The sequence below is a fragment of the Tasmannia lanceolata genome, unplaced genomic scaffold, assembly GCF_043159265.1.
Source record: "Tasmannia lanceolata isolate RefF3 unplaced genomic scaffold, GAP_Taslan_0.1 ptg000008l, whole genome shotgun sequence".
NCBI lineage: Eukaryota > Viridiplantae > Streptophyta > Magnoliopsida > Canellales > Winteraceae > Tasmannia > Tasmannia lanceolata.
Genome location: NW_027518685.1, coordinates 64,416,104 through 64,527,999, shown reverse-complemented (window position 1 = coordinate 64,527,999; position 111,896 = coordinate 64,416,104). Strand labels below are relative to the sequence as shown.

The window sequence follows — 111,896 nt, the reverse complement described above, 5'->3', positions numbered from 1 at the left end:
GGTCTCCATCCACCAGAGTAAGGTCACCCTTGGTTACACTAATTGTAGCCTCATATCAATCTTTACTAGACATGCTTGAACTAGGCGAGTTATCCAAGATTCGTAGGTATTGGTGATTTCCAGACTCAAGATTTTTCTTTCTGACTTCCTTTTCTCGATACACACTTAATCCTCCTGTTAAGTACAGATAGGCCACCACGGGTAGCCAAGATGCGAGCTTTCTACCCGAGACCTCTTCTGAATTTACCTTTACCCGAACGTGTGCGCTTTTCATCGACACTCTTGCCTGCCTTGAGGAACCTATTTTTTAATTTTAAAGCCTTTAGCTCCCTCGCCGACTTTAACCTATAAGAATCCACAATATCTTTTATACTTGCCTTTCCCTTCACGCCACGTGGACTGGAATTAATGTTTTTGGTACAATCCTTACACTAGGCAGGCTCGCAACTCCCCTCAACGTAGCCTCCATACTTTCTGACGAGACAGGGCGATCTCAGAGGGGATAGATGGGCAATTCAAAATTTAAAATGGGGTCCACCACCGACTCCGATCCGCGCCCAGTGGACTCTGCCACCTTTTCCGGTGGGCAGACCGCCACCGGTGAGCCTTTATCGATGGGAATCTGATCGGATTCCTCAAAAAGGGCCAAATTGTCTTTACTATTGGATTCTTCCACCACCGACATTGCCAAAGAATTTATATTATCCTCGGACACCACCTTTACTCCCACCGAATAAATGGTGGAATCTACCCTTAAATTAATGGATGGAGGGATGGATTTCCACAAGGGAAAAATAACCAGGGCAGAGGCAAAGGCCAAACAATGAATGTGATTCCCAAAAAGCTGGGTCTCAAGGACCTGACCCAAATGTAGACCCATGATCTCCACTACGGCAGAAGACCATGCATGAAGTGGAATATCATAAAATCGCAACCGAACAGTTCTTGCCCCCGTATTATATGCCGGGAACCAGGGCTGGAGGGAAGAAAGATATCCCCCAAACGCCTCACCTCCCCGTTGAAGAATAGTGGTCGTCTGGGCCTTAGAGTCAAAGCGAAAAAGGATGTCTACTGTGCTAATAGCAAAAGGTTTTTGCAAATCCGGGAGACCTCAAAACTTTTTACCCCAATCCCAGACATCTTCTAAGAGCCAGGAGCCAGATTTCAAACTACCAATAAGACAGCTCTTGAGGTTTCTTTTTCTTTCTTCCACTACGGAAGCTGAAACGTCTAAACATTGAATCTCGTCGTGTGTGGCGACTTGGACCTTTTTAGGTCTCTACACCAAGTTAGGATTCACTCTATTTCTAGGTTCCGAGCATTTTTTGCATATGGTGCGTGGGCCAAAATTTTTATAGTTACATTTTAAGCACAACCAGTCGCTCCAACTCGAGAATGGCCTGCGATTAGACTCCACACTGTCAATATTTGAAACATGGAGCTCTATGCCATTATTCAATTCGAGGCACCATGCAAGTCATTCTATACTCCGATCATGAGACTCTCAATTACTTTAATTCTCAAAAAATAAACTTAATTTGAGTCAAATCAAATGGTTTGCCTTTTAACAAGTGAACACATTTTTGCCAAGGTTCTAAGGGTCACTCCAAAAAATAATATCGGCCAGTTGTAGATTAGTTTGCTTCCCTCACTCTTCAAATCTAATATGAGTTGTGGTTTATATTAGTTTTTGAAGATGGTAATTTTCCTACCGTGCAAAAAGAACCAAGATACTTCCCACGATGCTCAAACCTCATGGAGGACATTCTGGAAGAAGTTAGGAACCAAGAGTTAGCGTTCCAGTTCCTACCATCCACACGTTAGACATTCAAATGGAGGTCGTGAATAGAGGCATTGGAGACCAAGGTTTTAAATTTCGGTTTAGGCTATAATTTCGGTCTTCACTGAAACCGAAATTTCATAACGGAATGTCGGATTTTTCTCCTCAAATTTCAGCCGAAATTATGTAAAGAAATAAAAATTAATATTTTATTGAAATTTCGACCAAAATTGATGAAATTTCCAAAATTTGTTACGTTCCAGGGATTTTGGTTTCGAAACGTTTCGGTGTTGACCGAAATCCGAAATTTTGGTCGAAATTTAAAACCTTGTTGGAGACATTGTGGTGTATCGTTAGAGATAAGAAGACTTGATGCAACTTAACACTTGCCCAAACATTAACAAGTATCAAGAGGTTGCGAGGTGGCTAATCAACATAGAAAACCACAAGTTTTCAACAAAAGAGATCTCTTTATGGTGCACTGCCGATTGAAAATATGTGGTAGGCATATGCAAAAAAATTATTGGTCTGTGCAAAATTGTATAGCGGATCAACAAAAAATTCATAAAATGTTGAGAGTTACCACAACGCTATGACATTTCCCATATATTCAATGCTACCACTATTCAAATTTCAAGCTTATGATACCGCAATCATATATTCAATGTTGTGATGATACCCCAATTAGCATTCAAGTCCACGTCTCTCTTCCAAAGAGGCAGGAAGAGAAGATCATTCATATACTTGACAAGAGATTATACGATCTAGTGGGAAACCTCGTGTATGCATTGTTTTATGAAAGAGAAACTTCTAATAGATAATACATGGTTGTAAGAGAACTAAGATGCAACAGCTGTATTTAAAGAACATTGAGCATTTTTCTACAACTTTTGGAAGGCATTAAATAGGACCATTGGAAGAAAATTTCAAGGAACCATTAGCAATTACAGATCCACCACCATAATGTCATTTCAAAATTTAAATAATAGTAACCCTAACAGAGAACCATGAAAAATAACTGCCATAGTAGGTAGGCCCTTCCCATTTTCTCGGAGTTTTTCCTTCTCCCATCCTCATTTCTTGTGTACAAATTCCGATGAACAATGTTCTGATTTCCTCTCTATTTTCTCTTTCCAGTACATATACTAATAAATATTTCTATCACCATCTTGCTAGGGATTCAACAGCGTCAGTAATTTGTTATCTCGTTAACTTTAAACCTGAATTTTAGTGGTACACACCATACTGTTACAACATCACACCATACTGTTACTTGCTGAAACATCGATCGCTTTGGTTCTGCTGCCTCTCAAAATGTAACATCCTCATCTCTGGTCATAAACATTGAACATTTGATTACCCCAAGGAGTTTTAAGTTCCTGCTCCATTACTTAGTTGGAGGTTCATTTTTATATTCATCGCGGCTAATTCCACAGCCAAATACCTGAATACATAAGGCATGGCCACAGTCTCCATCCCTCTGCTTGTTTTACAAGTGTGGCAAGTGACCTTCTTGGGAGCTCTCCCTGGAGGCAACCCACCAATCTCTCGTGTTGCTCTTTTCTGCTGTTGGATGAAGGATGTCGTAAGGATACTCCCACAAAGGGAGCAGACATCAGCAATGTGATAATCAGAACATGTGTGGAGCCTATCATGTAACAGATACGCGGCCCCATGAGCAAGAACTGAGTCGCGTTCCATCTCTCCAAAACGAATCCCTCCGCCAGATTTTCTTCCTTTGATGGGCTGCCTCGTAAGTTTGTCCACAGTTCCCGTGGATCGAACCTGCATTAAAAAGTGGTTGTAAACTAATTCATGTACAATGGACAAACAATGTGAGAGGAAATAGAAGAAATTTTCTTTTTTGAAATGATAAGATTATATTAAAAGAGAACAAACCCCAAGAAAAATTCACTGAGAAGAGATGACGGTACGCGGTTACTTTGGTCAACAAAGGGGGAGAGATCGCCGGTACGTGATTGTTTTGGTCATCTCAGGGGAAGATTGCCGGTGCAAGACTACTTCGGTCTTCACCAGATTGTTTTGGTCATCTGCAATTTGTGGTTTTGAAATAGAAGATCTAAAAGATGTATATCTAGACTTTATCGATGCTGGATACTCAGCTCTAGATGCCCTTCAAGCGTTACATTTCCAGAAGGATTATTGTTCGAAAAGCCTTATACTAATCGGAAAAGGGCAAAGTATTAACGCTTCACCCCGAACCTGGCCACAGAATACCTATGGGTTTGAAAGGGCAGATTGAAATCAAACCATCCAACAGGCAATCAAAGAGCTACTGATAGAATAAATGAAGCAAATAGAAGGACTATCCCAGACCGCAATTGGCGATGCACGGAATGTGAATATTACAACTTTGGACAACGCCAGTATTGCCGAAAGTGCAATCTGAGTAAAAACACAGAGGACCCCAAGAAAATGGGGATTCTCCGGATCGCAGATGGGAAGAGGAATCCCGAAGTACCGGGGTCTTTAGCAGATTTCCAGAAGTTCAAATCCCACCAGATGTGGCAGAGGAACGTAAGATAGCCCTCAAGAGATGTTTGGTGGGTCGTATGAAAGGCAATGCATGGAACCTTGATATGGTTTGGGATTGGGCTAAAAAATGTTGGGGGGCCCAGACCTTCTAAAACCTTTTAAGATAAACCCCATGGAGACCTTATTTTGGTTTGAATCGGGAACTCAAGCAACTCGCATTTGCGACGGGGTGGAGATGCTTTTGGGAATAACCTTTTTTCTTTTGAAATATGGCATATCGCTACGAAGATTACATAAGATAGGAACCAGGAGTCCCTCTATGTTTTACAACATATGGGATCCAGGATATCATCCCCTGGCCAAAAGAAAAAAAACCAAAAAGTCCTTAAGTCACTTCATAATCATCCCATACTTGAGTTAGATCCTTCTGAAGCTATTACCGACCAAAAATCAAAATGCCTATATTCCAAGAGCCCTGAAAAAACGTTACAAAACCCTGATAGATACTTATCAAAAACATGTACAGTCTTCTAATGAATGTCTTGAATGAACTCCCCTTAAGATGAGCATTTTTGCAATTCCGACAGAAGTCGCTCAATCTTGAAAGCGAAAACCTCCTCATCTAGACTGATAGCTGAGAGCTCCTCAACGTTTAGATCCTTTTCTTCGGATGCCCTTTTCCGTATGATCATAGCCTCCAACTTCTGAATCCCCGATGCCTTATCTGCATCCCATCGAAGAAGCCTAAGATTCTTTTCATCCGCCAAGAACTTGGTAAAAAAGGGGTGCTTATGCATGGGCGAGTGAGTTTCTTTAACATTGTGCGACCCGGTTACGCTAAAGAAGACTTCCAGTCTCCTATTGGCTACCTCTTTAAAAAGTTTCCATTGTCTTTTCAGGAAGTCCCTAATGACTTCTCTCGGCGTAGGTGATAATTTGGAGGCCAACTCTTCATTATAAACCATAGCTTTTATCCTACACAGGGTTTCCTCCCTCTCAATTAAATCCACTGACCGCTTCCTCTTCCGCCCTAGCACTCGAGAGGGGTGTTGTTCAAGTTTTCCATCTTGTCTTCTTCTATTTTTTCTTTTCCTCTACTCTTACTATTTACAAAGGAAGCGAAGGGACGAGAAAGGTGGCTATTCCTACCTTCGTGAATTAACTTCGCACTCACTATAGCATGCAAAGATCTCATCCTGTAATAAATGGGCATTTATGGCGCCGTATTACTCAATGCCATCTGACCCAAATCGAGGAAACCTCTTCGACGTCCCATGATACAAAAAACAGCAAAAATTGAATACTAATAAAAAAGTTTTAAACTACGTTAGGTCCTTTTCCCAAAACGGATATCTCAATTCTTCCTTTATTTAAATGAAGGTAATCATTTCTCCGGGTAGCACCCTCTCTACGATACCACTATCAGAGTCATTAAATAGTAGATGCAAACTTTCTCGATACTATCCCCAATCCTATACTTCATCTAGTTTCTCCCAAACCAGAGGCTTGGAAGACCCCAGAAAACCTTCATCCGAAAGCAACAAATGCCTTGGGTAGCTGGGAGAGCCAACCATAACTCATAGGGGTCCTGGCAATATTTTTCTCTTTATCCTTCAGCCCTTCTGAAGAAAACTTTTTGGAAGTAGCCGGCTTTTTCATGAGAAATTTTCCATGAGGATACCCCCCATGATAGTCAGACAGGTCCGCTTCAGATCTTTGCTCCCATGCTAAGCCAGGATTTAGCTTTCGAGATCTAGGCTTTAACCACGAAAATGATCCAGAAAAATAAAGGCCAGGAGTCCCCGGTTTAATGACTCCCAACACTTTCCTTGGCCTCGCAAACCTACCCTTCCGGGTCAAAGTATGTGCAAACCTAGCACGCCTAGAAGATTATTTAGAGTAGAGACCCTCCAGACTGAAACCTGCTTTAGTGGGACCAGTTCCAGTAGGTAGAGGGCATTCTTGTCCAGATTGTTTGTTTGATAATCCCAAGGCGTGTCCGTCAGTAAGAAGGGGAAACAGAGAGGGGGAAGGAAGATCACCCTGCAAATTACCTGTCGCTTCAGCTGAACAACGAAATTTGAAATTTGAATTCAAAGAAGTGGGTCCCAAAGGATCAACGGGCCTCCTATCCTGGATTTCCCAAATCGGATTACGATCCCTCACAGGTTCTTCCTCCGGGGAAAGCGGTAGCCCCGAACAGTGGGAGCGCTCACAATGAGCAGCGCCGGAACCCAACTGAGGCCTAATATTCTGGACTTCGATTCCGACTCTGTAACAATGACTTGAGATCTGAATCTGAACAAGGGAGGGGGATAACTTCCATCGGGGAGCAAGGATTTTAGCGGACACAGTCCATAGAGTGGTTATGGCTCCCTTCCATTTTCACCTCCAAAACCAGGCCAAACATATTTCCTAAGGCTTCAACCGTTGAAGTAGCCCATACATGTAGTGGGATACCATAGAAGTTAACCCAAAGTACTTATGTACCTTGAACATATTCTCGGCTCTAGGCGGACAGAGAATTCAAATGATTACCCCAGACCTCATTTCCCTTAGCCAGGATCCCGGCCGCCTCCTCCGATTCAAACATAAACAGGACTTCGTCCTTTGACAGGGTACATGGGCAAGGAAGGGATGGGATATCCCAAGTTCCTTTAGTCCATATCCAAAGTTCTTTAAGGGTTCCAAATGTGTCCTTCCTCCTGCCTATCAAACAAGCTTTTAGGGTATCCAACCTCGTTTCCACCTCCTTACCCGAAATAGATAAGGTAGGGATCCCTCCCTCGAATGATGAGGAGATCACCCCATAGTCAGGCCACTGGTCTACCTCCTTGCTAACATTAGCCGATGGGACTTTCGGATTGATGGGATTCACACCAAAAGGTGAAACACCTTCTTACTATCCAAATGGAACCGTAGGCATCTACCCCGCCATTTGAAATTAAGGTAGTCGCACGATGGGCAAAACCAGTCCCCAGGCTTCCGGTTCGATTCCTCCTTATTTCCTCCTTTCCACGTACCCCCCGGAGGTGATGTTGTGACTCCAATTGGGTGATCCCGTTTCTTCTGCTTACACCATCGACAACGACTCTGCCATTTGAAATTACAATAAGAACAAGATGAACAAAACCAAACTCCCGCCCGTCTTGGCATACTCTCACTTGCTTGAGCCTCTTCTTGGTTTGCTCCACCTGGAAATTTATATGGGCCTCTTTGGATCTTTTGGGAATAACCTTTCATCCCTCCAAGTTTGGAACCCAGCTCTCAATTCAAGAGCGAAGTCTATTTGGATTAGATTCTATGATGTCCCGTTACATGCATGGACATCTTCATTTCTTCAAGCTATGGAAAAATATTTTTGTCAGGTTCTGCAAGTGAAATTATCAGGGGACCATGATCATTGTTTGGCATATGCATATGTAAAAGTTCTTACCAAAGACTGGAAGAACCTACTACTATTCATTAACTTGAAGATAGATGGTAAGAGTTTTTTTAGTGGAGGTTAAGACTGTGTATGAGCATAGTGGCATTAATGAGATCCTCGGACATTAATGTCACTGTGCCAACGACAAAATTCAAGGGAACAAAAACCAGAGGACTTCTAGTGAGAGGCAACTTGAGGAAAACCCTATCCAGGAAAAGGAAAGGAAAGGAAAATCAATTCTCTTGCATGGACAGGAAAAAGAGTTCCGACCGTTGCTTGAGACTAAATTCAAAATTAAACCAAGGCCTGACCAGCCTGAGACGTCATTGGATGGTAGTTTGAGGCCTCCATCTGAAGAAAAAGGCCGGCTATTTAATTCAAAAAGCACGCAACCTTTAATGCTAGGACATGTGCTAATACTGGACTGGATTTACAGTACCGAGGGAAAGGAAGACATGATGGCGAGACGACTGCAATCTTGAAACGAAGGAAGGAATTAATTAGCTCGAAAGAATTGCCTTGGAATATGAATAGGAGAAATCTGGAGAGAAGATCTTTTATTAGCCAACGTGTCGGTGATAATAAGAAGCCGAAAAGGTACCGTAAAGATAAAGGAAATCCCATGCATAGCTGCTGGTCTTATCGGAAACATTATGATAGGCCCATAGCCCGAGACTTTTCTAAGGGAGGTTTTCATCTATATAAGAGGCCTCCGACTAGACTTCCTATTACAAGTAGATGAGAGAAAAGGAGAGACATTCTAACCAGAATACGACTGATAATGGATAAATTTGAGAAGGATGAACGTAAGGCTCTTCAGGAGGCAGGTGGTGAAGAGGAGAGGAAGGATCAGCAAATATACGAGATTAGTTGGATAGGGATCTTAGTGGGAAGGTTAAGGAAAGTCTCACCAGGGTGGAGCAGCCCCTTGAAGAGGAAGAGGAGGAAGTCGCCCAAGAGGAAGAGGTCACTGCTTAGGAGGATACGGATCAATTCCAATTAGAATCGGAAGGAAAAAGGACTATTCTGGAGGAAGCAGAGCAAGCGAGTTCTAAAGAGTTTGAAAAGATGGCTGAGCTGGGAGATTTGTTGGGAATAGGTTACAAGGAGGATGTTGAGGAGACGAAGATGATGTTCTTATAAATTGAAAAGAGAGACGCGGAAGAGAAAAAAGGTAAAACCCCTGGCCATGGGACTTGAGAGCTTAAAGCTCTTAGGAAATGAAGGAGGGTTTGTCTGTAAGTTTTTTGGAGTAAAGGTCATTAAGTTTTGTTATGTTTAGGGAAGGCGATGGAGAATGTCTCTTGTTGGTAGGTTGTGTGATGGAGCTGAAGCCCAGAAAAAAATTTCTTTGTGAAAGTTTCAGAGAAGTGTAGGTGGCCTATCTGAGCGTGCTTGAGGGATTCCCTCCTTCGCTGCTCAGGGGAGTCTTCTCTCCCCTAGATGTCCATCCTACCTCTCAATTAACCAAGGTGAGTGAGAAAATGCTTTAGGTTCTTGACTTCAAGACATAAAAATCCTTGGGTTCACTGTCAGTATGTTTGTTGTGGAGGGCACATGGTGATGTCTAGAAAGGTGGTTTCTAAAAGTTCGATGCACGATTGATGTTATAAGTTTTTGTGAAGCTGTCCTGATGATTGAAAGCACCCTGGGCTGTGGAAGGAGGAAGCATGCATGCAGTTTTTATTTTTCTTTTATGTTTTTTGGATTCAGGAGTATGCTCCTAGATCATCATACTATGTAATCACTAGAGGGACTACTGGTCCCCATGTAAATTCCATGGTATGAATACATCAAGTCACTTTTTCAAAAAAAAAAAAAAAAACCCCAGACAAATAGAACACCATAAGAAAAAAGGTTTGGATACACAGTTTATTGACTCCATGGTTTGCTAAATCTGTAGTTGCACCGAAAAACATGTTTGGGTGTTCATTTTCTAACTAATGACCTCATGCTGCAAACAAACCATGTATAATTAAAATAGATGTAGTTAATCACAAGTACACCAATTTCTATCTCATTAAGAAAAAAAGAAAGGATATTTAATCTGATGATCTAATACGCAATTTCTATCTCATCAAGAACAAAATTGGATATTTAATCTGATGATCTAATACTGCTACATGAGCCGTTCATGATGCTTTCGTAGTGAGCAGTGAAAGAATATATTTTTTTTATGATTTTGCAACGGGATCTGATTTTATTTTATTTCCATATTCTGATCATTAGTAGATTTATGAAATTTATTGGATTTATTCTTTCTCAAGTTCTTGCAAGTCAAAGTTATGATGACATAGTAGATCTCGTCATATTTTTTTAATTTCTTGTTAGGGGTATTAGGGGAAATGATACTTTCACGTCCTATTTTCTTTTCCTTAAATAATAACATGCCCATCCTTTTCTAAGTTCTTAGGATTAGTCTATCCTCTCTAGGTTTTTAGTTTTTAGGTATTATCAATGCAAGCCATTGTGACTATTTCAGTGCTTCTAATGGTGTGGGGTGAGGAGGTCATCTCTGTCCTTTTTTATTCATTTACCAGAAAAAGCTTTAAGAAAAAAAAAATCTCATAAGCTAGTTACTTGAGGAGACTTCAACCTCTATTGATCAAAGGAACCCGTTCCATTCTATCATCTAATATGCAAGAACAATAATATCCTTTACATCCCCAAAGTAAATATCAATGTAATAAGAGTTCTTAATGGAATGCTCCACAGTTCTAGAGTTGATCATACTCACCCGTGTCGACTCAGTTTTGCCTTGACTGAGTCTTGTTCGAGTTTGGACCCTGCTAAGTCAATCAAAAACTCCTTCGAGTTTGGACCCTGCTAAGTCAATCAAAAACTCCTTTGAGTCACCTGAATTAATGGGAAGCGTGTATCCCATTTTCCAATAATTACGTTTCTAGTTTTGGGATTCAAGTTTCCCTATATTTTAGAATCACAATTTTCATAATTTGTATTCACAAAGTTCGAATAAATGAATTGTGTTTCCCGGACTATAAAATTAGGAATCCCATTTAACTCATATATACTCAACTCAGCTCAACTAAGCCTTTGTCCCATTTAACTCATTTATATGATCATAAAATTTATGTTTTTTTTGTGTGTGTGTGTGGCCAAAAAAGCCATATGTTGTATTTGAACGTAAATTTTCTATAAAGGATATTTAAATAATTTAGCAAAAATAGAAAAAACAAAAACTATGTCTACTCCATTTCCGTCGAGATTCTTTGCCTCATTCCTCTCTCTCTCTCTCTCTCTCTCTCTCTCTCTCTATGTGGCCATCTATTCCACTGCGGTCGAGATACTTTGCCTCATTCCCTTTGTTTCTCCTTATATATTCGCTATTCCGGCAAGATTTTAAATCACTAATCCCATTTCCCCCTTTTATTCAAAATCTCCTCATTTATAATGATATTCCTTCTCATAGATCTTGTTTTTCTTAGGTCTATTTCAGTGATCTAGCAATTTTATCATATCTTTTTAGGTTTTCAGGTAGAAATTTCAGTTTTATTAGTTCATCCTTTTCTTTTCATATTCATGCAATTTTTGAGAGATATAGAGGGACTCAATTATGTGGGGCCCACAATTGAATGGGCAAAATGCCCATAATCGGTTATACCAAGGAAGATTCTTCCCTGGGAGTGGGGAACCGCAATTCCCCGGTTCGCGAATTCGAAACGGGAATCTTCTCGAATCCCCAAAAATTGGGAATCCCGGTTTAGATTCGCTGGAAATCCGATTCCCACTTTTGGGAATCATGGTTTATGATTCCCCAGAAATGCGATTCCCACTTTGGGAACCACGGTTTAATGTTATGTGAAATGCGATTTTGCGGGGATTCCCCGTAGATTCCTTCGCGATTTACAACTCCCCAACGATTCCAAACGAATCTCCGGTGACTCTGGCGACTACACGATTCCCGCTTCCGACCATTCCGGGAGCCTTCGATTCCCGCTCTGGCAACTTTAGGTTATACCACCCCATAGGAGCAGCTCGTGGGAAATATAGGGGTGGATTTATCACTTCCCTTTGACAAATATTGAAAATAGATTATTTCATTTTATTAGTATTTTTCAACAATTTTTCATATTTTTTTCAATTTTTTGTAATTTTCACCATTTTTTCACTTGGCGCTTCCTGCCTTTTATCCTCTCAAGAGACTTCATTTCCCGTTTTGTTTCTTGCTTTCCCTTCCTTCTCAACAACTATGAAATACATTACTTTCACTTCCAAAACACTTTCACTCCTATACTTCATTCCAATTCCTACACTTTCAAACTTTAAATCACTTTAAAATAATTAGAAGCGAGATAGAATTCTTTTAGAACAAAAATAAAAACTTTCTAAACAAAAGAAACCCAAATATCCTCTAACAGTACTACTTTCCATCCCAAACATTTTCTAATTAGAAGCCAACACTAATATAGCCTTCCCATTTCAACTTAAGTTTCCCTAACTCAAGCTAGAAAATCAAGAAGGCTTAAACAATCCTACCCTCTTCCAAAACATAGACTTTCTAAAAACCAATATAAATATTACAGAAAATCAAATAAAAACACGAAATTTAATGCTCGTAGAGAAAATGGAAGGCAGAATGTCCAATTTAATGACTAGGAAAATCCTTAAAAAAAACTGTGAGCACATCTTACCTGAAATTTGTCAGAAACCATGTGTCGAAGACGCTGGTAATAAACTGGCCCAATAAATATTTCACAAGCAAGCTCTGTACCAAGAACTCCGCTATACATGACCTCTAATCCATGATAATTGAACCCATAGGAGGTTAGCAAAGAACCAAGTTCATCAACAAGCAACCCTGAATCACTTGGTGACCCTTCGTCCGGTTTTTTGACTGAGCTGGCAAATGGAGTTGCATCAACAAATTTCCCATGTAGGCTACCACCCTGTTACAAGAGATGAAGTGTCTAGTACCATTTCAAAAAAAAAAAAAATGTCTAGCAAAATGGATTGTGGTAAGTGATGTGTTTAAATAAAATGCAGTGCCGAAAATTGCACATCATGTAATCAAATGCAAAGTAGAATCTACCACTGTGATGCATGGCTCCATTTGGGTCCAAAATCAAGCGAAAGTATACCAATTATGGAATATCAATTTCCAGCAGATAATATATAGGGTAATGCAGCTCCATATTTCTTCAATGACCATAATAATGCACATTATTTTTCTAAATGAGCATCCCTTGCATGCCAAATAAGAGTACCAATCATATCTCTAAAATAATAGACAAGCAACTTCATTTGTTGAAAAGGATGCTTTCTATACAGGTGAGCTGGGATTGAAAATAAGACCTTAAGGTTGACGTACAGAGCCTCAACCAACTGAGTTATAGGCCTAACGCCTTGTTGAAATGGAAATTACATCCTAAGTAATCATAAGTATGGTTTTAAATCTCGGATTTCGGTTGGGACCGAAACCGAAATTTCGCGAAATCTGAAATTTCGGACTTCCCAAATTTCAGAAATTAAGGATTTTGTTTTTAAAATAATTTATTATTCCAAAATTTTGGCCGAAATTACTGAAACCGAAATTTCTGAAATAATAAAATAATACTTTTTTATTACCGGATTTCGGCCGAAATTTCGGTTTCGCCCAATGCTGAAACCGAAATTTAAATCCATGATCATAAGGAATTTCATAGTTCTTACGGTTAAAAAAGAACCCTTCTGCTCACATTTCATAATACTTCTAAACAGTGATGTTCATATATGAAACAAGTTAATAACCATAAAAGGAAATGCATTCAGGCAATTCAAATGCACATCAGATATGAATAAAAGCAGTGGAGTGAGACTGCCTACCCATTTATGCACACAAAGTTGTATAATATTCAGTGTTGGTTGAAGAGTTGACAAATACTCATGTATTAATAGCAATCCAAGTAAAACTCAGTGCAGTATGTGAAAAATGAATATCTAGTATTCTAAACCATCAAATGAGTTAGTATAGGCAAAAAGTACAGGAAAAGATTAAATATTTTTAAAAAATACGAAACAATTAAACGGCTGATTGAGTGCTTGAAAAGGCCCAGTTACCTAAAAATAGAATGAGAAAACAGACTTTAATTAATGTTTTGGCTAACATATAAAAGATTTAATAACACCTTCTCCAACAGCTTAAGCTTTTGGAGTAACTGGTTGTTTCACATGGTATCATAGCCAAAGGTCCTGAGTTCAAACCTCATTGATAGTAAAAATCCACATGCAATGGCCAAAGCTAAAAGAGGGGCCGCATGTACCACGTGTAGGCCAACCCTAAAAGAGAGGGGCCACACGTGAGGGAGAGTGTTAAAGTATAAAATATTTAATAACACCTTCTCCAATAGCTTAAGCTTTTGGAGTAACTGGTTGTTTCGGAGTTTCTAATAAGTGTTGGGAGCTATTTTTAATTTATTTTTACATCTTTGATTCTTACTTATGAGGGAATTTTTTCCAAAGGACAACTTAATCAGGGGCTTATAGGGGCAATATGTTTATTAAGATTAATTACTCCCATATTTTCTGCATGACTCATCTCTTGCTTGATTTTGCCTTTGTTTTTTATTTACAATTTGGTATCAAAGCATCATTAAGAGAAGAAAACCTAGATAGTTCTGCTTTTCCTCTTTTCAAGGATCACATCTAATCATGAAAGGATTAGGAGCAGAGCTTGCGTGTGACTTCATCTGTCATATGGGTGACTAGGCACATATATCCAAAGCAAGACGTGTACCAAATGAAAGCTCTCCAATTAAGGTTTTTATATGATTTTCAACCAATTCATAGGATTTGTTTGTGACAATGATAAATCCTGATTTGAATTTGGTTGGATTTGTGAGTCTAAACCAAGGTTTTAAATTTCGGTTTCAGTTTTGGCCGAAATTCGGAAAAAAAGGAATTACATTTTTATTTCGAAGTAAATTTGTGAAAAAAAATCATTTTTCTGAAATTTCAGGTTCTTGGGATTCGGTCCCAACCGAAACCCGAAATTTAAAACATAGGTCTAAACCAATAGTTGCCGGAAACGCCTCCAGGGGGGTGGATTTCTACATCGGCCTAGCTAGCTCATTAGTTATTAGCATGGCTTTCTTTTATTTCAACAGCACTATACATATAAGGTAGCTTAGTCATTTGCTTATCTTCATGCCCTTTTTGGTCTTTTCCTTAAAGTAGTGGTGTTTTAGTCTTTTCATTGTAAGGGTGCTATATAAACCCACTTAGGAGCTTTTGATGAATTTTCTTTGGAACTTAGGGTTTTTACCCATTTCTTTTTGTTGAGTTCGATTGAGCAAGAAAGGTATTCCATATTTCCCTCGTAGCTTGCAAGTATTTCAAATCTGTTCTTGTGGTTGGAGGTTCCCTTGTCCAGCGCCATAGATTGTTCAAGGGTTTGTTGATTAGAAGCAGATTTCTCTTCCAATTACAGCTTGTTCATATTTCTTGTTGAAGATGGTGACAATTTCAGGGAATTTTTCATCAAATTTGCACACAAATTCCTCTAAGATTGTTGATATTTTGCATCCTTGGTTTACTCCCATAATTTAGCTCCTTACTGTTCGTTATTTTCTACTCATTATTAGGGTGGTTTTCATTAATCTCTTGATCCAAATTGCCAACTGAAATACGTCCGGTAAGGATTTCAACTCCCGTCGCTTTAATTCTTCCGAAAGTTGTTGAAGGTTGTCAATTGATATTTGTGCTTCATGAGTCGCTGCCTAATGTATGGATCTGTCCTGCCAAGAATTTAATTTCTGAGTTTTGGATTTCCCCATTCAACAGAGTTGGTGGGTTTTCCTTTGAAGGGCGGAATTTTATTACCTGATAAACATTGATGAGTTGAATGTATGTGGAAAATTAAAATGAACAAAGAGAAATCACAGTCCAAGCTATTCATGTGACTCCTTTACCTGCATACCCTCTGCTTGAGTTAAGTCATGTGAGAGACATTGCTAACAGCATCTGATTTTAATGCTAGATACTTCTAAATTTCAATATTGGTGCTGTTCATAGCCTTTCAACTTTAAATGATTTTAAAATGTTTGGTTCATCCACTAGTGGAGTTGCATTATCTAAATGATTACATGATCTAAATGCTTTTGCACTTCATCTGTTTGTTGAATGTCTCCAAAGAGGATGTTGGCAAGTGGCTGAGTCTATAGAATTCGACAAATACATTTAAAAGGGGAAAATTCTGCTTGTGTTATTGTATTTCCTTTGAGGCTATTTCCAGCTTTTACAACTTGCAAACTTGATCCTTGTTTTTCCACCATTTGCCTGCGTCATAAATGCTATCATAGCGTCATTTATTGGCCATTTGAAAAATCGCTCTCTTCTGTCAGATCTATATCATCTCCAAGCTTCGCGCTTCAACCCACTTGCCCTACATCAGACATGCGCAGGGAAATTCCATGTGTTTCCTCAATCATGCATGATCGACACTATTCAAGTTCCTAAACTATTCACTTTGAGCAACAAAAGAGGAAGTAACTACGTCTAATACTGACCCTTTTAACAAGCCTTACAAACATCCTAGGAACCTCGAATGCTTCAAACATTGAGATGCATTTACACAACAAAAATGCTTTGTTTGTATGCTAGCGACCATGAAAAAAACAAATGAAACATGGATATTTTTATTTTGGATACTAAACAGTTTTGCAGATTGGGTTGTGGAGGCACCATACTGCATTCCAATGGTACTATTATTCTTACGCTGAAGCAGTAGAGGTCATAGCAATTTGTAACGGCCTAAAGATTGAAATGTAGAGTTCCTGAGCGAGTGACGCAGGGTAAATAGCGGAAGCGAATGTGCTAGCTTGCAGATAGCATTAAAACCTAACTCCCAAAGAAAGTAGTAGGTCCGCAAATCGTTTTTCCACTAGAGGCTTCAATAGCACCGATTGATCAATAGAGGCTGTTTGGAAGCTAACTAGTGCCTTTCACAGGAATTCCCACAAACACCTTGCATGCAATTTTATTCAAGAAGAAAACTCATGAATCATGCTTGCCCATTATTGGGCATTGGGTTGGTTGACGTCTCAAGCCAAGACAATGGCTCGGCTGGGAGCAAATTGAGCCAATCCTTTTCCTTATCTGTAGCCCTTCTCTAATTCAAGTAACATATATCAAGAGGAATATAAGGCCTTGACCTTCAGCTGCTACAACAACATTGTTTAGGCAAACAAAGACCCTATACTATAAATTCAGGACCATACCAAAGATGATTGAAGTGGAAGGCAAGATGCAGGGATTCCGAACAGAAATTAATGCTTTGAAATTATTACTGTGGATTGAACAAGATGGACTTCATAGCTTTAAATGCTTGGAAATTTCAGCCACATTGAAATTATTGCACACCACGAGAAGAACATGTATTGATCGAGCAAGGGGATACCCGATCTCCGGCTACAATAGAGATTAATCCTTGCTAACTACAAGGAAGAAATGGATTTTTGGCAGAGGAGGAGTTGCATTCAACAAACCCTAAACCCTCTTTCCAAGAAAAATAGCAAGAGAAAACTCTCTTTCCCAAGCCCAAAACAAAACCCTGATCTTTCATTTCATCAAAAGCTGCCCCTAAAGAAGGAGATGGGCTTTATATAAGAGCCCAACTTACAAAGAGAAAATGACCTAATCACCCCTATTAAACCAAAAAGGACACAAACATCTGAAATGACAAAACTACCCGACATCATTAGCTAACTAGTCCTACGTTAATGAGCCCATGAAGACCAATGTAGAATTTCTAGGGGATGCTCCTGCATCAAACTCCCCTTCTTGAAAGAACTCGTCCTCGAGTTCCCCACCGGCTTCGTCATCGTCGAACTCCACCCGGATCAAATATATATATGATCCATGCCCGATTCAACACTGTAAGTCCATAATGATATTCTAGCTGTAGCTTTCTATGTAACATGGAACTTATCATGCCACCATGGTGGCGGTGTGTAGCTCGCCGATGAAGGAAACGAACACGTAACAGCGCCAATGAAGATGCAAGTGGATAAACTTCGTAGAACTCATCAAGTGGTGTATGACGTTCTTTGCGAAGTACCACAACACTTTCCTTACCCATTCCATTCAAGTCTTGGATGCCCCAAGACAAAAGTGTCTTGGCTGATTTCTTTCCCCAAGTTCTGTTGTTCATCGGAGCCTTCAAATGCAACCCCATTATTAATATAAAAAAGAAGCATTTCCATGTCAACCTTGGAATCTTCATTCTCATCTTCATATTCAAAAATGTATAAGTCCATTTCAACATGAATTCCATCATCAAACTCTTCAAGAGTGGCATGCCCATTATCATTGTCAACCATGGAAGTAACTTGGACAGTATCCTCATCATTTGGCTCCAAATTAACTTGCTGTCCAATGTTGTCCTCTGTATTTTTTCCTTCTTCGACATGAGTAAAATCCAGCTCTAGCTCATGAATTTCATTACCTTGGTCACTAGAATCATCAAGCTCAACACCGATTGCGTCCGACTCCAAAATTATGACGACTTCTACCTTTTCTTGATGCTTTACTTGAGAGGGATTGTCATGTGCGCTTTTCTCAACAATGACATTATATTTGGGTTCTTTTTCTTGCAAATGCTGCTGCTGTGTAGCTTTGGTTGTACTCATAATGTGCAAAGGAAGGCGAAGTAAAAACAATAGTAGGGGAAGGCTTAGGAATCACCTTGGCTGGCCGTAGCGGAGGAGGAGAAGGCCGAGCCACTCTTGGCCTTGATTTCAACTTGGGATGATCGCAATATGGTAGGAATTGGCGTGCAACCTCTTTCAACTCGTCCCAATCCTTAATAGGTGTTTCATCAAGTTCACGTCGCCGGTATGTCAATGAGCGCCACCAATCCTTGACTCGGTCTTGGAATTTATCAACCACCATGGGTACTTGCTTCTTGGCCGCACTTGCTTGTCATCAAACTCCTTCTCAATGACATGTACCCATTCCACAATCTCCATAGCATCCATTCTCCAAGAGAGCTCGGGAAAGTGAGCTTCAACATGTAGGTCCATTGGCCGATCATAGAATGAATAGGAGCTAGGCCTTGGAGCTGATCTCCTAGGCAATTTCCTCTCATAACCAGTCCACTCCCCTTCTTGAAAATCATATCTACTCAATGGACGGGGCGGGTGGTGTTGGGAAACACGATCAAGATTCCGATTGAAGCCACGAACCTCCTCTATCATAGAATGCATGCGATTGGAGTCGTGTGAATAAATTCCCTTGCTAGCTGCCATACCAAACACAAGCTACCACAAGTATAATCTCTATCCAAAGCAAGCTAAAGCAATCAATAGTTACCAAGAATCTGATCCACAGTAACCCATAACAAATATAACAGCCCAAAAATAATGACAACCCAATTGCAAGTAGAAGCCCAATCAATAGACAACAAGGCTGAAATCAATGTCGAACAATCCAGGGAAGTCAAGAGCAACAAAATAGCCAAAACAGGGCACAAACAATGTAAACAACCACGAGAAGTCACAAACTGAATCCCTCTATCAAAGTGCCTTGCAAAACTTGTTTCCCGAATGAGCCAAGTTGAGAAACTTTGCTGCCCAGCTCTTATTAAAAATTGAGAGTTGGCATTGTTGGTTCAACTGAGATTCTAGAAGCAGCAGGAGTTTAAACACTAACTGGTTGCCAAGCCTTATAAGCCATATAGGTGATGCACTATGTGAACAGGTGATGTTTGAACTTCAAATGCCCGTTTCAATTCTTGGTAATCATGTGGCGGCAGACCCCATTTCCAATTTGAATCGGAACTGGTAGGAATATGGCCTTCAAGTTTCGGCTAGAACTACCCAACACAGCTGTTTACACTATTCTCGGGCAAGCAATAGAGGTAGTCAACACCTTGGTTGAGTTCGGATCAGCCAAATAACATTCAAGCCATGAGAAGAACCTTCCAAGACCATCCTGAAGCTTATAGAGCTTTGTTGCAAGAGAAATTCATGAGCTTTCGGCTAACTCTTGAAGACAATAACAAATACCATAGGATGTCCTTCACTTCAACAAACTAGGAACCTATAATGGTTGCCCTGAGAACGCTTCTGTCCAGTATGTGGGTAAATTCCAGGATTGGGAAAGATTAGAATTTTCCCCAGCTAAGCTTTGATACCATTCTGACGCAGGGTAATTAGCGGAAGCGAATGTGCTAGCTTGCAGATGGCATTAAAACCTAACTCCCAAAGAAAGTAGTAGGTCTGCAAATCGTTTTTCCACTAGAGGCTTCAATAGCACCGATTGATCAATAGAGGCTGTTTGGAAGCTAACTAGTGCCTTTCACAGGAATTCCCACAAACACCTTGCATGCAATTTTATTCAAGAAGAAAACTCATGAATCATGCTTGCCCATTAATGGGCATTGGGTTGGTTGACGTCTCAAGCCAAGAAAATGGCTCGGCTGGGAGCAAATTGAGCCAATCCTTTTCCTTATATGTAGCCCTTCTCTAATTCAAGTAACACATATCAAGAGGAATATAAGGCCTTGACCTTCAGCTGCTACAACAACATTTTGTTTAGGTAAACAAAGACCCTATACTATAAATTCAGGACCGTACCAAAGATGATTGAAGTGGAAGGCAAGATGCAGGGATTCCGAACAGAAATTAATGCTTTGAAATTATTACTGTGGATTGAACAAGATGGACTTCATAGCATTCAATGCTTGGAAATTTCAGCCACATAGAAATTATTGCACACCACGAGCAGAACATGTATTGATCGAGCAAAGGGATACCTGATCTCCGGCTACAATAGAGATTAGTCCTTGCTAACTACAAGGAAGAAATGGATTTTTGGCAGAGGAGGAGTTGCATTCAACAAACCCTAAACCATCTTTCCAAGAAAAATAGCAAGAGAAAACTCTCTTTCCCAAGCCCAAAACAAAACCCTGATCTTTCATTTCATCAAAAGCTGCCCCTAAAGAAGGAGATGGGCTTTATATAAGAGCCCAACTTACAAAGAGAAAATGACCTAATCACCCCTATTAAACCAAAAAGGACACAAACATCTGAAATGACAAAACTACCCTACATCATTAGCTAACTAGTACTACGTTAATGAGCCCCTGAAGACCGATGTAGAATTTCTAGGGATGCTCCTGCATCAGCAACTCCCCTCTTTTTTTGAAAGTTAACATAATTTATTACCCAGGAAAAGAGAATACATAGAGGGACGAGAAGTTTTGTAACGGCCTAAAGATTGAAAAGTACAGTTCCTGAGCAACGACCCTCCTTTTTTAAAAGTTAACATATTTTATTACCTAGAAAAGAGAATACATAGAGGGACGAGAAGTCCTAAAATCAGAGCATTGCCCCGTATACAATTCAATCAAATAGTCGGGCTACAACAAAGGCCCCAAAATATCAGAACAGGTTACAATAACAAGCGGAAAAGATACCCCACTAAGGGTCGACATTACCTACTTTGATTATTAATTTAGACAGTAGATCACGCGATCAACGATCTTGATTGAAAAGATCTCCTTGTTCAGTAATCATCTGTACAAATTTATGATTTAAAGCCTTTCGAACCATTGGATCAACCACTGGATTCCTCCAATCGTCGATCTAGATCAAGTGGATAACTAATCATACCACTTGAGCAACTAAATCCTTTGATTAGCAAGAGATAAAGGAATTTGGGAAAATTGATGGTTCATTTTGTATTTTCATCACTTTTCTTATAGCTCACTTTTGGGACATCAAATCTTATCCGTTCGACTTGATTTTAGTTCCGTTAGATGGTATTTCGAATATCTATCCAACGAACCCAAAATTCCGTGATTTGGACACGATTTGACAAAGTTATGGGCCATTTACTATTAGGGTATGGCCTCATGACAAGATTTGTCTTATTAGGCAAGTTTTATGGTTGTCTTTTGACCTACGGCTCTCCTTTAATCTCTTGTAAAACTTTAAATGACTTGTAATTTTAAAGATTTTATCCGGAATTTGTTTTTCATGGAAAAGAATTAAATACATGGAAAATCTGTAATTAGATTTATGCCCAGGAAAGGAATTCATGTTTTCCCACCCTAGAGAAAACGTGCTCACACTTCCCAATACCTTGTGTGCCTACAACTTATATTTTTTGAAACTCAAATTCCCTTTTTATTAGCTAACTTACTAACTTTATAAGATCTCAGAGATTTCTTTTTTTAGGCAACTTGCCATTACCTTAGATTTACTTTTGGTAATTATTAATTAATCAAAAGAAAAGAGGAAGAAATCTAACGTATTCCCTACTCCCATTCAAGCCCAACATGTGAGGGACATCGAGAGAGAGAGAGAGAGAGAGAGAGAGAGAGAGAGAGAGAGAGAGAGAGAGAGAGAGAGAGAGAGAGAGAGAGAGAGAGAGAGAGAGAGAGAGAGAGAGAGAGAGAGAAGGAGAGAGAGAAGGAGAAAAGAGGGAGCAAAAGCCTGTTTGAGGCATTCGCAATCTTCGTGAATCCTCGGGAACTGTACCTTCATCAAGTTAATACTTTAAATATCCCTAGTAGTCTTATTTCCTGTTGATTTTCAGTTTCTATGAATCTGAAATAAATAAAATAAAATTCCATGTATGTAACTTATCCCAATAAAGCTACGTATATGGAATAAGTGGACTGATTTACATATATAAACTTTTTTTCCACCAGATTTTTATATACTTAGGATAAAAAAACGATTTTCGTGTATATATTATTCTCCATCAGATTTTTTTTTTGAAATGGCAACACGAACTATATTAATAAACAGAACCGAGATGGTCCTTAGAGATTACATTAGGAGCACAAGAACTACAGCAAAATCATGGGGGAAGGAAGTCAAATTCTCCATCAGATTTACACATAAATAGTTAAAAACTGATTTTTCTAGTATACATTGTTTTACCCATCAGATTTATGTATGCTGATGGTTAAAACTGATTTTCGTGTATACGTTATTTTTCCATCAGATTTATGTATGTACTGATGGTAAAACGAATTTTCGTGTATACATTGTTTTTCCATCAGAATTGTATATACTGATGATTTAAAACTGATTTCGTAATATATATATATATATATATATATATATATATATATATATATATATATATATATATATATGAGGAAATGGTTTCTGCAAACGTGTGCAGGTAAGTTACTTGCACACGTTTGCAAAAACAGTGTGGGGGCCACTTTTTTTGGGGGATCAAAACCATTCATTTGGAAGGCCCTTCCATGGATAAGGTGTGGCCCAAAAATCAGCCCCATTGGATTGTCCTAACCCAATCAAAGGTGGGGGGGGGGAATGGTCAGACACTGTGTGTTCATGTTTCTGCCCATTTTTCCCCTCGACAAATAGCAGGGTTAGGATGATCCAATGGGGCTGATTTTTGGGCCACACCCTATCCATGGAAGGGCCTTCCAAAAGAATGCTTTGGACCCCCAAAAAATGTGGGCCCCACCCTGCTTTTGCAAACGTGTGCAGGTAAGCTTACCTGCACACATTTGCAGGAACCATTCTCTCTCTCTCTCTCTCTCTCTCTCTCTCTCTCTATATATATATATATATATATATATATATATATATATATATATATATATCACACACACACACACACACACACACTGATAATTTAAAACTGATTTTGTGTATACATATATATAAGTAAACAGTTCCTGCGCTCTAGTGCAGGAAACAAGGATGGGCCCACATTTTTTGGGTGATCCCAAGCATTCATTTGAATGGCCCCATCATGAATGGGGTGGGTACCAAAAATCAGCGCTATTGGATCATCTTAGGGTGTCCATTTGTTGCCGCAGGGGGGGGGGGGGGGATGGATAGATACTGTTTGTCCACAAATCTGCCCATTTTTTCACCCCACAAATGGAAGGGTTAGGATGATCCAATGGAGCTGATTTTTGGTACACACCCCATCCATGATGGAGCCTTTCAAATGAATGCTTAGGATCACCCAAAAAATGTGGGCCCACCATGTTTCCAGCACTCGAGCACAGATAAGCTTATCTGCGCTTGAGCGCAGGAACTGTTTTATATATATATATATATATATATATATATATATATATATATATGAGTTAAGTGAAGCTACACATACGTGTAGCTAACTTAGCTACACCGACGGCTTAAAATACAGTGGGCCCACATTGTTTGGGTGATCCAAACCATTCATTTGATAGGCCCTCACATTGATAGGGTGTGCCCAAAAAATCAGCTCCACTGGATGATCCCAACGCTTCAAACTGTGGAGGCAAAAATGGACAAATTTGTAAAGGTTTTTACACGTCCATTTTTGCCTCCACAAATCGTAGGGTTGGGATGATCCTATGGAGCTGATTTTTTGGGCACACCCTATCTATGTGAGGGCCCATCAAATGAATGGTTTGCATCACCCAAACAATGTGGGGCCCACTGTATTTTAAGCTGTCGGTGTAGCTAAGTTAGCTACACGTATGTGTAGCTACACTTTTCTCTCTCTCTCTCTATATATATATATATATATATATATTTTTTTTCAGAGTTGTACATACTAAAAGTTAAAACTAATTTCCGGGTATATATACTGCTTTCCATCAGATTTGTATACACTAACGGCTAAGACTGATTTTCACAGACATGTTGATCTCAATAGTACTATATACCCCTATGTATCAAACGAAATTTTGATATACCTAAGTAGAGATCTCAACAGTAACATATATTCCTAAGTATCAGATGAAATTTTGACATGCCTATTTAGCAATTTCGAGTGTACTATGTCCCTAAGTATCAAATGACACTTTGATATGACTATTTAGTAATTCCAACAGTTTTATACACCCTAATTATCAAATAAGTTTTGAGAGACTTGGTTAGTGATTTCGTCAGTCCTATGTATCAAATAAATTTGGATATTTACTTATTAGTAATGTCGTCAGTTCTATGTACCCCTAAATATCAAATAATTTGTGATTATGCCTAATTAGTAACCTCTTCAGTTCTAGGGATGTACTAAGTAGATAACATGATTTTTTATCATATATAGGTTGTGTCAACAATTCCATGGGTAAATTAAATGGAATGGTTTTTATTACATATATTTTTATTCCATCAGTCCATGGACTATATAAAAAATTCACATAGGTACTTAATGGTGCTTCGTCAGTTGAGGGTTTAACTTAGAAGATGCATGATTTCACTTTCAGATTGACTCTCTCTACCATTGTGATCACCCCATTTCCCTCACACCTACGGGTTGGAAAAGGCAAGTGACAGGACAGCTAGACTCGCATGTGTAAAGTTTAGAACAATGAATTGGTGCTTGCAATATTATTTCATTTTGGATAACACTCTAGTTTCCACTTATTCACATGTTGATAGATATAATAGTACTCCCATTGAATTGCTAAATTTATAGAATCTCTATTTCTTTCCTTAAAGAACTGTGATAGTAAATTTGGAAAGTGGATAGCCATCCATAAATGATTCTGAGCAAGAAATCCTCTCATGGCAAAGAGAGAAGAGGTATGTTACGGTTCTAAAATAAATAAACTTGCATGGGCATGTAGGAAAGGGGGATTAAGGAGGCGGTCAAGTCATCCTGGGACTCTCAAGTCCAAAGCCAACCTGAGGAGCAAGTACGACCTTCTGTTGGTGATCCATATGAGGGGACCCATCCCCGAAGCGGTTAACCAGTATACTGGGTTCCGTAGTCTAAAACCATAACGTCCCAACCTATAGACGGGTGGTAGGGGTTAGCCGTGTGGTCTAGACCACGGGCAGTAAGAAAAAGAGAAAATAAAAATGAAAAAGGAAGGAAAGCCGGAATGCTTTGGGGGTAGCCGTCTCACGACACTTGGGTCACACACGCGTCACTTCTAGTAATATGTATTCTTTTAGTTGTTAATGTTAATTGTACCTCTTATAATCTCTATTTGTAATTGTCTCGAAAATGGTTAGTTTCGATTGCTAAATGTTTAAGGACACTCATCTCTATTATATTTGTCTTGTAAAATGTTAGTTTTAACTGTCAATTGCTTAAGGAAATTTTATTGTAAAAATCCAACTCTATTATTGTTTCCTATTAACATGTTTTGACCTGCTGTATGATCTTTGCTCTAACCTTGTTTACATTACAGGTTTTGTAGGTGGGGATGAAGGACCCTTTGCCAATGAGGAAGCCTAGGGCGAAGGGGAGCACACAGTTTGAGACTTGAAGTTAGAAATGACAAGTCATGTCATTTCGTGGTGTCTTAATTTGTTTTACTTGCTTGGGTGAATTCTAGTTAGTTGAACTCTATGGTTTGGTTTCCTTGAATTTTCGTAGATGAAAATAACTTTGGAATAATTTTTATGGATGGAATAAATTTACTGGTGATGATGGAACCTTATATAGTGACATTAGATAGTGGAATAGAAATTTATGTAGTTATTTTTGTAGCATGGAATCAGATGGTAATTGAATACCCTTAGTAATTAATTTGATCTTTCTACCTCTAAAAGAAAAAAAATGGTGATTTTATTGTGTCCTTTTGCTCGTAGTTAATCGACGGATTAGGGTCGTTACAGCGGACCATACAGAATGAGTGACTTGGCAGTGCAGGAATTGATGGTCTTCTATGTTAGACTGAGGCTAGTGTAAAAACTAAGGATTAAAGGTGATGCCCTTCAGTGTTATAAGATGGGTCAAGAATGTGAACGCTTCTCCTTGGAAACTCGGCCGATTCTTTTTGGAAATGCAGGATATTATTAATGGGCTATGGGGCGCAACATTTCTCACATTCATCGCGACTCAAATGGTTTACTGGACAAGTAGTGAATTAGGTGATCTCTTGTAACTCAATGAAAATTTGGCATAGTATGCTTAAGTTGTAGTTTTTGCCCTATATGTGACCACTTTCCTCTAGGTTTTGAGGCAGCTAAGGGGGCTTGGCCCTTTCTTGTTCTTTACCTCCTTTTGTTGTTGTCTGGCTTCGGCCTTCTAATCCTTAGTACAGTTGTTTGAAGAAAACAAAGGCTGAAATTTATGATTTTGAATATAATTTTAGCACAGTATTAGCCTAGAGTCCTCACATTCTAGCAAAGAAGAATTGGTCATTTACATTAGCATCCTTAAATATACATAATTTTATAAGTAAGCTAGGATTTAAATTCCACTTTTTGTTGTTGTATGGTTCAGCCTTCTAATCCTTTTGAGTACACCTGTTTGAAGAAAACAAATGCTGAAATTTATTATTTTGATTATAATTTTAGCACGGTATTTTATCAGCCTAGAGTCCTTGTATTCTAGCAAAGAAGAATTGGTCATTTACATTAGCGTCCTTAAATAAACATAATTTTATAAGTAAGCTAGGATTTAAATTAGGACTTCAAGTTTGTAGTAGAAAGTGACATCCTACAGAGTAGTAGACAATCCCTTCTTTAATATTTGAACACTACAAAATACTTAATATTAAGGAAACTAGGATTTCAATATGTGACCTCAAAGTTACAATATAGAATCATATTTAATTTAGCAGAAGGCTCAATCATCTATAGTATATAAACATAAGATAGGATAGAATCTAGGACTAAAGGTGATGGGGACATCAACAATGCGAAAGAATTCAAGGTTTACAAGTGCAAACGTGGACGGGACTGATGGTGGAGATTCTAGCATGGTCCATAGACATGGGCCTCCTTTTTAAATCATTTATCTTCTATTTTCGTCATTTTATTTGTAGGCTGCTTTTTAGGCATCAAATCTCATCCGTTTGGCATGTTTTTGGTATTATTAGAAAAGTTTTTCAATTACCTATCTAATAAACCCAAGATCACATGATTAGGATGTGATTTGAACAAGTTATGGGTGCTTAGGTTTTAAGTTATCTTCTAGCGCTTCTGTTCTTATAAGTACATCTTATGAAAGCAATGTAGGGGACTTTTGAATATTGAATAGAATTGATGTTTTCCTTGAAGCCAGAAATTTAGGTTTTCTTCTCATCTCTTCCTCTTGGTGGTTTGGAACCATCCTTCTCATCTTCTCTATTCTTCTTTACTCCCTTTCTCTATTAAATCTGCACAACAAGGTAAGTACATCAATCTTTTTAGTTTCTTTTGTGTCATTTTCTTTTGTATTTTGAACCCTAAAGTTCGAAAAACCAAAATCCGTATATCTTGTTTGTTCTTCAAGATCTCAATCTGAGATTTTGAGGGATTGATTTTGTGATTAAACCTCAGCTAAAACACTCAAGATCCCTTACCCTAAACCCCTTTTGAGCCTAGTTGAAATTTTCACCCTTTTGAAGCCCTAAAACTAGTTTTTGAGATCCCTACCCCTAAATCTACCATCAAACTCTCTCACTAAACCCCATATTTACTTCCTTTTACTTTTCTAGATCATAACTATAATCTGGACAGCAGTATAACCCCAAAATTCCAGATCTGTTGAATTAGCAAAATACCCTTTTAGCCTAAATCTGGACTCTTTTGAACTCTCACTGTTGTTGATAATTTTTCTGATGTTCTTCATTGATTATTACTATTTTCATGCTTGGTTACATCTAATTCATTGGTATTTGCATTAGCTTTTAGTTCTTTTAATTGGTTGCATGTGTAAAACCTAGTTAAGGACTAATTTTGCTATTAACAAATCATCCTACGAATCTTTATCTTTTGATTGGTTTGCATAAAGTTAACTCTTGTTAATTGTTAGTTTCCTAATTATTAACTGCAATTTAATTCTCATTATTGCTGCTGCCCGTAGAATAATCACGTGTTAATTCAGCCCTAGAGAGTTCCTAAAGCCTTTATCCTATTAGGAGTGTAGGATTTTCCCTTGATTAGGTATTGTCCTACATCAAAAGGTTGTGACACAGATCCTATTATGAGAAAGACTGTCATCTTATAAAAGTATAAACACGAAATGTACAATATATATCTGTATATCTATCTTACTCTCTCTCTCTCTCTCTCTCTCTCTCTCTCTCTATATATATATATATATATATATATATATATACATATATGAGTTAAGTGAAGCTACACATACGTGTAGCTAACTTAGCTACACCGACGACTTAAAATACAGTGGGCCCACATTATTTGGGTGATCCAAACCATTCATTTGATAGGCCCTCACATTGATAGGGTGTGCCCAAAAAATCAACTCCATAGGATCATCCCAACCCTTCAAACTGTGAAGGCAAAAATGGATAGATTTGTGAAGGTTTTTACACGTCCATTTTTGCCTTAACAAATCGTAGGGTTGGGATGATCCTATGGAGCTGATTTTTTGGGCACACCCTATCTATGTGAGGGCCCATCAAATGAATGGTTTGCATCACCCAAACAATGTGGGGCCCACTGTATTTTAAGCCGTCGGTGTAGCTAAGTTAGCTACATGTATGTGTAGCTACACTTCTCTCTCTCTCTCTCTCTCTATATATATATATATATCTGTGTGTGTGTGTGTGTGTGTGTGTGTGTGTGAAGATTAAGGAGCTTGACCCGTTTAAAGAAAATATATGGAGTTTGGAAGGGAGAATGGGGACTAATACTTTAAGATGCTATGAACATGGCGGATTTTGAAAGTAGGCATAAATAACAAAAAACATAATTTAGATAACTAACAGATATGAAAATGAACTACCATGTGTAGTCGATGATATCTATAGCATTGCATAAAAGCCAACTCTATCAATTATTGATTTGCTTGGATCAACCCAGTTTTGTCATTACACGCCAATAAAAAGCTTGAGTTGACCTGGTTTTGCCTTGTGTAAGTTCTTGACGAAGAACATGTTTTTAAACATAAACTCTTCATGGTTGTTTGGTCCAGCAGATGCTGCAATATTCTTGTTTAATTTGAAGATGCAAGATAAGAATTCCATACTTAACCCTATTATACCATTTCTGACATGCCATGGATTGCATGTGCCACTTACTAGTACATATACATGTTAACTCCTCTAATATATCCTATACTACATTATTTGTTATTTGCAGTAAGGTTTTGGTTCCTTTATCAAAAGTGCACTTTATTATTGTCCACTATTCTGTTACTGTCAAGAGATTTTGAATAATTACCACAAAATTGGAAGATAACTGTGGTAAACTTATGCATGATTTTGTTGACATATAAAACATGGACATTTTGCTCAAACTTCTGATTTCATATTTAGGTAAGCCATTAGTTGGTAACTTCACGTGAGTAATGTACAAGAGGTGCTGGTTTGTTAAAATATTATAACCTAGAATCACATTTCTATGCCTAAAGAGGGCCCTTTGCTCTTGCCTGATTATAAGCAAAAGGTATGTCATTAGAGTCCTTAGAGGACAGGTAAGATATTTAGTGAGTTACTCAATATAATCACGTTGCCATTCAAAAAACAAACAAAAAAATCACGTCATGCCATACTTGATATGCAACTAAAAAATCAGTCGCCTAAATTGAATATCAGAACAAACTAATAGAGACCACCATAGTTTTAAATTGCATCCGAAATCCTAAATTTTGGATTGGGTTGGGACCGAAACTTCAGATTTCTCAAATTTTGGCCGAAATATTGAGAAATTCATTAAAAAAAACATTAAATATTTTTACGAAATTTTGACCGAAATTACTGAAATGATATTTAATTCTTTTTTTTTACTGGATTTCGGCCGAAATATCAGTTTCGGACAAGGCCGAAACTGAAACCGAAACCGAAATTTAAATCCATGGATACCACAACTGCTGAAAACCGTTGTAAAGAGAAATGGGGTCGAATTATCTAATGCAGTTTTTTTATCGGTACCTTAGCTGCTATAGATTCCAAAAGCATTCCAATGGTCATCCTAGAAGGAAATGCATGTGGGTTAATAATGAGATCTGGCTGCATTCCTGTAACTCCACAAAAGGGCATGTCGATATCAGGCCACAACTGAGAGCAAACACCTTTCTGCCCATGTCGGCTACTAAACTTGTCACCAATGACAGGATTTCTAGGACGACGGATACGAACATTCACCTGCTCAAAAAGTTCACAAGAACAATATAAATCCACACAACGGAAATATTCCACAGATTGGAATTTCATTTACCATTAGATTTACCCAGTATAGCACACTGCTATCATTAAAACAACAAAATCACAGCACACTACTTCATCGACGGAAAGAACCTTCATAGATATCATGATATTAGTCTCATTCACATTTTAAGAAGTACCAAAATACAGTGACAATATTTTATAGTGTGACAGATTTGAAATGTCTCATAAAATCTCTCAATAGTCAATATTCACATTTAAAGAAGTACCAAAATAAACTGACAATATTTTATAGAGTGACAGATTTGAGATGTCTTATAAAATCTCTCGATAGTCAATACACAGAGAAACGTAGAAAAGGCTTAGCTGTGTCAAGGAGGCACACTGCGTTGTCCTTCGTGACTAACAGGCTGCAGGAGGCCATTTGAAACATTCAGTGAGAATTTGGGCGTTGATACCTTTAATTGTTGGGATGACCTTGCTGACAGTGAAACAGACAGCGAGATGGAATTTTCTGCTACAAATTGAGACAGCAAACACTACCTACATGGGAAGCAATTTTTTTTCCCTCATGTGGAAACAGGTGATCAGAATTACTTCATGGAGAGTAGCGAATTGTTGTAGGCTTACTTCTTGACCCAAGAGAAGGTGAATGTCCCACCATCAGAAATGCACACATAACATAAGGAAAGTAGGTATTGAGGGGACTTTAAGGCAATTGCCATACCATCTGGTTGTTGTGATACTTTTGATCAAAGCAGAGATGAAACCAAAAGTTGGTCAAGGTCTAGTCTGCAAGCTGAGGCATGCCTTATACTGCTTTTGCTAATTGGAATGGCGATGTTTCAGCTACCTGGCCTCCCATTTGAAGCTTCAGTAAGATCATCCAAGATGACAGATTTAGTTCAGAAAATGACACAATGGTGCAAGAAGTGGGTGTTTTTTTGGATCTGTCACTGCTGACACAGCCATACCGACTTTATACTCAGCATTTGATTATGCATAATGGGACTATTGGAGGATTTTGGGAACCAAAGGGCTGTAATTTTGTTGAAGCATATGGGTGAACTTAAGTGGAGAAATGAGTAATTTGAAAAGTGAGAAGAATTTCAGCAGATTTCAATGGCAAGTTGGTGTGGAGAAAAGGTACTGAACAAAATGCCCAGATTTTTTTTAGCTTACTAAAATTTCAGCACTGACCTGAGTGTGGCTTGAGGGAAGGCTGAGTTTTGGGGCAGTTTGCAACTTTATAAAGTTTAGCAGATTGTAGGATATTTTGGGATGGATAAACGTTAAAAACGTGAGAGAGATCAGCTTGAAACAGCCAGCAAGTGTGCTAGCTGAATTCAGGACAGCAAGGTGTTGGTTACACTTCACTCACTTTTGATTGAGGAAGGTCTTAGCTAGAGGACAGGCTCTTTTCAAGAGTGTGTGTGTGTGTGTGTGGTCGTGGAGTGTGTGTGTGTGCGGTGGGGGTAGGGGGATGATGGAGATCGGCTTGGACGTGAGCCAAAGGCAGAGATTTAGCTCGGATTGTGGAGCAAGCAAGCCATGGTGTACTTGGTGTGTAGTAGACATATGCATGTGTTGTGAGCGAATCAATGTGCAAGTGTAGTCGGTGAGTGTGGTCCATAAGTGACTTCAAAGGACTGGAAATTTTTTTCTATAAATAGGGTTTAGGGGGGTAGTGTTTAGTTACTTCTTGATCATTTGAAAAAAATGTAATTTTTGGAGTGTGGAAATGTCTTGGAGGGAGTTCCAAGGGTACAGGGGAGGAGTTGTCCAACGTTGGATACTCGGCTCTTGAGATGGTGAGTTCCGAGCGCCTAGGAAGCACGGGTACTCTCCCGGGGCTCCCGCACCCACACCTGACACGTATGGGGTGCGGGTACGTACCCCATTTTTTTTTTTTAAAAAAAAAAAAAACTAGTTTTGGTGGTTGGGTGCGTGTCGGGTGCGCACCACGCGTACCCGACACGTCCTGCTTCTTCCTGCTGGTTCTCTTTCCTCTCCTGTACTTCTCTCTACTTTCCTGTACTCGTTCTCTTTCCTCTCCTGTACTTCTCTCTACTTTCCATGTAAACCTGTCTACTTTCCATGTAAACCTGTCTACTTTCCATGTAAACCATTTAAGTAAATGTCTTTACTATTTTATTGTCCATTTACTTAAGATTTACATGTAAATAACGGAATACTCCCCTTTTGGATTTATTAAAAATAGTTTCAACACCCAAATCTAAAAGGAAAAAAAGTCAACTCTCCAGTTCTAGTACAAAATTCAAAGAAAAAGGGTCGGGTCAAAATTTTAACTTTCTTAACTTCCAAACGGTGGGGTATTTTTCAAATTTTAAAAATTCATAAAATCTATTTTGTCCAAACATTATTAAATCCCAAAAGTCCGGTAAAAAAAATCTCATAATTTGGTCTCTAAAAATTATTCATCTTGTCAGGCACTGGTCAACACACTGGTGACAGACTTTTTTTTCTAATGAATGATGTATTGATGCCTCATGTTATGAAATATGGAACTTAATCACTTATGAAATGAAGAGTAATATTAGAATTTTCCATTTTGGTGATGTTATTGTTATTTGATTGCTCTACAAATTTTTTTATTTTAATTTTTATAAATATATAATAAAATATTAAAATATATTATTATATTCGGCGTACCCGAACGTACCCCCACCCGGTTTTTTTGGCAAATCACGTACCCGTGTCGTGTCGTATCCGCACCCCGTACCCGTGCTTCATAGCCGAGCGCGCCTCGTTGGACGGATCGTTGTCGTTGTACCATATCCGAACCCCAAACTGTTGAATTCCTCGATCCTTGAAATTCATCTATGATTATTTCCTTTTTTCTTACTAATTCCTGCATTAATTAGTAGATCACATCTCCTTTTATGTCTGCAGATTGAATAAATCTCCTAGATCTGAAATTTTAAGAAAACCAGTCCCTAATTCTATCAAAATCATCTCTGCATTGTCCTTCTGTGTTGGCGAAGAATGAAGTTCTTTTTATGTTTGAATCAGAATCACAAGCCTTACAAATCCTCGCTAAGGGACCTGTGGCCTTGGATAACCATTTGCTCTCCCTCTCTCCTTGGGAAAAGGATTTTATTCAAGGAGAGGAAGCTTTTTGGGTTCATTTCTACGGTACCCCTCTGCACGTCTGGGCTGTTTCTACGGTGGAGGCATTAGGGGGCCTTTTTGGTAAGGTAGTATAAACTAAGATGGAAGGCAACCACCAGAATTATATGAGTTATGTCTCGGCCAATATTCTAGCCCCCCGCTGGCTTTTCCCTTTTTCTGGTGTTAAACTCAGAGTTTTACACTAGACCTATACTATTGGGGTTGAGCTTTCGAAAGAAAATTTTTCTTCGACGGCGGAGAATCTTCCGACAAGTAAAAAGCGTATGCCGTTGGGTCCCGTATGGGATTCAAATTTTAAATCTAACCAATCCAATACTCTTGTCGGGATGCCCAAGAGTGTGCCGTTGGTATGCTTTGAAAAAGGTGTGATGGGACCTAAAGAAAGGTATTCAGACCTTTCTGAACTGTTGGTGAGTCCCAAGAAATATAAGCCTAAAGCACTTAGGCGGAATTCTGCTTCGTTGGCTCCACCTCCCACTATTTCCAACACTTTTTCCAGGAAAAGTGTTGACTTTCGTGCCCTTGGCGGTTCTTACGTTGGCTTAAATCCCCTAGCCAGGAGGTCAATATCTTAAGATACTTAGGAATATGTTGGGGAACATCTTGGTTTTAAAACTAGGATCAAGAAGGGTAAACAGCAGATTGGTGAAACTCCTAACATTTTATTCCAAGTCTGGTAGGATAGGTCCTTTCTAGTTAACTTAGTACCCGTGGATCCTGGGTTGAAGGAGTTGATAGGGATTACATCATTTATGGATGCTTTAATTAGGGGGATGGAGCCAATTTTGGTTGCTACCCCTAGCCTTGGTTTATACCCCGAACGGTTAGGGGTTTGGTTACAGGCTTGGGTTAGTAATTAATTTTTCCTCAGTTAATTCCTGGGTTATAGATGGGATGGACAAGGATCTCATCTTGGGAAGGAGAGATGATTCCCTAGGATGGGATGGCTCGTCAAAAGCAAAATTTAATTGTCACTGCAAAAGGATTTTGGGATGGGACACCTAGGAGCAGACCAGTGGTCATATGGCGGTGACATAATTTATTATACAAATCGACTGAAATTTGCAACGTTTTATGGGTATCCTTCATATCCAAGTAAAGATGGCAGAACATGATCCCTTGCAGCAGGAATCATCTTCATGTCCAGGGGACGCAAGAGAAAGTTGTTTATGGAGATCATGGTGCTGGAAAAAATCCTTCATAGGATGAGAAGAATGTCTTCTGATGAAAGGATAGCCTCCACCAACGAACACTCGCATCAAGAGACCTCTGGAGTATCTCTAGAGAATAGAAGAAGGCAGAAGAGACTCTGGGATCTTTCGAGGAAGGTGGCTATCTCTTATCTGGAGGACGAAATTGAAACTCGAAGAAGCCAGGGCTTTTTAGAAAGAAATCCGGATGCGGCTGTCATGGGTCTGCCGATTTCCCACCTTCAAAGTCTTCTGGATGAACTTAGTAAATGCTCCTCTTGGAAAGATAACTAGGAGGATGCTTTTGTTCTGTTCATCATTTTGGAGTTCCTGGGGTAGACAAATAGGCTGGGGGTTTAGCTTGAGGAAGGATGAAGGAAAAATCCCTAAAGGAATTGAGATTTCTTTGGTAACCAAGATTTTGGTACCTTGAATTTTGGGGGATACAGGTGGAGGAAGATGATGGACGTAGGTTGAAATGATCATAATGCAGGGCTTTTGGCTTGGCACGGGCGGAGAAAGTTTCTATTTGATTGGAGTGTAAACATTGCATAAGACATGATTCAGAAAAAAATGACCTACGACTGGCTTAGCCTTTTTGGATCAGGGCATGCCCAGGTCAGTTTTGTTTGATACTATGTAATGTCAAGTGGGACTCCTGGTCCCCATTTTAATTATTATAGTATCAGTAAAAATGTCATCTTTCAAAAAAAAAATCTATAAAAATCAGCTGGTTTTTCTTAAATTCTTCCACAATTTTAAGAGAAATTTCAGATCTCATCATCAAATTATAGATTTAGGTCAGATCTGTGTTTTTATCCGTTGCTTCTGCCACCAAGTCTACATAAATGTGTCCCCAGGGAACGTATTTAAGTCCAAAAATGCTGTTTTTAAATGATTAAAATTATAAAACCAGTCTTCAACATGCAAGAACCCTATATATTGATTTTTTTCAGTTTCTTTGGAAATTTTGTTCTTTTTACATAGCCAACATCGACTACAGGAAATATCCACTTGAATGCATTATCAACCATAACAAAGCATAAAAGATTAGAGACTTTGATTCCACACAGAAAGGGTTTTTGAGAATTACAGAGGGTTTCCTATGAGGATTTTTCTGAACTCCATTTGGAAGCTGAGGAAGGTTCACCTGGGATTGCTGCGAGATGCGGGTTCTGTCCCGGCAAAATCAAGGGATTCGTCACAAGAAGAAAAGATGGAGGGAGAAGAAATATGAAGATTATGGTTCTGGAAAGAAAACCCCAGTCGAACAGATTGAGCAGGATCCGGAAAGAGAACTCCAGTCAGACAAATTGAGCTGGTTCTGGAAAGAAAACCCCAGTAGGATTCCAGAAAACCCCAGTCGAATAGATTGAGCAGGATTCGGAAAGAGAACTCTAGTCGGACAAATTGAGCTGGTTCTAGAAAGAAAACCTCAGTCGGACAAATTGAGCCGGTTCTGGAAAGAAAACCCCAATCGGACAGATTGACCTCTGCTACAGATGAAGGAAGAGAAAATCAAGAGGGCGACAAATTGATTTGAGAATGCTCATCTTTTTCTTGCGCAGAGTGAGGCAAAGGGAGATTGTTCTTAGACAGAGAAGTGGGCGCTGGGAAGGCAGAGAGACAGTGTTTCAACATCTAAAGCCGGCACCTGTACTACGTAGATAGAGAGAGAGAGAGAGAGAGAGAGAGAGAGAGAGAGAGAGATTTCTGAAGAGATCCTCAGCAGGCAGAGGCACCAGGTGTAGCATGCAGGAGAGAGCAGAGACAAAGAAAGGGAAAAAGACAGGAAGGATAATGTTGGAATTTCCGATTATAAAGCTAAAGCAAGAACATGAAAATATCGATCAAAATACACGTGTCGTAATAGAGAAATTTCCGAGGCAAAAAAGAAAAATTGGCCTTCTCTATTATGCTGTAAAGTAATAGATTTGGGGTGGGTGTGTGTGTGGGTGGGGTTGTCAAAATTACATCAAAACCCCACATTTCACTACTTCTGCAACACCCATTTCTTTTCTAAAAAGTAAAACCCTACCAAATCTTGAGGACAAGGATCTCTTGCATTTTCTTGTGCACTATCTCCATCCATCACATTTTATAGTTAGCATTTGGTATGATGATTGGTGACTCGCCTTGTCAATGGTTTATATAATTGTTGCACTAACTTTGACATTAATGAGGCCCATCAAGAGCCAATTTCATGTCTATGGTAGATGTTTTGAGCATTGTTGCCAGACTGCGAATTGAATTTAGGAAGTGAAACGTGAAATCCGGGGACAAAACGAAAGGGGAAAAGAGAAATGTGGAAACAATAAAAACTCATATGGAAAGCACATTAAGTAATATCTTAGACACACATTAAAAACGTTTAAGAAACGATGAAAAAAGGTGAATGGAAACACATAAAATATAAGAGAAGCAAGAGAAATATGTGAAGAATGGAACTAACGTTTTTTCATAATTTTTATTAAAATTAAAGGCATACATGGATGATTTATATATGTCCCTTACATATTTAATTTTTTCGTACAATTTTTTTACTTATTTTGACAAATCCTTGAATCATTGTTTTTGAGGGTTGTCCAATCCAACACTCGATACCCAAACTAATGAAACATAGGATGCCAATTTGTAATTTTGAGGTGACATGTCTCCCACTTAGTTTTCTTTTTCATTTATTTTCTTTGTATCCGGAACTTTTTGTTCCCTTATTTATTGTAAAATACTTACTAGTTTAAAAGGAATAAAAAAATCAAAATTTCCACTTTGACAACCTTTAATATGCATATCTTTGCAATTAAATAAAAGTAAATGCAGCTCTGTTCAATTTTCATCGCACTCCTACTTAAATTGAACATAAATAAATCTAGGAGAAGTAAATTTTACCTTTTGCTTGCAAGTTTTAGAAGATGTCCCATCAATAGAAACAGAGTCAATATAGACAGATTCCGAACCCTTCAGCTTGGTAGTTTTTGTTGTGTTTGTTACAGTATTGTAAACGCTATAATATGGCTCATGTGGCTGTATTATCTGAAAAAGTAACATCGAGGAAGGTTAGAAATTCTAACTTACACAACATAGTCGAATAAAAATTGAAAGGCTTACCTGTCCAACATAAGGAAGACCATCTGAATCAATCGAACAACTCACGGACTTATCTTCATTACTTCTACCAAAGACTTTGAAAGCTTGATCCGATTTTTCACGTTGATCTGTTAAGTCAATAGTTTCCACCTGCATAGCAGAAATTATAACAAGGAAATAATTAAGATAGATAAATAAGAGCCTAACTTAGCTGGTATTGAAAACATTCGAATAAGACATGAATGATAAATAGGCCAAAACAGAATCTCAATAAAAATGAAGAATGGCTAATATTGCCTGCCCATAAAATCTATTGTCATTAACAAAAATATTCACTAAAAACTTTAGAGCTTAACTACTATGGTTACACATTGACGAACAATTCCCTTGGAAAAAGGACCAGTCTGTCTCTGAACACACAATGCAGCACAGAATTTCGTGAATCCAAAAGATGGCACAAATCAGTAAATATGTCATCAAGCATACTTGCAATAGTGACGAGGAAACTCTAATTGCAATAAGCCAGGTCACAAAATCAGAGTAGCAATAAAAAAAGGAGACATTATTGCAAGTCCAAAAAATATATTTTCGTCAATGGAATTACAAATAATCAATGAAAATGCACATAATTTTTTGGGGGATGAGCTAATATGGATGCCCTTTCAGGTACAAAATCCCTACAAAGAAAGGGGGAGTCCATCTGGAATAGTGATTCAGATAATGCAGTGCCAAATTTCATGAATAAAGAATATGGATGATATCACAGAGAAATCAAAGAGCATGTTTTTTTATTCAATTCTTTGACTGAGTTATTGTTTTTCAAATATCATAAATTAGAAGGATCAGAGCTGGAGTATTTTGATCTGATCTCTCTCTCTCTCTCTCTCTCTCTCTCTCTCTCTCTCTCTCTCTAAACATTGCTTTTGGAGGAAATCCAAAAGAGGGGTTTTGTGGGCCCCAGTTGACCATCATCATTTTAGGAATGATCTCCATGTTTTCAGGGCATCATGGATGGTCCACCATCAAAAAGGGAACACAAAATACAAGAGACAGAAAAGGCAACACAATAAAAACAAAAAGGCAATGAAAGGCCAACTTTACAAAACAAAAATGCGATGCCAAAGTGTAAACCATGTACATGTAAAACCAAAGTTGGTAAGAGCATTAGATAGGGAATTTCCATCCCAATAAAGATGGGATAAAGCGCACTCCACATACACATAAGCAACAACACCCATCATGTATTTGGAGAAGTGGCTAAATCTCCAAGGGGATAGGTCGCCCGTCTGAGGCATCTAAAAGCATTAAGATTCACCCTTAATCCAAAGTTTAGAAGGGCTTAAGCGTGGAATTAAACTAATCCCTCTCAAAACCACTTTGCCTCTGCTTAACAACACAATCGCCACATGAACAAGCAACAGCCATGATACTTTTGCTATTAGAATTAGAGAATGCACATTATACCAGCTAGGATGTTTGTTGGGAGCATGGTTTTAAATTTCGAACGAAATCCGAAATTCTGATTTCTGTCAAGACCGAAACCAAAATGTATCGAAACAGAAATCTCAGAAATTTCGGCCGAAATCTTGGAAATTTCGGACAAAATTTCGATAAAATGCTTATTAGTTTTTTTTTTTTACCGAATTTCGGATGAAATTACCGAAATTTCGGCCCAAAAAACTGAAATTCCATATCTTTGTATCGAATTTCAGCCGAAATTTCGGTATTTCGGCCGAAATTTCGGTTTCGGCCGAGTCCATTGTTGGAAGCAGGTCCAAGTTAGGATATATAAATAGCTAGATCAACGAACCAAAAGAGGATGGTCTAGGCTATGGAAAATGGGAGTCATAAAATATCATAGCCATGTCGTGGTAGTGTCTTTGTTGTTAAATTCAACACAGCTGAGCATAAGTAGAGAATTGTTGTTCCTACGGACAACCAAAGGTTTGGGACACTGCAACCAAAACTTGCATGCATAGACATGGTATTGCCTGGGTCTATCAGCTGCAACAAAAGATAACCAACCTCACTCCGGGAGAGATGTCAATGGAAGAATACTATGGCATTCCATGAAGAGGGAAGAACTAGATCACTATCTACTCATTACTCTTAGTGTCAAAGGAGACGAACAGAAAAAAGAAGGATATAGGGGTTCCACGCATGGTTGAATTCAGATCTAGAATTACTATTTTTAGGTTGTAGGAAATGAGACTCTTCCCGCTGTTGAGGAAGTTTATAAAACACTCGCGGTGGAGCAAGGAGGACATCAAATGCCAGAGCACACGAGGTGTTACCTTTCTTCCGAAGATTCAAGGGTTGACTGACTGGTAATCGATCTAGGAGTGGTGCAAGACAAGGACTTTAGCCGTGGTGCTATAAGTCTATATGAGAGAGAAGACATGAAACCATTGTGGGAATAGGAAACAAGAAGAATACATGTTTGAATCTCCATTCCCACCAACGAAAGGGGATGAGAAGTCTAGTTGCTCATGCAACTACATCGAACATCACAAAAGATAATCATCAATATGAGCACTCGAATTCAAGTAATACTTCCTTATCTCTAACTTCTTCAGTTTTATTGCCTCCAACTAGCTAACCCTCTCCAGACTTGCCTATTGCCATACAGAAGCGTAAGTGTTTCTATATGATTCACCAATTACTTCATATGAATGCATTTCACCTTCGTATAGAGCATATTTGTTAACAATTACTTCAGTTCCAATTCCCATCAAGGTTGTAGAAGACTTAGCTCAACCACAGTGGAGAAGAAACGCAAGCGTCGATAAAAAAACAGTACAAGAGAGCTAACTGAGTTACCAAAGGTATACAGGTGGTTGGGAAGTTGGGTAGACGGCATGAATGGTCGCTATTATGGAGTGGCATCTTCATCAACTTGATTTGGAAAATCCATTTCTTCACAGGGATCTCCAAGGAGAACTGTATATGGATCTGCCTTTCGAATTTTAGCCTAACGAGAGTAAGGGAAGGTGTGTAGGCTAAAAAAGGCAATCTATGGGCTAAAGCGATCCCATAGAGCTTGGTTTCATATATTTAGTTCAATGACATGTCTCATAGGATTCAACAGAAGGAATGTTGATCAGTCTCAACTCTCAGTATTTCTTAAAAGGAATCGTACGAACATGAGCAACCTTTTAGAGTATGTAGATGGCATTGTTATTGCGGTCAATGATGCTCAAGCCATCAAAGAAGTGAAAGAGCATATTGGAAAGGTACTTGACGTCAAAGACCTTGGTCCTCTTATATAGTCTTTGGGAGTTGAACTTGAGGGATCGAAACATGGACTTTTATTTCTCAAAGGAAGTGCTGGCTCTTCTGCAAGAATGAGGCAAACTGGGTGCCAAACCAATGGACACTGATATCGAACAGAATCATACATTGCATGATCTGCATGGAGATCTCCCTTCTAATCTGATTATGTCTCAAAGGCATGTTGGAAAACTGATTTATCTCATGATTACTCGCTCACATATTGAATATACGGCAACTATAGTCGGTCGATTCATGCATGCACCTCGTTTGGCTCACTTTGAGGTTATCCACATGATTCTTAGCTACATTAAAGGGGCTCCTGGGAAAGACATACTAACCATGAAATATGGATCTAAAGAGGTACCCCGATGCTCATTGGGCTGGTTATGTTATTGATCGTATGACTACTAGTGGGTATTGCACATTTACTTGAGGCAATTTGGTTAGATGGAAAACCAAGAAGCAAGGAATTATTTCCATGTCAAATGATAACGCAGCACATGCTATGTGTGAGCTCATGTGGATAAAAAAGCTTCTTAGAGATATGGGCATGAGAGTGAATATGCCTAAGAAATTGTTTTGTGATAATCAAGCAATAATTGATATCACCGTAGATCTAGTCTTCCATGAAAGGACCAAACACATAGACCTAGACTGTCACTTTGTCACAGAGAAAGTAAAGGACAAGGTGATCATTGGTCCCTATGTCAGATCACAAAATTAAATGACAGATATTCTCACCAAAGCAATGGCAAGCATGCGAGTTTGAGATATCATTCACAAGCTGGACATGGCCAAAATCTATTCTCCAACTTGAGGGGGGTCGATGAAATAGAGTTGCTTTATTATATTATCTTGTAAGAAGGATATTTTGGTATGTAAGCTCACTTAATAAAAGAGACAAAGTTACATGAAATGTGCAACTTATATACCCACGAAATACTTCTAATTCTTCTTTCCTTCTCCATATTTTGCGTCTCTCTTCCCTTCTTACTTTCCTTTTAAACTCTACACGAATTGTGCAACTTCTATCCCCACAAAATACTTCTAATTGATCTTTCCTTCTCCATCTTCTTCTCTTATTCTCCATCTTCTCTCTCCTCTTCTAACAAATCATTTCGATTTACAACATATTAGGATAGGAATGTTTTTGTTTTGCGAAAAACAGCTTTATACGCTATAAATCAGAACAATTTTCCATTATTGTTGTCGGTTTTTTTTTTTTGAATGGTTAAAAAGACCGAGATGGTCAAAGGTTACAAAGGAGAATTACATATACAAATCAAGGAAAACAACATCAAGGAGGAAGAAAATCATATTTCTCCACCGACACCAAACCAACCGCTCTCCTAGCTAGAGAATCCGCCACTTCATTAGCTGACCTTCTAACATGCTTGAAAGTCACATGATTCTCTCCGATAATATCATAAATCTAATTTAAAAAATCCGCAAATCTCCATGGAAACTTATGAGAGCCCGACAACCACCGGATAACATTAATGGAGTCACCTTCCACAACTACACTATTAAGATGATCCCCAACAAGAAGCTTGATTCCTTGATGAGCCGCCCGCACTTCCGCCTCATTCAGCAATCCCAATAGGACCGGCAAATGACCAAATAACCTCACCTTTATCATCCCTTAAAACCCCTCCAATACCCGCCGGACCGGGATTACCTAAGCTTGATCCATCAAAGTTAACCTTCCTCAGGCCACACTCCGGCGGAACCCAATCTTGAACAATATTATTAGTTCTTTCAACACTTGAGCACACCATTAACCACCCATACCATAAATCATAGGCGGATACAAAATTAAAAAGAGGCAATGACTTGGCCCAAGATATTATTAACGCCGTAGCTTTAGGATATTGGAATTTCAAGCAAGGCTATGGGTATTATGAACAGTTTTATTAATGATATCTTTGACGAACACGCCAGAGGCTTCTTCATCATCTGATAAGAAGAGAATTTTAAAGCAAAGGTGACTTTGTTTAGGAGAGTCATGGCTCCTCTCGAATCGAGCCTTTAGGAGGTCCGGTTGCCTCGAATCAGCCTCTTTCCCCCTCATTTCTATTTTATTTTTCGTTTATTTCCGTTACGGCCAATTAGGCATGTAACAAAAACAAGGGGAATCTGAGCCTCTGAGGCCATGTTTGACTAGAAATGTGTTTCTTTCTTGCATTGTATATGAAACAAAACCGTGTGAATGGGTTGTTTTTTTTAAGGTTTTTGACGAAAAAAATTTCTACCTAAATAAATGGGTCACCAAATCTCGGAAGAACAGAACAAATTTATTTGTGGCTGATGCTCATCCAATTCTTTGCATTTACTCAAGAGATTTATTTTTGCCTTTGCATTCTTTATAAGCACAAACAAAGGGTGCATCTTTATAGTTTGATGAAATATCCCTCAAGCTCAAGCCCTGAGACATAATTTTAACAAAGTCGTGTAAGCTTCACTTCTTTTGAGCTTCACATAAGCCCGGAGCCATTAGGGAATTAGATTTTGTTGGTGCTAAGCTTGGCTTTTCTAGATCATGGTTATATGGTACTCGCAATAGCCAGTTTATCGACATGCGAAATCAATAAATACACCTCTGGAAAGAGCTGAATGACATAAAGCACAAATTAAGACAAAAAATTTCAAATACACTACAATATCAAAGAGTTTTACCACATCAATCCTCCCATAAGGAATTTAACATATATTGGAGAAAGGACTTAGTGGTTTGTTTATTCGTACAATTTAAATGTCTTAATGCGTAAATTGCATGAAATTCCAACTACAAGGCACACATATGTTTTCAAAATATCTAATAGAAGCAAACCTGGTATATCTGTCCATGAAATAGACCACGGTCAACAGATGACTTATTCAAGATCATTGCATCCTCCATATCATATCTGGAAAAGAAAAGATATTCAAATGCTAAAAATAATGCATAACACCGTTCAAAAATAAAAATAAAAATAATGCATAACGAAAGATATTAACAATAGATGATGCTTACCCTGAGTATGCCAGAACAGCAACAATTGCATTTGTCCCGGTGGGAAATTCATCCATGCTATATTTCTTGTATGCAGTTGTCTGTACAATGGGTGACTGAGGAGTCTACAAACATTGTGCACAAGTAACTAGTAATTAATAAAGAAATAAAAATGTGTTCCATGAACAAGGGATAATAGTCAACTAGTATAACGGTTATCAAGAAAGAAAAATGGAAAGTAACAAAATGAAAGATTACGAACGACTGCATATAATTAATCATTGCTGCTAGTTTCACAACTAATAAAAGCAATGATGAGATGTTCCAATCCAAAATAATTTTGAGTGGGAGTTTGTCACATTGGTTTTATTTTTCTCTGAATCACAGTTCCACACATAGTTGTCAACCCGTGACTCGAATGACTCGATTTCTTAATTTTCTAACTCGTGACTCTTTGACTCGACTCGTGACTCGTAAGAGTTTTTGACAAGAACAAAAATTTATTTGAAAAATCAAAATTATATTACCATTAAAAAATTATGATTATAATTATATTATATATCAAAAGAGGAAGGCATAAAGCACATAAAAGAGCTGTGAAAAGGTTATTACATTTCCCAAAAAGCTCTCAGGAGCCAATTAAAGAAGAAAAGACAGCTGGGCTTGTGCAACTATCAATATATGGTTGTACTGATAACATTTTGTAAATTTGTAATTTGTAAAAGGGAAATGATATCAACACAACCAAGTTTTGATATTTTCACTAAGGTAAATTGTCTTTAAGCTTTTAATGAGGTATCAAAAGGTTATTACAATTTCGAAATTGTTCGCACTAGACAATTAAAACAGAAAAGGCAGATATGTCTGCACAATTATTGATCCATGGTTGTGCTGATATCATTTCCCTCAGTAAAATTCTGGATTTTACAAGCTTAAAATTGAAGTTTATAAAGGGATTTGCTAAGGACCATCATGAATAAGACAAAATCTGTTGCATGAGAGAGTAGACACCTCATTTCGGTCAGATTTCTTTTGAAACTTTTCGTTCTACTACGACGAGGGAATTTTTTTTTACTAGTAAAAAATATGAAAAATCAGAAATTGCTAGAAAAATATACGAAACAATTAAATGAACAAATATGTAAAAGATCCAACATTTACTTGAAGGAAAATCACTATCAGCTGAAATGCCTGTCTTGACCAGTGTGTTGCCCAGTGCCTGACGAGATGAAAAAATTTTAGAGACTAAGTTATGAGATTTTTTTACCAGACTTTTGGGATTTAATAATGTTTGGACATGATAGACTTTATGAATTTTTAAAATTGAAAAATACCCCATTGTTTGGAAGTTAAGAATTTGACCAGGCATGGTTTTTTTTTTTTTTTTTTTTTGAATTTTGTACGAGAACTGGAAACTTGACTTTTTATCCTTTTAGATTTTGGTCTTGAAACTATTTTTATTAGATTCAAATGGGAAGGGGGGGGGGGGGGGGGTTATTCTGTTATTTACATGTAAATCTTAAGGACATTTACTTAAATTACTTTACATGTAAATACTAAGAACAGTAAAGGAGAAGAGAACCATGAGAAAGAGACAACTATGATGTAAATTCTGTGACTCGTACGAGTCCTAAGATTTCGAATCAACTCGAACAAGTTTCCAACATCAGAGAGTCACCCTTCCGAGTTGACTCGAAAAACATTCGACTCAACTCCCGAGTCGACTGGTAGGAGTCAAACGAGTTTGACAACTATGGTTCCACTTATTGTTTTTCTCCTTAGCATTACTTATTTGTACCCCACAATTAGCTAGCAGAGAAATCTAAATTATTGAATAATTCAATCAAGGAAGTGCTGAAGAGGTTTAAAGTTTAAACAAACAAAGTGGCATCTCTTGAAACTAACATGAGCAAGATGGGGCAACCAATCGATCTTTTCGTCATGTGTGCCGATCGGCTAATACGGTATCTGATTCTTTAGCGAGAGATGGGGTTTCAAGGGAGGAAGTGGAGCTATTCGATTCCCCCCACCCCACAATTTTGTTGGCCCTTCTTTGTTCTGTTTCTTGTATCCTCTTGTATTTTCCTTTCTTCTCTGTGTATTTGACATTGATTGAGGTGGACATGCCTTCTTTTTTAAGAGACAGCAGTACATTAGAATTGACTATGAGACCTTCGGCTCAATACAATGGCCAACCTAAATAAATATTGTGTGTTTCAAAAATCCTAAGAAATAATAAGGATTAGCAGGTTAAAAAATGTAATATGATTTTTTCATTTAAAAATAATGAAATATCATGAGATATATCTAGGATTACTGGGGTACATTTCCAATATGCATCACCATAAATAGAAACTACCATGCTGGAACTTGAATCGAAAAAGGCACCAACCCCTACACTACATTTTATGTACTTAATGAATTCTGAACAAGGCATCTATATAACTTACATACAGAATGAAGCATGCAGTAACGGACCAACTGTTGTGAATCATAAAACCCAAAGAATTCTCATGTCAAAAAAATCTATTCAACTTATTCAGCTCTGCTGTAATAATGATGCATAAGAAAATAAAGAATAGTTAAACGAAAAAATATGAGAACAAGTGAGAATTGGAGAACTTTCCTCTTCATAGAGTCAAAACCAAATGAAGCCATGAGAAGTTTACAGTAACTATAATGAAAAAAGAAAAGAAAAAAAATGGCATTTATACCTGAAGATGGTATAGTTTCTTATCTGCTCGAATTTGTATGGAATGGGAAGAGAAACCCATTGATTGTTTCGCCATCTACAAATGAATATAATTTGATAAAAAATATGGCACAAAATAATGTGTAACAGTTGGAAGACAAAATGATAGAGACCAACTATAAACATGGTGAAAAAAAAAATGAAATTCCACCAGTGAAACTGTAAGCTTCAGAATAGGTAAAACCTGGCACTGGTACATATTACGAGGACTTTGATTGTGATCAGACCAAGGTGTAAGATTGGCAACCACACTGAGTATTCCAGTGGGATGGATCTCTTCATGGGTTGCAGGAAAAGTGCTACTCCTTCCACCATCTCCACCGTCCGCGCAACGTATTTCCATATAAGCCTATCATCCCATATAAAACCATTTAGTTACTAGATTATACAATTTAAACCATTTACTTTTTATTTGAAAGGTAAAACCATTTAGTTACTAGATAATACAATTAACCCACAGCAACTTTTATATAGGTAAAAAAATTACATAATAACTTTACAAAGAGAAATTCCAGTCCATTTCCATGATATGAAGCATGGTTTCAAATTTTGGCTGAAAAACCGAAATTTAGGCTTTCGGAGGGCGACAATGAAAGTTCATGAATTCGGTGTCGGCACAGATTTCAGCCGAAATTTCGGACGAAATTTTTGAACAAGAACGATTTTTTTTTTATTACCGAATTTCAGCCTAGATTTCAGTTTCAGCCACTGCCGAAACCGAAATTTTAAACCTTGATATGAAGGAATCACTGAGAATAAGGAGAAAAAAAAACAAGCTTTGGCCACTGACCTGTTCAAATGGTCCTATAAGTTCAACATCGAGATTTTCCTCAATAGGTTGGGAAATATTCCTCACAGGCCGAACAAATCTTGATGGAGATGTGAAAAGGTACAAGCCAGGGAATGCTCCACCTATTGTACAAGGTACATACCCCACCTCCAAATCAGCGGGAATCTGCAGTCAGTGCCATAAACAATAGCGTCCAGAAAGATACGGAAAAAAATGAAACCATTTTTTTACTGGTAAAAAAGAATAGCATCGAGAAAAAATGAAACCAGTTAAAAATCAGTAACTAGAACAAAAACTTACCCCTAAAGACGCTGAAAGCTTTAATCTCCGGATGTGTGAGACAGCTTTCTCAACATTAGCAGAACCTATAGAACCGACGACACATCCATCTAAAAGAACAAATAGAACTTCAGGGGGACCAGTTCGCTCCAGCTTTGGAAGCAAAGGGGTCATTCCAAGTCCAATCAAAACACTCAGAATAGACTTTCGGATTTTGTTGAAGTCTTTGGTATTTCCTTGTGAATCAAAATAGGATGTGACTCCTAAAATTTATAAATGAAAAAAAAAAGATTAGATGTCCTAAGCTATAAATTCCTAATAACTATAAAACCAATGAGAAAAAATAGACAAACAGACAACCACATACCAGCACACACAAAGAAACAAAACATAATGGAAAAATAATGGAAAATATCATACCAAATCTGTGAGCAAATTACAGAGAAACTAAGTAAAAAATATCGTTCTTGGGAATTTCTCGGAAAGAGAAAATCTCGGGATATATTAATTTTTTTTTTAATTTCCCGAGTTTATATAGGGAAAATGATAAAAATAAAATCGCTTACCATATATTAAAATATATAATTTAAGAAAAATTTAACATTAAAAAATATCGTAAAAATATTGACATTTTAATTGTGATATTATCAAGATATTTTTTACGGTAAATGATTAAAATGAAAATATTGCTTTAATTTTTAAAATCTCAGGATTTTCTCGTTTTATTAAAATGGCGTAATAAAATCACTATATTTTGAAAATATTGGAGATATTTGTGACATAGCAGAGAAGTGCCATTAAGAATGGATTGAATATGAACATAAACAAGAACATTACAGAGAAGTAGCCCAAAGGAAGGACTGAATAAGAACACAAACAGCAAAGGTGTATATCAATGTGGTACCCCCTAGAAATCCCAAATGCATGACTACAGTAAAATAAAATTTTAAAATATTGCACGAGAAGATATAAACTTACGACAAGTTGAAGTCATATGGTTCAACAAACCACATGGTTCACCATCAGGTGTGTGTACAGGGCAAAGAAACCCCCAAGATCTGAAAGCCAAAATTGAAAGGTTACAACAGGGAAAATGACCATTTGCTACTCGAATAGAACAACAGCAGAAAACATACTCCGGTAGCAATTTCCGAACTGTTGTTGTGCGCATTCCTGTGAAAAAAGCACCTCTATGGACAGATCGAAAATGGGAAATAAAACGGAGAAAGTTGAGCCTCTCTGCCTGAATGCTCATCCCGTCTCTCTATAGAAAACAATAAAAAATCAACAGTAAGCCAACACCTTATAAAAATAGAAGCACGAAAATAAAGCCAAACCTCCCATCAAACAGAAATCCAAAAAAAAGAAACTAATCGGCAAATTTATGGACTTATGCAACGATACCCATCTTGTGGATAAATATTTCACATTTCTTAGATAATAAGAACTCTGCACTAAATATGGGTAGTAAAGCCTGGCTCAGAGTACCCATATGAAAAAATTGCTCGTTTCAAAATAAATTTACATTAAAAAAAGTCAAATGAAGAAGTACATTTCCCAAAAAGTAGTTGCGTTGAAGACTGCTGGGCATGCATGTTGTTGCCAAATCTTTTAGTGAAAAACCTGAATTTATTATATCTCACTTACTCAATTTTTAATCAATAAAAAAATATTGGGGTTTTAGAAGTTGAGAAGCTCTAGTGATGCACCTACAACTTCTCATGTTTAACTGTTTAAGAGACCTCAAATAGGAGATCGAATACTACTTGAAATGACCTTGAGTAGAAACAAAAGTTATGGGCAGCTTCCTGTTTGGTTGGAAAGCTCAGTTCGGAAGCTCAATTCTTCTCACTTCCCAAATTAAAAGAAACATTCTTCCTACACTCATCCATTTAATTAAGAGTACGTGAAACAACCACCTTAATTAAGGAATTTAAAATTTATTTTGAAAACTTAAACTAAAGTTATGTAGGGCCCACTAAAGGGCGTATTATTATTTCAAAATCACAGTGAAAAGAAATAATTCTGTTTAATAACATAAAAGGGGTTAAGTTAGATATATGTGCATAAAATAGAGGGTAAAAATGGAAATCCCTTAAATTTAGGAAGAGATTTCTTCCCAATTTTTTTCTACCAGTGCTCGACTCCTGCATAAGTAGGCGTGTACTCAAACAGGGCAGCGGTTGTGTCCTGTGCATGTGGGATCACTCTATATAAAGAGTGTGAGTGTTTGGAAAACTAAGAATTAAATAAATTAACACTGTTACACTCCATTCTTTGACTTCAGGACTGTTTCACTCCTTTCCCTAGTAGGGACTGCTCCATTCACCCACATTAGTAAGTTAAAGGCAAATGATAGCTAGACTCATCCCATATGGCTATCAATTAAGGTGATCGGACTATGATGAGTATCTTATTATTTTTTTACGCAAATTTATTCTATTTTGTTCTCAACTCTAGGAGTTATTGTTTTCTACCATCATTATGTTTTTTTAAGTAAAGTAATGCTTTTATAATTTTAAGAAAAGAAATAGAAGTTTTTCTGCTATGAAAACACATCTAATTAAAAACAGAGAAAAGAAGAGAAAGAAATAAAATCATTAATGTGTATGGGTGATGGGAGGCCAGGAGATATCCCTGCTAAATGACTAGACAACATGAGAGTCATGCGCAACCCGTTGTTGATGCTGGAATCCTCTAAAGACCATGAGTCTCTAGGCGGTAGGATCTGTCGTAACAAGACCGCACGGAACCGACCGTGCAGTCCAAGGTAACAGGCTAATGGGAGCCGGAGTGCCTTGGGGAAACTCTGACGCTTAAAATAAGTTGATCATAAATTATTCGAAATTTATACTCATTATCTCACGCTCTACATGTTATTTATTCTTGCTTTACTTCCCTTTTAATAGATATTTCTCATGAACCTGTCTCTTTTTATTGATCCCCAATACTTGTTGAGAATGGCCATATGATTCTGTTGTTCTCACTCAGTTCTATATCAGGATTGGAGAATGTAAGAGCGTTTGCAAATGAGGATATCTAAATCGTGGGACGGGCAGGGGAGTCGAATAAGAGATGGAGATGACGAATCAAGTCAATCTCTTCAGTTTAAATTATTAGTTTGGAGAAGCGTTTAGTTGGATGGACTTTTGGTTATGTCTTCAATTTTAGACTTGAAATTGAATAATTGTAATGGGGTTTTCCTTTTAAACCATGGAATAAGATCTTTAGATGGTCATGATAGTAGTTAAAATGGTTAGGTTTAAAAAAAATCACAGTAAGTTTGAACAGGTTATGTTCTTGCTCGTAGCGACCCTTTTGGATTGCGTCGTTACAGTACGCTTCCGATTTAAGTGATTATTTATTTATCTCATAAAACAGTGGTTTCCCATTCTGATAATGGCGAAGCAATGCCTGTAACAGTAAGCTAAGTTTCAAATAAAACTTATCTGGATCTTTTTCTCAAAATATTAACATTAAACCTAAATGAATAATACATGTAAAACTATAATCCCTAAAACTTGTAATTCTAATCACCGAGATTTTTTTTACAAGTTATAACCCCAACCTACATCAACCATTACTCTCTTTAACATTGCAAACATGAACAAGAACCATACCTGCGAGTGTATTAGTGGTATAACATATCAGTATGTGTTACATGATTATTTTTGAATGAAATGCATGGGAAATGTGGTGCATGTATTATTTATAAATATTTATATGAATTACATGTCAAAAGTGGTGTATAGAATTATCAGGAATGCTTTATAAAGCATGTCAGTAGGTGTTCGATGTTGTCAAACCACTATGGATGGTTCTCTTCCTTAATTGATGATTTCTGAGTGTGTATTTGTGCGTTTTCTAGCTTTTCCTGAAGTTTCATCTTAAAATTTTATCATTTGAATATGTTTCCATACGTTTTCTTGATTTTACAACATTTCCAACCGAAACAGAAACGTTTCCGTGGCAACTGAAATAGAAATTTAAAACCTTCGTATAAGGGGGGAAATATTATATAAGACCAGGATGAACCAAAGACAGAAAAGCTAATAGAGAGAACCAAATATTTCCACCTAAAAAGTGATGTATCATAAGCACAAGAAGTCCGAGACCATCAACATGATATTCAACTTAATTACAAAATGTTGGACAAAACCTGTGGTTCATAATTCTAATATGTATTATCCTGAAGCCACCATAAAGAACAAAAACAGCTCAAGAAAACTAATGCAAAGGGGAGCAAAGGAAACATAATTAGGAGAAAATAACAAACCAAGCCCATATTATTTATGTAACAAAGTAGAAGCATAAACATAAATACAACTTAAGCATTTCAATCTAGAAACCCACAACATCTTGTAGAAGATATACTATTTTCTAGTTTAAAGGCAACCAAAGAACCACAATTTTAACTTTTCAAAATCCATTATATTCTTAACATCTTATATTCAAAGTGGAAGTAGAGCATTGGGGGACAAACATAATTGTATCTATAGAGAGAGAGAGAGAGAGAGATGCGAAGAGATTTAAAAAGTTAATGTGAATACCTGCTGCAAATCTAGACCTGATGTCGTGGACAGTTTTCCCGTTTTTAACATACTCTCAATAGCTTTGCCTATATGTGTAGGGGAAGTCTTATTCATAATCTTCTTTACTTGGACTACTGCATGTATTTGACAAAGGAAATTTCAAAAGATCAATACTGAAAGACTACAGAATTTTCAACATACAGTATGGAGTATAACAATACTGAAAGACTACAGAATTTTCAACATACAGTATGGAGTATAACATTGTTAATTTAGAAAGCATCAAAATGTCCAAGATCAAACGTAAGAGAAATTCGTGAAACAGCTTGACTTAAAGCCAGTTCTGAAAACCACAAGCATTAGGTCCAAAGTTCAAAGAGTAAAGGGGAATGTGTGTGTGTGTGTGTGTGTGTGAGAGAGAGAGAGAGAGAGAGAGAGAGAGAGAGAGAGAGAGAGAGAGAGAGCGAGAGAGATGTTAACATTTATGGAAAGAGTAAAGGGGAATGGTGGTCAAGCTGTCAATTCAAGCAGAACGAGCAGTGAATTATGATAAAACTTTTTTTCTTCGGTGTTTGTGTTTGTGGGTGAGTGAGTGGGTGCGCGGAGGGTGGAGGCCAGCTTCTGTTGGCAGAGGGAGGTCTGCATATGTGGGGACAAGAGAAGATCAGGTTGTGGTTGATAATGAAGCAGAAATCAATTAAAAATAGTTGCCATTAAAAAAAATCGATTAAAAATTGTTATAATGTTTTGGTATATTTTTTCGGGCATCAAGAAGAAAACTCCACAAACTAATGCATTATCCTTGCCAAATCGAAATGTGGCTTTCATTTCTAATATTGGGAGGTCAAAATTAGGTACCTTTTTTCTTGGAGAAAATCGTATTCCCATCAATTTTATAGGGCACCTATAAGGAGTAAAGTTTGTGTATTTTAAAGCAATGAAACGAGGGGTGCAACTCGGGTCGGGTTCAACCCGAAAAAAGTCAGGTTGAACTCGGGTCGGGTTCGGTCCCAACCCGGGTTGAGTTTGGATCGGGTTCAGGTTGAGGGCTTGAGCAAACCGACCGAGTGTAACCCGACATTTTTTATCATTTTTTTTTAAAGTAAGCTTACAAATTTGGATTGGGTGGGGTTAAACTCGGGTCGGGTAGGGTAGGGTTGAACCTCATCGGGTTGGAACTCGGGTCGGGTCGGGTTCGGGTTGAGTAAATGGTTCCTCAGGTCGGGTTCAGGTTGGCCTCAACCCGACCCAACCCGGCCCGAGTTGCACCCCTAAATGAAACTAGTTTTCAGTGCAATGGTTCACAAGATAGATAGATAGATACATACATACATAAGTAATGACTAACGCTATTGAAATAAATTCACTTGATATAAGAAAAACTGCAAGGAAAACAACCCTACCAATTATGAAAGAATATGGATCTACGGATCTACCTGTAGCTATATGATTTTAATTCTGAAGATTTATGATCCTATTTTCCAACACAGATAATCTGCAATGAATTCCTACTGAAGTATGAACCCTTAAATTAATTATGTAAAACTTTTTATGATGTGATTGTTTGAACAGCTTTTGCTTAGGCCCCGACTTTTGTTAGAATTTGTGGCATTCATGGTTAAATCAAGAACTAAGGCCGCATAATTCATAATTTGGATCTCCAAAACATACAAAACCACTTTCATTACGGAATGGCAAACAAAACAAAATATAAAATGAAAATATATATCTTCGAAAGCCGTTATAAATATACAATAAAGGATGAGACATACAGTTGCTAAAGTCAAAATTTTTCTTTTCATCCATCATCTCATCTTTAAGTTCTCGCTTTGCCTTGAGTAACCACTCTTGTAGTTTCTCCTAAAACACATGATATGCAATATGGATTAGATTCAAAACAGAAGGTCATTTAATAACATAAAGGAAAATGCTAATCACACTTCTTTCTCTATTTTAACTTTTCTACATAGCTGCTAATTGCTGTAAAAATTCCAAAAAACTATAAATTGTGAACGGAAATTGGAGTGCCATTAATAAAATAAGGGATTGCAGATATCATTTTCTTTATAACTCATAACAAAAGAAAAGAGAGTAGGAACAAACCCACAAAACCAAGCATGTCAAAAGCCAATCATCTAAACATAACATTCATACTTTAGGAAAACAAAGCGTGCTGAGATAGAAATCTGCTAACAACCATCAGCAATTAGGCACAATAGGAGCAGCACTGTCTAGTAGAAAGATTTAATTTTTTCAATTACATAAATGTCAACTCAATAGATCAGCTTGGTAGAAATGTGTGAACACTTTTCATCTCAAAAGTCAAAAGCAATCGAGGTGATCAAATGCCCCAACTATATACCCATTTTCCATGATCAACCAAATAGAGAGATTGATCATTGGAATTATTGTGCAATAGTCTTGTATTATAGCATTATCCAGCACCGGACGGACTAATGCACATGGTGCCCAAACGGGTGGAGCTAAAGGGTATGGCGGTAATTTTCTTGATGAAGTGGGCAAAAGTGGCATTGATGTTTTTTTTTTTGAATGATGAATAGTATTAATATAAGAGTTCAAAGACCAAGGAGGTCTGAACTAATGATACGAGAAGAATCTCAAGCAAAACAAAAAAGGAAAAAAATCAAGGTGGTAGATAATCAAACTGCTCCTGATCCTCCTTGAATACCCCATCTTTAGCTGCCATTTGCAGATCGTTTCATATGATAAGCATTTAAATGTCTTCCTCCTGAAATATCATGGATTTCATTAAAGAAAGACGCAAATCTCCAAGGTATTGAGTGTGTCCCATTAAGCCAGCTTATCACATTCTTTGAATCTCCTTCTATCTCAACTTTTTCCAACCCAACATTGGTTAGAAGCTTTATACCATGGTGGATGGCCCGCACTTCCGCCTCGTTTGAATCGGATAGTCCTATAGGACCCGAGTAGGCTCAAATGACATTCCTTTGATCGTCTCTTAATACACTTCCAATTCCTGAAGGGCCCGAATTTCCCATGCTAGATCCATCAAAGTTAAGTTTCAAAAAACCTTGAGTAGGTGGTTCCCAAACTTGGGCCACTTTGGGATCTTCCTTAACTCCATTGCAAATCATTTGCCAACCGTACCATAAGTCATAAGCAGACACAAATGCAAAGCTAAGGATGGCTCTCACCCACGAAATAATGATTGCTATTATTTTATTGAATAGGAACAGGGGTCTCTTTGAAAAGCCTTTAAAGACCCTTGCATTTCTTTCCCTCCATAGAACCCATATTGTTGGGAGGACGGATACCTTCCATAGTATTTGCCCTTTCCTTTCCAAGGAGCCATCTCCCAATTTTCTAGCAATTCCGCTAATTTGGCAGGGAAGACCCACGCCACACCAAACTTGGATAACAGTCTATTCCACACCTCTCTTGCTACCCTACAATGTAGCAGTAAGTGATCCACTGTTTCCCCTACCGCTAAACAGAGAGCACAATGGTCCATCATAAGTATCTTCCGCCTCCTCAAGAAGTCGACTGTCTGAATCCTTTCTAAAATTGCCGCCCATGCGAATGCACAAACCCTGGGAGGTGCTTGGATGCTCCATACCTTGGCAACTTTAGAGGATACAGGACATGGCCCTAAGTGATGGTAAAAGAATTTTACTGAGAAGTTCCCCCCTGAGTTCCAGATCCAAATTCTTTTATCTCAGCTAGAGCGTTTGATGTAGCACCTTTCCAATGATGCCAGCAATCTGTCCACTGACTGAAGCTCTCAGTCAAAATAATCCGTTCTAAACAGTGGGGCCCAGACCACACAGTTTTCCATGCGAGTCAAGCAATCCTTGACTAAAATATCTGTCACTACTGCAACTGCATACAAATCTGGGACCAAATCCTTCAAAGGCCGAGTCTCACACCATATGTCACACCAAAATCGGATGTGAACCCCTGCATATGCTCTGAACCGAATACCTTCTACAAACTTAGGTTTGAGCTTCATCACATCTCGCCACATAGTGGATCCCAACTTACTGAATCTATCCCCAGGTTCCCATTCACCTGCGTCACACCATACTTACTTTTGATCACTTTGGTCCACAACTGTGACCCCTCCTCCCCAAATCTCCACAACCACTTGCCTAGCAATGCTTGGTTGTTTTCGTTTATCCTTCGAATCCCAAGGCCTCCCGCCTTAATAGGTTTACATACCTCTTTCCACTTAAGCAAGGGAATACCTTTCCTTCTCATCAGATCCCCCCCCCCCCATAAAAATATCCTTTGGATTTTTTCCAACCTGAGTACAACGCTCACAGGGCATTTCACCATTGAGAGCTGGTAGATGGAGATATTGGCTAAGGCTGCTTTTATCAAAGTAATCCTACCCCCTCTGGAAATCAAGTTTCTTTTCCAAGTATCAAGCCTTCTGTCCATTCTTTCGACAATCGGTTCCCGGCTCTCCTTTTTCGATCTACCCTCCCCAAGGGGTAAGCCCGAATATGTAGAGGGTAAGAGATCCAATGAACATCCCAAGATCCCAGCTAGACCACGGGTAACTTCGGGGTCCATGTTGATGTCGAACACCTTTGACTTGTGCATATATATATATATATATAAGAAAACGATTTCTACACACAAGTGTAGATAAGTTATCTACACACTAGCTTAAAATACAATGGAGGCCCACATTGTTTGGGTGATCCAAACCATTCATTTTATTGTCCCTCACATAGATAGGGTGTCCACAAAAAATCAGCTCCATAGGATATTCCTAACCCTTCGAACCGTGGAGGCCAAAGATGGACAGATTTGTGAAGGTTTATACAAGTCCATTTTACCTCCACAAATCGTAGGGTTGGTATGATCCTATGGAGCTGAATTTTTGTGGACACCCTATCTATACGAGGGCCAATCAAATGAATGGTTTGGATCACCCAAACAATATGCCCTACGCTGTATTTTAAGCTAGTGTGTAGATAACTTTTCTACACTTGTGTGTAGAAACCTCTCTCTCTCTCTCTCTCTCTCTCTCTCTCTCTCTCTATATATATATATATATATATATATATATATATATATATGAGGAAAGTGTTGGTGAGCTTAAGCGCCCAATCACATTGGGGCCTACTTTGTTAGGATGATCCAAAGCATTCATTTGAAAGGCCCTTACATAGATGGGGTGTGTACCAAAAATCAGCTCCATAGGATCATCCTAACCCATCCATTTGTGGAGGTCAAAATGGACAGACATTATTTGTCCACAAATCTGCCCATTTTTGTCCTCCACAAATGGAGGGGTTAGGATGATCCTATGGAGCTGATTTTTGGTACACATCCTATCTATGATAGGGCCTTGCAAATGAATGGTTTGGATCACCACAGAAAATGTGGGACCCATGTGATTGGGGCGCTTAAGCTCACCAACACTTTCCTCTATATATATAGATATATATATATATATATATATATATATATATATATATATATATATATAGAGAGAGAGAGAGAGAGTAGAGTTCCTAAGGGTGCCCTCATATAGCTTATATGAGGTGGCTCTCACAAAACATAAGGGGCCCACATTGTTAGGATGATCCGAAGCATTCATTTGAAAGGCCCCATCATAGATAGGGTGCGTACAAAAAATCAGCTCCATTGGATCATCCTAACCCCTCCAAAAGTGGGGGCAAAAATGGGCAGATTTGTGGACAAAACGTGTCTATCCATTTTTGCCCCCACTTTTGGAGGGGTTAGGATGATCCAATGGAGCTGATTTTTTGTACGCACCCTATCTATGATGGGGCCTTTCAAATGAATGCTTCGGATCATCCCAACAATGTGGGCCCCTTATGTTTTGTGAGAGCCACCTCATATAAGTTCTATGAGGGCACCCTTAGGAACTCTATTCTCATATATATATATATATAGGGCATGGTTCGTGAGCTAGAGCTCAGAAATACACCATCTCCATGTTGTTTGACTTATCCAACCCATTCATTCTATAGGACCTCACATGGATAGGATGTTCCTAACAAACTATCTCCATAACATAATCCTAACCATTCGATCTATACAAGCCCATTTTGTAGCCATCCATTTTAAACCTCCACAAATCATAACCCTAACCATAACCAGAAATCATAATCCTAATCATAACCTATAAAATGAATGGGTTGGATGAGTCAACCAACTATGGGATATATGGTTTCTGAGCTCTAGCTCACAAACCATATATGAGAATAGTGTTCCTGTGCAGCTGCTCAGATAGCTTATCTGAGCAGCTGCCTTAAAAACTCATGTGGCTCACATTTTTTGGGTGATCCAAAGCATTCATTTGAAAGGCCCTTCCATGGATAGGGTGTGTACCAAAAATCAGCTCTATAGGATCATCCTAACCCAATCAAAGGTGGAGGGGAAAATGGACAAACACGGTTTCTAACCATTTTTTCCATCCACAAATGGCAGGGTTTGGATGATCCTAAAGGGCTCATTTTTTGTACACGCCCTATTCATGGAAGGGCTTTTCAAATGAATGCTTTGGATCACCCCAAAAATGTGAGGCCACATGAGTTTTTGAGCAGCTGCGCAGGAACACCTCTCTCTCTCTCTCTCTCTCTCTCTCTCTCTCTCTCTCTCTATATATATATATATATATATATATATATATATATAAAGAGAGAGAGAGATATTGGTGCGCTTAAGCGCACCATTTTTTTGGTGCGCTTAAGTTGTTATGATGCCTCCCATTCGTTTAAATGTTTGGGTCCCACATACAGGAACCAATGCGAGGCGTTATAACAACTTCAGCGCACCAACATATATATATATATATATATATATATATATATATATATATATATAGAGAGAGAGAGAGAGAGAGAGAGAGAAGTGTAGCTACACATACATGTAGCTAACTTAGCTCCACCGACAGCTTAAAATACAGTGGGGCCCACCTTGTTTGGGTGATGCAAACTATTCATTTGATGGGCCCTCACATAGATAGGGTGTGCCCAAAAAATCAGCTCCAATGGATCATCCCAACCCTTCAAACTGTGGAGGCAAAAATGGACGTGTATAAACCTTTACAAATCTGTCCATTTTTGCCTCCACGGTTTGAAGGGTTGGGATGATCCAATGGAGCTGATTTTTTTGGCACACCCTATCTATGTGAGGGCCCAACAATTGAATGGTTTGGATCACCCAAACAATGTGGACCCACTGTATTTTAAGCCGTCGGTGTAGCTAAGTGAGCTACACGTATGTGTAGCTACACTTTTCTCATATATATATATATATATATATATAAGCCACGTGTTAGTGTTACGGTTTATGAAGTTTACTTTCAGTTTCCTTGGCAAAGGAGAGTTTTGTAACCCTAAAACGAAAAACTATATTCTCCCGTGGATGTAGGCACACTGCCGAACCATGTAAATCTTGTGTTCTTGTTTCTGGGCTTTTGTGTTTCTTGCATTTCTTCTTGAAGCTTAGTTGTACATTGTGTTTGGTCCATATTCAAGAGGAATTTCTCTGTTTTATACAACCTGGTATCAAAGTGATCGAGCTTTGGGCAATTGCAGATTTGCAGTGATGATGAGTGGCAAGCTCGTGGTGGAGAAATTCAATGGGGCAGACAACTTCAACCTGTGGCAAACAAGAGGAAGGAATCACTTGGTTCAACAAGGTCTAGTGAAGGCCTTGTTAGACAAAGACAAGAAACCGAAAAAGATAAGCGACCATGATTGGGAAGAGCTGGATATGAAGGCGGTTAACGTGATCCTCCTATGTTTGGCCGATGAATTTGTTCACAATGTAATTAGCAAAGATACTGCAACCGAAATTTGGCACAAACTCGAGTCTCCACAGTGAGAAGTCTCTAACCAAGAAGTTGTTTATCTAGAAGCCACTATATGCTCTTCGGATGGAAGAAAAATCACGCCAGTTGGGACATGTCAACAATTTCAACATGATGGTCTCAGAACTATTGAACATTGGGGACAAGTGGAAGAGGGGGATAAGGCATTACTTCTCTAGGAGCCTCTTTTTGGGTCCTGTGATCACTTAGTCACTACCTTTCTCTTTGGGAAGGATACCTTGGTCACAATGGAGGTAACGTCAGCCCTTCTTGCAAATAAAAGATAAAGAAGGTTACTAGAGAAAAATCCAAGGGATGTGCTTGTGGTGAATGTAAACAACAGGCGTAGTCGATCTCATGATATGAAGTCAGAAGGGAGTAAACCACGATGCAAATCGAGAGGAAGCACAGTTGAATGCTACTGGTGCCATACAAAGGGACACATTAAAAGAGATTGTAGGAAAACGTCGACAAGATTTGGAAGTCTAGAAACAAAACGCCTCAAATCAAGTCAGTGTTGCAGCAGAAAATTTTGGCGAAGTTGAAGTGGATGCTCTTTATCAGTTACCAAAGATAAGGATTAATTCCAAAATACATGTACCCGGGCAACGACTGGTGTGATACTTACAAACCATTCAACGAGAGAATGGTTATCATGAGAAACGATGTTGTCTGCAAAGCTATTGGGAGAGGCACAGTGAAAATTAAGACGCATGACGGAATTGGGTGCCTTTGTCTGAGGCAAGGTATGTTCCATACTTAAAGAAGAATTTAATTTCTCTCGCGGCATTGGATATAAGTGGCTAGTGATTAGTGCCTAGTGGTACAGCGCAACAAGAATAATGAAAATTGTCAAGGGCGCACTAGTTGTAAACTTGTAATTAAGGGCAAAAGTTTTGAAACTTGTATAGGCTATTAGGGAACACCGTGACAGGTGGAGCTACATCAGTTGAAGCTGGCGAGAATGATTCAGAGTAATGGCATATGAATAAGCGAGGGTAGATGGAACTTCATAAACGGAAATTGCTTAAGCGAGTTCAGATTTGCAAATTGGATTTTCACAAATACTATGTATATGGAAAGCAGTGCAGAGTGAGGTTCAGGATAGCGACACACAGCAGTGAAGGTATACTTGACTAGGTTCACTCCGATGTTTGGGGTTCAATGCCAGTGAAACCATAAGGCGATATGGAGTACTTTATTACCTTCATCGATCACTATTTGAGGAAGGTATGGGTGTATTTCATGAAAGAAATGAATCATTAGGGGAAAAAGATTAAAATGTCTACAGACAGATAATGGTATGGACTACATCGATGGAGATTTCTTGGCCTTCGGCAACAACCAAGGATACTCAGGACTATGTGGCAAAATGCAAATTTGTCAAAGATATTTTGGACGGATGCAGTGGATATGGCGTGTTACGTAATAAACAGATCTCCATCTACAGCAATTGACATCAAACTTCAGGAAAGTTATGGACCGGAAAGTTAAATTAATTTTTCTATATTTTGTAGATTTTGATGCCCAGCTTATGTGCATATTCAAAGTGCAGAGAGGATCAAGCTAGACACTAAGTCCAAACTCCAAACAATGTGTATTTGTCGGGTTTGAGAAAGAAATGAAAGGATATAAGCTATGGGACCCTAATATGAAAAAGACAGTGATTAGTCAGGATGTGATCTTCAATGAGAGTAGTATGCAGAAAACTAGTGGGCCAATAGAAGAATCACATGAAGTAGATGTGGAAGAAAAAAAATGGTACAACACAGTTTGATATTGATGATTTAGAATTATCTGATAGTGTGAACAACATGATGCCCTCCACGAAGGAAGAATCATCAGGTAGAGACCATGATGAACAAGAAACGCCACATAGCATAGCAAAGCCAAAGCCAAAGCGGAATACAAAGCCACCAGCCTAGTATGGTTTTGATGATTTTGTTTCCTTTACTTTAGTGACTGTTAGTGGAGAACTTCTATGGTTTTAGGATGCTTGGGGGCGGGGAAAGCTATAAGTGGGTTATAGCTATGACAATGAGATAGTCACTCCATCAAAATCATGGTTGGGATCTAGTAAAGCTTACCAAGGGAAAGAAGGCAACTGTATGCAAATGAATCTACAGGAAGGAGGCATATTCTGATACAGATGGAGAAAGGTGCAAGGCTCGTCTAGTCGCAAAAGGCTACGACTAGAAAGAGGGCGTCGATTTTTATTTTTATTTTTATTTTTTTGAATGGCAGGAAGAGGGAGATATTCTCACCTATGTTAAAACACACTTCAATCCGTGCATTGTTGAGTTTAGTTGCAGAGAATAATCTAGAGCAAGACCATATGGATGTTGAAACGATGTCCCTTCATGATGACTTGGAGGAACAAATTTACATGGAGCAGCCACAGGGATTTATTGAAAAAGATGTGTGTCTACTGAAGTGGTCTCTCTATGAGAGAAGTGTTGAAATTGTAGCCTTATACAGCTCTTGTGTCCTGATTTGATCAAGTATTCTTGGTCTCGGTTTATCTTGATTGAATGTGGCAAATATAATGAACATGTTCTATTCAAGTAAATAGAGATACTTGCTGTGTATACGTGCTACAAGTCCATGGACTGCCTACCACACAATGCTACCATCCAGGTCAGTGTGTGGTCACACCAGGTGAGAAGTCCTAAAAGAGCTCAGGCGTATGGGAGTGTTGGGCGCACAACCTTAGTGGCTAATGACAAGGGATGTGCAAAGCTGGTTACCTGTCTGTTGCCATGCACTCTTGTGCGTTATATGGGCTAGACACTGAAACGCTAATTGGATGTTGCTGCAAGAATTGTGTAACCAGGGTGATTCTGCATTTCTCCATGTCAAATGAATATATTAAGGCACATTAAATAATGCCCTGAATAAAAGACTAATTAATATTAATAATTTAACCCGGTTACCAGTATCTTGCCATGCATATGATGTACTCTTGTGTGTGATATGGGCTAGACACTAAAACGCTAATTGGATGTTGCTGCAAGAATTGTGTAATCCGGGTGATTCTCATGTCAAACGGATTTATTAAGGCACATTATATAATGCCCTGACTAAAAGACTTATTAATATTAATAGGGAAATGATTTCAGAGCTACCATGTTTTGATAAGATGCACGAAGCATCTTATCGTTTAGTATTTAAAGGGCTGTCAGAAGACCATTTCGGTTCTCAAAAAGCTCTTAACGGCCTTTAAATACTAAACGACAAGATGTGCATCTTTATAAAACCATGGTAGCATTGAAATCATTTTCCTATTAATAATTTACAGTTATCATATGGTATAAATTAAAATGAAAACCATATTGTATCTAATTTATTATTTTTAAAGTCAAATGAGTCAAATTTTCAAAGTTTAGACAAAAAGGGCAAGATTGTGGTTTTATATGAGATTGAGGGCAAAAAGGGCATTTCATGTGCACTAGGTTGGGCGCTTAATGTTGATACATATTTCCATGTGCGTACTTGTTTCCATGTGGATACTTATTTCAAGTTGAGTAAATACTTATTTCCATGTGCATCTCACCAAGTATATGCATGAGCATTGCTTGGAGAGTAAATGTTTTTTTCATGTGCATTTTACCAAGTACATGCATGTACGTTATTGGTGAGTGAATGCTTTTCTCCAAATCCATTTCACCACATATGATTTAGGGAGAAAGCATCATAAATTCATTTATTCTTTCCCAACAAGCAAATGCACCTTAGATCCTATAAAAAGACCCTCCTTCCACATGTTCGACACAATTCTAAGAGCTTCTTCAAAAAGTGAGAGAGAGAATTAGTGATAGAGAGGAATCCTATGAGACTTAGAGAATCCTCAATTCTTCAGCAACTTTCTAGTGTGTGTTTCTTCTATATCAGTTATCTCTTTGCAATGGCCTCGAAAGGATCCCAGGTTGAGAGTAAGTGCACACTTGTTGTTTCTTCCTACGTGTCTCACAGGTGATGCTGCTATTAGCCCAGTTCAAGGCCATTACGTGGGAGCAGGCGAATCGCTCATGGCTGAACGTAGAAGGTGCTTTCATACATGAAGTTTCGCTTTCATATTTATTTATACCTAATTCAACTAATGGCTTCGAGAAGATATGTTGCATCTGTTGTAAGTTAAGGACAAGTTCCAATGCAAGATCCGGAGAATGGATGTTCAAGCCAAGGGATAGAGGCGATAGTTAACCAAGCTGAAAGTAGATGACCAGGTTCATATGAAGAATAGGATTAGTTTACTTTTTATCATTTTTATTATTCACTTGGGTCTACAATAAAGCGCGATGTAAGCCAAAGAGGCATAGTGAAATTTTCATTTTTATTTTTTGTAACCTATAACGATATATCAACGAAAATTTCATCTAAGTACGATTGTGTATCCAACAAGGATTAGAATTGCACAAGCTGATGATCCGCAGTTACAGAAAATTAAAGACAGATTGGTACTAGATGCAGAGTCAGATTTTCAAATCCATTCAGATGGTTCCCTTAGATATAGAATCGAGTTTGTGTACCAGACAACCCTGATTTGAAGTTAGAAATCTTGAAAGAAGCTCACAGTTCACACTATTCGATTCACCCGGGGAGTACGAAAATGTATCGTGATTTGAGAAGAAATTTCTGGTGGAGCAACATGAAAAGAGAGATAGCTACTTATGTATCTCAATGTTTGACTTGTCAACAAGTGAAAGGAGAGCATCAAAGGCCGGCAGGACCGTTGCAACCTTTACTCATTCCAAAATAGAAATGGGAAAGAATTTCTATGGATTTTGTTTCTGGACTTCCTAAGACGAAAAGTGGCAATGAAATAGTTTGGGTAATTGTAGATCGATTAACCAAGTCTGCCCACTTTCTGCCGATCAAGATTGGTACGACCCCTGATGATTTGGCTAAATTATATGTCAAGGAAATTGTTAGATTGCATGGAGCACCGGTTTCCATTGTGTCAGACTGGGATAGCTGTTTTATGTCACATTTTTGGCAAAGTTTGCATCATGAGATGGGAACTTCACTTGATTTTAGTACAGCTTTCCACCCTCAGACTGACGGACAATTAGAAAGGAGTATTCAGATTTTAGAAGAAATGCTTAGAGCCTGCGCCTTAGATTTTAAGAGTTCTTGGCTTCATCATCTACCCTTAGTCGAGTTTTCCTATAATAACAGCTATCAAGCAAGCATTCAAATGGCACCGTTTGAAGCATTGTATGGCAAAAAGTGTAGATCGCCCAAATGTTGGGACGATGTTGGTGAAAGAGAAATTTTGGGACCCGAGTTAGTTCAACAAGCAATTGATAAAATACAAGTAATTCGGGAGCATCTTAGAATAGCTCATAGTAGACAGAAAAGTTACACCGATATTCGAAGAAGGGAGTTGGAGTTTCAGGTTGTAGACAAAGTTTTGTTAAAAGTGTCACCCACTAGAGGGGTGATGCGATTTGGAATCCGCGGAAAGTTTAGTCCCAGATACATCGGACCTTTTGAGATGTTGGAGAAAGTTTGAGTAGTGGCGTACAGATTGGCCTTGCCTCCTTCCTTGGCAAGTATTCATAATGTGTTTCATGTGCCTATGCTACGGAAGTATGTATCGGATCCTAACCATATAATCGAACCACCACCAGTACGGTTGAGAGCAGATTTATCGTATGAAGAGCGACCTATTCGAATTGTGGACCAAAAGAATCAAGTTTTACGAAGACGCACCATTCCTTACATAAAGACTCAGTGGCAGAATCACTCGGAGAGTGAAGCTACTTGGGAATTGGAAGAGAAGATGAAAACCAAATATCCATTTCTATTCGAGGACTCAGGTACGCGATAAGTAAATTTCGAGGATGAAATTTTTGTAAGGAGCGTAGAATGTAATATACCAAAAATACCCCTTTCTAATTTTCGTCCACCCCTTTGGTGGGGGGTGTTTTTGCCAAAATCAATTAAAGCATATTTAGGGCTCTTTTATAGAGACCTATAAATACTACTTTTGGGAGAATAGGAAAACTAAAAGAAACCCTAATTCTTTTTGCAACCCTTGAGGGAGAAAGAGAGATTCAAGAGCAAGGAGAAGGAGATCTAAAGATCGCAAACACGGATTGAGGTAAGATTGGAGTTTCTAATAATTGGGTGTTTCTAAGAAATTCTAAAACAAGGGTTAAAGTAATCTAAGATCATGTGGATCATAACGAAATATCCGTTTGATCCTTGTTTTCGAGTGATCGATCTCGTTTTGTGATCCTCATCGTACCTAAAGAATTAGATCTGATGCTTTGCAAAATTTCTAGTTTTGGAAGCTTTGCTTTAAAATCTAGATTTGATTTGTGACTTTGATCCGACAAGAATTTGAGTGTGAAAGTGGGTTTAATGGGTTCCTCTCATTGCAAGGAATCCATCGGATCCAACCTCGTGCAAATCGGAGTGCAAACGTCTAAGATACGAATTTTCAAAGTTTGATGGAATCGGGTAAAAATCTGCAATTCGCAGAAAGAAAAAAAAAACAGTTTTGCGAGTGCGAACGCCCGAACCGGATGTTTTGGGTTTTGTTTTGGATCCTTTTGGACCTTGTATTTTGATGCTAGCTTTTAGGGTATCCCTTTTGGGAGGTCATAGAAACTCCGATCATTGAGAAACTTAGTCACCCAAATTGTGAATTGTGTTGAAACACTGTAGGTGATTGATACATAGAGATTGGAAGCAAGCATCCAATATCCGATCGAGGTGAGTAATACGGGTTACACTGATGGGTTATATTGTAAGAACCTTTTGACCTTTGCTAATTATTCCATTAAATTTGAATATGAACCAATTTTGACATCTATTGAGTATAGCCTTACTTTATACTCTTTGGTAGACACAACCTTGAGCCTTGTGCTTTTGAACTCTTATGAACTATTGAACTAGTGAATTTATTTTTTATCCCAAAATCATAGAATCTGTTGATTCTTCGGAATCCTTGAACCATTGAATCATTGAGCTCTATGCCATGATTATTGAACTATTGATTATTGACTTTCTTGGAATGCTAGTTTATTCTTGGACCCTTATGCCTTCGAGGAATGCATAATACGTTGGTAGCTAGATACCATTTGGCCAAATTCTGGACCCCCAGTGGGGAATGCATAATACGTTCGAACTTTCGATTTATCGAAATTAATAAACTAAGCAACTGTGTATCCAAGAATTATCGAATCCTATATTGAACTCAGATTTGACACCCATTTCGATTTTTGAACCATAAGAACTCTGCTTGAATATGTATGATGTTTTGGAGCCATGCTTGTTCATATATAGATCATGCCTTGATCTTATTATTTTCCATCACTTGCTTTATCATCTGTTAGTGTAGTCTTTATTACTCACAATCGAGCTTTAGCTCACCCGTGGTTTAACAAATTTCAGGTCAAGAAGATTGACTCCAACCTGAAACGGAGTACCAATAAATCCACGTTTAGAGCCTTCTTTTATTTCTTTCATATCTAGTTGTTTAGGTAAGCAAGTGGTGGACAGATTATACCTCAATCTTTTATTATTATTTATTATGGGTTGTGATAGAGAGTTTGATACTCAATGTTTAATTTGTTTAATGGTTGACTTTAATGGATGGAATGGAATTTAGTTGTTGAGTTTAGTTAAGCATGGTTTTGTTATTGCTAGCCTTGCATGCACGTAGAGTAACCCTCTATTAGCATGTGGCGCTGTTGTGTTCCAAGCCACGGTTGTGGGGGTGGTTTGGGGCGTGACATTTATAACCTTCAATTAGGCCACATGACTTTCCTTTCTCAATCAATCTACTAAGGGGTCTCAACTACAATAACAAATAAGAAGGGGGAAAGAGGATCTCCTTGTCTTAACCCACACGAAGATTTGAAGAATCCTTTGGGTACTTCATTTATAAGAACTGAGAACCATGCCGACGATAGAGGAAAGAAAATAATAGATGTGTTACAACAATGAGAATTAATTAAAGGAGAATAAATGGACCTTACATCACACCATATAAGTGTAACCTGGATAGTCTCCACAAAAATTTATGCTGTGTGTGTGGTTGCTTTACAGAGAGGACAGTGGCAACAAAATTTCTGTACATAATAAGATACTAAAACTAACAATAAAAAACAAAGCTTAGAAATTTACCTTGAGATAAATAGTAATTAAGTGTCCAGGGAGGAGAACCTCCTGATTTTGCAATGTATCTGAATTATCAGGCGTAGCAGTTTGATCCACAAGTGCAAAAAGCTTCTGCAGCATAAAACTAAAGCAAGGTACAGTATCAATAATGTATCAATAGAAAACAGATAATCATAATTTCCAGAGTCTGATAACTGCCAATCATTGTCAAGTGGTTGGTAATGGAAGGCATAACTATAAAATATGAATATATATTACAGAAAATTGGGACAGTGGCTAACATGAGCAAATTGAATTTGTCATGGTTGCTGCCCAGATGCACAAGTACATAGTCTTTCATAACCGCTTCTCCAACCTATCAAAAAAAGTGCAAAAAAGGAACACAGAAGTAATATCAGCTCTCTCAAATAAAATGGTTCTTATATATATATATATAGTATTCTGGTCCCATGCTATGCATGAGCATAAAATGATGGGTCCTGCACCATCAAAACATAAGCTGTAAAATGGTGGGCCCACCATAATGCATATGTTTGGATAGTGATGGGGGGGGCCACCCACCAAAACTTCAGGTGTAAAAAGGCAGGCCCATCCCCATCAATAATATTAGATGAAAGATGGTAGGCCCCAACCAATGCATGGGTTTGGGTGGAGATGGTTGGCCAACCGCATCAAAACATGAGGTGGAGAATGGTGGGCCCCACTCATGCTAGGCATGGTTTATAAAATGTTGGGCCCCACCCATTATAGCATGGGGTGTAAAATAGTGGCTCCACAAGATCAAGTGTAAAACGGTGGCCCCACCCTATCAAAACTAAACATGAGGTTTAAAGAAAAGGTTTTCCAGTAAGAATTTTTCTTGGAAAGAAAGCGAATGACAATGGAAAGAAACACGCTTGGTATATATTATAGATGAAGAGAGCATGAATTAGACTTACAACAGAAGGACTTTCTGATTCCAATCCATCCATGGCAGGTTTGAAGTATTCTCCTGAATGTAAGAGAAATTAGATACAATTCTGATATATAAGAAAATGCATACTTGTGTCTTGAATGAACACCAAACAATTAATCACTACCAATTTGCTGTAGGCATTGAAGGCGAGTCAGAAGAGACAGGTCCCTGACTTCGTCAAGAATTATCTTTGCCCTTTCTCCCACAAGCTGGCTACCAACAGCTCCCTTTTCCCCCTGATATAACTCTCGGTAGTAACATGTTAAACTCACATAGATCTCATGGTCATTAGTGTCGATGAGGGCCTGTTACGGGAAATGATATGATAAATCAATCGTCGACATCGGAGCAAAAATAAACAAAAAGCATGAACAGGAAGCCCAATGAAAGATGAAGTAAAGCAGGACATAGCCTTCAGCCTTTTTACATCTAAAACTGTTAACATATAAGCAAGGTTTTAAATTTCGGTATCGGCCTTGGCCGAAACCAAAATTTTGGCTGAAATTTGGGGGAAAATGAATTACATATTTATTTCGAAATTACAGAAAATTAGTAAAATTGTGAAAAAAATCATTTTCCTGAAATTTTTAAATTTCGGCCAAAATTTGGGATATTTCCAAAATTTCGGTTTCGGTCCCAACCGAAAGCATGAAAGAGAAACTTCAAAATCAATATCAATAGAGTCCAAATAAAACACAATAGCAACAAGCCGATGCTATGGTAATAGAATGACAACAACTATATTAACAATATAAGAGAGAAACGGAATTGTACAAAAGCATCCAAGCTGACTGTGTTTACAACTAAACAGATAGTTTAAATTTTGAAATTTGGATTCTCATTTATAATTGTGCAGTTTCCTGCCATTCACAACAAAAAGGTAAAAATATATCCATATACAAATCAGAGCTTCTTCCAATGAATGAAGAGTAATTAGAAATCCAAATGAGATCTTCCTCCAATGATTGAAGAGCAATTAGAAAAACAAATTTAACACGAAATATTTTCCAAACAAGTGAGACTTGCAATAAGAAAACAAAGACGCAAAGGCCCCGAAAAAAATCAGGGGAACCAGCGACACAAGCACTGCAACAAAAACCAAAATTGACAAGGACACTAAATATTACAAACCTGAAAATCCATGGGCCATACCATACCATCAAACCGAGACTTGATACACAAAATTTTGCGTGCAAATCCGTGTCAGCATTGCCTTTTCTATGAATATTTAGAGAATATGCACTCCACCACACTCAACATAACAAAATCTCTTCAAACAGGAGTCTAAATCTCCAAAAAGGAAGCAGAATCCATCATAATCTGGTGAATAGCATTGACGGAAACGCCTTCAATCCAAAATTTAGAAGCACTGAACAATGGGGTTCAACTTGACTCAACTCCGAATCGCACAGACATCAGCCTCCTCCGCATCACAGCACCCACCAGGGCCTATATACGAGTAGACAGCCTAAGAATTAGAGTCGGAGAAAATTTTCCGGACTCTAGTGAGGGGATTGAAGCAACGTTACCATATGGAGTTTGCAGCTGCCATCAATTTAGCGGCACGTTCAGCTATCTAAACAATAATCTAGCTAATAACTTTACTAAACAAATTAATTTTATTGTCAAAAATTCCGTCATTTCTATCCTTCGATATTATCCATAACGCTGATGGCAACAAGATTTCCCATAAGCACACAGAACTATTATTACCAGGCTTTTTGCATAACTAAAGAAAATGAAGGTTTCAAAAATCCAAAATCATAGAATTCAGTCTTTAAATGAAAATACGAAAAAAAAAAAAATGAAACTTGCTCCTTCTAGGGAGCATTTTTATGCATGAAGAATTGAGATGATGAAATAAATTTCCACGCAAATCAATTTTACGTCATTTTTTTTTTTTGAAAGTGATTAATTTATTAATAACCAAATCAGCAATACAAGAAGGGGGCAAGAAGTCCCCCAAAGTACCATTGAAAAAAAAGAAAAAGATGTCCCCCAAAGTTTACACCATAATTAAGCCAAAAATGACATGCTTCCATAGCCCAAAGGAAACAAACAGGGAAAAAATGTAACAAACAGAAAGAAACATCCTGAAGCAAGTACCACAAAAATTAGGTGCAGATTATGTAACCACATCGCCCACTGGAGCAGAGACTTGGATCTGCTCGATGTTCTCTTTATCCGCGCCATCCTTTGCCGGGCAATCAGCATTCTCATTTGAAGATCTTCTCATATGTTGAAACTGGGCGTCAATCGTACGAACAAGGTCCCTAATTTATGCGATTACATCTTCAATCTTCCACTGATTCCAAATTTTATTAGAGGCCCAAGCCGACGCGTTAGAGGAGTCACCCTCAATGATGAGGGGGCCCAACCTATGCTTCGCAATCCATCTAAGGCCCCAAAGCATTGCCCTAGCTTCCGCCTCAGTCACATCACAAATACCCTCCAGGCCCAAAAAAGACATCATAACCAAGCAATTAGAATCACGAATCAAGCCTCCCATGCCGGCTCTACCCGAACTTCCGTTAGACCTGCCGTCAAAATTTAACTTGTACCATCCCACCGATCGCTGACTCCACTTTGGAGTAACTTTCTCCTTTTTTCTGACATAATCAACTTCCAGATTCTAAATATATCACCGGCACTATAACTCGGGTTCATTTTCTCTTCCCCAAGCTAGAATATCTAAACGAACATCATGGGCTATTTGGGTCCAGCTTTTCTCTTTTCCTTTGAAAATTGTATTATTTCTTTCCTTCCAAATGTGCCAAACCTAGTTATTAATTCCGTTTTGTTTCGCCCGAAATAGACGAAACGTTTCGTTCCGGAACGGAAACGGCATATGTTCCGTTTCAGACAAAGTCCGATATTTCGGAAAAAAGGCCCCATATCGTCCGAAATACCCCATTATTTAGTTTGCTTTTCTTCTCTTCTTAGTTCTCTTCTCTTCTTCTTTCCTCTTAGTATTTACATGTAAAGTCATTTACTTAAGATTAACATGTAAATAAGGGAATACTCCCCATTTGGATTCGTTAGAGAAAAGTCTCAACACCGAATTCTAAAAGGATAAAAGGCAGCTTTCCGATTCTAGTACAAAATTCGAAAAATTGGGCCAAGTAAAAATCTTAACTTCCAAGCGGTGTGGTATTTTTCCAATTTAAAAAATTCATGAATTCTATCATGTCCAAACAATATTAAATCCCAAAAGGCCAGTAAAAAAATCTAATAATTTAGTCTCTAAAAATTTTCATCTAGTCAGGCATTTCAGCTGATAGTGATTTTCCTTTTTAAGTATGGGCTGCAGAGAATGACCCTATTATTTCAATTTCGAACAATTTCTATTTATTTATTTATTTGGATTTTTTCATATTTTTAACTATTAAAAAAAAAAAATTGGTCATCGTAGTGGAACGAAAAGTTTCGAACGAAATGCCGAACGAAACGGCAGAAATGCTGAAACGTTTTGTTCCAGTAGCCAAAATGAAACGGAATTCATAACATAGGTGCCAAATAAGCACATAAGGGACCAACTTCCACAAATCCAAACCAGAACTCCCAAAAGGTCCACCCACCCAATGAAGCAAGACCATCTTAATGGATCTCTGAAATACCCATGATACTCCGAATAGATTGAGCACACCCTACCAAAGATATAAGTGATCTAGAGTATCCTCCTCCATCTTGCAAAATATGCACCAGCTAGCCAAATTGAACTTTCTCTTCTTCATACAGTCATGTGTGTTAATTCTTTCGTGAATGGTAGTCCAAGCGAAAGCCACTATCCTGGACAGGCCAATGGGTTTCCAAATTCTTACGCATCGTGATTCTTCCCAGATGCCATTGCGATTCTTGAGCATCGGTTTTACATTATACGGATCGCACAATTCTGCATGAAAATCTATTTCACCAAGGAGAAGTTTTACACAAAAAAGAACCAATAAATAGAATTCAGATATAAAATGTCAGAAAATGACATTTGGAGAAATTAACTTCAAACTTTCACACCCTTCTCTCACTCACCAGACGTCTCCCCATCCTTCAGCTACATCCTCCATCGCATACAACACCCTTCACCTATGCGACCCCCCCCCCCTTCTCCCCCCCTCAAATCGCCACCTTCAACTCTGTTTTTCGCACTTTTGTGTGCAGCCCTACCTCTTCTACCAAGTGCCATTGAATTCTCTTGTTATCGTGCTCAAGATCATCAGTATATTTTCTTCTTCACTCGGCAGTCTCTCCCTTAGGATTTCTACGCCAATACAACAGGGTGAATAGATTTCCCTAAAAAATTCCAAAAATCGATTTCAATATAGCCAAGCGACCCCTAAGGCCCTGTTTGGATTGTAAGAAAAATATTTCTGATGGAAATTTTCTCTTGGGAAAATTTTTCCTTTCCACAATTAGAGGGAAATTATTTGATTATGGTTAATTTGGAGGAATATTATCATAAATTGAAGGTAAGTAAAAATTGAATCTGGTTGGTTCAAGTTATCTTTGCTCATGTGTAAAAAATTAGAACTTTCAGAAATATTTTTCCTTTCCAAACTTTTCCATAAAATTCTTGCAATCTGAACAGGGCTAAGGTTAATCCGTAATGCTCCAAACATGCAGAAAGCAACACCTCATAGTCTTGTTCTTGCTCTACTGAGATAACAAGTAAAACAATAACAAAGTGTTTTTTTTTCTTTTTTTTTCTTTAACAAGTGAGAAGAACAAACATTATTGACTTACCAAAAAAACAAACATTATTGAATTGCAGTAAATTATAACCACATGTTTATAACGAAATAAACTCGTTCATTGTGCATGCAACATAAAAAGGACAAGTTTTAATGATAAAAAATATATCTCTCGTTTAACAATTTCTTTGCTAATGGGTTGACATCTGTATGCATGTGAGAAACCCTTAGTTTTTGAGCAAAGATCACTCCCATCCATTTATCAAACTTTGGTATAAGGTAACCATATCATTTTTCTTTCTTTTTGAACATGTGAGATTTTATTAATGAACAAGAATCCAAAACGAACATCGATCAAACAAAGATCGAAAAAGGAAAAAAGAAAAGAAAAGAAAATCAACTATAAATTAGGCATCTCATGTGATACTAACAAAGTAGAATAAGAAACACCAAAATTAGCCAAATGATCGTCCAAGTGGTTTCCTTCACGGTGGATGTGGGACGAGGACCACTGAACATCAAAAACCTCTATACATAAAGACGTAAGCATCTAAGGGGGGTGAACCTCCTTTTGCTTGCCAGTGAATCATGTTGAAGGAGTCTCTCTCAATCCACAACTTCTCAGCATCAATCCGATAAAACAATCTAACACCTTTCCAAATTGCTTGAGTGTCAGCCTTTGCCGCATCACAATCAACTCAAGGTCATTTAAATGAAAGGATCACCCTAATTCTGAATTATATAGCTCCCATCAGAGTTTAATTTAGTCCATTCGGCACTTGGGGAAATCCAAACATCAAGAGACCTAATGGAGGGAGGAAACTCCAAATTACAAATAATAATTTGTAAATCCACTCCAAAGCGTTTTTGTTTTGAAGCATGGTTAGGAACTTCAACGACACTCAAAGTAATCACCCTCTAAATGGGTAATGTTTATTAATAAAAATACACTCATTTCTATCATCTGACATAATCTGAATAACAGAAAGGAGAAGGATCTTTTAGAGGCAAGCAAATCTTTTATTGTTTTCCGCCTTGCGCCACCATTTCCATAGCTACTTATCAGATGTTAATTCCAACACATCGAAACAAACATTGAAGAAAAAAGAAACTAAAAAACAGTTAAACTGAGAAAAGAGGGGAAATGATAGATACAAGAGATAAATAGAGATAATCAAACAAAAAAACAAGAGATAATCAAACAGGGATGAACCAAAGAAAATAGATGAAAATATCTGCAGAATAAGCAGGCACCTCAAATGAGCTGGTCAAGCTGAAGTATACACACTTGAACACCCCAGAGTGGGCTAGAGTGTCTGCATCAGAATTGGTTGATCACCAAACATAATTGAACTTTTATACTATGGCTCTCCAAAATGTCCCAGATATCCTCAAACATGTTCGCAAATCTCCACTAATGTCTAACATTCTTCTCATCATTCGACCACGTTAAGTCACCTTCAATGACGATCTAATCCATCTGCATTTGATCTTGAAGCCTAATACGATAATGGGATGACATCTGCCTCATTAGAGACTTATATCCTGATTGGACCCAAGATCACCAAGATTGTACCACTGCCGATCATCCTAAAAAGACCACCAATACTCTCCAGGCCAAGTTTACCGAGACTCGGGCCATCAAAGTTCATTTTCAACTATTCAGGAGAGAATGGTTCCTACCTAGGGGCGGGGCCCTCCTTGGAGTTGGAGAATCTACTCAGTCCAATTTCCTCCCAACATCAACGGAAAGAAGACACCGAGACTCCTCTGAAGGAAGATTATGACGCCCACTGAACTACCACAGTGAAGATTTGCCTCTATAAACTGCTTAATCCCTTTGAGGTGCCTTTGAAGACACCTCCATTACTTTCCTTCCAAACCAGCCAAAGCATAGCAGGAAAAAAAAAATGGGTTCCAACAAATCTTTGCCTCTGAGAGGCCAAAAGGCAATAGCCAATGACAACATGGTCCGATATGTGACTAGAGAGAACACAACAAACTCTGAATAGTTCGAAAACGAAATCCCAGATCTCACGGTTGAACCTATAGTGAAGAGATGATCGATTGATTCGGCATCAACATGGCACGACACAAAGTGGTTGGCAATTATCTTATGTCTTTATCGAAGATGATCAGCAATAAGAATCTTATTGAGGATGTTATAGAGGCAAGCTATCCTATAGAACGCAATCACATGCAACAAAGATTGAACACACAAAATTTTGTAGAGCATAATGCAGAATCGAACAAGAATGCAGCCAAGCTAAAAGGGAGTCGACTCGGATGAATCGACGATGACGTGAGGGAGTTTAAAAATATGAGTCTGACTAACTGCTCTCTTTGTGTGAAACCATGCTAAAACGCATGGGGAAGTCTTCACATAGTTCTATTTCCGGACCATGCGATTCAAAAAAAAAAGTCCTATTGCCGCACAAAATATCTAGCCAAAATCTAATCCTATCCCCTACTCCCAATTTGAATCGGACCCCATTCATGAAAACTAGCTTAAATTTCAAATCATCTGTCCATACAGAGATCCCTTTGTTCATATATCGATCTATGGGTTCCCAACCTCCAAAGCTGAATCCATATTTTTGTCCATCATGGTTCTTGAGAGTTGCTCCCTTTCTTCGCTGAATTTCCACAGTCATTTTTCCAACAAGGCTTTGTTCATTAGTCTCAACGTCTGATGCTGACCATCCTTGGGCCCATATTCGAATTTTTATGTCTTTTAGGTCCTTTAAGTTATAGGAGGGGTACCACGGTCTTTTCATCAAAATCACAAGTTCTATGAGTTATGAGTGTTTTAAACAGGCCCCACACATGTACTACAAAAATTTTAAGTCATTTGGTTATTAGAGGGTATTTTTGTACAAAAGGGAGATTTTTGTTTAGGGTTTTGAACTTTCTAGTTTTCTTTCTATTCTTATAAATATGTAGCCTCATGGAACTTTTCTCGAATGGTATGGAATGGAATGAATAAAGATTTGAAGTTTCTACCTCCCCCTCTCCCTCTCTCTTCTCTCTCTTGTGTGGATGCAATGCCTTTTCAAGTGTGATGCCGTTTATCCCTAAACTTCATATTAGGTTTGGTTTCTATCCCTAAACTCATCTTCTTGAACTTTATCTTTCTTTATCTTCTTCTCTTTCTTGCTATCACTTTTCTCACCCTTCCTAGTTGGGTTTATAAACCCCTCCCCTTTCTATCTCTATCTTTCTCTGCTAGATCTCGATCTCTCTTTTGGATCTTGAACTTGAACTCATCTTTCTTTATTTATCTTCTCCTTCTCTTTCCTGCCATCACTTTTCTCACTGTTCCCAGTTGGGTTTATAAACCTCTATGTCCTTTGTATCTCTATCTTTCTCTTCTTTAGCTAGATCTCTCTTTAGGATCTTGATCTTGATCTCTTTTATTCATCTTGATCATTTTTCTTGATCTTGATCTCTTTTCTTGGTCTTAATTCCCTTCTCTCTCTCTCTCTCTCTCTCTCTCTCTCTCTCTCTCTCTCTCTCTCTCTCTCTCTCTCTCTCTCTCTCTTGGCTATCATCGATTCACATCATTTTGGTATCAAAGCTCATTGCTTTGGTCCCTTCTAGAGTTCATTCATTTTCAGCCCCCAAGTATTCGATCAAACTCCAGTTTGAGTCTCCCTTAATTAAATGCCGCAAGTTCATCTAAAACCCTTCAGGCGTTCAGTAAAATTCCCAACAAAGCCTTGGATCACATCAGTTTGGTATCAGAACCTAGGTTAAAATGGCTACTTGGGATAATATGAATATGACTGGAAGATCCCAACCCATAGAGCATAATCAATACACTAAAAGGAGTAGAGGCATACCAAGATATAGTTTTAAATTTCGTCTGAAATTCGAAATTTTGGTCCGAAATTTTGGATTTCGGTCGAGAACGAAACCTAAATCGTTTATACCCAAAACAGTAGTTTATTTCAGTCGAAATTTCGTTTGTCCCCGAAATTTCGTCCGGAATTTAAGGGATTTCACCCAAAAAATCTCAATTTTTTATAATTATTTACTATTATCCCAAAGTTTCAGCCGAAATTTCGGAAATTATGGTCGAAATTATGTATGAGAAAAAATAGACGTTAATGTGATTTCGGCGAATTTCGGCCGAAATTTCGGTTTCAGAAATCTCAACTCAACAACTCAACAAAGCCTTTTTCCAAACTAGTTGGGGTCGGCTAAATGAATCCTTTAGAAAAATTTCATGATTCGGTTTCAGAAATGAAACCGAAACCGAGCGATGACCAAATGATTTCCATTACTAGGACAACTCTGGTCGGGCGTGCCTTAGAGTGGTGGCTAACACTAAAGCACAAACGTGTAATGGGAAAATTACCTATCACTTGTTGTGTGACATGAGGGATCTATTTTCGGAAAAGTTTGCTACGAATACTTTTGAATAGTGTAAAATAATGCGAGCTAGAATGATTCGAGAGGAAAAGGCCAAGGCATGAGTAATGAAGTCACCTGCATGTCCGAGGATCCAGAAAACTGGGTGAATGTACCGAATTAAGCAAGTGTACAAGAGACAACTCACTTTAGCAAATCTAGTTCCTAGCGTCACTTTAGCCATCCAGTTCCTGGCATATGTACAAGGATTGATAGCACAGGAAGCGTTCGACATCAAGCGGCAGACTAGAGTTGCACTCATCATCCAGAGTCAATTCCGAGAGTACGTGGCTCACTCACTATACTTAAGGATACAAATAATGGTCATCATCATTCAGAGTTGGTTCCGGCAGAAGATATCTGTGAATATAACATGAGGAACAAGAGGACAACAACTGCCATCATACATGCATGGATCGATCGGCATAATCATCAAGAGCTTCAGATCATTCCAACAAAGTCATTGATCGTAGTATTTGGATCCCTCCCGGACTTTTACTACTTAATCGGGTCCCCATTATCGAGCATCTACATATCTAAGGAAGTGGAAGAATCAATTTTTTTTCCTGCCTAAGTTGTCACGGTACAAGTACGTCGAAGGCGGACTTTGGGATCATATAACTTCACATAACTGCCCAAAACTTCTTAGGCGTTGGAAATAACTAGTCCGCTAGAAGGGCAAACCATTTGCAGATTGTACGAGGATCAAAGCCAACAAACTCCCACCGGCCATTCCAATAATTATATTCGAGGGGTTGAATCTTTTCAAGAGGCGAGTATGATGACGAGCATCCTTGGGCTCATATTCTACTTTTTATGTTTCTTTTAGGTGTTTTTAAGTCTTTAAGTTATAGGAGGGGTACCACGGTCTTTTTCCATCAAAAATCACGAGTTCCATGAGTTATGAGTGGTTTAAATAGGCCCAACACATGTATTACAAAAAATTTGAGTCATTAGGTTATTATAGGGTATTTTTGTCCAAAAGTGAGGTTTTTCTTTAGGGTTTTAGGACTTTATAGTTCTCTTTTTTTCTTATAAATATGTAGCCTCATGGCACTTTTCTAGAATGCTATGGAATGGAATGAATAAAGATTTAATCCCTCTCGTGTGGATGTAATGCCTTTCAAAGTGTGATGCTTCACATTAAGCCAGTTATCTATTCCTAAACTCAACTTTCTACCTTTCTATCTTTCTTTATCTTCTCCTTCTCTTTTCTCCCATCACTTTTCTCACCTGGGTTTATAAATCTCCCTCCCTCCCTCTCATCAATTAGCATCATTTTGGTATCAAAGCTCAATACTTGGGTCTCCTATAGAATTCATTCAATTTCAGCACCGCCCCCCCTCCCCCCCCCAAAAAAAAAAAAAAAACCACCCCCACCCAAGCGTTCGATAAAAGTTCAGTTTGAGTCTCCCTTAATTAAATGCCTTAGGTAAGTTCATCTAGCGCCCTTCAGGTGATCGGCAAAATTCCTAATAGAGCCTAGTGTCACAGGGAAGCAGTTGATGGCAACCCAGTCTTCGCAACGTGCTCCGTGTCACAGGGACATAGTTGGCATTTCAGGCCATCAATGTCTAGTAAATTCTCCAAGGGTAGTCTCTAATAGAACTTTTGGTGCGCACTCCTAGTTGAGAGGGTTGGTTGGCGAAACTCCTTAGGAGGAGTTGGCCCCGTGACATGCTGACTCCTCCCCCGATAGGCCTACAGGTATTGACAGGAACCTTGGTGGTTTGCTTACAGGTTGCAAGAGGACTTGCTTGTGCATGTGAGGCACACAGCAGAAAATCATACTACAACACATGAGCGTAGCCTAAGGGAGCTTTGATTGGGGACAGCAAGTTATCCAGAGGGATGCTCCAGTTTCTTTGGTCTAGGACGGGGGCCAAAGACAATGCATGTTGGGTTGGGTTCCCACATGCATTGCGCGTACGGACAGGGGCCGGGGGCTTGTTATACTATTTGTCTTCTGCATCGTGGAACGTCTTGTGAGTAGGCCGATCTCTGGGTCTTCCATGAGTTCGTGCCAGCGCGACCTCGGTTGCCCTCGTGAGGTGTACACCTTGCGGATCAGTCCATGGGGCATCTTGCTTCTTGGATGACCAAGCCTTTGTGCTTGACGGATTTGTGTGTGCCATCGTCACGCCTCGTACTGGATGGACTTTGCATTGGGCTCCAAGGCCTGATGTTCGATGTACTCGTGATGCTGGCTGATCACAAGAGCGGGTTCAAAGTTGGTCCCGGCAAAACTAAGCTCAGTAGCCTAATGAAAGGTTTGGTAGCCATGAACAAAGTATCCAGAAGTGCATATCAAGATCTTGGCCAAGTAGCCTGTTGAACAGCTTCGAGATTGTGTGCACATATGAAGTGTCAAGAGATGTTGGCCGTGTAGGGCCTTCGGAGCCTTGCACAGTTGAAGGCTCGCCCTAGCATACGCATATGTTGGGGTGCCGCACATGCTATTCCACTGCTAAAATATAGGCCTGTGACACCAGGATCACATCAACTTCTAAATCCCTAAGCCTCCATCTTTAAAGAGATTGCACATGTTGTCCAAGTTAACTACGTGACAATTCCTATTGTCTTCTTAATCATTCCACATAAATTTTTTTGATGTGGATCACTGAGTCACAGAACATGAATATCAACAAGAAGTATAGAGGAAGGATGGCAAGGACTGCATTTATCAAAGTGATTCTGCCACCTAGTGAAAGTAAGTTTTTTCCACGGCGGCGATTTGGGGGCAGCGGTGTCCTTCAAATCTCTGAAGCGTCAAGCCCCACAGGCTTCTTGTGGGTCTGCCAATGCAAAGAAGAAGTCCCATGTATCGGAATGTGACCGGTCTTACATCACAAAGTTTTGGCAAACACATCGATCTCCCAATCGTTCAGCCTCACGCAAATGACTACATATTTGGTAAAGTTCACCCTATGACCCAACATAGCTTCAAAACATCCAAGGACAATCTCTAGGTTCCTTAGCTTCCTAATAAAAGGGCTACCAAAGAGTAATGTGTCATAACCGTATTGAAGGTATGACATTTCTACCCCAAGTTGCCCAAGGATGAAACCTTAACCACTAGATCTTGCCCTAAATATCATTCTGCCCGGCCCTTCCGCAAGGATAGTAAAGATGGAAGGAGATAACGAATCTACACGACGAAGACCCCTCGAAGTCTTGAAAAACCTTTAGGAGTTCCATTGATAAAGATCGAGCACCATATTGACGACATGCAGTTCATCATCTAGTCCCTCCATTTTCTTCCAAAGCCCATTCAACTCGTAATGAAGTCAATGCAATTCCATTTCACTCTGTCATGGGCTTTTTCCACATCAAACTTACAGAACTCCGGCTTCGCCAGATCTATGATAGAATTGTATGCATTCATTTGCAAGGAGAGCTCCATCAAGGCTTTATCTTCCTTTAATGAAAGCACTTTGAACTCTCGAAATAATCCCTTACAACACTCCTTGAAGCCTTTTGCCCAAAATTTTAACTAGGATCTTCTAAACATTGTAATTTGGGGAGAGGGGGGTGGTTTTGAAAATAGTGAGTCAACGAGGGTAAATTTGATGGTGGAAAGGTACTTAACAGGGAGATAGTTATAGGAAAATAAAAATTTAGATGAAGTTGGGTTGTGGCCAAGAAGGTAGTTAGGGGTTCGGATTGTATGCGGTGGGTGAGTGGGCTAAAGTCTCAAAGAAGGTCGGTGAAGATGATGAAGGGGGGAGAATGATTTTTTTTGAGAGAAAGATTTAGAGGAGAAAAGTGAGTTTTAGAGAATGACTCCCCCTCACTATACTATTTATATAAGTGGAGGGTGTACAATGACGATAATACCCTAATGAACTATACTTATTCTAACACTCCCCCTCAAGCTTGAATGTATAAATTATACATTCCTAGCTTGTTACAGATATCACTTGGCGTTGTGAACATATCAGCCAACTGATCTGTAGACCAAGTAAAGACGGTACAAATTTCTCCTTTCTGAATCCTTTGACGAATGAAGTGACAATCGACTTCGATGTGTTTGGTGCGTTCATGAAAGACCGGATTTGTTGCAATGTAGATAGCAGCCTTATTAACACAATACAACTGCGAAGGAGATGTAGACACGACCCCGATCTCAGATAAAAGCGATCTCAACCAGATAATCTTTGTACTCGTGTGTGCCATCGCTCTGTATTCTGCCTCAGCACTAGACTTGGCAATGACATCCTGCTTTTTGCTCTTCCACGATACTAGTTTACCCTCTACAAAGGTACAGTACCCAGTAGTTGATCTCCTATCTGCAGGAGACCCAGCCCAATTAGCATCAGAGAATCCTTCAATTCGCATATGACCATGTCTCTTGAATAATAGACCTTTTCCAGGTGCACCCTTCAGGTATTTAAGGATTAGTATTACTGCATTCCAGTGTGAGGTACGTGGGGCTGACCACCCCACAGCATAAGATATATTTGAGCGAGTGACTGTAAGGTATATGAGCTTACCTACCGGTCTTCTATACCTGCCCGGATTTTCCAACAGATCCCCTTCCTCTGGAATTAGCTTTGCATTGGGATCCATAGGTGCAGATACAGGTTTTACTCCAAGATTTCATGTTTCTTCCAGTAAGTCCAACACATATTTCCTTTGTGATAGAGATATCCCATGAGAGGAATATGCCACCTCTATCCTAAGAAAGTATCTGAGACGGCCCAAGTCCTTTGTAGCAAACTCCTTTTGTAAGAAGGTCTTCAATCTCTGTATTCCCCCTGAGTTACTACCTGTAATGATGATGTCATCAACATACACCGTGCAGAAGACTGATGACTGAACACTAAATGGTCTACTACACACTGTCTAAGCCCAAAGCGCATGACGGCCTCACTGAATCTACCAAACCATGCCCGTGGAGATTGTTTCAAGCCATACAGTGATTTCTTAAGGCGACAAACAGAGGAGGACATCTCCCCATGAGCAGCATACCCTGGAGGCTGCTCCATATAAACTTCCTCATGGAGGTCGCCATGAAAAAAAGCATTCTTGACGTCTAACTGATTAGGGCCCAACCATTATTAACTGCCATGGAGAGTATCACTCGCACTGAAGAAATCTTCACAACTGGTGAGAATGTCTCATGGAAGTCAACCCCAGATGTTTGAGTATAACCCTTGGCAACCAGACAGGCCTTCAACCTTTCAACTGTCCCATAAGGTAAATACTTGATGGAGAACACCCAACGACAGCCTACAGGTCGAGCACCAGCAGGAAGAAGAACATGATCTCATGTCTGGTTCGAACGGAGTGCACCCATTTCTGGATCCATAGCAACGTGCCAGCCTGGATGTTCGAGAGCCTCCTGTAATGACTGTGGTAACACAACAGAAGATAAGGACGACATAAAGGCTTGAAAAGAAGGGGTCAGACGATCATAAGAGACAAAATGAGAGATAGGATGTGTTATAGAATGAGATCGAGTGTGAGATGCAATAGGAGAGTCAGAAGCAATAACAGAGGAGGGTAAAGAAGATACCTGAGTAGGTAAGTCAGGGACCTCGACAGATGAAGGCGATGGTTCGAGTGAAGGAGGTGGAGGTCCATCTTTCTTCAGACGTCGCCGATAGTGTTTGGTTACTGGTGGTGGAGCCACTGGTATGGAAGATGATGGCGGCGAATCATCCATCGTAGTAGGCTGTGAGGGTATCTGAACCGAGTCAGGAATCGAAGGAGGAGATAATGGGGCCTCAGGTTCCAAGGGACTAGTAATAGGAGCAGATGAAGGGCTAAAGAATGCCTCAGATTCAAAGAAGGTAACATCAACTGACACAAACCATCGACGTAGTCAAGGACTATAACAACGTTAGCCTTTTTGAGTTCTAGAGTAACCCAAAAAGACACAACATTCTGACCGACGATTGAGTTTGTCCAGACCAGGACCTAGATGATGGACGAAACAGACACACCCAAAGACCCAAGGTATGAGAGGGAATGGATCCTGCTGAGGGTATAAGACCTGAAAGGGAGAGGATCCACGAAGGACAGAAGAGGGAAGACGATTCGAAAGAAAACATGATGTTAAGACGGCCTCCCCCCAAAATGACTTAAGAACTTGTATCTGAAACATGATAGTTGGAGTAACTTCAAGTAAATACCTTAGTTTCCTTTCAACGACACCATTCTGTTAAAATGATTCTTTATTTCAACATGGAAATTCTGAAAAGCAGTGAAGACCTGAGAGCGGTCTCTCAACAAATACACCCATGTCAGACACGAATAGTCATCAATAAAAACTACGAAATACTTAAAGCCATTATTTGACGCGACCCTAGAGGGGCCCCATACATCTGAATGAACAAAAACAAAAGGACTATCAACTCGACTAATGACTCGGGAAGGAAAGGACAGCCGGTGGTGCTTCCCGAGTTCACAAGACTCGCACTGGAACGAAGAGACAGAAGAAAGAACAAAGGAAGTTTGCTGAAGGCGCTGAAGAGAAGGGTGACCAAGACGGCAGTGCCATTGATAGGCGTCAACAAAGCTATGCAAAACGGTAGGAGAAGGGCTGCAGTCAAGGCGATAAAGTCCATCCACCTCACGACCCGATCCAATCGTCTTCCCAGTCGAAAGGAGGAAGTAATAGTTTTTTTCAATGGTAGTAGCTTTAATAGAGAAGAAGACTGAGAAAGTCCACCCATAACCAGGAGTGATTACAGCCAATTAGAAGATAAAATAAAAAATAAAAATACACCCAAATAAACACCTCCTATGGACGCAAGAAATCGAACATTTGAAATTCCTGTCTGTTAACTCCTTCCCTTGCTAGTCTATCTGCAACCCCATTTGCTGATCTTCTGACATGAACAAAGGAAACAGAAGAACCTTCCACTCTATCTCCAATCTCGTCAAACAAATGAGCAAACCTCCACAGAGGAACCATAGAACCCTTAAGCCATCTTATCACATTGAGAGAATCTCCCTCCAATACCAGCCAATCTAAACTATTTCTATTCACATAAATAATACCTTTGTGGGCAGACTTGACCTCCGCCTCGCTAGCATCCGCTACCCCAATTGGTCCTGAAAAGGCCCAAGAGACCTCCCCTCTCGTATCTCTTAGGACACCCCCAATGCCTACAGGTCCTGGGTTGGCGGTGATTGACTCATTGAAATTAAGTTTCAGCAATCCATTTGGAGGGGGTTGCCACTGCTAGATAATTAAGGGCCAAGATTCCTGACTATTACATACCACCCTCCATCCCTCCCATAACTCAAAAGCCGAAACGAAACGGAAGAGTGGAAGAGCTTTTGCCTAAGCAATGGTTAAAGCTATAACTTTTAAGAATAAAAAATAGGAAGACTTTGCCACCCCTCTAAAAACCCTATCATTTCTTTCTTTCCATAATACCCACAAAACAGCAAGGAAAGAGAGTGACCACAGGACTTTTCCTTTTTTTTCTTCCAAGGTGTCAGCAACCAACATTCAAATAAATCTTGAATATTCAATGGGAACACCCAATCTGTCCCAAATATAGACAATATGCCACCCCATACCTCTCTAGCTACTCTGCAGTGAATAAATATATGGTCAACCGATTCTCTCGCCTCGATGCACAATGCGCAATGGTCTACAATCAACATATTGCTAACCCTCAAGAAATCCACTGTTTGAATCCGCCCACATAGAGCCGCCCAACCGAAAGTACATACTTAAAGGGGAGCTTGGATATTCCATACTTTTACTTCAATCGGGAGCACATGACAAAGAACCAATTGGTTGTGGAAGGTTTTGACAGTAAAAACCCCGATAGTTTCCCATATCCAAACCCTCTTATCTGCCTTAGAAGAACTGATGTACGTGCCTTCAAGCAACTCTAGAAGTCTGTCAATCGATGGAATTTCTCAATCGAACAAGTTTCTTATAAAGGCTGGCTTCCAAATCATTCTGTCTCCAACCCTTTCCCAGCGGTCTTTAACCATGACATCTTTGTGAGATGCAACTGACTAAGTCAGGGAACAAATCTTTCAATGCAATGGGAGAGCACCAGCTCACACCCCAAAAACCAGTGTTGCATGGATTCGGATTAGCGTGTCGGGATCCGACATGGTTTCGAGGTGTCAGATTCGGCAAACCCCCAAAAGTAGGATTCGGATTCAGTAATTTTTAAATAAAATAAAATTTTCAAAATTTAAATATAAATTTATATATATATATATATATGTGAGGAAATGGTTTGTGAGCAGCTGCTCAGATAAGCTTATCTGAGCAGGAGCTCACAAACCATACGGGGGCCACATTTTTGGGGGTACAAAGCATTCATTTGGAAGGCCCTTCCATGGATAGCGTGTTTACCAAAAATCAGCCCTATAAGATTATCCTAACCCTGCCATTTGTGGAGGGAAAAAATGGGCAGAAACATTGACACACACTGTCTGTCCATTTTCCCCTCCACCTTTGATTGGGTTAGGATGATCCTATTGATCTGATTTTTGGTACACACCCTATCCATGGAAGGGCCTTCCAAATGAATGCTTTGGATCCCCCAAAAAATGTGGTCCCCCTATAGTTTGTGAGCTTCTGCTCAGATAAGCTTATCTGAGCAGCTACTCACAAACCATTTCCTCTCTCTCTCTCTCTCTCTCTCTCTCTCTCTCTCTCTCTCTCTCTCTCTCTCTCTCTCTATATATATATATATATATATATATATATATATATGGGAAAAGTGACTATGAGTAGCCCCTCATATAAGCTTATATGAGGTGACGGCTAGAAATACGGCTGGCCCAGATTTTTTGGGTGATCCAAACCATTCATTTGATAGGCCCTGACATAGATAGGGTGTGCCCAAAAAATCAGCTCCATAGGATCATCCAAACCCTTCGAGCTGTGGAGGTGAAAAATGGGCAAATTTGGACAAATTTATACCCACCCATTTTCACCTCCACAATTCGAAGGGTTGGGATGATCCTATTGAGCTGATTTTTTGGGCACACCCTATCTATGTCAGGGCCTATCAAATGAATGGTTTGGGATCACCCCAAAACTGTGGGTCCACCGTGTTTCTAGCCATCACCTCATATATATATATATATATATATATATATATATATATATATAGCAGAAGAGAAAAGAAGAGAATTTTTTGAAAATTCTATGAGAATTACACATCACTTTTTTTGACTTTTTTAACAAATGCACCCATTCAACCCACATATTTTCAATCCTACCCCCTCCTTTATGCTTTTTAACAAAGGCACCCATTAAAGCCACATAATGTCAATCTTACCCCCCTCCTTTATGGTTTTTTAATAAAAAATCTATTGGGTGATCTTAACTATCCAATTTAAGAGGAATTATGTAAACCTCTATAGATTGGAGGGCTAGGATCAGCCTACGGAAATGATTTTTGGGGACAACCTATTTATGTTGTGTTCCATCACATGGACGGTTTGGATCAACCTATGATGTGGTCCGCACAGTTCTTTGTCGGCCCCTGCATTGCACGGGGTTTTTTACTAGTATATATATATAGGGAAAATTGTTCGTGAGCTTGAGCTCGAGCTCATATAAGCTTATGCATATATATTCATGAAAATTTTGAGGGTAGAGGGTTGAGGCGAGTTTTGTATTGGAGGAACGGGGTCGATGTTCGAGGGTCGAGGTGCTAGGGTTTTTATTAAAAGAGTACAGGTTGTGCATTCATATAAAAAAAGTTAAGAAGAAAATATGTTTAAAGGTTTACAGGATTCGCATTTCAAAAGAGACAACGATGAATCGGATTCGCTGGAAAAAAAACAGGATTCGTACGGGATACGGCTATGACAAGAATCCGGGTGTGTCCCACGTGAATCTATGTCTGATTCAGATGCGGAGACGTGTCGACACGGATTCGGCAAAGGGGGGCAAAGAATCCATGCAACATAGCCAAAAACTAATCCTATCTCCAGAGTAGACTCTGATACCGCGGCTGAAATTGTGATTCATTCGCATTATATCTCGCCATATTGTAACTCCGGATTTTCTGAAACTATTCATTGCTTTCCAATGACCTGACTCTGCCCATATTTATTCTCTATCACCTTAGCCCAAAGAGGAAGTAATAGTATACTTAAAGTACGTTCTAAACAAGAATACCCTTGGGGAGATCAAGCATAATAGGAGCAACTCGTACAAAAGATCAATTCACGATGATGGTTGGCAAATCCGTTATAATATGCGATGAAGAGGGAGTAGGTTGGTAGTGTATCCGGAATGTGTTGAACGATAATTGTATGCGTATGCCTGTGATTGGGCAGCAAGCGCATGAAAAATGCAGGTTCGTCGGCGAGAGTTATGGCCTCCTTGCGGTGGCAAAGTTGGTTACCACTACAGAAGAGTTTGACTGGTCAAGGGGATGAGCAGCCATCCAAAGGATATAGATTGAACTTGCATTTAACCAAGGACTGGAATGGCGAAGAAAAAAGAAACAGAAAACTGTGTTTCAGTTGTGTAAATTGAGAAGTATAACCAGTAACTTGAACAATGAAACAGAATTTAAGTCCAAAACCAAAAGCTCTTTTGCTATTCATTACTCTCTCTTTTTATAGAAGCATTACTCCTTACACTTGGCTGAATAGAACATTAGTCATGAAACACCAACCATGCGTTAATTAGCAAGTTGGCAAAATAGCATAAGCAGTAACTCTAAACAAAATTATTCAGCAAGTAGGCAAGGAAAAGGGAGGGTGGTCTTTCTACGAGAATAGAAACAGAACATCCACTGGTTTCCTTTATTTCTGTTTTCAGCAACCAAGGAATAGAAAACAATTCTTTATATTAAGGAGATGACAATGAAAATGGAGGGCCTTATGGGGAGTTTCCAAAGGAAACTAACAATTACAATAATTTGAGAATGGGACGAAGAATGGCTCACGAAAATGGAATTTGAAAAGTAACCATTCTGGAAATGAGAATTTGAGAATGGCAAGTAACCATCATTTTGGAAATGACTTGAGATGAGCTAAAATCAACTAGAAAGTACCTAAATTGGACTACTAAAAGAATGGAGATTACTAAACTTATTCACTTTCTAAACCTTGATGGCCAAAAATTGGAAACCCGCCATGAGTGAAATTCCGAATTTAGCAAGGTCACCATGATGTCCGATGTCATCAGATGATGTCAGCAAGATGTCACCCATGTGCTTAGATCTTCTCTCTCCTACTCCATTAGGTGGGATCGACTTGAGCTGTCAATCTTGGATGCGCTTGGATCGCCTAAGAGCCTTTGAATGATTCATTTTTTTATGATAGCTCTAGGTTAATTCATCGGCTTGGTCTCGATCTGAACAATCCAATCTTCGATCTGAGTGTTCTTAATGATCTGATCCATCTGATCCATAATCCATTTGATCATCAAACTGATCGTCTATCTGATCAATTGGTCAGGTCTCATTCAGTGCGTACTAGGCTAATAGGCCAAAAGTCAGCAATACAATCAGCTCCATCTTTAGGGATTAAGAGAATAAGAGGCACTCGTGCATCTATTAAAGGTGCATCCTTCAAAGAACTCATCATAAAGTAATTTCGCTTGGCATATTGCGTTGTACGAGTGTCGCAAGAACGTGGGTCACCCAGTGCTGTACTTCTGTAGTCACTTGTGGGTCGGTCTCGTCCAGTCACCCAGTATTGTACTTTTGTAGTCACTTATGAGTGTTTATGCCAATATATGTGAACCATAGAAGCTAATGGAAGGTATCAACTTACACTTTCAAGAACATTTTAGCATGCTTTGCATTCTGAGCCATCTATAATATCAAAGCAAGTTGGGAAATTTGACCAAGGTAAGTTACTCCTTCAAGGGTTTCCAATTTTCCCAAGATAAGTTGAAAAATCTTCTGCTTTCGTCTTCATCTCTCCTCTTCTATTTTTGGTTTCTTCATCATTCATTATTTTCTTTTCTTTTCTTTTTTTTTGCATATCTCTCCACTTCATTGCAATCCTCTTCATTCTTCTCTATTACATATACCATTCTACCAACCTCTTCTTTCTATCTAGTTCTTTCTATATAATCTCCCTCTCTCCTATGAACCGATGCATTAGAAGTTTATTTAAACTCTCTATTCTTTAGGAGTTTACAAATTTAACCTAATTTAAATTAGAAGTGTGTTCACCAAATTTTAACTTGGATTTATTATAGTAAAACCCAAGTTTCTTTTAAGATAAAAGAGAATCCAATTCATGCTCCTTCATCTAGCTCAACAACCCCCACCCCTCTCTTTCCCTTTCTAACCTTATTGAACCAACTCCACTCATTCATCAAAATCTTTCTTGGTTCAACTTCCGCAACTAATTTGTCCTCCTCTCTATCCTCTATCCTGTGCCTTTCTCTCTCCTCTATTGCTCATCTTTATTTCACAAATTCAACAAGAAACAAGTGCTTTCCTTTGGCAAATGCAATTGTCACCTTCTTTTTTTCCCAATGTTAACATATGTCCCCAAATAGGCGCAATTGTTACCTTCTCGAAGATCCTACACTCCTTGACTATCTCAAAAACACCATCTCTTCTACCAGCTTACCTCTCCACAATGGAAATTCTAACTTTTCCAGGACCCTCTAACCTAAGTCAACAACACCATTTCTTTTTGGGTTGGCCTGCACCAATCCTCAAACCCTCAACCTTTGATGTTTAGAAGACATTCTATACCATCATGGCATCAACAACACCATTTCTCTTCTACCAGATTATATCTCCATCAAATAAAGGAATGAATTCTGCGAAAGCGATGATAAAAAGATTACGACAAATGAAAGAATTTACAAACTGCAAGTTGGTAATGGTACTCTTAAGCGTAGAGGTTTACACCAAAATAGTTGGCTCATACCTCTCATGGCATACACATAGCAACTGAAAGCTCAAGAAAATCATTTGAATAATCAGTACAAAACAGTAACTGAGACAGTTCTATTGATGAATAGATCTGTAGATGCAAGAATTTGTGCAACTCTCTTGTTTGAGTATAAAGTTATGTCTCTAACATGATAAAGTGATGGGCATGATCAAAGGTTCGGGAGTAGAATATGAAAATGCTGTCACATCTGAATTTGAGAAGCAACCATCCCTCCCATGGTTTTAAATTTCGGCCGAAATACAGAAAGTTCGGTCGAGATTTCAGATTTCGGTTGAGACCGACACTGAAACCACCTAAATCCGAAATTTCGGCCAAAATTTTGGTAGAGTAATGAAATTTGCTCCTTTATTTGCCAAAATTCGGCCGAAATTTCAATATGTCCGAAACCAAAATTTTAAACCTTGATCCCTCCAACCCCCAACCCATAACATCAAATCAACCTCAAGATACATGCAGAGTTTCATCGTCTTCTGATCAAGAATGTACACAGTGATTACATCCAATGAGAAAGTATGTACAATAAATGTCAATCATCTAAAGACATGTACCGGCACAATAAACCATTATAGGCAGGTCACTAAAAATTAAATGTCAATCATCTAATGAATAGGCAGGTTGTGATCAGCACAATATCCCAATATTCTTCCGTAATAGAAACCCTAACAAACGCAAGCAGAAAAAACTACATAGAAAGAAGATTCATTTTTACAGCAAATCACCTTTAGAACAACACCAACAGGAAGCAGGAACTCCCTCCCTCTTACCCTACAAATATTTAAAAAGAAAAATGTACGTCATGCAGTCCAACAACACAGAATCTTGTAAACAGAGCATTTCAAATTCTAAAACAAAGGGTTAGCATTGCTCACAAAAATCCAAGCCTCGCACTTCCATTCTGAAGGTAATACAATTTATTTGTCACAGAAGACTGATCTTCTCTTACACATCTGAAAGGATAAGGGAAAAATTGCAAACTTAAAGAATAATATAAATTTAAAAAAAATATAGGTAGAATATTAAAAAAAACAGGTATGTCTGATGCATTTTTCGCCATTCAAAAAAAATGTAAATTTAAACGAACACAGAAAATACAGGTAGAATTGAAAGAAAATCGAAATGAGGGTCGTGAAATCATTGGCAAGAAAATGCATGCGGCTGATAAAATTATTGATTGGAGTAGAAATAGGTTAAAAGTTATGCTTGATGCATTAAAGCTAAGATTTCTAATAAAAAGGGCCAACAAATGTGATGATTACAACATTGGCAGTCTCTTGTAAGAATGAATGAAAACACTCTAGTTACAAGAGGTTCCAATTTAGTGGTGTTTTTTTCATGAGTGCCAGAGATAATCCATTGGCAGTCTCTTGTAAGAATGAATGAAAAGGGAGATGGCCCAATGACCGAGGTGGTCAAATAGAAGGTAGCTAAATAAAACAGTAGAAAGTAAAGGCAAACTACAAGATATCCTTCGAGAGTGCCAGAGATAATCAAAGGCCCCTGAAGTACTATGTCAATCGACCTGACCAAAAATCTGCAACGAGTCTCCAGACACCCTTAGTAGGGCAAGAGCATCGGCCTCCGAATTAGCTGATCGCCATACATGTACAAACACAGTGATATGACCCCAGGTGTATCTTGAATCTTCTCAATGGCATCTGCAAATATCCACGGTTATTCGGAGTCCTCCTGCAACCACTTGATCATGTTGAGTGAGTCTCCTTCTAGGATTATCTGATCTAACTGTGAATGGTTCACATACCTTCTTTTTTTTTTGAAATGGCACGGTTCAGATACCTTACTTCCTGAAAAGCACCTAAATCTCAGACGTGATTGAATTTTTTAAACTGATTGGACCAAAAATTTGCCCACAAAGTTGAACCTAGGTCGCAGGCCCTCCTAGAAACATTGGCTCGACCAGGTTTCCACCCATGACTTGTAGAAAGAAGATATTGAGATTATTATGAAGGAAGGTTTCATGCCCATTGGACGAACGTAGAGAAAATATGCCTTTGTAGATAGCAAATTGATGCAAGAGCATCCCCTGGGCATTTTACATCAGCCTTCATATCTCCTTAGGGTAGTTGCATTAGTAGACTACCTAGTCATTTTCTATCATTTTTAGGTGTCTTTGCATGCCATTTTCACATTTAGTGTATGCCCTTAATGGTCTTTTCCAAATTAAGGGTAGTTTAGGAAGTAACTTTGAATTAGGGCTGAGATATAAAGCCCCTTATTTATCTCAGCCCCTCATTTATCTCCTTTCCTTAGTTTTTGATGATTTGAGTTTGGGTAGAGAAATTTCTGTTTTGAGAGAGCTTGGCTCCTCTTGTATTTTCATCTTCTTCCTTGAGATAATGGAGTTCCAAGCTATTGAATGTAGCTTTTCTTCCATTCCTCCCATCTATACTTGTTGAATGCAAGAATTTCATTTCGTTGACTCCGCACTTGATTGATCGCCGTGCGTCCCCTCGCTTGTGGTAAGATTGAGCTCCCTATCCCTTAAAAAATCCAAAAAAAAAATTATTGATTTAATTTCAGCGATCTAGAAATTACGCCTCCGATCACGCTCTACATCAATTTGGTATCAGAGCCAAGTTCGCTGGAGTTTCTTAATTTCAGCCGTCTTGGAGTAGAAGAGCAACAGATCTGACCTGCGGATCGCTGGAATTGCAAGTTATGGTCTGAGATTGCCTTTCTGCTGCAAATGGACAAAGTTGTGACCGAATCAGGTGATGTCCTTACCTGAAAATTCGTTTTCAGCAATTAAATTTGTAGATCATCCTTGAGTAGCACCTCGTTCCTCTTTGAATTTGCAAGAAGTTCTAGGAATTGAGATTGAAATTCCAGTTTCAATTTTTCTCCATCCACTCGGTTAGCAAGAGTTTGCTGTGCCTTTGGAAATTTTTGCGATCTGCATGATCGTTTTGGAGGATTTTTCACTGATACTCAACTCAACTCAACTCAACTTAACAAAGCCTTTGTCCCAAACTAGTTGGGGTCGGCTAAATGAATCCTTTAGAAAAATTTCATAAAGAATGTGAAACGAATCTATCCGGCTCTAATCCTAGCTCTAGTTGGGTTCTTTTACGTGGATCATTTTCTTCCATTCTATCCTATCCAAGGTCATGTTCTCTGTTATGTTCCTAGATATCAAGTCTTTCCTCACCGTTTCTACCCAAGTTGTTTTCGGTCTGCACTACCTCTTTTTACTCCATCAATTTGGCATGAGTCGCCTCTTCTCACCGGAGCATCCAAAGGCCTACATTGGATATGTCCAAACCATCTTAAGCGGTGCTTTCTCATCTTCTCCTCAATTGGTGCCAGCCCCACCTTTTTACGAATGTCTTCATTTTTAATTCTATCTAACCTTGTGCGGCCGCACATCCATCTAAGCATTTGCATCTCCGCTACACTCATCTTATGCACATGCTGCTTCTTGGTGGCCCAACATTCTGAGCCGTACAACATGGCTGGCCTCACAACTGTCTTATAAAACTTTCCCTTCAACTTGGTAGGGATTTACGGTCCCACAGAACTCCTAAGGCAAGCTTCCACTATTTTTTCTCTGATATTGGAGGAAAATTCATGAAGAGAGTTGTTTTGGAAAAGAGGGTTTCTATCTTGGTTTGCAAGCCTTCCCTTCCGGCTCTATGTGCTTGATCCTTGTCGACAAGAAAAAAGGCAAAAGAACATTTGCTAAAGGAAGTATCAAAGGAAGCAGATCAAATAGCAGATCTCCATAAATTGCAAGGAACGGTTGGAATTCAAGGATTTTTGGAAGCTGCTGTGAAGAATTCCTCAGGAGTTTGCCTCTACCAATCAATTGCACAATCACCAATCAGTTGTAGGCTCAAATTATAGGCACCTACTCTAATCAAATACGAATACTCAGATCCGAGTGACATATCTGCCACTAGGTTTGCGATTTTTGCCTTTTGATTCTCCTTCAGTTGGTTCAAAGGAATGCACGTATGGTATTTGATGAAATGCATGTATGATATTTGAGGTTGGAATGCATGTATGATATTTTAGACAAAATCGAGAATTCCTCAGGCATGGAAGTTGCTGCTATTATCTTGTTTATGAATTCCATTTGTTAGAAAAACTGGACATAATGTCCTGATATCTTTTGTGAAAGAATTTGGGTCCATTATAGGCGTAAATTGATTATCGTTACAATTCACTATCTAAGAGTACTTTGATGCTAATTGAATAAATACACTGGAGTGCTTCAAGTTTTTTTTACCAAAGCATCAACTACTTGTAAAAATGTCTAGTTCCAAAGGCCTATAGGTGCAGTTGCTATTGGAATTGCGGAAGCGCATGTGGCCCTTGTTATTGCTCTCTTCGCCATAAGTCACCTATATCACTCAACTCAACTCAACTCAGCCTTTGTCCAAAACTAGTTGGGGTTGGTTAATGAATCATTTAGAAAAATTTCATGAAGAAGGTGAAAGAATCCACCCGGCTCAAATTGACTAAGTCTAATCCTGACACTAGTTGGGCTCATCAGCATGGATCATTTTCTTCCATTCTCTCTTATTCAATGTCATGTTCTCTGTTATGTTCCTAGCCATCAAGTCTTTCTCACTGTTTCTACCCAAGTTGTTTTCGGTCTGCCCCTTCCTCTTTTTACTCCCGTCAACTTGGCACGAGTCACTTCTTCTCACTGGAGCATCCAAAGGCCTACGTTGGATATGCCCAAACCATCTTAAGCGGTGCTCTCTCATCTTCTCCTCAATTGGTGCCACCCCCACCTTTTTATGGATGTCTTCATTTTTAATTCTATCTAACCCTATGTGGCCGCACATCCATCTAAGTATTCGCATCTCTGCTACACTCATCTTATGCACATGCTACTTCTTGGTGGCCCAACATTCTGAGCAGTACAGAATGGCGGGCCTCACAGCTGTCTTATAAAACTTTCCCTTCAACTTGGTAGGTATTTTACGGTCGCACATAACTCCTGAAGCATGCTTCCACTTCAACCTACCTGCTCTGATTATGTGGTGAACATCCTCTTCAATCTCTCCTTTCTTATGTAGGATTGAACCTCTTGTCCAGTCGTATTTACTACATCCTCACCCCGCCTCCTTAAATTACTAAAGTTGCACTCCATATACTCTGTATTAGTCCTACTTAGTCTAAAACCTTTCAATTCCAAAGTAGTTCTCCATAACTCGAATTGAGCATTAACTCTTGCTTTGGTTTTGTCAATTAATACTATGTCATCTGCCTCAAAACATTCAAAGCCACTTGAAAGCTAAGGTGTCGGAACATGGGAACGATATGATTCTCCTTATTAAAAGCTGGAGTTAACTTGAAAGCATACACTGTTGGTCAAGAAAGTGCACACGCTGAAGCAAGGTAGTCACTAGCTGTTGAGGATTGGAGAAACTTGAAGTTGTGATCGTGAGAGTGGAGGTTGATTTAAGAACATCTATGAAAGTCTCTAAGGTTTGGAAAGCTTGTGATGTGGATTTTATATTACTTCTGTTTGCTTGAGAACTCAACAATACAGAATTGTTTTTGAAACTGACTTGCAGCTTGATTACATTAACTTGCCACATGACATCCATCTCACACATCTTTGAATATTTCTGGGTCTGAAGAAGGTACATCTGTGAAATCGCTGCATACATGCCTACTAACAGCTGAAATCGCTGCATACATGCCTATTAACAGCCCTTGCTCACTATTTTCTTTAAGTGCATTGGTTTCATTTCGTTTGGATTGTGGTCCCAATTGAAAAGACAATGAGATTGCAAATCATTAAAGCTTGGAACTAGCTTATATAATATCGACGCTAGGGGTTACAATTTTACCAAATACAGAGGGAAGCAACAGAATTTAGAACACAACAGTGATACTCATTAGTTCTCTGTTTTGAAATTTCACCACCATTAACAACCCTTCGACTGAATCTCTTTACAAGATGTAAAAGACTGTTGACTTTGCCTCTGATTGGTCACAGAAATATGGCATTTTGCTGCTGTTGTCTGCCTTATTTTAAAGGAATTTTCACTACTTGTTGGAGCTAATATCATCTATCATTGTCTATACCTGCTTTCCAACTGGGCCATATTTGCCAAATCCTTCTTCTCAAAAAAAAAATATTTGCCAAATCCTTCTCAGCCAAGTCTAGCCTTGCAAATTAGGACTATCTGGACTCAGGATTCAGAAGATACTAGCTGTTAGTTACATTACAAGACAGACACTTCCCCGATTTTGTGAATCCTGCATGATGAAAGGAGAATGAGCCAAAGGCTAGCAGTTGGTTGTTGTAGCATCTGAACATCAGAAACTTTAGTGAAGCAACAGTCCAGTTGTGAGCAAGTTTTTCACAGCTACTCTTCAGACCTGCAAATCTAGTGGACCATTTGTACTAATCTTGCTTCCTACCAGAGATGAGATTGTTGATGGCTACAACTGCATTAGTGCATGGCAGTATCTATAACTGCTAAATAGATGGACAGAACAGTAAGTGTCATTTTAGTTTAATGCAATCTGTTCTAGAGGGAATGGAGTTCCACTAGCTGTCGATTACCATAACCACTTCAGAGATAGAGGAAGTTCTTATAGCTGTGGTTATCCTTGAAGGAACGGATTTTGTTTTTTTCCCCTTTTCAGATTTTAATACTCAAAACTAGTATCAGTTGGGCAAATATCTTCCATGAGCAGCTTGTTGCAGTGAACAAAGTCCCAGGCAGTAAAATGTTGCCTTAATCTGTTTTGTAGCTCTAGCTCAGTATAGTGCTATTGTGATCCAGTTCGAGAGCAGTTGGACCGGCAGTGAATTGCGGTTTCGATTTCAGCACCACCAGCTTCAGTTTAGTATTGGTGTGAGCTAGAGTTGTGTTGGGTTCACTTATGTAGAATTCATCCAAGCAGCCACTAGTGAGACAAACCTTGTCTTCGTTTACACCTATGGAGCCACGATTTGTTCCTCACATCTATGGCTAGGGTGATGTTGAGAGTTGAGACTGAGTGCATGATTTGGGCTGACGCACTCAATGCGTATCACAGATACTATGGCTTCAACCATCGTGAGACATTACGGCGTGCCAGAGAGACTATCAGTCTATGTGGATGCTCATAGAAAGAGAGTGTCGTGACTTGGACAAACCTCCATTCTGCCGATGGGAGCATCCCGTGATCGCTTGTTGAGGATTTATGCTCTGACAAAGTATCGACAACGACATGATGAGGAGAGAGCCCAAAATGCAGGTGGGAAAAGTTCTTGGCCCAGCATCGCCGAGAACGGGAGGCTCGCCATAAAAGGAAGGACGATCTTGTTGACCTCACCATACAGATCCAGAGACGAAGGGGAGGGAGAGGATATGGCGGATACTGAGGATTTACATGGCCAGTTAGAAGTTATTGAGACCATCATTTCAGAGCCAGATGATGGTGGCAACGAGCTGGACACTAGTGATGTTATTGACACAAGTGGTGAGCTTGTTGTCCTTGATAGTGAAGCCGGCGATGATGATGAAATTGAGGCTACGACAAAGCATGTTGAGATAGAGTCCGCCGCACAGTTAGTGAGCACAGTAGTAGATGAGGAACATACACTTGCATATGTCGCAGGTGACATCACCATTACCACAGTTGTAGAGGAATTCTTGGCAGACGTTGTTTATATTGAGATGGTGCTGCCCACAGCCGTTACACCTGATACAGATGAGATATTTAGTGGGATTACAACAGGTTGGCATGATGGACGACTATACCACTGCCACTTTCAACATATGCTTGTTTTGATATGGACTACTACCCCTCCAAACCGCCAAATTCGCAAGGATAATCCATTATTGATGAGACGCATAGGGCAGATTGATTTCTATGGATTATAACTATCACTAGTGGATCATCTACATTTTTTACCCAGGCGGAGTCCTTCCACTTCGAGGCCGATGGGAACTCGAGGACGAGTTCTTTCAAGAAGGGGTGTTTGATGCAGGAGCATCCCCTGGGCATTTTACATCAGCATTCATATCTCCTTAGGGTAGTTGCATTAGTAGACGACCTAGTCATTTTCTATCATTTTTAGGTGTCTTTGCATGCCATTTTCACATTTAGTGTATGCCCTTAATGGTCTTTTCCATATTAAGCGTAGTTTAGGAAGTAAGTTTGTATAAGGGCTGAGATATAAAGCCCCTCATTTCTCTCCTTTGCTTAGTCTTTGATGATTTGAGTTTGGGTAGAGAAATCTCTCTTTTGAGAGAACTTGGCTCCTCTTCTATTTTCGTCTTCTTCATTGAGATAATGGAGTACCAAGCTATTGAATGTAACTTTTCTTCCATTCCTCCCATCTATACTTGTTGAATGCAAGAATTTCATTTCGTCGACTCTGAGCTTGATTGAACGTCGTGCATCCCTCGCTTGTGGTAGGATCGAGCTCCTTATCCCTTAAAAAATCCAAAAAAAAAAAATTTATAGATTTAATTTTAGCACGATCTAGAAATTAGGGCTCCGATCGCGCTCTGCATCACAAACACTCTAAGAAGTGCCTTTGAATACACTCCTGCCATGGAGATTCAAGAATCAAGACTCTTTTTGGAAATGTGTGGTACTATCTCTAGGATGTGTACTTGTTCATGTTATCATAATCTTAGGGAAAGGAATGGCCGAGCTGTTAGATAAGCAATTTTTTTTGTGTGGGTGTGGGTGTGCGTGGGTGGTGGTGGTGGTGGTTGTGTGTGTGTGTGTGGACGGGGGGGTGTTGTTGTAACGAATTAATTATTTGGAACGAAAATACGTAACATGTTATTTTGGTTGTGGGGTTGCTTCTCTGCTCCACTATTTGCCTTCCTTTTTGCTTATATTTATACACACTTGTTCAAAAAAAGCTCTTGAACTAAAGGAATCACAATACAAAAAGTACAACAGATGTCCATGGCGCCAAGTAACAAACTAAAAACAAAGACAGTATGATATAAAGGTTAAAGCACGGAAATAATTCCTAATTACAGCTTGTGGTATGGATGGATAAGAAAAAATGAGCGCACCTTATTACAACTGCTTTATTAGTGTATCCTTCTCGTCGAAGACGATATGCATTTCGCACCAGACTCATGGGCTGGAAAGTCAAAGACCCATTTAGATATATGACATCGATGAACCAGATCAAAAAAATAAGGAGCATGGGAAGTGGGCAGCGATCGATAAATATGATGGGTGTAGTAAGCTGGTCTTTCAAGCTATAGAATAAATTCAACTGAAAAGTATAAGTAAGAAGATGTTCGGGTATAGAGCTTTATAGCCTGCTAGCTAGCTATAAAGCTAAGCGAGAGAGAGCACAGCGAAAAGGAAGAATGCGACAGCAGGGCAATGACGCTTCGAACTGAACTTTGCTACCGGTGCTATGTTTCCTCATCATCAAGCCCATACTCTGGAGTGTATCCCTTAGCCACCAACCTTGCTTTGTATCCATCAATGGACCCATCTGCTTTGGTTTTGACCTTGTAAACCCATCGACATCCTTTGCTTCTCTTCAGGAAGAGGAACGAAAGCATGCCATAATATGAAATGTCTAAACATGCAGAAGGTGAACTCTGGGAAAAGACGTGGGTACCAAGGTATGAAATTTCGGTTTTGGTCTCAGCCAAAAACGAAATTTCGGTGGCAATTTTGGTTTCGGTGGAAATTTCGGTGTAAATCTTATAACTTCGGCCGAAATTTTTAAATTTCAGTTTCGGTTTTAATTTCGATCCCTGCCGAAATTTCGGATTTTGGCAGACATTTAAAAACCATGGTAGGTACTGCCACTAATAAACCCAACGAGTGAAGGATCAGCAAGATTATAGTATCAAGATTGTGGCGTAAAAGAAAATGACTCACATAGTTACGCTTTGGCATGATCAGAAGTCGAACAAGTCTCTCCAACCCATTGCAAATGAAGTAACTGAAAAAAACAAGGAAAATTGAAACTTAAAGAAAAAAGATGAAAGAGTAGGAATACAATGTTACTTTAAAAAAGCTTGTCACTTAGAAGCCGGAGATAATGAGACAACAAGATGAACACAAACCCAAAAGTACTACAATTTATTTTATTCAAGGCTTTGAGGAAATGAAAAGCATTAAAGAAGGATAAAATAACTACATGAACACACAAGATGCCAGTTGCATTCATGAGCATCAATAATGGTACTGCTCCATTTTGAAATAAAACAAAGTTGACTTCCCGATGTTAATTTTAAAGACAAAAGGTGCATGTCACTTTGTGACTCGCTAGCGGATCACCTATCCAAATTGAAAACTAATGTTGATTCCCATGCCCGAACCATATATTATGGAAAACTCATACAGATAAAAAACAATAATAATGCCAATAACTATACTCACCCACCCATTTCTGATGACTCTTCTTTGAGAGAAACAAGTTTTTCGGGGTCAGCACCTCTCAAATGGCAAAGTTTTGACTACAAAACAAATTAAAAAATCAAATATATGAGGCTACAATAAAAACAAAAGAAATAAATGTGACGATAAAAGGTTACAAAATCACATAGTTGTACAACTCAAATTGATGAAAAAGCAAGTCAACACCCCATCTGCATGTTAATTTTTTCTCTAACCAACATAAAGGCGTCGCAAGCATGTTGGCCTTAGTGAACCATAGAGAATAGAATGAGAAAATAGTTCATTACCATCAAAACAATTGATAATAATAGTAGACGATTACCATTCAAAAAATAATAATAGATGATTAAAAGGAATGTGAACTGATGTATATTGTGCTGCACATTTAAGAAATGGCAAACGAACGAACACAAAAAAGGTAACACCTTGCTATTTGCACAGCAAAAATCATTTTAACATAAAGGGCACCGATGCCAAGCATTCATTTTCACCCATTTGCAATATTGAGAGATTGAAAAAGAAAATTGGAACCCCAAATTTGGCCTTAAAAAGACATTCTTAAATCTTAACATGACGGATTTTAAAGTAGAATCCAGAACTCCTGATTGAGCTTAAGAGTACTTTCGGGGCATTCATTATTGTTCATGCATTCTAGGGAGTTTTAAAGAGTCTGAAGTTGAATTTATGGATTTTAAAGAAGAATCCAGAACTCTTGATTGAGCTTAGAGTACTTTCGGGGCATTCATTATTGTTCATGTATTCTAGGGAGTTTTAAAAAGTCTGAAGTTGAATTTGGCAGTCCCCATTCAATGACAAGCCACGTGAAGAAGACTGGGGGATTGCAGGTTGGGCAGATGGGATTTCACTTTATTTATATTTGGATATATCAAATACGTTGGGGACTTAGATTAAGTGGGTTTCAAACCTAGTATCACACAAAATCGTGCTAAAAGAAGGTACAAATTGTTGTGTATTGAATTTTGGAAGTGAAAATTGCATAAAATATAGCTTCTTTGGGTTGGGTTGGATATTTTACTAGTTTCTAGCCTATAGGATGCTATTTGCTTTATGGCTTAGAAGAGTTTTAAGAATGTTTATGTTCTTTTGCTGGGAATCTTAATAATTTTGATGATGGGATAAAAATTTTGATTTCTCTCTTTTGGGTGTGATGCTCAAAGCTTTGTGGCATGATGCTACATGATTTGGTGGGGTTTATTTTCCTTGAAATAATTGCAAATTTCAGATTAATTATTCCACAAGGTTAGAATAAGAGAGATTTCTCACTATTTATTGAAAAATAAATTCCTGGAGATTTCCCATAAACTAATGTGATCACAGATACCCGGCTAAGTGAAAGCCTTTCAAAAGATAAATCTGGAAAAAAAAAACACTTTGAAATACAGGTGTGACAACCCAAGAGGAGGGGTGAATTGGTCAATTAGAAATTTTAGGCTTAATTAAGGGAAGATTAAAAATTAATCCACTAATTAGTCTAACCCTTGTTCAAATAGTTATATTAATAAAATCTAGGGTTTAGACATTCTAATCATGCACATTTGCTAACCCTTGTTCAAAAAGATATTATAATGAAATTAGGGATTATACATTTAATTCAAGTGCTTTTACTAACCCTTTTTCCATTAAAACAATAAACAAGTTAGGGTTAGAGATTACCAATCACCACTCGTGCAAGAGAAGGAAAGGAAGAGAGAGAGAGAGAGAGACAATGAACACAAGATTTATAGTGCTTTGGTCTATCACAAGACCTACTCCACTCTTCACGTCCGCGCGTGAGTTTTACTATCTCGATCCTCCTTCAAGGCTGGATCAATAAGCCATTACATGACCAAGTTTTCCATTCTCAAGAGCCAAAGCGAAGCCCATCTGCACGAAGCCTTCGGCAAGGGGACACACCCTCATATGCCGTCTTCACCTTTCTTAATGGGCCGAAGAGGAGACCCTCGTCTTCATGATTCTTAACGGGCCGAAAAAAAGACCCCCATTGAAGAACAAAGAAAAAATGAAAAACTCTCAATGCCTCTTAATAGGCAGATTACAACTTTGTAAGCTCACAATCACTCCAAGAAAATACAAAAGTAAAGCCCTATGGAGTGCCTCTTGATAAGATGTAGAAATGGAAGATCAAAGAGGTTTTTGCTTTTGAAATAAAATGTTGATGCTCAAAGAGAAATGGGATTTGATCTTTCTCAATTGTTCAAAAGCTTGTAGAGATAGGATTTAATCATGTATATATGGTATATTTGAAAATATGACCGTTTGGGGGTAAAATTGTAAAAAATTGGGTTGAAAAAGTCAACCTGCAAAAGCCCCAACGGCTAGTTTGCCCGACCGTCACGGTCAACCGAGCCACCTCGGTCGCCCGCCCCTATCTGGGGCCCTTTTATATTTTCAAACTTCTTACCGTCGCAGCCGATCGACCCCATGGCGGTCGTCCGGCGAGGTCAACCTGTTTGTTCAAAAATTTGGCTCAAAAACCTATCAGCGGTCAACCGACCCATGGCGGTCGCCCGCCCAAACCCATGACGGATTGTTCTGTTTTGAAACAGACACATATCCGTGGTCGCCCGACTTGACCCGGTCAACCGGCCTGATAAATTTCGAGATGCCCTGGAATTCCAGGTTCCATCCCGCGGTCAACCGGCCCTGTGTAAAATTCCATTTTTAACTTTAAAGATCAGGGGCTTTGGGGCCATGGCCTTTGGGCATAAGTCCTAGGTTTTCAAACACGTTTTGTGGTGTGTGTATGGTTTTCAAAGATGTAAAATGATAAGTATGAAAACCATTTGAAAACCTATTGAAAGTACAATTTAAACATAAAATCAAGAGGACTCCAAATAAGAACCTTGAGTCTTCTTGGAATGTCTTGGCTCCTTTGCACTTCTTTGGACTTCTTCGGCTTGAGTGAACATCTTGAACATTGTCTTGGCTCTTGTGACTTGTCCTCCAATCTTCAATGCATGTTGAGGTACATGAGGTGTCACCATGACATGTTCAACTCCAAACTCCTTCTCGACACTTGTTGGGAACTTGTGGAATCTTCATGATGAGCTTCTTGACTTGAACATCTTCAAATGAGGATGTCTTCACTGTAGGTGCAAGCTCTTGGTTCCTTTGATTCTTGATCCACAACCTATGTGTTGAGAAGAGTTGTGTAATGGCGATTATGACATTAAATTCTTGTATCCAACACAACACCTCAAAGCAACACATTAGACAACAAATGCTAATCAATTTGAGTTTGTTAATCATCAAAACAAGAAGGTAAGGTGAATGATTAACCCATGGGAACCCTTGGGCTTACACACTTCAAATATGGTGTATTTCCATTAGTGGGATCGTTAGAAACCATGCTGTCAGGATTATCTTTGCATGTTATCATCATTATGGTGTGAAAAGCAATATTCAGGCAAAGCTAGGAGCAATCTTGAAGGCCTTAGTTATGATAAAGCCTTTGGATTCTTGAATGATTGGGTGGAATCAAATAGCAAGGTCTTAATTGACATGATCGTTTCTAACAAGGATCCTCCTTGGTCATTAAATACTATTGCCATGAGCTTCACTCTCTTATCCTTGATTTGAAGCCTGAAATGACACATCAGTTTAGAGAGGGTAACCAGGTTGTGGATCACCTTGCTAACTATACTTGTAGTTGTAATAAAAATAATGTTTTTGGCATTTGAAAGATCTTCTTACATTGGCTAAAGGCGTTGTGAGATTTGATGTCTTGGGAAGCCCTTGTATTTGTAGCAGTAGCAAGTAAGGGTTTTTGTGTATCTGTTGGTTTTTTGTTTCCCGAGGTAAAGTGGCATGTCCCCCTCATGTACTTTTGTGACTCCTTGGGCATACCAAGCATTTGTAGCAGGTAGGTCTTTTTATTAGTCTTATGGATCTGGAGGTAATATGGTATCCTCTCTCTCTCTCTCTCTCTCTCTCTCTCTCTCTCTCTCTCTCTCTCTCTCTCTCTCTCTCTCTGTACTCTATTATTATAAAAAATTTAAGTGCCGACCCAAGTTCCTAGATAAATTCTAGGTTAAAAAAACATAGGCACAACAGTGCAAATGAATGTAGACATGGCAGTCTGAACGGACATGTTGGAGATCCACTAAAAGATGCAGTGGTTCGTGTAAGTCTAATCCACCAAAAGGTTCAAAGGAGTTCAACCAGCAGATTCTTAGGGCCTTCCTTTGGTTATCTTAGCAGTTGGAAGAGAACCCCGCTCAGAGTTCTAGTTCACTGCTCGTTAACACTCGAAGCGGGCCTCCAACTGCTGCCAAAAGCATGATTTGTAGGGTTCAAGTACGGCACTACACCTCGAAGTGAGTGACAACTGTCAAGAGCTCAGGCAATGGCTAGACAAGAGAGATCCGAGTTAAGGTATAGGAAGTGCCAAAAGCTCATATATGGGAAGAGGAGCTCGGTAACACGATAAGATTTGTAGAAGAAAGGAGCACGCATGCCAGGAGGATGACCAGCATGAGAAATTTTAATGTCTTCATCAATAGTCATCAACTGGTAGATATTCCTATGGAGGAGAAAATCTACACCTCAAACAACGGAAGATGTCGGGCTATATGGTCCGCTATACTCGGAAACATTGGAGTGAAATGGGTTTTTTCGAAAAATATGGGTACTATTTCATATAGTTAAGAACCTGATGAAACTTGAAAGACGTTGAAAAATTTGCTTTGGATGATGACTCCAGTTGCTATGATGTGAGGGGTTCAGAATGAAAGAAACTCTAGAATATTTAATGTGAAAGCCAATGTGTAGGGACCTTCATCTCTAATATCAAGATTACTATTATTCGTTGGGCTAAGGCTAGGGATACTAATTGCATGTTTACTGTTTCTGAAACTCAAAAAAATTGGAATAATGTGGTGTGGGATAGGGCTGGAAAATCAAAAAAGAAAAAAAAAAGATGGTGAAGGAGATAACCCCCTGCTCCTAACGCTCTATAACTGAACTTCGATGGAAGCTCAAGTGGAAATCCCGGCTTGGCTGGAATTGGAGGGGTCATAATGAATGAATTTGAAGATATCTTAATTGCATTTTCAGGCCCTATTTGTATAGCTGATTCTAATGCAGCTGAAGTTCATGCTATATTGGAAGGCTTAGAAATTATTTCAGATCGGCCGAGTGGGCACATAAGCACTGAAAGTGCCTCTACAATTGCTATATCTTAGGATAAAGGATAAAATAATGGCCCTTGGAGATTCACGAACCAAACTCTGCAGATCAAAGAAACCAATTCCAGATTGGATTCAAGTGCCACCCTTGTTCCTAGATCTTCCAACATTGTCGATGAATTTCAAAAAAGGAGCTAACATACTGAATATGATTGTATATAACTCCTAACCAATTCCTTGAATTGGTTGTATTTTGAGCATTGTGCTCCACTTTCTGCTTTGACTTTTCTAGGCACCACTCATCCCTTTTTTCTTCAATAAATTTTCCTTATTTCAAAAACAAATTCTCCACTGTAGAAAACTTAAGAAAATAGCATGCTTCTAAAGTGTAATTTACATGATATTAACTAATCTGTCCCTAATTTGTTCACAGAGAATCTCCTTCTTCTCCTTTTAAAAGGAGACAGATTCAAAACTTGGGTAAATTAACTACACTTGGACAGCCACCATATCAACTAGAGCATTCATTACTTGAATCCAAATGAAAGTATCAAATTTAGTCATGACTGTTGACTCAATGTACAAGCAAAACACAAAAGAAAAAAAGAAAAAATAAGAGTTTAAAATTAAAAAAACAAACCTTCAACATAATAGGAAGATGTCCAAGATTGAACTTCTCTCGTACTACCACTGTTCCACCGCTGTACTGGAAACATACTTCAGCAGAAAGTTTACCCTGATATGAAAGTCCAGCTTGCCTGCACTGCTCTCAACCAAAAAAAAAAATTGAATTGAATTCAGTAATTGCACACACAGAGGAGTTAGTGCTAATGCAAATTGAAGAGAGACGGCAATCCATCCAAAATCTAAGGCCATATTTGGATTGCAAGAGTTTTTTGGAAAAGTTTGGAAAGGGAAAATAGTTCTAAACTTTTCTACACTTTTTACACACGAAAAAACCTAACTTGAACCAACCCTGTTCAATATTTATCTAGAGAGACCTCCAATTCATCATAATCATATTATTTTCTCTATGAAGGAATCATAATCATATTATTTTCCACTAAATTTTCTGGAAAAGTTTGGAAAGGAAAAATATTTCTAAAAGGTACTACTTTTTTATACACTAGAAAAGATAAATTCAACCAACCGTTTCCAATTTTTACTTAGAAGGACCTTCAAGATATGATAATATCTCTCTAAATTCACCTCAGTCATACCATTCCCCTTCCCCTCTAAATTTTGGAAAGAAATTTTTTACCAAGAAAATTTTCCCACCAAAAATGTTTCTCTTGCAATCCAAACAGCGCCTAAATTCAGGAAAGAAAATTATTCCAAAAAAAAAAAAAAAATTATGTGAGAAATATTTTTCTTGCAATCTAAACAGGGTCTAGTGTTTTACCTCATTAGGGAGCACGAGTTCACGAGTCCCTTTACGTTTATCACCCTTTTGTGGAGAGAGTAATTCAGCATTCTCAAACCAAAGTGAAACATGAATTGTCAAGGAAAAACAGAGAGAATGAGAGAGAATAAGTGAAAACGAAAAAAAGATGGGTAACATAATAAAGGATATTTCGAAGTTGGGTTCCTGTGGAAGTATCAGTAACTGTGACAGGATCGATAAGGGAGAGCATTGTTTCAAGACCCAGTTGAATGAAGTGATCGAAGGACTCTATATGAGGCTTGAAAAGCTCACGCAGCGAATCAAAATCTGGGTTTTCTGTAATCCTTCCCATTTGTTCTTTATCTGTTCATCCATCATCATCGAAGTCAAAAAAACTCATAGCATCAGTTTGTTACATTGGAAAAAGGAAGCAAAACGTACCTATTGATTTATTGAATGAATGATGAGTAGAAGATAAAATAGAAGAACTCTGCGAGCGAGAGGAGAGGAGAACGTAGTGGTATGAAAGGTGTTTTCGGCAGGAAACCCTAATGTGCCCCCTAAACCCTGTGTCGGGGCTTCTTTTTTTTTATATACTCTTGTCTCCGTCTATAACAGAGTTGAATTTCGAACTTAAACCCAACCCAAAACCCTGCCCCCTGGGGGTGCACCTCGGTCGGGTAGCATAGGGTTGGGTCGGGTAGGGTTTGCGGGCCCCAACCCGAGGAGGGTCAACTCGAACCCTAACCCGAGCCCAACCCGAGAGCCAACTCTAGGGTAGGGGTGTCAATGGACCCAGACAGTTCAATGGATCATTTGAATCCGAATATTAATGAAAAATATTTGAGCATATTAGTAGGATCCATGGACATATTTTGGATCCCTAATCATAGGATCCGAAAATTTTCAGATCGGATCAAGCATTCGGCACATGTCTGATGGATAGCCATGATCCGAACTTGTCTTATAAAAGTACCCTCAAAATATCTGTAATAGCAACTGTTTAGTGGGGGTGTTCTCATAAAAATAACCCATATTTCTGTAATAGTTTTAGATTTTTCTTCTTTTATGAACAAAATCTCCTCTTCCTTCCTGTAATCATTGTACATAATCTCCTCTTTCTTCCCATAATCGTCGTACAAAATCTCTCCTTCCTTATCATTTATCGAAACACTTCCCCCATTGTTGAACGAATATGGGGATTGATTACTCTTCTCTTGTTAGAGTTTTTTCTTTTCTGCTTTTAATTTGTTGAAAACTTAAGTTTTGGATTCCTTCATTTTTTATTTATTAATTTTTATTTTTATTTTTATTTTTTTTGGGGAGGGGGGGGGGGATGACCAGATTCCTTTATTTGTTTGTAATGGGCTTTTGTTGGTTTCTCCCATGGTGGCGATTTTGAATCAAAATTGATGTTTCTGTTGTGTTATATTTTATTTCGGCTTCTAGGTTATGTTTTTTTTTATTTTTTACTAGTGGTATTCCATTGAAATTTGTGATGTTTGTGACTTCTTTTCTTTGCTTTTGTAATGGGTCTTCTCTAGTTTTCGATATGGGGGAGATATTTTATGGAGGTCTGTGCGATTCATGCTCTCTTTTTACTTCTAGTTTAGGATTTTGTCTCTCTGCTAAATGATGTTATTCTAGATGGGAAGCCAGAACAGATGGTCTCTAGACGAATGCAAGTTGGGCTCTAGAGGAACGAGCAGAATGCAAGCTTGTCCCATAACACTTTACTATTGAAAATTTATAATACCTTACTGTTGAATATGTTATTTTCATGGTCTACTCGCCAAACTTCTTGGTTTCTCCATTTGAATATGGATATAATTTAACTTTGGTTCTGCTTGCTTATTTATGTCTTGTTGTCCAGTTAACAGATTGTGGACTGAACATTCTAATTCTTTTTAAAATTTTAATTGTGTACAATGCTTAGTAGGATCTGCTAGGACACTCTGATGGACGGCCTGATTTGAAATGGATCGTGACCGTGACACAAGAAGTATGATCCAGAAAACAATCCGAATCCGATCCAACCGATAAGGAATTTGAATAGATCATAACTAGGACGTAGGTGGATCCGATATGAAGTGGATCTGTTGACACCCCTGCTCTAAGGCAAACAAATTATAGAAAGCCCAATTGATAACCCAGCCCATAAAGAGAAGAGGCAAAGAAATTAGGTAAGGCTCAGTTTCGATGCCACATGCAAGAGATCCTCAAGCATTCCCCAAGGTAGTGTTCACTTAGTTTCTTTTCATCCCCATTTTTGCGGAAACACCATTTTTTTATGGACCAAATCATAGGTTGATCCAAACCGTCCATGTGATGGAACACAACAGAAATAGGTTGTGCCCGTAAAATCATTTCCATAGGCTAATCCTAGCCCTCCAATCTATAGAGGTTTCCATAATATGTTGTTCCTCTTAAGGTGCCCGGAATTCATCAATATTTTGAAAGGTGTCCAGAATCCGTAGTATTATGTAATATGTTCACAAAATTTGTAGTATTATGTAACATATGCACCAAATCCGTAATTTTGGAAAGAGAAAACCCACCATGTTGACTTTGTGGACAAAATGTATAGTAAAAAATTCATAAAGAAGGGTAGAATAGGTATTGTGAAGGGGATAGGATTGAAAATATGGGGCTTTAATGGGGGCCTTTGTTAACAAAAGCAAAAAAAAGTAATGTGTAATTCTATTAGAATTTTGGAAGAAATTCAAATGAATGTTTCCTTTCCTCTTCTACTATATATATATATATATATATATATATATAGCAGAAGAGGGCCCAAAAAAAGGAGTGTGCAGTCGACCGCATATAAGGTTATATGCGGTCGAGGGCCCAAACACATGGGTCCCACATTTTTTGTTATGATCAAAACCAATCATTTGCAAGGCCCCATCATAGATAGGGTGTGTTCAAAAAATCACAACCATTGGATCATCCTAACCCATCCAAAAGTGGAGAGCAAAAATAGGCAGATTTATGGCAAACGGTGTCTGTCCATTTTGCCCTCCACTTTTGGATGGGTTAGGATGATCCTATGAAGCTGATTTTCTGTACACACCCTATCTATGTAAGGGCCTTGCAAATAAATGCTTTGGATCATCCTAACAATGTGAGCCCACATGAGTTTTGGGCCCTCGACCGCACCTAAGCTTGGTCCGCAGCGCACAATCTTATTCCTCTCTCTCTCTCTCTCTCTCTCTCTCTCTCTCTCTCTCTATATATATATATATATATATATATATATATATATATATATATATATATATATATATTTGAGAGAAAAGAGTGTGCGCTCAACCGTTTCTCCCAAACATGCGGTCGAAGAGAAAGGTATGCTCAGATTGG

General features: G+C 38.7%; 1 protein-coding gene across 2 annotated transcripts; it reads right to left on the bottom strand.

Annotated features, from left to right (window-relative positions):
* Positions 1-2,545: 2,545 nt before the first annotated feature.
* On the bottom strand, positions 2,546-109,136 carry NRPA2 (nuclear RNA polymerase A2). Of its 2 annotated transcripts, XM_077389664.1 has the most exons (28): positions 108,978-109,136; positions 108,726-108,899; positions 108,555-108,637; positions 107,793-107,915; positions 101,988-102,064; positions 101,484-101,547; positions 100,652-100,722; positions 92,510-92,587; positions 92,360-92,405; positions 69,794-69,974; positions 69,653-69,705; positions 68,996-69,069; positions 68,721-68,838; positions 54,517-54,604; positions 52,763-52,878; positions 49,349-49,476; positions 49,191-49,270; positions 48,234-48,475; positions 47,934-48,098; positions 47,328-47,492; positions 47,106-47,180; positions 44,413-44,516; positions 44,230-44,305; positions 38,148-38,276; positions 37,929-38,072; positions 30,463-30,675; positions 12,356-12,610; positions 2,546-3,565 (listed from the first exon to the last, which is right to left on the bottom strand). In XM_077389664.1, exons 2-28 carry the CDS (start codon positions 108,886-108,888, stop codon positions 3,152-3,154), a joined length of 3,525 nt encoding a protein of 1,174 aa, XP_077245779.1. In that variant the 5' UTR covers positions 108,889-108,899; positions 108,978-109,136; the 3' UTR covers positions 2,546-3,151. The 2 variants fall into 2 exon arrangements, with proteins under 2 accessions (XP_077245779.1, XP_077245780.1); XM_077389665.1 differs by lacking the exons at positions 108,555-108,637; positions 108,726-108,899; positions 108,978-109,136 and having other exon boundaries at positions 101,992-102,064; positions 107,793-107,856.
* Between the last annotated feature and the right edge of the window lie 2,760 nt (positions 109,137-111,896).

Coding starts and splice junctions, on each gene's coding strand:
- NRPA2 (XM_077389664.1), bottom strand. CDS start 108,888: ATGGGAAGGATTACAGAAAACCCAGATTTTGATTCGCTGCGTGAGCTT. Junction 48,099..48,233: donor AGCTTTCAGCGTCTTTAGGG/GTAAGTTTTTGT, acceptor CACTGACTGCAG/ATTCCCGCTGATTTGGAGGT. Junction 47,493..47,933: donor TTATAGGACCATTTGAACAG/GTCAGTGGCCAA, acceptor ATGGGATGATAG/GCTTATATGGAAATACGTTG.